Source organism: Hippopotamus amphibius, chromosome 7 (assembly GCF_030028045.1).
Source record: "Hippopotamus amphibius kiboko isolate mHipAmp2 chromosome 7, mHipAmp2.hap2, whole genome shotgun sequence".
NCBI lineage: Eukaryota > Metazoa > Chordata > Mammalia > Artiodactyla > Hippopotamidae > Hippopotamus > Hippopotamus amphibius.
This window is the reverse complement of record NC_080192.1, coordinates 3,564,355-3,704,092: the sequence shown is the minus strand read 5'-3', so window position 1 is coordinate 3,704,092 and position 139,738 is coordinate 3,564,355. Positions and strand designations below refer to the sequence as shown.

Genomic DNA, 139,738 nt, shown 5'->3' with positions numbered 1-139,738 from the left:
GACCCAGCAAGATTGCCCTTTCTCAGAACATCTTGTTGGAACAAGAAAGAACCCCAGATGGCAGCGGCCATGCTTTCTGATGTTATGGAGCCGAGGAGGGAGAAAAAGCAACAATTGTCTCCGGGCAAAGACAATGGACCTTTTATATGAAATATTTATTTTCAGGGCCGACCAGTGTCCCGTTGGCTGGGCCAGCAGAGCACCAGTGTCTGGGCATCACAGACCCTGAGAACTCGGTCAGGGATGAGATTTACAGGAAAGGAAAAAGAGAAAGTCCCCTGACCTGTGGTTCTTGGGAAGTTTCACTGGGAATGTCTGGATTTTTTTTTATCGAGTGGAGTTTAAACTTTCACAAGTTTATTTTTTCTTCCTCCGTGATTCCTTCTGCGAGGCCGCAGGGGCATGTTGGCAAGCTCTGGAAAGGTAGCCGGGGTTTGGACCGTGGGCTGGATGGGGCCTCCCTCGGCCCAGGCCCAGTCGGCCTTTGTCTGCTGCGGGGATGCAGGATGGAAGTGAGAGAAACTGGGTCTGGAAGAGGAAGGGTCGATCCCAAGGGGGTGGGGGGAAAGCCACCAAGAGCAATTTTGGACAGTATTTGTGGTTCTCTGGTGTCTTTCAACTCCTCTGCAAACCCCGTCCTCCGGTGAACTTGGGACCAGCCGGCAGGTTACCAGGGAGTCTGGCCTGCCTTAGTGAAGCCACACACAGGCCCTCGGACACCCTCGCCGGCTGGACAAGCCTGGCCCAGAGTTCGCGCCGGATGGACGTTTTCTGAACTAATAGAAGAAACAGGATTTTACTGCAAGGCCTGCTCAGGAAGGAGCCACCTCCCTCTGCCCTGCTCTGTGGCCGCCGGTGGTGCCTGGGCTGCCAACCTGGTCCATCCTCAAGGTCCAGCTTCAGCACAGCCAGGAGGGCGCCCTGGGAGGCAGGGCCGGGATCCCAGGCTCTCGTTAGGGTCTCCGAGAGGAATCGATCAGGCTGGGGCTCGACATGGGGACATTGGGGAATCAGTCTTCCTGGGGATGGGGGCGTTGGGGAGGTGGTGGGGGACAACCGGCCGAGACCCCCACCAGCTCAGGGGGTCCTCAGTCTGGTGGGTGGAGGACAGAAGAGGGAGTGGCCCCAATCAGGGTGGGCGAAGAGGGGCCCCTCCCAGCCAGGCTTCCCTTTTCCCCAAAAGACTTTGTTGGCAAATTATCATATCTGGCTTCAAAAATGCGGTTTTGTTTTTAAATATTGCTGTTGCATCTTAAAAAAAAAAAAATCCTGGAACCTCTTAGCTGTAGCTTGTTTCACTTTCTTCATTAACCTGCAAAAAAAAAAAAAAAAAAATGCTATGAAGAGAGCTCTCTTTGGGGGGGTAACCGTAACAGTCTCTGAGGCCACCAGTAGAGTTGGTAAAATTGAAATGGAAGAGACTGAAATCTCATGACGTGAGGCAGAGCAACCTTAAAACACAAGCTTTTATTTACTTTTTTTTTGGAATGGGGTTTTGAGAGTAAAATGCTGCAAAGTCTCACTGTGAAATTTTGGACGGGGAACTTGTTTCAGTCCGGATTCAGGAGTCTCGCCTGCCTTTAGAGCCCCTGAGAACCCCCGTGAATGGATAAAACGGGCGCCTCCGCAGACAGCCGGCTGGCCCACTGTTGAATCAGTGGCTGAGAGGTTTTCCGCCTGGAGATGGGACCAGCAGAGGTGATGGTTATTGTTGCCAAATGAGCCTGGTAGTTGCGGTTAGAAAATGTGTGCATGGGACGTACAAAGTAAAGGCCAGATTTTCTTTTTCTGTTTTTGGAGTAATAGAGTTTCCTCTTAAGATGCAGAAAACATTGTTGTCCTTCATGCCTTCGGTTTCTAATGCCAGGGCTGGGTTTTTCTGTAAATTGCCCTTCCTTTAATTCTAGGATTTCAGATGGTTAAGAAGAGCATTTAGCTGAAATATTTACCTGCTGACTTGGGGCTCTTAAATCTAGATTCGCCTTTCCTGTGTTTAAGAGCAATATTTACATTCAAATCAGCCTTTTATGATTACATTTTAAATTATAATGAAATGATGGAGCCTGGGCTTGGCTTCAGTCTTCCGTATGTTTTAACAGCAAGAGAGGCTCTGGTGGGTTGCATGTCACATCACCAGCCCTGGGCTCCGAGTGGGCATGGAACATGCAGGGCCACACGTGTGTCCTAAGCGTGTCAGGGTCCATGCACGTCACCTGCGGAGCCCTCCCCGCCCTGCCGGGAGGAGAAGGACCTGTGGATGGGGCTTCTGGCCCCGGCACAGTGGTGATGCTGTCAGACCTCATGGCGTGCAGCTGCATCCGAGAAGGGCCTGGTGGCCCCGCCGGCCTGGCTGATGTCTTGTGTCCTGGGCCACACGCTGGCCCGCGGGCCTTGGGGCGGAGGCCTTTATCTCCTGGGCAGCCAGCTGGGCACAGCAGCGGCCACTTCTGGTCATGGTGACATTGTGTGTGTGTGTCGGGGTGGGGGGGGGGGCGTGGGGGTGCCCACCTCCTCCTGCAGCTGTAACCCAGGTTCTGCCTCCTCTCCTGTCAGGTGGCCCCCAAACGGCCCCACCGTTTTCAGTGGCTTCCCCCACGGAGCACGGGGGACCCTCTCCTCCCGGGGCCAGGCTGTTGGCCGCCGTGCCAAGATGTCCCTGGAATGGAATTCTCGGCGTTCCTGGTCGGGCGCGTGGCATCAGAATCCTACCTGCTTTGTCTCTGGCATCAGCTGGCGAGCGCGTCACGTGGCCGTGTGCGTGAGCCCAGAGCCCAAGGACCAGAGGGCTCCTCCCGGCCGCTTGCTTCTCGCTCACGCGCTCCCCCCGCCCCTTGTGCTTTGGGTACGGCTGTCTCTGCACAGGCATAAAGCAGTATTAAAATAAAACGTACTCCAGGCAACCAGGGCGTGGGCGTGGGGGGCGGGGAGCGCCCGTCCACAGGAAGGCCCGTAAGCCGGGGAGCCACCCAGGACCCGCGCGCGAACTCCAGCCCCGGCGGCCCAGCCTCTGTCCCTCCCTGCCGTTCCTTCCACCCTCAGAGCTGGCCCTGCCCGCCCGGGGGCCCCGCCCGCACGGGCAGCCTTGTGGCTCACCCTGCACAGGGACAGCCTGGTGGTCATCGCCTCAGCTCCTGGCCACAGAAAGGGCTGAAGGAGAGACCTGGGCAGACAGGCTGGCCACGCAGCCACGGCCTGGGCCTGCAGGAGAGGGCCGCCAGGTCTGATAAATCTCCACGTGAACGTGTCCACATTAGAACCTCAAGCCCACTGACCCAGGCCAGGTACAGGTCACCTTTCCTCCCTGTGGTGGAGTATTTGCCTCGGTGAAACTGCTGGATTAGTGATGGTCTGAGCGGCGTGTTGGTGACGGGCCTGGGGCCTGACCCTGGAGCGCTCGCCGCGGCCTGACTGTGTGCATCTTCCATTGCGTCATCACAGCAGCCCTAGTGGCCGGAGCTGAGACCGCTGTCCCTTGTACGGGTGGGGAAACGGAGGCCGGGAGACGTGGCACGGCTTGCCCGGGGTTAGGTGGCCGGTCGGACGCAGGGCCGGATTCAAGCCAGTGACCCGTCTCCCAGCCCGGACGGCACAGCCTTCCCGGGCATCGGCTAGAGTGGGCTCGCTCTGGGGGCCCCCGGGGCGCACAGCCGGGGTGCTGGCCGCCGCCTGCCCCTCGGCCGGGCCCGGCGTGGGAACAATGCGGCCTCTATCCCCAGAGCAGCCCGGCCAGGCGGGCCTCCCGCAACATGGCGCCCAGGGCCGCGCCGCCTGTCCATGGGGAGGGCTGGCGCCCGGGCCCGGCCGGGCTCCCGGCGTCCTCCTCGGGCCGGCCGCCGTGTGGCCAGACGCTCCTGCTGCCTCCCCCCTCTCCCGCGCGGCCGCCCCCCGCCCCCCGGGGTGGATTTGGGGGTCCGGCCCACCCGCCTCTGCCACGTCTGCCATCCTCCCGGCACCCATGAGCATCTTTCAAAAATTCCCGGTGGGCGGGGCCGAGCCGCAGCGGCCGCCTCTGGCCCCCCCTCCCCGGGCAGCCAGTGCCAGATGAGAGCAGGAGACAAAAGTGGCATTTTCCACGTCCTCCTGGGCTGGCGGCGCGGCCTCCCCAGCGCCACTTGGCTCCTGGCAGCCCTGCCTCCGGGTGCCGGGGTGGCCGAGGCCCCGGCCGGGACCGAGGGCCGATGGCGGCCAGAGGCCGGGCGCCCGAGGGCCTGTCGGCCGGGGCTGGCACCTGGGGACGGCCTGCTGGCCGGCAGGCCCTGCCCTCCTCCGCCTGCCTCGGGGGCCGGCCGGCTGGGTGGGGGACACCGTTTTCGCCTCCTTGCTTTTGAGAAGCTCTTCCTCCTCCTGCACCTCGGGTAAGTCTCCTTCCCTTCTCGTGCTGGAGAGGCTGCGAGCTCTGCCATCTTGTGCTCGGTGCCTGTTATGTTTCCGTCTCTCTAATTGGTTATCCGAAATTCAAAATTCTGCTTCAGACCCCCCCACCCCCGCCCATCTTCAGTGAAGTAAGCCCTTCCAAAAACTGCAAGGGAAGATGCAGAAGCCAAAGCCATTTATTTTTAAGATCCAAAGCTACAGGCTTTGCAAATCACAATAAAAATGAGTGTTTGTTATTTCACAGTAGCTGCATGTTCAATTGTAACGTGAACGAATGTTTCAGGAGGTATTAATAGGCATGGCCTACTCTTTCCTGCTCAGTGGTGTCGGGTTTTTGGGGGGAGATTTCATTTTTATCATTATTATTATTATTTTAATTTTTGGCGGTGCCAGGAGTGGCAAAAGGAAAAACACCAGGAACATCCATGCTCCTCCCAGCAAACTCCTCGGCAGGCAGGACCAGGCTGGCACACAGGAGGGTGGGTTCTGCCTTGAGAAACAGAGGCCCTTTCATTTTGTCCGGCGTCTTTAATGCTGCCATGCCCACTGTTTAGCGATCCAGTTTCTTTCTCCCTTTTATTTTATTTTATTTTGGGGGAGAGGGGAAAAAAGGAAACTCTTTGAGGCTCTCAGCTTAGAGTGGGGAAAATCTTTTAGGTTGTTTTGGGCTTTGTTTTTTAAGCGCTTATTTAAGCCTGGGGGTTCCAGCTAATGTTGCTGTGCTGGTTCCTAACTGCCCTGCCCACAGACAGCTGGTGGGACACACGTGGGCACATCCACCAGACCGACCCTCGGGCCCTGAGTGGTCCCCAGGCCTGCCTGTGCCCTGAGCCCATCCTGGTTTCCCATTTGCAGAGCTGTGGCCTGAGACATCCCTACCATCCAGGGCCTGAACCGTGGCCAGCGGGGCAGAGGGTGAGTCCCTTGAAGACCTTTGAGTCCCCGCAGCCACACCGCTGCCGCCATCCGGGAACTGGGTTCCGTGGCTGCCTGAGTTTCTCTGTTGGTCCCGGAACCTTTCCATCTCAAAGGTGGGCTTTGCAGAGTTCAGCTCCGAGCTCACCTCCACCCTCTGGCAGGCTGACAAAAGCACCTGCAGACACGGCTCGGTTTCCCCACGTTTGGGGGTAGCAGCCAGGAAAATGGAAAATCAGGCCCCAAAAGTTCTAAATTGCAGCTACGAGGAAGATTCCCACGTGAATCCATTTTTGTTTTCCTGATTCGGAGGCGTTGGGGTCCTGTTTGTGCAGGCCTGGGCAGCCGGCCCGAGCGGCCACCACCAAATATTGAAACCGAGCTCTGCGCACGCGAGGAGTATCTGCGGCTGCTTTTGTTCTTAGATTCGACAGCAGTGGATGCTGGAGGCTTCGGGGCTGCAGAGACAGGCGTATAGAGCAGAGATAATTAAAACATTTTCATGATTATGACAGCCACATTCTGCTGCTGCAAGCTGGAAGAGCATTCCACCCAAATATTTAGCAAGCACCAAATAAAACACTGGTGACAAAATAGAAGTAATAGAAAAAAAGAGTAACAAATTCTAAAGGCAAAAGAGCCAACAGTATGGAGAGGTTGGTGGGGGGAAGCAGGGAGGAAGTTTCATCATTTTTAAAGAGTTTATACTTTTGATGGCTGACCACTCATTTAAAAAAATTTTATTATAATAAAATTATAGTTTTATGATAATTAATATAGGTGAATAGGCCTTTAATCCTAAATCCTGGAATGATAGTCAGATTATCTGAGCATTAACTCGCCTTCTTTTTGGACAAGGTAGAGCAAGTAGCATAAAATCAATTCATTTCCATAAATGAGGATTTTCATTCTAAATTAGTGTTTTCCACTGAGATTATGTTCATCTAATGGTTTTAATGTATATGGATAACACGGTTTCCAGCATACACCTTATATAGTTGGGATAGTTATATGCGATCAATTATCATGTTAGTTTTTTAACTCGGGTAATAACACTTTACCTCCCCCAAATCAGTAAAATTCCACAGAATCTTTTTTTTTAAAAATCAGGCACAAATACCAGCGTTCTCCATGGCACCCAGTACTTCTCAGCAGTATTTTTTTTTTTTTAAGAAAGTACCACGCATAGCAGTTTTCACATCATCGCTTCTATATAAATTCCACTATAGACTGAAATTATACATTCTCACAGCACAGATGGGCTGGTCTGTCATTACGACTGCCGGGTCCTTGTTGGAACACACAGCATATTTCAATTGTGGAGTCGACAATTTCGAAGAACTGAGGTCAAAATAAACAAGTTGCATTTGTGTATAAAAGCAGTCCTGTTAAATGATCATCTGATCCCCTGAAAAATTTGGTCGCAGAACAGCCATCACCTTTATTAAAATTTAATTTAAAATCTGCTCTTCATCTGCACCTTTTTAAGACTCCAGATGCCCTATGTAAAAAGACCTTAAATGGTCTCATTAATTACCAGTTTTTATGTTGTTTTGCATCATGAAAGCCTAACACTAGATGTATATTAAAAATTATGGGGTTTGGGACTTTTGATTTTAATATCTTCATAATCTCTGTAGGAAAGCCATTAAACCTTTTGCTGTTCTATGTAGACTTTCATAAAATTATTTTGAGAAGCTTCTGAAAAATCAGATGATAAATATTTTGCATGGTCTAAAGGTACATTTAAATCCAAACTGAAAAAAAATTTTTTTCAACAGGTAAACTACCAACAGTAGCTATAAACTTAAAAGAAAATTATCTCGCCAAGATAAAAGTGCAGTATTTATTGGCCCATATCAACACACGTGAGGGCAGAGCAGTTTTACAGCCACAATAATTTGCAAATGATGATAACTATTTATTTTGTGAATTTGCTCACGTTGTGATGTAACTGGTTCTGAGGGTTCTCTCTCCCCCCTCCCTATCTTGAAACATTCTCTTCTGCGTGTCTAAATTCTGGATTCAGGCTCCGCAGCTCTCAGCCTCTGAGGCCCTTCCTGGCCAGGCGCAGCTCGCCCAAGCGTCTGCCGTGCCGAGTGACAGAGGGGTGCTCCCTCGCCATGTCCTGAGTGCGCCCGACACCCTTCCGTTTGTTCGTGGAAGGGCTTTGTTGTGGCTTATTTTAAGGAACGTACCTGTTGGCAGAGATGTTGGGGAATGATAGAAAGAGGGAGATGTTGATGAAATTTGCCAGAGCCGTTTGGGAGCTGCTTTCTGCAGCGGCTGTGCTCTCGGATGTTTTAACCACTTCATCCTTTCTGGTGTTGGTCTTTGACGCGCGTCTCTGCATCGGAACTGTGTTTATTACCAGCCTTGTGGATAGGGCTCTGGTCTGGGGCTCTCAGAGGCGAAGCACAGCGAAGCACCCCAGCCTCCCCGGGTCAGAGCCTCAGAGTGATGGCGTCATAGTAACCCGCGTGGTGGCAGCGGTGGTACCACGCCGGGCGCCCTCGAGCTCGGAAAAGGAGAGTGAGCTCCAGAACTCACGGCCAGGGTTCACGTTGAGTCGTCTTTATTTGCTGGCCGTGCTGATCAAGGGTGAGTCATTTCACCTCTCTGTGCCTCCGTTTCCTCATCTGTAAAATGGGGACAGTAGGTGTCCCCGCCTCAGAGTAAACAGGTAGAGTGCTTGGCACAACGCTCGGCTCACAGAGAGCAAGCGCCCCGTAAATTCCACTCATCCTCGACTTCCTTCTCAGTCTCAGAAATGCCTGCAAGGTGAGGTCATCGTCTTAGCGGAGGCACGGAGCCTTAGGGGGTCAGCCAGCGAGGAGGCGTGGGGTGGACTCGCGCCCAGGCCCGCCGCCCTCCAAAGCCCGGGTACAGCCTTCTGCATTAGGTGGTGGTGTGGACACGTGTGTCTACGCGGCAGCCCGGTGTGGGTGGCGTGCCTTTGCCTGTGCCCCTTGGCGGTGCTGTGACACGTGCGCGTACACACAGGTGTGCTGTGCTCCCTGGTCCCCGGGCCACCCCGAGGATGCCTGGCCGGGCAGCCTGCTGCCCACGGGGGGGGCCGTTCTCCCCGCGTTGGGTGGACGGGCACCCAGGTGGGGCTGCACTCTGGGCCTCGGCAGGCCGCCTCCGTCTCCTCGGAGGGGCAGGCCGTGCCGGACGCCGGCCATTTGCAGGCCCAGAGGACTGGCATCAGGCCGCCAGCCCAGGAGAGGAAATGGCGGCGGGACAGGCCCAGGACGGGCCGGGGTGGGGGGAGGCGGCCGGAAGGCCGGGGGTGGGCGCGTCATGGTGCCGGCGCCCTCCACGGAGCGGGAGGAGGCAGGGCCGGCCTCCGCGCAGGGCTGCGCGTGCGCATGTGGGCCGGGCTCGGGCCCCGGAGCCGGGGGCCGGCGCAGGCCGCTTCCCCCCCAGGAACACGGCGGGGCCTGGGGGGCGGTTGAGGAGACGGCGTGCACCCCCAGCGCGCCTCTGGGCAGACGAGGCCTCGACGCGGGAACGGTTCTTGCTGCCCGGCCTCGGCGCTTCACCTGTGAAGCGGGGGGGACGGGGTCGGCCTCGGGGAGCCGCCGGACGCCGCAGGCGGGGGCCTGTCCGGAGGCCGGCGCGCCTGTGGCCTCCCTCGCGGCGGCCTCGAGGGACGAGCGTGGAGGCCTGGGCCTCAGGGGAGCTGCCTGCCCCTCTCGGCCTCGGGTTCCCCGCCCAGGAGGCGGAGGAGAAGGCCTACCCGCGGGCGTCTTGTGGAGGTGGGCGACGTCACCTGCCCTTGACGGGAGCAGGTTTGGGGGGGGGGGCGCCCTGGGAAAGGGTCCCGCCTCTGGTCCCTGTGGCTCTCGGGGGGCTTGATGGGAGGCAGAGGCCGGGCCGCCAGCCCCAGAGGGAGGTGGGGCGCTGGTTCTGGGGGTGCTGGCGGCCCTCGTGTGTGCGCGGGAACCTCTGGCCCAGGTTCCTGGGCGCCGGCCCTGCCCCCAGATTCCTGCGGTGGGTGTGCCCGCGCTTCCGGCCGCCGCGGGTGGAGGGATCCTGCAGGCAGGCGGCCAGTTCCAGCCGTTCCCGCCCGCCGGAGCCTCCCGGTTGTACCGCTTCCTTCAACTCGACGGGGCGAGGGGTCTCCACCTGAGCCCGCCGTGCCGGGTCTGGGTCAGCCGCCCCCCAACGTGGCAGCCGAGGCCCCCAGCGGCTGCGGGGGGAGCCTGGCGGTGTGGAGAGGGTGCCCTCCGGCCGGCGCCTCTGTCACCGTGAACGCGCAGTAGCGAGTCACCAGCGCTCCCGCGGTTTCTCGGCACCAGACCGGGGCGGGTGGGTGAGTGGGTGGGCCTCGAGGACCCCAGCTCAGGTCCTGGGTGCCCCTGCCCAGCGGGTGAGCAACGCCGGGGAGGCAGCCTGCAGGTGGGGACGCCGGGGCCCGGCAGCGTGGCAGGCCACCACGGCCCACAGCCTCAGCGCCGCCACGAGGGCCAGGCGTGTCCAGCAGTCCGTGTCCGGCTGCCGGGGCAGGGGTGAGTGAGAGCGGCTGGAGCAGGATCAGCGGGGGCACTGAGTGGCCGAAATCCCGTCTTGGCCCGCGGGAGAGGATCAGGGCCCACACTGTGTCCCCCGCGGGAGGCCAGTGCATGTCTGATGTTGCAAACAGGACTCAGCTCCCTGGGGGTGGGGGAGCTGACCTCCACCGACCTACTAAGTGCCAGGTCCAGGGCCGAGTATTTTTTTTCTTTAATTTTTGGCCGAACCACGCAGCATGGGGGATCTCAGTTCCCCGACCAGGGATCAAGTCTGTACCCCCTGCCGTGGAAGCTCGGAGTCCTAACAACTGGGCCACCAGGGAAGTCCCCAGGGCCACGTACGCTAATCCGCTCTTGTTAAACCACCATGTTTGAATTTAATCTGCCCAATTCCATTTTGTTTCAATATCCAATCAGAGCCAGCGTGTGCTACCGCTGTCCTGGTGCTGGAACAGGGCACAGACAGGATGCCCGCCTCCCTGCTCCTGTGGAAAGTGGGTGGTAACAGTTCTCGGTCTGAAAGAACCCAGGCTCAGAGAGGCCAAGGAACGTCCCCAGAGTCACACAGCTAGCAGGTGACAGAGCCTGCACCCACGCCCAGGTCCCTGACTGCAGGAGCCACACTCTCCCCCACCAGGGAGCAGGGTCCCTCTCACGCATGCTGACCTCGGCGGGCTCTCCTCAGATGGCCATCACCGGACGACCTGTCCTGTGGCCTGGAGTTCTTCTGCCCCGAGGGAGAGCCAGGATTTGCCTCTGTCCCTCCCGTCCTGGGGGCCGTACGTCGTGGTGGTTCTGCGGGCCCCCAGGACCCGTCTCTGCCTGGGTTGCTGTTTCTCCAGGGCCTTGGGCCTGCTGGTTGGGCTCACGAAGCGCCCTAGCGCCCTGCGGGGCGAGGCTCCAGGCCTTTGTGCTCAGAGTACTGGCTGGGCGTGGACGACGCGCAGTGTGGCAGCAGGCGATGGGAAGGAGGGAGCCGTGGGTCGTCATTCCCCCGAGCGTTCCTGCGCCCCGGAGCGGCCACGCGTACAAGGTTGTAGGCCCAGGTGATCTCGGAAGCTCTACAGAGAGTTTAACACTCAGGCACCAGGAGTCAAACCTTTGGGAGGTGCTGTAAGAACCTAAAACAGGCAAGACCATCGTGCAGGCTGGAGTGTTCTCGCAGTGGTCCTCTCTGCCCTGTGCCAAATCCAGACCCTTCCATTGTACCAGGAGCCCAGGGGTTTTCACGGGGTTTTCTCCATGGGGCTTGTTGCAGGCGCCATTCAACGTCTGAGGGACCCTGACCTCTCTTCCATGGAGACGTACCCCCTTTATCCTGGGGTCCATGGACTGGCTGGGACCTGGGTGTCATCGGCACCTGCCGAGGTCGGGGTGCCGTGGGGGGGGCAGGATACGCTCCTGTGAAATCAGCTCTACTGTCGAACAGGTGCCCCATCACATGTAAGAGAGCCCGCTGTTGGTCCCCGTCTGCGTGGTCCCCTCTGCGGTTTTCTGTCCCTGGTCCCGCGGGTTCCCTGTGTCTCAGGGTGGCTCAGCGCCCACTTGATTCTCCGGGGCACCTCTCGGAGCTGGTTAGGGAGCCAGCTCTGGGCGGCCCCGGCTCGCGGTGTGGGAGGGGACTGGCGGCACTGTCCAGGGACCAGATGGGGCAGACCTTGCGGAGCTCTGGGACCGGCTGGAGGGCTGGAGCCGTGATCAGTGGGTCTGTCCCCAGCTCCCAGGCAGGGGGGCCTCCCTCAGCAAACATGTCCAGGAGGCCCAGGCCCTGTCTGAGGTGGCACGGTGCGGGGAGCAGGAGCTTAGGCAGGAGCCACCAGTGCGAGTGCCCGCAGAATCCGGGAGGCCTCCTGGAGGTGGCAGGCCCACGGCCCCAGGCTTGTGAGCAGATCCAGCCCCGGGCCTGCCACGTCCCGGGGCCCTGCTGCCAGGCGCCGCCCCTCCCGCTGCCCCACGCCAGCCCTGCACAGGCCACATCTGCTGCTGCAGCCCTGCCAGGGCTCCGCCTCCCCGGCTCCGTCCCCATGGAAACCACGGTGGGGGGGGGGTCCTGCAGCATTTGGCCCGCTGACTGGTTTCCATTAGAGACAGCCTGCTTTCCTCGAGACTTGCCCCTGAAGTTCAGGACTCCCCCCCAGGGGTTTCTTCCCGCATTTACTGAGCGTGGCGTCTCCTGTGCCAGGGGGCCCAGTGGTCTGGGCCTGCCCATCCTGGCTGACAGCCCTCAGTGGGGCGTGTGCCCAGAGGCCCGCCCAGGGCCGTGGCTGCGCTCGGTCTGAACAGGCTACAGGCTCAGACCCCGGCTCTTCTCACCCAGCACCAGCAACTGCTGAGGCGCAGACGCCGGACCCGAGTCGGCAGCCCCAGGTTCCCGTCCTGGCTGTGCCGCAGGGTCCTGGGGGGCCTTGCATGGGCCCCTTCCCCTCTCCAGGCCGCAGTGTGCCCCTCTGTACGTCGGAGGGTTGAACTGTCTCTGCGGTCCCTCGCAGTGCCAAGAAAGAGAGAGCACGTGAAGCTGCAGCAGCGCCAGCTCTTCTGGGGTCTCAGTTCTGGAATTTTTGTTTGTTTTCAAAGAGGGGTTCTTTTTTTTTAAGGAAGGAGCCACGGAATTGGACCGGACTTCAAACTTGAGAGGCCGCGAGCCGGCCGGAGCCCGTGGACCCGGGGCAGGGCTTGTCCGGCTTGGCTGTGGCCTCTGTCGGGTGCCCGGTGACCTGGCTGTGAAGGCAGTGGGCAGAGACATGCGTCGTGCCCGTCACGGAATGCAGAGGGCTCTGGAGGACTGCCCGAGAGGTTCCCGGAGGTCGGAAATGCGGGCAGAAGATGAGATCCGGCTTTAAAAAAAAACCCAGCCGGCTCATCGTCCAGGGAGACGGGGGCCTGCGAGAGGCCTGGGGGGTGGTGCTGACGCTCGCTTATCTGTGAAGAGCCCGCCCAGGGCTGATCCTCGGCAGCTGCCCCAGACCCAGGCGATGCCCAGCTGGAGGGGCTGTCTTCTCCACCTCCTCCGTTCACAGGAGATGATGGGTGACGACTTGGGGACATTTTTGCCCAGCCTGCCAAATGGCTCCTCCCATGAGAACCCTCAGCTTCCCCTTACTGTGAAATGTCACAGGTATCATGGGGGCTGGCCTCTGCTTGGTCCCTGCCAGTGCTGTACTGTGGACACTGTCCAGCTTACGACAAGGAGCAGAACCTGGGGGTGGCAGGCCTTCATAGCAGTCTGCCGGGTGGTTTGGGCAGATTGCTTTCCTCCCTGGCCTCCGTATCTGCATCTGTAAGATGGGGGTGTTGACACTGACCTGCCAGGTTAGTGTGGAAATTAGGTGAGGCTTGGGGTCAGCTGGATACGTGGTAGGTGTTGGCATCAGACTGCCCCCACCCCACGTCCGCACGGTGAGTAAAGCAGGCTGCACGTCCCAGGGTGCCACGGACCCGTGGCGGGGCTGGCCCTCACCCGGCCCGTCTCCAGGAGAGTGGGGACAGGCTGACTTTTCTCAAGGTCACCTGGACCCCACTGCTGGAAGGCCCTGGGTAGCCAGCACGATGGTGCTTCCTCGTCCTCATCGGAGCCGAGGGACCGCACACCTCCCTGCCTGAGGCCGTCTGGGTTTGCCGACAGGTTGTGGTGGCAGGAGAAGCAGCCGACGGGCCTGGGGACATCGTCACTGCAGCTCGGAGGGTAGGGTGGTAGCATCTTCTGCTTTCTGTCCTGGGCAGGAGTGGGGCTTTGGTTTGAGTGGTGGCGCCCCGGTGGTCACTGCCTCCGTGCACCCCAGCCCGGCCTCCCCAGGAAAGTAGGCCGAGGGTGTGAGCTCGGAGGAGCAGGCCGCCACGCTGGCCAAGGTTGATTTAGACACACGGGGAGACTGGGATAATGTAGGAAATGAAGGAAGTTTCCCCGGGGAAAGCGGGAGGGGAAGAAAGAGGAGCTTAAGTGCCCAGATAATTATAAAGCCTGGCGTGGTGATTTATGGCGGACGGGCAGGCTCCTCTGGCCAGCCGTGCGGCCCCCTCCCGTCTCGGCCCCCTGTGCCCGGAGACCAGCAGCAGCACCCAGGACCCGAGCTCAGCTGTGCGTCGCGCGGATGGAGCCCCTCGGTGTGCCCGGCCCCGAAGTCGGTTTTCGGGGCCACCTCATGCAAGCCCAGTGTGCCCCCATCCAAGGTCTGGGAGGCTGAACCCCTCATGCAGATCTAAATGGTGGCCCCCAAGCCAGGCAAGCCAGTGTCCTCACCCAGACCCTTCCCTCTGCCCACTGCGTTCGGGGCCTGGGGCGGGAGTCCCTGGGAGGTGGCCCATTAGAACGACAGGTCAGAGCAGGGGTGGCAGCTGTCACTGCTGGTGCCACGGCAGGGGGACAGCCGAGACCATGGAGTCGGGCAGAAGTGAGAAGGTGCGTTTTGTGGCTTGGATCTGGGGCTGCTCTGTAACTAGATGAGAGACGCCAGGCAGGCTGCCTGGACGGTGCGCCATTTTGGGCCTGACCTTGGGTGGCTTCCACTGGGGACTTTCCTCTGCTGTGACCACACCCGTCCCCTCCTCCCTCCTAAAATTCCCAGGGGATGTCCCCACAGCTGCTGACCTGCCCAGTCATCCTTGACTGCCCCCCCCCCCCGACACACACACCCAGACTGTCCCAAGTCCTTCCAGCTCTGCCGTCTTTCAGCGTTCCCCAGTGCCCTCCTCCACCGGCCAGACGGTGCCTGTTGTCCATCCAGGAACGTGCCATCACAGTGCAGGCCTCTGCCCCGTCTCCCATCCTGCAGGCTCCCCTCCAGCTTCTGGCTGCCGTCCAGTCTCTCCTTCATGGGACTCGAGAGGCCCCCAACAACCTGCCCTGCCCACTCCACGGCGCCATCCCCCACTGCTCCAGACTGTGGCACAGAGTCACCTCCTCCTGGAAGCCCTCCCTGCTCTCCACTGCCCTGCAGGCCCGTAGCCCTGGGAGACTGGGCACCTCGGGAAGGACAGGCCAAAATCACCAGCCTGCCACAGGGCAGGCACTTGGGGAATGTTTCATGAATGAACGAAACAGAATCCAGTGGCTGAAATGGAAGAAGAGAAGGCTGTGCACCGACTCCCTGGGCTCCAGGCTGCGCTTAAGCCTCCGAGCTCTCTGCTGCAACCGGGGAGTCAGGGCACTCGGAGGAACACGTGGAGAGAGTTTATTTTTCCGCCTCCACCAGATCCATTCCCTTTTAGGACGCATCCGGGGTTGGGAAGCTACACCTCGTCACAAATGGCGTGGCAGCGCCCGATGGACAGGCCCGAGCTCTGAACGCCTGAGGCCGGGAGGGACTGCGAGGTGATGCTGGGCTGGGGGAACCACGCTGCTTCCCCGGGGCTCCAGCCAGGAAGACGAACCAGCGAGTAGAGGTGCCTGTGGGAGGCTGTGGGGCCTTTCCCCGCAGACCACGGGGCGTGAAAGGCGGGGGTCCGTCGGCCCATCAGGTGTCGGTGGTGGCTGTCGGCACACGCTGTTCGGTTAGAGTAGATATTTCCAGTTCACAGACATCCTGCCTGGTCCCGCCCCGACGCTGTCACAGCTCACGGGTCCTCTTCCTCCCGTGGGTGATGACGGAGTGCGGGGCCCTCTCGCCTCCGCTCCCCTGGCAGTGGCCGGTTCCTGCCCGGTCAGCGCTGGGCCTGCAGCCCTCTTCTTCCCGTCGTTCGCCTCCACAGATTGGTGATGCACAAGGGTGTCGGTGCCCAGCAGCCTCCCGGGGGCCTGGCGTCTTTGTCCTGCTGTGGAGGGACTGGCGCAGCTTCCACTCAGGCCTGATCTCTCTGCCTCGAGGAGATCACCGCTGACCGCGGGCAGGGGCCCCGGGAGCACCCGCAGCTCTGTCGGCCTGCCGCGAGATGGTGGGCCGGTCCCTCCCCCGCTGTGAGCCGGTGTCCCCACCTGCCGCACCATCTCTCTGACCCCCACCTGTGACGTGGGCGGGTCTCTGGAAGGTTCTGAAGGGCCAGGTTTGGGGTGTCTGCCTCCATCGTGTGAAAGTGTGCCTGGGCTTTGAGCTGGGACCCCACTTCTGGGGGTCTCCCCGGGGAAGGGGGGAGGGATTTATGCACAAAGATAAGAGGCGTGCAATCCTAACATCTCTCACAAAAGTGAGAAACCAGCCCAGCTGTCCTCCTGGGCTTAGCTGTGTGGGTCAGGCGTTGCGAGGAGGTCACCTGGTGGCAGGTCCTGTGGCCATTTGGAAGCCCCCCCCCCCCCCGAGATTTACAGCCACGAGGCAGCGCTTCCAGGAGGGCCAAGGCCCCTCCAGGAGGAAGGTTTATTGTGGGCTGGGTTCACAGAGGATGCAAAATGCAAACTGTTTGTGGGCTCTTTCTCCTTTTTTCAGTTTCCAAAGTCATGTTTAATGAGCATCTATTCCTTTTGCAGCAGAAGAAAAAATCATTTAAATGACAAAACTAACTACTTGGCCAGAGTGAAAGTGACCCACCCAGATTCTCACTACATGTTCTCCCCCAAAGAGAAACTTAAAACGTTACGCAAGGCGCAGGCGGTCACGGTGTCCTGGCGTGTTTTGTCCATTTAAAGGGAGCAGAGGCGACTTGTGGGGAGGGGGAGCTCTGACAGGGTGGCCCCCCGCCCCAGAGGCGCGGGGGCTGCAGCTGTGAGGCAGAGCCCATCCTTACGTCTGGACACCTGGACGTGCGTTAGGGATGTTCTGAGTCTGATGCCTGGAAACGAATCTGTAGGGAAAGCAGATCTCTGTTTTGTTGTCTCGCTGGAGCCCGGCTGCTGTTCGCCGTTCCAGGGCCTGTCCTCATCGGTGACAGACCCCACGTAGCAGATGTGCATCTGGCAGTGGCTGGCTTTTCCGGAACCGACGTGGTGATTCGCCTGGTGTTGGCGGTTGCCTTTCGTGAGGACCTACTATGTGTGCCGGCCAAGCTCTTGGGAATTCCGCGTTCATTCATTTGCTCTCACGTCAGCTTCGGATGGTAGGTGTCAACAGCTCCTTTTTAAGATACAAAACTGACGCTCAGAGAGGCCAGGTTCCTGAAGGCCACACAGCCTGGAAGGTTTTCTGTGGCCTGTTTGGTTCTGGAGGCCGGGCTGCTCCCAAGGGCGAGTCGCTCTGTCACTAGAGGCTGTGTCCTTGGGGACTTGAGCTCGCCTGCACCCGACCGCACTGCCTGCCCTGGTAGCCGTCAGCTCCCCAAGTCCCTGCTGGAGCTGTTTTAGCCCAAGTGAGGTGGCAGAATGGTTTGTGCATCTGGCAACTCAGAGAGGCTGGAGGACGTGGTCCGAAGGCTCGCGGCCGACGTCGGACCCCTCCCAACCTGTCTCGGGCCCCTCCGAGGGCTTGGGGGCCCGGCCCAGCATGACCCAGGACCAGGTCCCAGGGCTTCCTGCAGCACCTCTGCACGTAAGTCGAGGGGCGGTCTGTGCGTGATTCATGGGTTACTGCTGTTTGCAGAGAGGCTGTTTCTCCTGTGTGTGACCTCTGGAGAGGGCCAGGTTGACTGCTGAGACCTGTGTGGACAAGGCAAGGCTGAGCCCTCTGGGGGCCTGTGTGCCGTGGGCCTGGGCCCTGCAGCTTGGCCGATATCAGAGTTCCTGCTGGTGGCTCAGACCCTCCTGCGCGAGGCCTGCCCTCAGCTGTGTCCATGCAGGCCCCAGGCCCTGGCAGCGAGAGGCTGGGAGAAATGTCTGCAGGCACCAGAGGGCAGAGTGACTTGTGTTCTGGCCTGAAGCACCCCGGGTGGGGGTGGGCAGGGGTTGGCAGTGGGCGCCGCCGTCGTCTGAGCCGTGCTGCGTGGACGCAGCACATGCGTCATCGCTCATCTTGCACGTAAATACTTGGAGGTGGGCATCGCTGTCCCTTTATTACAGACGAGGAGACTGAGGCCTGGAGAGGTGAAGGGGCTTATTCAGGGTCACAGGGACAGAGCTGAGATAGGAACCCAACGGCCCCCAGCCACCCCGCAGCTGGACGCAAGAATATTCCAGAGAGCAGGGGCAAGGAGGGGCCCGGGGTGAGGTGGGGTCAGCCTCCAGGGCACCCTCCTGGGCCCGGTGCTGGTGCTGACAGACTCCGCCAGCCTCAGTGGGCCAGAAACTTGCAGAGGACCGAGCCGCCTCTGGACAAAGCTCCGCCGGGTGGCCCGGGCCAGCCCTGCCAACTAAGTGAACGTGCCGTGGGGCGCGGGTGATTCCGGGCCTGGGAGCAGGAGCGTGTCATGAGCCGGTCTTGGGTTGGGGACTGTTACTCTTGTCACCTGTAATGTCACAGCCCTGCGAGGTGGACAGGCTGTCCCAGAGAGGGCAGCCCTGTGCCTGGAGCCACACAGCAAGCAGAGGCCGCGGGTCCGGCTGACTCCCGCTCCCTCCCAGCCCCCACCCCCAACCTGCCTCACGGACCCTGGAACGGGAGGGGCTGCCCTTTGGGGTTCACCTGTGACCCTGAGGTGGGCCGAGGCCCTGGCCACCCTTCAGCACGCCACGTGAGCCGGCCCATGGAGCGGGGAGGGCCTCGGGAGGGTGAGGCCGCCCCGCCGTGGTGCGATGCACTGTCAGGTGAGCCTAACGGCTCTGAGTGCGGGTGAGGCGCCGTGTGTCTGAGCGGGGAGCACTGGGACTGGACGCGGGCAGGGGGTGGAGACTGCGGGCTGAGGGAGTTGCCGTCGCCCGGGCGCCCCGCACCAGGGAGCCCAGCGGTCACCCCGCCTGGTGGTTCCATGGTTGCTGTTGGGTGAGTAGATGAAAGGCTTCAGGGGAACGGAGCCTCCTGTAAATGCTGCCGTGGGGTCAGATACAGGGTGGGGCCTGGTCACAGAATGGTCCTGTGGGTGGCTGTCCAGTGAGTTTTCTGGCCGTGGCCGTGTGTGGCTCCTGTGACCCTCAGGAATCCAGCCAGGGCGCCAGAGCCGCCCCTGCCCCTGCAGTTGGAGCTCCACTCACCCGTCAGGACAGAAACGCCACACCTGCAGGCGTGGGGCGCCAGCGTCCGTCCTCCCCTCCGCCCCCCCCCCCGTTCTCCCTGCTGAACATGGCCTTGTCCTGTTTCAGCTCCCTGGAAGTCCGACTCCTGACGCCAACATCAGCTCGAGGAGGATCGAACTGGACCATTTACCGAAAGGGGGGCCTCAGCCGCTGGGCCCGTGGGCGTTCTGCGTGCCGCCCCCGGGAGCACCCCTCTCACGCGTGGGCCGGCCCGTGCTTGCTGTGCAGCGGGAGGTGTGGGTGCGCGTGCCGTTGGCCGCCCCATGCTGTTGGGAGGGTCCCTGGTCTGTGGTCTCCTCTGGGTGGGCCCCAGAGCTGCGGCCCCGTCGCACAGGTGAGGGCATTGGAGCGACCCCAGCCCAGGCCCTGCACAGGAGGGGCCGTCACAGGGCTTTCCTCACCGGGCAGCGGGGTTGTTCAGCGCATCCCCCTGGTAGGAGAGGCAGGGAGGGTGTCCGGGCAGGGCTGTGCGGCCTCGGGGCCGTTCCTTCTTGATGGGGGGGGGGGGTAGGGGCTCCCCCGCAGCCCGTGCAGGCTCCGTGCGGCGGCAGCAGCCGGGCCTGGGCTGACCTCCCGGGACCTGCACAGCGCTCCGGGCTGCAGCCCTTGTGGTCCCTGTACTGCGGTCGGGGAACCCGAGGCCGGCAGAGGCAGGGTTGGAACCCAGAGCTGCGAGGCTGGGGGTCCAGAGCCCAGGCTGTGTAGACCAGGCACAGTGGGCTCCCAGGTTCAGTCTCCATTGCCAGAAGGTGGGGGCTTGCCGCAGGCTCGACCCAGGGTCTGGGGCGGGGCACGCGGGCGCCTCCTTGGGGAGCCACCAGCAGGTCCCCGCTGGTCTCTGAGCGCCTCACGCGCCCCACGGAACCCAGAGTCAGAGATGCCGCTGCCGAGGAGGGTGCCCAGGCTGCCTGGCGGCACCTGGGGAGACTCAGCCCGCCACTCCCTGCCTGGCACCCCAGGGCTCCCACTCATCCAGGGGGAGCTCGGCCCCGGTGCCCGGGTGGCAGGGACGCGCTCCTGAGGGGATGGGGTCTGTGGGAGCCGCGCGCCTGCGCCTGGGTGTGGGGAGGACGACGTGGGGCCGCCAGCACGCTCTTGGGGACGTGGTGCCCAGACCCACCTTCCTCCCGGCCGCCCCCTCACGCGGGGTCTGGGGCAGAGGCCCAGGAAAGGAGTGGGCCTGGGTGTCCGCCCTGACCTGTACCTCCAGTCCAGGCCCAGAGGAATCCCCAGGCACGGAGGGTCAGCCCTCGGTCTGGATTTGCCATGTCGTTGTCACAGAGGACAAGCCCTTCCTGCTTCAGGAGAGCCCTGTGCGCCTCCTGCAGCCTGAGCCCGGGGCAGGGCGGGGGTAGAAAGCCAGGCCTGGGAGCCACCGTCGGCCGAATGCCGACCTCTGGGCCTTTGCTCAGCCTTCCGGGCCTTGATGTTCTTGGTCTGTCGGTCCTAGGGTGTCCCCTCACTGGCTCATTCGGGAAAGACCCCGAAGTCACGTCCGCATCTCCTATTCCCAGATAGCGGGCATTGCTCGAAGAGTGGGTGGGGGCATTTCCATGCCTCCTGGGTGTCGGGTGCCGTGCGAGGCCTGGGGGTCACACAGCTGCGTGGGGTGGTCCCTACGACAGAGCTGCCAGCCTGTGGGGAGACAGGCAGTGCGACCGTCCGTGAGCGGATTTCAAGGGACCCCCAGCCCATCGCTAGAGCTGATCTAGTGCTCCTGATCCAGGAGGCCCCTCTGGAGGAAGCGACCTAAAGGATGAGTAGGAATTAGGCCTTTGATGGCAGAAGAACATTCTGGCCCCAGGGAACAGTGGGTGCCGAGACGGGGCCGGAGTGCGGGGGGTGGGGGCGCCATGAAGCCAGCCCCCTTCCTCTGCAGACACGGAGGATGCTGGGCGGGGCTGCCAGGGAGCCTGCCGTTGGGGGTTGTCCGTGGGGCAATCAGGTCAGACGGTCCGGAGAGGGTTCCTTTGCGGTCCTTCACCTCCCAGGTCTTGAACCGCTGGCTGCTGAGGCACCGCGTCAGCAGCACGCGGCAGGCTGGGCCCGTCGCGGGTACAGCGTGAGAGGGGTGAACGAGGTGTGGGGGGAGGGGCTGCGTGAAGCCCCCTCTGTGCTCAGGGCGTGAGCCACCAGCCCTGCTGCGCTGACTCCTTGGTCACTTTGTTTCTTGCAGAACGTGACTGGTCCCAGAGCACCTCCAAGAAAGTGGACACCTGTTGTGGCCTTTGGAAGACACTCCAGGAGCACATGGCCAGGTGGACGGTCTTTGCCCTGCGTCTGGGTGGCGAGGCAGCCCAGGAGGTGAGCGGCCTGGCCAGGAGGCAACATGGACGGGCTTCGGGAGACCCCAGCACCAGCCCCTTCCTCGCAGGTCCCAGCCTGCAGCCAGCCGGGCCCACCCTGCGCAGAGTCCCTGGGGGCGGGCTCAGCCAGGCCCCCAGCAGGTGGAAGACATCCCTTTCCACCCCCGGGAGCAAGGGAGCAGAGTAAAGGATTCCGGGTCCACTCGGGTCCCGCCCAGCCCTGCGCCCGCCCTGTGGCCTGCGTGTGGCGCCAGCTGGCCTTCTGGAACCAGGGAGGCGCCGCGCGGGTCGTTGGCACAGAGACTCCCCGGAGCCGTCCCTGTGCCGTCAGCCCCCGCCCACCTCCGACGAGCTGTCCAGCTGGGCCCTTGAGCCTTGGTTTACCTGTCCGTAAGACTTAGGCAGGAATACCTCCTGGCAGAGTTTGGGGGTGCACAGCCCAGAACACCATGGCTTCGGTGATGGGCGGAGGGTAGGACTCAGTCTTTGCCCCCGAGAAGCAGCAGGGGTTATAAGCCACTGAAAGACAGAAAACTTCCCAACCTGCCGCTATCCTGGCCGGCTCTCCCTTCGCCGGAGCTCAGCGGGGCCCGGTCTCACCCGTCCGTTACTGCGGCTTCACTGTGCTGAGCGAGAGGAAGGGGTGGGTCGAGGCAGAGCTTGCCCCTGCCCCGTGCGGCGCAGGGACCTGCAGCAGCCTCTGCTCCCCGTGGCTCTGGGGCTTTGCTGGCGGCATCCCTGAGGCAGCCAGGAGGGTTTCGGGCTTGCTGTGGCCATGTGGCTTCGGGTCAATTTCACAGGCTTGGGGAGGGCATGGAGGCGGCCCTCCTGACAAGGGCCCTGCTGGAGGTGGCTGAGTGGGGAGAGGTGACCACTCCGGGGCCTCGGGGTCTGAGCAGCTCCGTGGGCGATGGAGGTCTGTCTGCACCTCACTGGGACAGGGGGCCCACCTGCCGGGGGGTATTCGAGACCCCCGGGTTTCTCTGCTTGTGCTGTGCGGTGTCTCCTGGGACAGCATCTGAGGACTCGTGGGAACGGGCACGCTAAAGCGGGGGACTAAGCCGTAGCGTCGGGTCAGAGCCCCGGTCCCAGCCCTGCCCACCTTCCCTGCTGTGTGATCTTAGGGAAGCCAGGGCCCCTGCCCAGGACTCTGTTTTCTCATTTGCAAAAAGGGCATCCACATCTCTCCCTGCCTCCCTGCCTCGCTCCCAGATGCCAAAGAGCGGAAGGGGATGCCAAGCCTGGCTGAGAAGGGGGGCCTGGCCCAGGACCAGTCTCGACCCACCCCTTGCAGAGATGAAGCCTGCTACACGCACGGCCCTCACCAGGTGTACGGGCAGAAGGGGAGCTAAGGTGTCATTGGTATTCTTTTTCGTGTGTGTCCTGCCTCATTAGAAATACACACGTGAAGCAGCTTAGAGAAGTATTGATGGTGCAGAAAAATAAAAATACACAGCCGAGGAAATTGGGGTAAAGGGAAAATGGAAGGTAGGCCTAGAGAATCCATGTCATGTAGGAGCCTCCCAGCTCTGTCAGTTCACTCTGAGCTTCCTAGCAGCCAAAGCAGAAGGGGAAAGACTACCTTCTGCAAGAAGTGCTGTTTAGGGAGTCCTGTCTTCCACAGTGCTGCTGAGAGAGAGCTGCCTGGTGCCAACACTCAGGGTGCCCCAGAGACCCCGATAAGGCCAGGGAGCAAGAGAGAGAGGGAACTCTTTCAGGGTCAGCACAGCTGCCCCCCTCCGCCATCCTGGGCATCTCACACCTTGTTTCATTTAATTCTCCCAAACCCTGGAAACCTAGGTTGAGAGAGCGGCAGTGAGGACCCCCAGTCCTCGCTGAGCCTGACCCTGACCTTGCATCTTTCTGTCCCCTAAATCTATAATCTTGTAGCCACGCCTGCTGCCCCTTGGAGAGGGTGACCCCGGAAAACCAGGGTGTCTCAGTCCCAGGGTTTTAGGCACAAAGTCACATCGATGCAGCAGCCTCCTGGCCCGTGGCATCCCCTCAGAGGCTCTGGATGGCCCGTGAGCTGGGCTGGGCTTGGAGGAGTCTTAGGGCAGGGTGGGCCGGACCCCGCAGGGCACAGGTGCAGGGGGTGCATCCCACACACACTCGGGGCTCCTTCCCGAGACTTAACCAGCACCTCTCTCTCCTCCCAGGTCTCACCCGTTCTTCCCGGCCACCTTGGTCCCCAGCTGACGCCCCGAGCTTAGATGACCACGCCACCAGGTCAGTGCAGCGTTTTGAGTGTTGAAAATCAGAGCTCCCCATCCCTTCCCTCCGGGCACCACCCTGAGCTGGGCATGCCTGAAAAGACACAGGTACGAGTGTAGTACACGCGTGTGCACACACCCACACGGCCTCTGGCGCATCACGGGGCTGGGCAGGCCCTCCTCACATGTTGGCTCGGGCTCAGCTGTGGTCGCTGTCCCCACAGCTCTGCCCTCCCACCAGCCTCTTTCTGCGGCCGAGGGACCAGGGTCAGGAAGGAGCAGGGGGCTTGCCCAGGTCTCACCCCAGGAAGCTGGACCCGGGACGTCTTCCTGCTGCCCCCTGCATATAAGTTGAATGAAGCCCCCTTTGCAAGGAGGCAGCCGTCACAGGGGTCTGTGGTGGGAGAGCTTGGGCCAAGAGCTGGGGACGGGTGACCACCGGGCAGGGCTCAGGGGCTTGGCAGGGGAGGAGGTCCCAGCCTGCTCCTCTGCCTTGTGCCCTCACGGGGCTGTGGTACTCAGAGTCTGCTGGGCCCCCTGCCCACGGCCGCCCCGCCCCCGAGAGCCAGCCCGCCGTGCAGACTCTCGGGCCCACTGGCTGCTTCCAGCCTCCTGGGGAGTCCGTGGGGCCGTGAGGGTGGGGGCCAGACTGGCGTCGTCTCCCTCCCCTCTGTCGCCGTGGCCAGGGGCGGGCCTGTCTCCCGGGGCTGTGTGGAGAGGACCCGGGACCCCTCTGCCATCTGGGCCTCGCGTGTTTACAGATCCAGCTTGCCCGCCAGACTCCGCAGACGCCGCCCTGGGGCTTTTGTGTCTGCACGCAGGACCTGCGCCAGCCGGTGCCCGAGGGCGGAGGGGGGAGGCCCCCCCAGGGACATCAGGGACGGGGGAAGGGGGACTGGGGGGGACAGTGGAGGAAAGGAAGAGCGGCGCGGAGGCAGAGAGCAGGGCTGGGCACAGGGAGAAGGGAGTCAGAGCAGGGCTCTGCTCAAGGCCACCCCGTGCAGGTGCTTTCCTGGGAACGCACTGGCAGATCCCCCCGATTGCCCACGGACAGCAATGGCAGCCTCCTGGGTCCAGAGGAAACACAGGCCCCGAGAGGTGCATCCCCCCCCATGGGCGTGGGCAGCCGGGACCAAGCCCCAGGCCCTGACAGACACATGCAGGAGGCCACGCGGGCACGTCCCGGGCCAGGGGGGCAGGGGCCGTGGGAAGCAGCCGAGGCCCGGGCACATGGGGGAGGGCCGGCGCGTGCTGTGCGGTGGGTGGAGGAGGAGGCCGGCGCACACAGTCAGTGCTCACTCAGTGCTCGTCTAGTGTCTGAGTAGCCACCAGGACGACCACACAGCCAGGTGTGCTGTGGTGGAGGACGAGGGCGTGCCCCGGGGCCGGCGGAGAGGTCTGCCTCTCCGCGTGTGCGCATCCTCCTCGTTTCGCGTGGGACCGCCGGCGAGGCGGGCTTCCCACTTCCATCCTGTGCACCTGGAGAAGGAGGCTTGGGGGCCGGGAACAGCCCAGCCTCCTCTGTGGTTCTGGAGGTTCTGTGGGGGCTGGGGAAGCCTCTTGGGGTGCTGGCTTGGGCTGGGAGAGCAGTGAAGGTTTAGGGGGACAGTGACTCACTTGGTGGGGTTTGTGTTTGAACTGAGTGGTAATTGTTCTCCTGTGAGTCTGCCGGGACGCAGCACAGGACAGGAGAGGTCTGGGCCCGGGCAGCGCCCCGGCCTCTCTCTCTGCGCTGGTGCCCTGCTGTCTCACCCACGTTGGGGGCAGACAGGAGCCACGTGGGCCCAGTCAGCACCCCGTGCTAGCCCATTTTCTGAAGGGAATTGTCCGTGTCCCCCCTGGCGCCCTGGGTTCCTACGGATAGAGACTGCTCCGTTCCTTCTTTAGGAGTTGGCGTGGATGTGGGTTCACGGGAGATCAAGGCTTGGGTGGTGGGCCCAGCGCCCCACGGCAGAGCCACGTTGAGAAGTCGCGTCTGGTGGCCCAAGACGGCCCCGTGTCTGGGGCCACCGCCTGAAGAGGGGGCCCCACGGTGTTGCTGGGATGTGACCCTCACCTGCTTTGCAGATGCACGTGCGGTACTTTATTTTTTCACCTGTGGACCAAGGGGGCCTCCAAGGACACGCCCGGAGCAGCAGGAATGTGTTCTGACACCAGATATCCAGATGCCCATTGTTTCTCCCGATAGAAAAATTAAGGCCTTAAATACCTGGCACTTGGTCTCTTGGTTCTGGTGAAAGTACTGACTAAACACAGAATGACGCCCTTCACTCAGTACTTACCCGTTGGCCCCGAGTGGTGCTCTCTGGCTGGGAGCCGTGGACTGCGGATGGGAGGAGCACTGGAAACACAGCATCTTTGAGGATGGGGTCAGGGACACCCACCCAGCCAGCCACACCTGGACAAGGTGACTTCGATTCGGTTGGCGCTTGTGAAAGCACTTGCTGTCCTGTGGGCCGGGCCCTGAGCCCACGCCCTTCCCGCACGGGTCACAGTCTTCATGACAGCCCTGCCGGCGGGCATCTTTCAGTGCTGCTCCCCTGTGGGGGCTGAGCCTCAGGGAGGGGAGATCAAGGCCACGGAGCAGGGAGCCTTGGGGAATGTGTGGCGTCCCGAGGTGTCCTGAGAAGCAGCCTCCCTGGGGGGTGGGCTGAGAGGGGCTAGGAATGGCCCCCGGGGTGGACTAGAGGGTTTACAAGGAGTCTTCCTGCTGGAGGGAAGCCAAGAGGCCCCCAGACCCAGTGGCACCGGGGCTGCTGTCTGTACAGCCTGGGTTTCCTGCCCCGGCCCGAGCTCAGCCTGGTGCTGGCCTTCAGACCTTCCCCCTGTCCGAGGCCTTGCTCCCCAGGTGTTACGGAGCTGGAAGCTCGGCCGTGTCCAGCCCTGGGTGGGAAAGAACATGCTCGCACTCTGTCCAGCAGGCACGGCTCTGAGCTGCCCTTCCGCAAGAAGACTGCAGCTCAGCCCAGCCGGCCTGGGAGAACTGAGGAGCCAGAAGGCCCTTGGCCGTCACCCCGAGGGAGGGAAATTGAACATCTCAGATGGGAGCTTCCTGGGCTTACCCAGGACGGGTGGCTCTGGCCTCTCCCAGCAGCCGTGTGGCCTCAGGCGGGTACGTGGGGCCACCTCTGGGTCCTTGTTCCCGCATTCCTGTAACGCTGGGGAGGATGCTAACGCGTGTGCTGTGTGACCGTGGGGACGTCACTCAGCCTCTCTGTGCTCACTCCCACACCCACAGAGCAGGTTGTACTGGGGCCCTACAGAGCCCCCCGGTGGGATGGGCTCAGGCCTGTGCCCAAGCATGCAGGGCAGGGGGTTTGCACTTGTGCAGTTTCTGATGGGGAGTGTGGGAAGCGCTGGGTATGTTTGCAGCAGTACCAGGCCAGCAGGGATTCCAACCCAGAGCCCTGTGGGTGTGAGGCTCGCTCTTCCCCAGTGAGCCCCCCGCCCCCATGGGGCAGCCCCCCCAAGAAACAACCACTCCTGGGAGACGTCCTCGGTGAGGATGGCTGCTTGGTTCATGCCTGGGGAGTTGTCAGGATGACTGAGTCACGCAAGCGATGGGGACCGTGGCTCCTGCCCTCCATGCCATGCTGTGTCACCAAGGCGCCCCCACGCTATAGAAAAGGCGTGGGCTCCCCTAGTTCCACCCTGTCGTTCCTGACACAGGCGGTGCACTGGCTGTGGACCTGCCTGTCTCTGGCAGAGCACGCGTCCCCCCTGCGGCCCCAGCTGTGTGAGTAGCGTCTCCCTGACTTCGTTGCTTTTCAGGGGCCGCACTGCTGGCCACAGCCAGGGCCCGTGCGTGGCGACCCCCGGGCCTGCCTGCCCGTCTTTGCAGTGGGATTGGTCTGGGGAGGGGTGGCCGTGGCTGGACCCAGACCAGTGCTGCTGGCCTCTGTCTCACGTCTGGGGTTCTGTGAACCAGACGCTGTCTGCTGGGGCGGCGGGGACGGTGCTTCTTGTCCAGAGGAGGTGGGGCGGGGGCTCCCCGGGGGGGACATGAGACAGGCAGGCAGGACGGGAGTCTCGAGGCTCAGAAACTGGCCGGTGCTGTTGTGGCCGGCTCCGGCCCCGGCCAGGCAGGGCCTCCGTGCTGCGGGAGGTCGGGAGGGCTCTCGCCGGGCATCCCTGGGGTCCCTCGGCCTCCGCCCCTGTGGCCCCTGCAGTGGGCAGGATGGCGGGACCACGGGGGGGATGTGCTGGGATGTCGCTAGAACGCAGGACAGCCCCTCGGGCCACCTGGTCGGAGGCTGGCCTGATCTCAGGCCCCTGAGGACACACGCCCCGGGAGTCAGGAGGGCATCGGAGCCGGTACCCGGGGCAGAAGCTGTCCCGGGGAGCCCCCAGAGCCCTCCCGGAGGGGCGGCGGGGCCTCTGCAGCCAGGCGGCCGGGAGCTCGGGTGGGAGGAAGGTTCTGGAGCGGGCGCTGCCCACCCCTCTCCCTGGCCCGGGCCGTCCAGGCCTCGGCGCAGGCTCCTCCCGTCCGGGCGCCCGGCCCGCCTCGCCGCCGTTGTCTTCCCGGCGGGCGCCGCACGAGATGGCCGCCGCCCGCCGCCATCTTGTGTGCGAGGCTGCGGCCCGGCGGGGGAGGGGAGCCCCGCGCGGCCTGGCCCCAGCCCAGCCTTGGCCGCGGCCGCCCCGGGCTTGGCACCCGCCGACGTCCTGGCCAGGCGTCTGGGAGCCCCAACCCTGCCGGCCCCTCGCCGCCCCCAGATCTCCCGGCCGAGCGGGCGGGGACGCTGCAAACCGGCGCCCGGGAGACCCGGCACGAAGGCCGTGCCCCGGAGGGTGCCCGGGCGGCCGGTGTGGACGGTTCCAGAAGGGGCGGGGGTTCCCAGACGCCCCGCGCAGGGGCGGGTCTGCTTGGGGGCCCTGGGAGGAGGGAGGCGGCCCCTTGCTGCCTTCTCACCCCCTTGCCCGCCCGCAGAGCCTCAGGGCGCCCTGGTCAGGCTCAGGGCCGGGCTCCTGGGCTCACGGTGCTCCATCGGGCCTCCGGGCCGGACCCGGGCACTGCCTGTCCGTAGGAAGCGGGGCCGGGGGCTTCCTGGAGGAGGTGGGTACCACTCTGCAGCCGGGCTTCCCCCGGGGCCTGTGTCACAGAGTGGGTGAGCCCCTGGCCTTGCAGACCAGGCCCCGAGGCCTCAGCCCCCCAGCGCCGGCCAGGCTGGGAGCACCTCTCTCCTCGGCACCGAGCCCTCTGCCCCTGTCCGTGCCCCCTGCTCTGGCTCTGGGCACAGCGGCAGACGGTGCCCGGTGGCCGGGGGGCACCTTACGCAGGGGAGCAGTCCTTCGAGGCGCAGCCTTACGGAGTCCAGGGGGTCTTGGCCGCCAGGGCCTGGAGGGCGGTCGAGAGGAAATGCCGCTGTCCCGGGAGCCAGCCCAGGGCAGGGCCCAGCGGCCTTGGCAGTGGACGGGGAGCCGCCGGGCGTCAGTGCGGGACCCAGCAATGAGGTCCTGCAAGGGCAGTCCCTGTGCTTGCTGGAGGAGGTTCACCCAGACACCCGCGTGGAGAAGCAGGAAAGCGTGTCATTCGCAGGGGCTGCCGCCGTTTCTCTGGCCGCACGGGGCACACCCTAAGCCTAACCCTAAGCCTGTGTTCTCTGCGGGGCCAAGGTTGGGTCCTGGCTGGATGGCACACGTGTAGCAGAGCACACAGTAGGGCCTCTGGCTTCCCCAGGTACCGGTGGCCCAGCCGGGCCCTCCAGCCCGGGACGGTTGCCGGACACAGCCCCAGGTTTTTCCCAGACACCCTCTCCTCGCAGTTCCCGGAGAGAACATTCCGTCACCGTGAAGTGGGGGTTGCTCAGCCAAGGACGGGATGGTGCAACGCCCAGACCAGCGCCACGGGTCCGCGTGCCAGGCCAGGCTGGGAGCCTCCCAGGGGCCGGGGAGCCCCGTAGCAGAAGGGTCCTCCTGAGGGGCTGCCGCCAGGTGGGGCTGCCCCAGGGCACAGTTTCCCACGGGCGCTTGTAATGACGTGGTTGCATCTGGTCCCCCTCCCTTCCTCCCACGCCTCGCCGTGTGACCCAGACGGTGGCCTGAACTGAGAATACGTTCAGATACATACACGCCTTTGAGGGTAAAACTGTTGCCTTACGGTGAACCGCCAGACGGAGACACCCCGGCGATCAGAGAGGGCTCTGCCTTCTGGCTTTTCCCTGTGGGCTCTGAGCAGACCCTGCAGCGGTGAAGAGCAGCTTTCCCCACTGATGCCTCCCTGCACCCTCCTTCCCCAGCACAGAGGCACCGGAGCCTTCCTCCTGACAGCCCCGGCATCCCTGTCCCACTCTCACAGAGCACATGGCGGAGGCCAGAGGTGCTGATGAACTTGCCCGAGGCCCATAGCTGGTTGGGGCCAGAGCAGGGGTCAGAACTGTGGCCTGGCAGCCCCCAGAGCCATCCGTCCCCACCCCCATGCCGCACCCACGGCCCCCACGGATGCAGGTGTGTCTGCAGAGCAGGGCTCCATCCCGTTGCTTGGGCCACCCAGGCCTCCCAGGCCAGCACCGGGCCCCCAGGTTCCTAGATGCCAGGACTTGGGGGCTCCCGGACTCACACACCTGTGGGCAGTGACACGCGGCCCCAGGTGGGTCTAGTCCCTTCCCTGGGGAGTGGACGTTTCGTGCCTGGCCGCCTTCCACCTGTGCGCTGGGGACAGGAGAGCGGGGAGCCAGGACGAGACACAGACTCCCGAGATGGGAGACCCCAATCTGGGGCGTGAGGGCATCTGTCTCAGGGAGGCTGGGCGGGAGAGCAACAAATGGGAGAGCTCCTTGGGCCCCTGGGAAGGAAGGCAGGCCCGGGGTCTGTCCCTGACCCACGGCTGGACCCTGGGGACTGGGGCAGGGGCTCCTTTCTGGAGGTGCCACTTCCCCACCTCTGGCCTGGGCCGCCCGGAGGTGTGCCGGGCCGTGGGAAGAGCCTGGGGTCAGAAATCTGGATTCTAGGTCTCGTTTTGCCCCTCGGCCCCCAAGGGGGGCTCGTGGGGGCATTGGAGCCACAGGGCCCTGCGCTCAGCCGAACTGTTGGAACTTGAGGCAAAAGGAGAAGTCGGTAACCTTGCATTCTGCCTGTATTTGAGTTTGATATTCTCCTATCATGGGCCTTTTTGCATTTTTTAAAAATTTTAGGTTAAAACGTTTGTCTTGATTCTTGGTTTTGGTGCCCCAGTCGCTGTGTGCCCAGCCCTGCCCAGAGCACGATGGGTGTGCGGCCCCTGCCCGGCTGAGCCAGCGTCTGCCCGGTGTGCACGTCTCGTTAACTTTATGGGCCGTGTTTGCGGGGAGACCTGGCCCCCGGATGCCACCCCCACGCCTTTTTCCCAGACTCCATTGTTGGCATGGCTTGTCGAGCAGAAACACTGGCCGCTTTATGGGGAGAAACCTAATCGGGGCAGCCGTGGCGGGGGGTGGGCAGCCGTGGGGGGTCCCGGCTCCCGGTGGCCCCACGCCAAGCCCGAGGTGACTGCGGGGTGACACCGTCTGTCTGCCTCACTCGCTCCAGACATCCGCCTGGCCCTAAAAGGGCCACCTGCCCACTGAGGCCTCCCACACACCTGTCCCCGGCTGGCCTGGCTCCTCCTAGCCTGGCCTGCCCAGCACCGTGCCCACAGGCAGACGCGGGGGGCTGGGGCTGGGCTGGTGGTGGCAGATGGCAGGGCGACGGCCGACCGCTGGCTCCCCGGCAGCCCTGCTCGGGGAGCCCCTTCACGCCGCACTGCCTGCTCCTGCCGCCACCCAGTCCAGGCTGCCTGGGAAGGGTCCCTTCGGAGGTCTCAGAGCGCTGCCATCCTGCCGCGAGAAGGCAGGTCTCTGCCATCCCTCCTGGGGCCGAGACCCCTGGCCGCTTCTAGGACTGTGGGTCAGGTGGGCCCAGCACATCATGTACCCCCAACACACGGGGTTGGGGACCCCCCCAGCTCAGAAACGTCTCCACGATCAGGCCACAGACCCAGAAATGTCAGTCCTCCTCCTCCCCCTGGACGTGGGTTGTTGGCTAAAGAAAGAGGCGGGTTGTGCAGGAGCTGTCCCTTGACGGGTAACGCCAGAGTTCAGGGAACCCTGCTGGGGGTGTGACATCTGCCACCTGGTCACCTGGAGAGGCTGTAGGTGTGCAGGGGCCCGCTTGGCCCTCGTGGAGAGAGGCGCCGCTCACGTCCGCTGCGTGCCTGCTGCAGGTCTGGGTGTCCAGGCATGAGGCTTGGAGCCTAGGAGGGCCCGGGAAGAGCCAGGATGCGCCTGCACCCCCCCCAGGCCTCCCCACGGGCAGTACGAGAGGGGATGTGTGTGGGGAGCACAGGGTCTTCGCGACAAGGAAAGGAACGACGGGGTGGTTCCTCCTGGCGCAGGCCAGGCCAGGGCAGGGGCTGGCAGACAGGTCAGGAAGGGCTGCCCAGGGCACATTCCTGCTCTGGGAGGCTGGAAGAGGGTATGAGGGGAGCCAGGCCGGGCGGGGCTCAGGGGCACAGCAGCACAGAGATACGAGCCCTGGTGATGCACAGTCGGGTCTCTGGAGCGTGGCGGGAGAGAGGGGCCAGGCCAGGACCGCCGCAGCCAGGCAGGCTGATCCTCCCATCCCTGTTGGTGGTCGGGGACACCAAGGCTCAGTGGTTGGCGTGTGGCAGGGCTGGACAGACCCAAGTAGGTCTGGCCGCAAGTCCAGTGTCCTAGGCTCAGCCTCAGAGGCCCGCCAAGCTGGCCAGGAGGCCGGCTGTGTGCTCGTCTTACACGTGTGTCCCTTCTTTCGCGCGTGCTGGTCCTGGGAGGGCACCTGGCCGGAATGGGCTGGAGCCAGGTGGGGTTGGAGTTCGCTGCCTGAGCCCTGGCTGAGGCCTCAGACCGGGTCCTGTGCGTCCCTTCCCTGGGCGTTCCTGCTCTGGGGACGAACCTAGGCCCCACGTGCCTCGGGGCGGGAGCCGCGGCCTGCCTGGAGCCTCCTGTGTGAAGTGGGGGCTTCGGCTCCTCCTCCCGGGTCCTGCTAACTGCCGGGCGCACGCATTCCTTCTCCCCGGGTGCCCACAGCCTCCAGGCCCCGGAGCAGCAGTGTGAACCTGGGAGGGCCCTGGCCACCCAGCACGGCGATGCCGGCGGCCCTGGCCTTTCAGGGACGAGGCCCGGGTGGTGTTCACCTCTGACCCGGCATCGCCCAGCACAGGCAGCCACAGCGGCTGTTCTCTCCAGGCCTCTGCACGGGGTGTGTCCCCAGGCGAGCGGCCTTGGTGAGACAGGCTGGTCTGAAATGCAGGACCCGCAGCAGGCAGCCGGGCGGGTCCCGGGAGGAGACACGGAGCAGCCGCCGGAGCCGTGCATGGCTGTGTCTCTTCCAAACCTGACGCTTGTGACTTTTTTCTAAAACCCAAACAGGTCAAGAAATGGCACTGAGATGGGAGCTTCCATCCGAGGCCAGCCTTCCTCACGGTGAGCTGCGCGTTAAGGTGGGTCCCTGGGCCAGGGCTGTCCCCACCCACGGGGGCACGTCACCGCCACCCCACTCTTCCTAGCCCAGCCAGAACCCACAGGAGGCCTCACCCTGGGCCCTTCTGCAGGAGACAGGCCCGCCCTGGTCTCAGTGTGGGTGCATGACCACTCCCACTGAAATGCCCTGGTGACTGTCACAGGACAGCACAGGTGACATCTGGTGCCAGGGCATGCCCCTCCTGCCCCCCTGGCTCTGGGAAGTAGGGAGACATGGGGGAGTTTATAATGGGGAGAGATGTGCTCAGAGCTGTGTCCCGCGATGCACTTGTGACCTCAGGCTGGACGTGGCCTGAAGGAGCCACGGTCCATCGTGGGGTGTCTGGATGGAAGAGGAGCGCTGGGCCCCGTCTCCCCCTGCAGTGTGAGGACCCTTCTCTCTGCCCGCCGTGAGCCAGCCCTCCACTGTGGTCCTGGTACACAGGCTACTGCCACTGACCTGAGACACACACGGGTGGGTCTCGCCTGGAACAAGAAAGGCTCAATGAGGGGAACCAGTCCCATCTGCTTTTCCAGGCTGGGCTGGGGTCCAGGGGGCTTGTGGTGACAGCCGGGGAGGACGGGGGGTATGTGTGCATGTGTGTTTCTGTCTCCCCCCTGCCACCCCCCCATCCCCGCCTCTCCCTATCCCGTGGGGCGCAGCCCAGGAGCTGGCCTGTGGTGCAGTCCGTGGCTCCCAGCTGGGCTGGGGCCCTCCTGGGGTCAGCGCTGCAGGCTCTGGAGCTGAAGCCCCAGCCCGGGGGAGGGCAGGCGGGTGCAGGCGGCAGGGCAGGGGCTGTTGGCGTCTGAGTGGTGACACCCACGTGGGTTCCTGTTCGGGGTTCATTGTGGGTAGCCTGACGGCTGCTCGGGTGCCCCAGAGGCAGCTGCTGCAGGGACCCCACATCTCAGGGAGGACGTACAGGCCACGAGGGCAGCAGAGGTGTCTGGAGAAGCACAGCGAGGAGGCCGGCCTGGCTTCGCAGCCGGCGGCACCTGCTGGGCTGGGCTGCCCTGTGCCGCCCTCGGCCCGCTGGGGCCAGTGGTCAGAACCAGGTGGTCCCTGCAGCCTGAGGCCATTGGGATGTCAGGGGCTGAGTCAGGAGACACACCACACGCTCAGGGTGCCTCCCCAGGGCCGCTCGGAGACATCCGGCAGCGCCCCGGCCTGGGCGCGGCGTCCTCAGCCTCGGTGTCTTCCCAGCGATGGGCAGGCAGCTGGGCAGAGCCAGACTCTTCCCCCTGGACCACTCGTCATTGCTGGGGTTGGGGGGGCATCCAAGGAAGACGCTTGGTCACCCTCTCGTAAACCCCCGTCCCAGAGGCTGCCCGGCTGTGCCTGGGGAGTCCTTGGGGACACCCTGGTGCTGTCTGCCGGCCAGGGAGTCTAGGTGGAGGCTGGGGGACGGGACTCCGAGATCCTCTCGTGCAGATTTCCTTCTGGGGCCTCGAGGAAAGACGGGGTGCCCATGACCAGAGGCCAGCCAGGTCTTGGGGGGCCGGCTGTGTTGGGGTGTTCCTGGCCCCACTCCCAGGTGACCGCACCTCCGTCTCCCCCTCTGGGTGGACCGCGCTGGGTGTGGGCCCTGCTGTCCTCATCACCGGCTGAGGGTTCTGGGACTTATTTCGTGCCCCTGCGGTAGTGGACGAGGCCACCCCTGGGGGAGCCCGAGAGCGAGCCCTGCCCCCTGCCTGGGGCCCACCTGAGCCTCAGCTTCCTCCCTAGGAAATGGGATCAGTGGTCCTAGCTCCAGCAGGCCTGCGAAGACCAGGTGGCACAGATCAGCCTGGGGCCTGCCTGGGGGAGGCAGCCTGCTCAGGAGGGGTGCGGGGAGATGTGGGGTATGGGAGAGCTCAGAGCTCTTCCACCATGTTACTAGGCAGAGAGCAGCGTGCTTTGTCCGCGGCCCGGCCACCCTCCAGCTGCGTGACCTTGTGAAGGTCACGCTACTCGTCTAGGCCTCGGGCTCACACACTGGGCCCTGTGTGTCCCTCGAGGTCTGCCGTTCCGGCCCAGCCACCGTTCCCTGGGACCCAGGTTTCCTTTTGGAAGGAAGGAACATTCTGTAGCCTCTCCTGAGGTGGGAAAGCCCAGGTCCCCCCGGATGGCAGGACCAGGCCAACCAAAGCCCGCGGGGAGGGCGTCCCCACCTGTCCGGCGGGGGGAGGTGCGTCCTGGGGCAGCAGGGAGCCGGAGAGCGGTGCTGTCGGAGGTGGGGCCAGGTGGGCAGTCGTAGCCTCTTGGACACGGGCTGGCCTCTAACAAGGGACGGCCTTCCTCCCGGCCTCGGCCGTGCAGGAGAAGCCTCGCGGGGACAGCACAGCCATCCTGTCCAGATGGGAGTGGTCCTGTTGCCTGCAATACTTTCCCAGAAGCCACGTCGCACTTTTCACTCCCTCTTCTCTCTTTGCTTTTCCCTCCCTGGTTGGTTTCCTCCTGTGGGGCTGCTCCCAGGGCGAGCGGGGCCCCTGCCGACCCGCCTGCCAGAACCCCCGTGCCCTCAGCGCCCCGGCGCCACCCCAGTCCCCATCCGCCTGCCGCTCTGCTCCTCCCCCGTCCAGGAGGTGCCTCCAGGAGCCACGCCGTCCCTCCAGGCGCCAAGACTGACGGCCCTTTGGGGTGAGGTAGTAGGTTGTATAGTTTGGGGCTCTGCCCTGCTATGGGATAACTATACAATCTACTGTCTTTCCTGAAGTGGCTGTAATATCGACCGTGGACAGCAGCCGGGAGCCTGGGGGGGAGGGTGCGACGGGCAGGTGGGGGGGAGGGCACAGCCTCAGCAGGATGGACGCCGTGGCTGCCCAGCGGCGAGACGTCTGACAGGCCTAGGTTCCACGTGCTGGGTGACCTGGGGCAGGCCCCTTGACCTCTCTGGGCTTCCGTTTCCTCCTCTGTGAGATGGGGCAGGTGAGGGATTGAGGGCAGTGCTGTGTGACGTGTCCAAGGAGGGCGGGGCTCCGAGTTGACCCTCCTCTCTCCGCACGCTGCGCCGCGCGCCGGCGGACCCATCCCTGTCCCCCACCGCAGGCTCACGGGCGGCCCCCAGTCTGGGCTGTGGCCTCAGCGGCATCCCTGCGGCCGGCACTGGGCACCAGGAGGAGCAGCCTTGGGGCCAGCGGAGGCGTGGCCAGGGTTGCAGGGCGGCCCACGGGGTTGGCCACAATCAGCACGTCCCCCGCTCCGCGTCAGGGCTCTGGTCAAGCGGAGGGAGGGAGGCCGGGGCTCCCCCCTCGGGAAGGAAGTGAGAGGAATGTTCTTGAACCCGCGGAGGCCCTCGCCCCACCCCCAGCCACCGTAGGCGGACGGGACGGCGCGGAGGACCGCGGCGCCGTCTGCACGTCCCTCCTGCCCTGCGCCTGCCCGGCCCTGCAGCGCGGCCTCGGCGGCCGCGGACCACCAGGCGGGGCCGGGGCTGGGCGGGGGGCCGCGGCGGGGTGGCGGACCCTCCCACACCGGGCGCCCGCGGGGTGAGGTAGTAGGTTGTGTGGTTTCAGGGCAGTGATGTTGCCCCCTCGGAAGATAACTATACAACCTACTGCCTTCCCCGAAGAGCCCAGCCGCGTCCCTCGGGAGGGCCGCCCCCACGCCCCGCAGGGGACTCGGCCGTGGACTTGGGGCCTGAGCCCAGGCCGGGCGGGCGGGGGGCTGCCCTGTGCACACCTGGATCTCAATAAAAGCTGCTCGGATGTGAATCTGGAGTCGGCCCCTGTGTGTTCGGGCAGCCCAGGGGCTGGGTGGGGGAGGGGGAGGGGGTTGGGGTTGGGGGGGGACGCGTCTGCCGTGGGCATCGTGGGCGTGGCCTGACTGGGGCGCCCCCTCCAGGCTCCTGGGGGTCCCCGTCCGGCAGCCTCCAGGCCCTCCTGATGGACTCAGTCCTGGACCTCGGACCCCAGCCCAGCCTCCACTCCACTCACGCCCCGTTTGAGCACAAGCTGTGGGACCCCGGCCCCAGAGGCATCGCGAGGGCCACACTCTGGGGGAGAGGCCCCCACAGGCCCCCTTGCGGGCGGCGTGGACCCCAGTCAGCAGCTCAGAGCACCGTCCCCGCCCGGCCGGCCCCTGAGGCCACCCCAGACCCAGGGCTTGACTGGAGCCTGAAGTTCCCGTCTGCCAAGCCCGGCTCCCTCAGGACAGTTTCCGGGGTAGCCCTTGTTTTGGGTTCCCGTCCCTGGGCTGACTGCCATCCCGCATGTTCACCCGCATTTCTGCTGGGGGTCTTCGGCTCCCGTGCGCGTGGCTGCTGCAGGCCTGACCCCACCATCCCCGCCTGGGTGTGGGAAGAGACGCCTCTGTGTCTGACCAGGGCCCAGAGCTCCCCGGGGGAGGTGCTGGCACGGCTGCGTCCACGCCTCACCCCTGTGCCCGCGGAGCACGATGAGGTGCCACCTGCCCCAGCTGGAGCCGGCCCCCTGTCACCCCACAGCCCCCTGCAGGAGACGACTCCAGGCTGGCTCTTGCCAACAACATGGCATACACAGAATGGGACACCCCTGCAGCCTCCAAGGGCCCATCACCCGACAGGACAGGCAGGGCTCGGACAGGTCCCAGGCAGTGGTCCAGGATGGGGACCCTGTCATGGAGGCCAGAGGAGGCTCCTGACCCAGCCAGGGTCCCGGAGGCAGGAGAGGCAGGCCAAGCTGGGCACCTCTCAGCCCTGTGCCCGGCAGCCTGAGGCTCTGGAGGGGCCTCCTCCCCTCCTGCCGTGAAGACTGTCCCCAAGCCACCATCTCTGACAGCCCATGCTGAGCCTCCTGCCCGGGTTCTGCAGCTGCCACCGCCCCAGCCCTGCATGGCCACACCTGTGCAGACCGCCACCTCGACACCCACATGTGGTCCTCATGCCCTGGAGGAGCTGCTGCTGCACTATGGGTCAGGGGCCATGGGAACCCAGAGCAGGGGCCCCAAGAGGCGAGGGAGGGCTTTCTAAAGCAGGGGTCATCTGAGCTGGGTCTTGATGGCTGTGTAGGAGTTTGCAGTTTGCTGGCTGCGTAGGCCACAAAGGAGAGGCCTTTGCAGTGGAGTGCTCCATCTTCCCCTCCCCCATTGTCCTCTGGGACCAGGGCGGGTGACAAATTCAGGTACTGTCCACTTTCTCGTCCTCACCCTGTGGTCAGTCAGCAGCAGAATCTGGCCACCTGTGCTCCCTGGACACCATTTCTGTCCCTCCCATCTCTCCATCCCCACTCCCACTGCCAGAGCTCAGAGCCACCCGGAGCAGCCCCTCTGCCCTTTTTCTGGGCACATGGGGGCACTGGGCCCCCTTGGGAACGGACCTGCCCTCACACCTGTGCGCACCCTCACCCGGACCATCCCCGCCCTCCTGCTCGTCGTGGCTCTGAGTGTGCAGCCCCTCCTCTGAATGCCCACAGCTCAGCACTGCTTTGGGCCACAGTAGCCCATGTCTACCTGAGCTGACCATGACCATGGATACTCCAAGTTCAACCATTCCTCTGGCACTCCCACAATGCCCGGGCCTGCAGTCAGAGCTCATGGTCCGATGGGGAGCAGTCCGGACACACAGCAGCCACTGTGGTGGTCAGTGCCATGAGGGGGGCCGCCCAGGGGCTAGAAGAGCCCTGAGGAGTCCTGGACCCAGCTCTGCAGTCAGGGATGGCTTCCTGGAGGAGGTGACACCTGGTTCACCCTGTGACCCTCTCCACCTTCCAGCCAACCAACTGCCAGCCTCTCTTCTGACACCAGCTGGGGGACCCTAGAGACCAACAGGGCCCCACACGTGGGCCTGAGGGGCATGGGGGCAGGGTGCTGCCCATGACCTGGTCACCAGCAATGTGCGGAAGCAGTTTAATCCCAGAACAAACTGGGTGAAGTCAGTATGGTCAAAGCAGCTGATTTGTTTGGGGGGCCTTGAGAGGTGGCAGAAAGGGCCCCAGCTTCGGGGGCAGAGGCCGGGGGCCAGGTGCTCTGCTCACCAAGCCTCAGTTTCCCCATCCCACTCCGTCGCAGGGGGCTGTTGGAGGGATGTAAGGAGATGCCGTTGAGAGAACTCTGCTGGGGGCTAGATGGGGGGGGGGGAGCCCCAGGGAGGGCACACGAGAATGGCAGGGGAGCCCGTGGCCTGACCTGAGCCCTGGTCCCAGGCTGGGCGCCTGGTGCCACCTGCTGCCTGTCCGAGGAGTGGCTCCTGGTCCGGCGTGGGCCCTGGGTCTGGTCAGCGGGTGAGCAGGTGGAGAGCAGGCCGGGGACCCCCAGGGCTCGGCCCTCCAGACTGAGCTCCACAGGCAGGCCAGGACCACGGTCAGAGATGTGGCTGCGTCACCGTGAGAGCGGCTCCAGTCCAGGGGGAGAGCGAGGGACCACGACCTTGGAGGTGGTCCCCCGTCCTCAGGCATGCAGGAGCCAGGCCCCCGCGGCCCCTCCCAGCTAAGACGGGCCACCGAAGTGTGGCTGGTGTTTTACAGGAGAGAGGTCTGCGTGTCCCTGCGCCTCCTGGGAGGTGACTCCTCAGAGATTCGAGGGACTTCTGGGGTGTCCAACGTGGGGCCTTTGAGGGACGTGGGCCTTAAGGTCCACAAGGGCCACCTCTGACCTTGGACCCCCCAGGAGGGACGGCAGAGGCCAGTCGAGCATTTAGACCCTACAGACCGGGGCCGAGCCAGGGCCCGCCTGGCCAGGTAGGCACCGGGTGACCGGGCCGTCACCCAGGGTCAGCACTAGGGTGAGGTGGCGAAGGCCCGGCATCGCAGGGGCCCTCAAACTCAGGGTCACGTGGCACTGCCAGCCTGCCCATCGGCACGGTGGGCACAGAGCCAAGGCCCGCGTACCGTTAGGGGCCCGTGAAGCAGTTTCACTTCAATGCCTTTTAAAATCTGAAGGAAAAGTGAATACCGTACGGACTATATGTTACATGTAATATACAATATATGTAGCGCATGTGCATAATCATATGTACTGTAGAGCACATGGCATCCGTGATCATGAAACCCGCTTGGATCACATTCGTCTTTGCACCACCTGGTCATAAAACGTGTTCTGTCATCTGTTTGACGGGAGGAGCACCCAGGAAGGCGGAGTGCCCCCCGCCCCCACCCCCGAGTCGGCCTGGGCCCCGGCCGCGAGCATGGCTGCGGCCCTGCGGCCCCGAGAGGCTGAGCGCCTCCTTCCCTTCCGCGTCCTGGGAGCCTCACGGGCCCTGGGCCCAGCCCTGCTCTCATCCCCCTTGGTCCCCCCTTTCTTGGCCAGCCAGAGGGAGGCCTGGACCACGGCCAGCTGGGCGGCCCCTGCCATCAGACTGTGGGTTTCCCGACAGTGACACCATGTGGCGGCAGGAGGCAGCGGCGGCAGGAGGCAGCGGCGGCCGAGCTGTGTCTGCAGCCGAGGCTGCGGAAAGGGATGACCCCTCCCGGGCCGGAAGCCTCGGGTTCAAGGTCAGCCCAGGGGCGAGGTCCCGAGGAGCGCTTCCTGCTTCTCTGGCGTGTGGGGCCTGAGCTGCTGACGAATAACTGAGTGGCATTTACCCCGCAGCCCCTGCCGGCTCCTCCACGCTCGGGGCGCTCCCCCGCCATGGCCGCAGGTGACACCTTGGCAGCGTCACTGCCGCCCACCAGCGCCCCTCCTCATGGCCACACCCACAGCTACCTGTGAGGGGCAGAGTCCCCTCCAGGGATGTAGACCCACATCTGTCCCCAGGCCCCACCCTTGGCCTGAGGCCAGACTTTCTGCAGGAAGGGAGATGGTCCCCAAGCCTGAGAGGATGGGGCACTGGGTGGTCTGGAGACCCCACGAGGGGGGTGGCCCAGGCAGAGGAGCCTGAGGGGACGCTGGGGCTGCAGCGAGGGCCTCAGACGCCCCGCGAAGAGGACAGGGTCTTGCTGTTGCTACGGGCCTGTGGCCGCCTGGGAGACCTAATGCCCATCAGGGTCATTTAGTGGAGATGGGTCTCCCTGAGGTTGTCCCTCCTGGATCAGGCAGGGTCTGAGGGGCCAGGGTGGGCCGGGGGCCTGGGGGAGTCCCCGTGTCAGCTGGGTGAAGGAGCTGAACTCAGCCTGTCTCTCTCTAGAAGGGGAGGGGGCAGCCCCAGCCAGGTTACACATGTCGGACCTGGACAGCTGGAGGGCTGAGATGGGCCTGCAGGGGAAGGCCTTCAGGCCTGGCCTGCTCAAGGGGCTCCAATCCCACCACAGCCCCAGCTGTTCCAGAGCCTGAGACTGTCTCCTTCCCGCCAGCTTCCTGCCTGGTGGCCCAAGTTCATCGTCCACACTGACAACAGCCTGACCCCTGACCCCAAACCTCCGATAGCCTCCTGGTCTGCACATTGCAGAGATGGCCCCAGCTGCTGTGTGTCTGCGTGGTCACCAGGACGCTCTGGGAGGGGTGGCTTTGCCAGGGATGGGAGAAGAGGGCTCCAGCCATTGGTGTAAATGCTCTTGAGTCAGCTCCCACTGGGGATGTCACTGCCAAGGTGATGTCTCGGGGTTGGGGGGAGGGGGGGGGCTGCTGTCCTGAGCCCATTTCATGGATGTGGACACTGAGGTTCAGAGAGACGCAGTGACTTTCCCAAGGCCACACAGCAGGCCAGGGCAGAGCTGGAATGGTGACCAGGTTGTCTACTCCAGGGCCTGTAGCTGTCCTGCCACCCCCATGGTGTTTTCCTACCTGTGGTGGGGGAGGGGGAATGGTGGTGCAGAGAAGAGACAGGTGGAACTCTGGAATCCCTTCCCTGTGGCCAAGGAAGCAGGTCAGGCCCAGGGCTCTCCCAGGTGCCTCAGCCGCCAGCCTCACACACGAGGGTCCACCTTAGCAAGAGCAAAGTGGCCGCCTGCACACCGGGCCTCCGGCCCCTCAGAAGGAAGCGACTCTCTGCCCCCAGACCACCTGGGCTTGAATATGTGGGGCCTGTTCCTGGTGGGCCTGGACCCCCAACCCTCCATCTTCTCCCCAAATCCCGGGTGTCTGGTCCTGCTTCCGGCCCAGCTCCAGGCAGGCAGTGCAGCCCAGCGTGGTGAGCAAGGTGTACGGACCCCTGTGCTCTCCGGGGACCCAGCAGGAAGGGCAGCCTGTCCTGAAGAAGCCTCACCCCTCCCCACCTCCCTCTTCTTCCCCTCCTCCCCTCCCCGCGCCCCCACATCCCGGGGCCTCCTCCTCCTCCTCTCCAGGGCCAGCCGAGAGGTCCAGGGCCTCTGGCTTCGTGTGGATGGTCTGTCCCCCAGCGCATGGCAGGGAGGCCCGAGCAGCTGGCCTGTGGTCTGAGGTCATCAGAGCACAGGTGGCCGCTGGTGGAGAGGAGGTGAAGACCTGGAGGGGGCGGCAGGGCGAGGGGACGAGAGGACCTGGAGGAAAGCAGGGAGTGAGGAAAGGCACCTCCCTTGGCAAGGACAGTTTTGGGGCCGGTGGGCAGCTGTGTCCCCGGAGCCCAGGGTGGCTGAGCCGAGGAGGGAGGAGGCAGGGAGGGGGAAGGGGCGTGGGGCCGGCCTGCGTGGATGGGGTCTTCGTGGGAGGAGGAGCACAGCAGGTAGGGGACTGGGGAGGAGCGAGCAGAGCCCCATTCTCAGTGGCGGGGATGTGCTCAGAGGTGTGGGGGCAGATGGGGGCGTGACAGTTCCTGGAGTGAGGAAGTGTGCCTGCTGGGGTCACCGGAGGCCCGGGAACCCCAGCGCCCGAGGGCCTGGCCAGGTGGCCCACCGCGCAGAAGGGCTGAGACCCTGCAGCACCCAGCAGGGGCCCCTGGGACCGGGGAGTGGGGGAGGTGCCCTGCAGGTGGTCTGTGGTCACCCCTAGATGGAGGCCCCCCAGGGGCCCATGGGCCACAGCCAGGGGGAGGCTGCGCTTGGCACTGGGGAGGCCAGCCTCCAGCCAGCCCTCTGGCCCAGCAGCCCCCGCCGCCATGGAGGGGCCCAGGGTGTGGCAGAGGAACACAAGATCAAGAGACCACCCGGCAGAAGGCTCCCAGCTCAGCCACACCCCAGCTGTGTGACCCAGGGCAAGCCCTGGTCCTCTCTGAGCCCATCTCCTCACCAGGCTGAGGATAGAAAGACTGGCCCTTGCAGGCACTGCGGGGTCCGAGGACGGCAAACACCAGCCCAGACGGCAGAGCAGGCAGGCTCGGCGGGAGGAGGAGAGGAGGGTCCAGCGCCGCTCGCTGGGACGGAGCCCCCCAGGGCCCGCCTCCCCCAGACATCCGAGAGGCTCCCCGACCTCCCAGGCCGACAGCTCCCACTCTTGTCTCTCTGTTCTCTCTCTCTCCCAACCCACTTTTCTCTACTGAGCTGTCATAACTCTCCAGCCAAAGGAAATCGGGACACCTCCCTGGTGGAACAAGGGGTTCACGGCTCTTTGCAACTCAACTGTAGGCCAGCTGGGCGCTGGGCGGGCCTGAGGAGGCGACCTTGCTCTGGATTGGATGCTCCAGGAGGGGCGTGGCTCCGTGACAGGACATCGTCATAACCTTTACGGGCAGGGGGGGAGCCTGGAGCCGGAGGCGGGGCTGTGAGTCGCCAGGGGAGCAGCGGGCGCGGGCAGGGGGAGGTCTGAACATTTCTGTGGCCTGGACGAGGTCCACGCTGCCGTCATGTGTTCGCTGATTACCCAGCGGGTGTTAGTGTTCTGTGAAGCTGTTCATGTCCACGGGAGGACAGCCAGGCCCAGCTGACGTCCCGGGCTGCTCCCGGCTGCCAGGGCCCCTCTCCTTCTAAGCGCTACCCCCACCCACCCCTGTGTTCTTTATCTACCCAGGTGTGGTCCGTCCCCCGCCCCACGCGGCTCTGAGCTCCAGGGAGCTCATCTTGTTCCTGCACTATCCCCAGCACCTAGCCCAGTGCCTGGCGCAGTGGGTGTTTAATAAATGCCCTCCGAAAGAGCAAATGAATTAGAGTGAGCACAGGGACTTCCCTGGTGGCGCAGTGGTTAGAAATCCTCCTGCCAACGCAGGGGACACAGGTTCAGTCCCTGCTCCAGGAAGATCCCACATGCTGCAGAGCAACGAAGCCCGTGCGCCGCAATGACTAAGCCCGCGCTCTAGAGCCTGTGCTCTGCAACAAGAGAAGCCACCTCAATGAGAAGCCCATGCACCAAAACGAAGAGTAGCCCTTGCTAGCCCGCGCTCAGTAACAAAGACCCAACGCACCCATAAATAAATAAATAAATGAATAAATAAATTAAAAAAAAAAATAGAGTGAGCACAGAGTCTGGTGGGGTGGAGCCCAGAGCCATGAGGGAAACTGGCAGGAAATGTAGTACCTGGGGACCCTAAGGACTCAGGCTGAGGAGTGGGTTGGCTGTCGCCTGAAAAGGCCTCGAGATGCTCTTGGACTCTGGATGAATACACCCAGAGCTGCTGCCTACAGTGTCCTCTTTTGGAGTCACACTGCGGTGAGCCCATTAAAGGCTCTGACAAGGCCTGCAGAGAGGAGACAGACCTCTTGGACTTGGTTTAACTCACAGTTTCCCAGACAGGACTGACCACAGCAGCCCAGCTGGTCAAGTCACACCACAAGACAGGACATAGCCTGGCAGCTCTGCATTTGCCAGAGGTCCCTCTGGCTGCCATGAGGAAAGAGGACCCCGTGGGGGCAGAGCACTGAGAGGTAGTGGCCACTGGGCTCAGGACAAAGCAGCTGTGCCTGGACCCTGGTGGTAACCAGGAGAGCGTTAAAGTGGGCAGATTTGAAAAACATTGGGGGGCTTCCCTTGTGGCACAGTAGTTAAGAATCCGCCTGCCAATGCAGGGGACACGGGTTTGATCCCTGGTCCGGGAAGATCCCACATGCCACGGAGCAACTAAGCCCGTGCGCCACAACTATTGAGCCTGCGCTCTACAGCCCATGAGCCACAATTATTGAGCCCGTGTGCTGCAACTACTGAAGCCCACATGCCTAGAGCCTGTGCTTCACAAGAGAAGCCACGGTAATGAGGAGACTGCACACCGCAATGAAGAGTAGCCCCTGATCACCACAACTAGAGAAAACCTGAGTGCAGCAACGAAGACCCAATGCAGCCAATAAATAAATAAATAAATAAATAAATAAAATTTATTAAAAAACAAACAAAAAACATTGGGAGGTGACGCCAAAGGGACCTGGGGTCACTGGGGCAGAGGTGGGGGGGTGGCAGGAGAGGCCCAGGCCTCTCCGGGCTGACGTGTAGACAGCTCTGTTAGGGTCCCAAGCAGGTGAGGTCTGGGACATGTCACATTCAAGGTGCTCCAGGGATTGACCTCGGGGGTCCCACCTGAGCTGGAGGTCTGCCCTGCAGGAGGCCAGGCCTGTGTGGCCAGCCCAGCCCTTGTGCTCCCACCCTCCCTACACACCCTGCCAGGGGCACCGAGAGAGACCCCTGGGCTCCTGGGGCTCTCAGGAGCAGGGAGGGCTCCTCACACCCTGCCCCGATGGGAGTCGGCAGCGGGAACAGCGGCAGGGGTGGGGGGCCCCCAAGGACCCAGGCCCGCTGGGTCCCGGGACCAGGTTTAGAGCTGGGCAGTAAGCCGTAGTGTTCTGAGAAGCCCCGAGGTTGGACAGGAACGGATGTGCCTGGTGCTTCTGTTCCCAGGGAGGCCCCTTCCTGATGGAGTCCAGGTGGACACGCAGGTGCAGGGCAGGCAAGGCGGCCACCCCAGTCCTATCCACCTGTGGTCATGAGCTAGGGGGTGTTTCCCCTTGATCTCAGCCAACGCCGGGCTCTGGAAAGGGTGCTGGGGACAGTAGGGTGGGGTCTCGGCAGACAGAACGGACCCACTGGAGGGGGCTGCATGAGCCTGGCTATGACTCGAGTCCCTGCCGGGCTGGGCCTGGGTTCCCGTGTGCCCCAAGCCGCTTGAGCTTGGCCACCCTGCCGGGGGCCCTGAGCACAACCACAGAGGAATCGGCACTGGACCAGTGTCAGCAGCCCGCCTCCACGAGGGGCCCACAGAGCTTCTGGTCCCCCTGCGAGCCTCCGTGTCCCCGTGGGCCTGAACTTGGAAGTCCGGACCGCTGTCGGCCGTGTGCTCAGGATGGGCCGGCTGTGGTCCAGCTTCAGAGGCAAGGCCTGAGGTGACCACCAGGTGGCGTCCCGTGCCCAACAAAAAATGCTGCTCTGGCTGGGGGCGTGCCGTCTCTGGCCGCTGCCCTCCCATCCCCCGCAAGGCCCTCCTCCCTATCGCCTGCAGTGGGGGTCCGTGAGGCCTGAACGGTCCCCCCACATTCCTGAGGCCCAGCAGCCTGCGGGGTCAAAAGCAAGGAGGGGCGGGGGCGGCGAGTGGATGCTGCGTCAGCCTGGCCACCACCGCGGAAGGCCCGGCCTCTTCACCCCTCACCACACCCCTTGGGTGGGTAGAGTGCACCAGTGGGTGTCGGGGAGTGGGGGGCATCCCCTCTTCCGGCCACCAGGGGCACTGCCGCCCCTTGCCCCTTCCATGCCCTGGACAGGGGTGCGACCCCGCATGTCTGCACTCAGCCCCGCTGTGCCGTTGGACCACGTACCTCTGCCTCTCTGAGCCTCGGTTTCTCCATCTGTAAAACAGAAAAGAACCACCTCTCCCCCTCCCCTCTGCCCCTGGCCACCCCCTTCCCTGTGCCAACCCCTGTAGATGGGGCCAGCAGGGCCGCCCTGTGAAGTGGAGGGTGCCCCCTGGGGCAGGCTGCAGAAGCCTGTGTGGCCAAGGTCACACCCAGCAGAGGCTCGACTGCAGGAGAGAGCCCAGGATGAAAGCCCTGGGTTAAGCTTGCCAGGTGGTAGGAGGCCCAGGGGCGTGGAGGGCGGGGAGCGGCGGTCTCATCTGATCCCACAGCAGGAGCTGAGTCAGGTTTCTCAGCCGTGTACCCCAGACCCAGAGAGGTCAGCACCATGCCCAGGGTCCGTCGGGGACAGGGGTTCCCTCACTCCCCTCTGTGTCCTGTAAGCCCAGCCGCAGGAGTGACGGGCAGGACATGCTGACCTGTGGTACCAGCATGGTCACTGCTGAGTGGCCCGGGGCCGTCACCACCGTTCCAGACCCTCAGGGAGCCCCACCCCCGAGGGAGTCCTGGGGGTATCACTCAGTGATAAGGAGGACCCCAAAGCTCTGGACTCACAGCGACCGACTCGTGGCCAGGTGGGCAGGGAGCACGGGCACGGCTGCGGGCACTGGGCAGGTGCTACCCCTGGGCAGCCAGGCAGGCGCCATCCCTGGCAGCTGATGGGAGCTGGGTGCACAGAGCATGGGAGCCAAGGGCTCTTTAGCCTGGCTGACCCAAGACCCAGTGGGGGGCAGGCGGCCCGGCGGGGGAGATGTCCCCATTGGCGGTGGGTGAGGGCGGCTGCTGGCCTGGCCCCAAGGGAGCCTGGTGGGCATGCGGAAGCAGGCTGGGAGTTGGGCCAGGCCCGGCAGGCTCAGCCGTCCCGGCAGAGCCCAGTGGCCAGGGCAGTGCTCAGCTGGGCAGCCTTGTCTGGGAGGCCATGGGCCACGCAGCCTCGCTGGGCCTGAGCAAGGTGGTCCCGAGCAGGCCAAGGCCGGGCGGCCGTCCCACCCAGCACACCGGGCCCTAGACAGGGTCTGCTGCCCAGAGAGAGCAAACTGCTGGGGCCAGGCGTCCCCCAGTCCTCCCCTACCTGGCTCACAGCCTCGACTTGATCTTCCCCTGCTCTGGGGGGCTCACTCCCAGCAGGAGCAGCCCTCTCCCAGCAGCTTCCCTCCAGCCACAGGAGGCCTCTGCCACCCGGAGCACATGGCACCCGGCCTCTTCATACACTAGGCCTCTGCCTGGGATGCCCCTCCTGCTCTCCCTCCTCCCCGGTCACCTTCACTGGGCCTTCCGTTATGGCCACCACCCCAGCTTCTGTTAACCACGTGGCCGGCTCTGCCTTGTCATCTGACACTCCTGTGGGTGTTAATTTTTTTCCCTCCAACTCAATGATGAGAAGCCTGCCTGAGCCCCCAGAGCCTGGAAGACACCGAGGCAGGAGCTCCTGGGGCCCCAGGCAGATTGCACAAACCCCGGCACACCCAGCCTTGCCTCCACCAGCCCACTCTGCAGGCAGGAGTCCAGCCTCTCTCACCTCTGGGGAACCTTCCTGGTGCCGTCTTTCCTCTCTGCCCCCACACTTGTACCCAGGCCACCCTAAGTCCTGGCACCTCGGGCACTTGTGGGTAGCTGGCGGGGGAGGGGGAGTGGTTCAGGGTTCTGCAGACTGGCCAGAATGGGATGCTCACCACCTTGAGGGATCCGCTTGGTGGTGTAGCCTTCAAAACGATCCTTTGTTCAATACATTCCAGCCAGGAGACAGACCCGGAACAGGTACCAACTGCACAGGAGGGTTAGGGGAGTGATGCCTCAGGCCTTGGAGGCACAGGGCAGGAGGGAAGACCACACAGCAGAGGTGGTGTGGGGCAGAATTCATGGAGAGTTTCTTGGGACAGGTAAGTCCTGAGTTGGGTTTTGTAGGATGAATAGGAGTTTGCCAGCTACAGAGTAGGAAATGGAATGAGAAGCCCCCCCATTCACACTCTGACTGTACGTGTGTGTTGTTGGGGCCTGTGGGAGTTGCCACACGGTATTCTGATGGGATGGGAGGGCCAGGGACTCTGTGGGAGGCAGGGACCCTCATGCCCAAAAGGGTAGGTCATTTCTAGAGTCAGTCTCAGAATTAATTAGGAAGCTTTAGTTGCAGGTGAAAGAAACCCATGCCAAACCAGCTTAGGCCCAGAGGGGACTTATCACCTTATGCAAGAAAAAAATCCAGGAATTGGAGCAGCGTCAGGCATGGCTGGTTCAAAGGGTATCCTCAGGACTTTGCCACCCCCATTTCTGCCAACTGCTTTCCTCACTGTGCCCCCCACCCCCAGAAGGCTCCCCCTGAAAAGGTAAAGGTCAGGCCTCCATCCCCTTCCCCTCCCCTGCCTCCCCACCCCATGGAAAGTTCTCTCCCATTCTCCAGCAGTGAGTTACGAATTCTCAGCCCTGAGCCACAGGCTGTGTGTGTTCCCTGGCCAGGTGGTGGCCCAGGTGGAGCCAGCCCCGAGGGGGCGGGGACGGAAGAGGCAGTGGATTCTCGGTGGGCAGGGCCAGCTGCTGCTCCTACATCAGTGCCAGGTGGAAATGGGCTTCACGCGGGCCCTTGCAGCGGCCTTGGCCTGCAGAGGATGACGGTGGCCCCCGTGGCTGAGTCGGCTGGAACTACTCATCTGTCTGTCCCCATGAGCCGGTCTGGGTGCTCAGCTCTGCGCGGCGACCAGGGGTCAGGGAGCGGCACCCCTGGAGGCCGGGCCAGTGTGGCACTGGCGGTGACCTCTGGGAGGGTGGCGGAGGGCACGGGCGCTGGCCGTCCTGCTTCATTCCGGCCACTTGTGGCCCCACAGGACCCCCCTGCCCAACACCTTAGGCATCCCTCGCATCTGCTCCATCCCACAGGCCAGGAGCCCAAAGGGGCCTGGAGGGCTGTCCTGCCCCCGAGCTGAGCGGCCCTGTGTGATGGGGGCCCAGGCCCTGCTCCCGCCCCTAACCCGGCCCCCCGGCCCAGCCCCACCTGGACGGGGCCAGCAGTGCGCTCCAGACGGGCCCCTTCACCGGTGCCCACCCCAGGGACCGGAGCAGCACGGCACAGCCACCCCCCGCTCCACAGCCGCGTGCCCTCCCCGGGGAGGGGTCCGGGGCGGCGGCAGAAGCGTCGACCTTGACGCCCAACCCAGGCCCAGGGGCGCCAGCCCGCACACCTCCCCGCCTCCCTGCTCCTGTGGGGCCGCACGGCCTGCCTGTGCGCTCAGGCGGTGATGTCACCCACACTCCGCTCCGAGCCCCCACCCAGCAGGGACCCAGGTCAGGTGTGGGCCCCCACCCAGCCCCCCAGACCAGAGGCAGTCTGTGTCTCACGGGTTCAGAGGGAAAGGTCATGGGGGGCCCAGAGCCTGGCGCAGGGCTCCCGCCCTGCTCAGGACCTACCTCCACCCCGCCCTGTGGGTCCCCCACCCCCACCTCCAAATTCAGCACCTGGTGCCACCAAGCCCAACCACTGCTTCCCTGTGACAGGTCCCCGCCTGTGTCACCTCTCACTCCAGGCCCTGCTGGGAGAGCCCCACCCCGAGCACTCCCCACCTGCTCTTCCGAGCTCCTCTGGGGGCTCTTCCACCGGCCCCCCAGGCTGAGCTGGTGGTCACCATGCTGTGCATCCTCCGAGCCCTTACAGCTGTCTCTGGGCCGCTCCCTGAGAACAGGCCTGGGGCACGCCCCAAGCAGGCGTCGGGAGGCTAGGCGCCCCCAGCTGCAGGAGATCTCGCTATGGCCACTGTGGCCAGCGGTGCTGGAAGCCTGTGAGCCAAGGGCAGCTCCCCTCCCGGACCCCTACGGCTTCCCCTGCAGCAGCACCAGGGAGGGTGGGAGCTGCCCTTCTGTCTCACGGGTGAGGGAGGGACAGGGGGTCCTGGCCAGGCCCCGCCCCCCTGTGTGCGCTCAGGGAGGCCTGATGGGGAGTGACAGGAGCGGGTGGGACGCCTTGGCCCAGGCTGGAGCCACAGGACACAGGAGGCGCCCAGCCTTCACCTTCCTGTTCTGCTCACTGCACACCCCCGACAGCTCCCCGCTGTGCTGGGACCACCAGGCCCAGCCCTGTGGGGTCCAGATGTTCCACCTGCTCCCTCACCTTGAATGACCCTCCCCTGAGGCTGTGAGGTCATGGGCCCACCCCAGCCAGGCTGTGTGTCCTCAGGCAAGTTGCCCACCCTCTCTGGGCCTCCGCTGCAGTGAGTAGTCACATGGCCTAGAGTGGCTCCGTGCAGCTGCGAGGCCGCAGCAACTGGGGACAAGCCCCAAGTGCCCCTCCCCTGGGCAATCACCCGGGCTCCCCAGCCCCAGACTGCATATACGGTTCCCTTCTCTTCTCCTCGTGCCTCCAGGGCCACGTCACCCCATCTGCCTCCTCCCTGGCAGGGATGGGCCTGTCCTGGAATCCGCTGGACCAGAGGGGGCAGCTTAGACAGGGCCAAGGCCAGGACGCGGCGTGGTGTTGGGACCCACGTGGGCTCTGAGGACCAATTAACTCAGTGGCGGGGGGAGGAGGATGGGAAGCCGAGGCACAGGGGGTGAGGTACCCGTCCAGGCCACGCTGTCCCCACGCGCGGTGGCCCCTGATGGCTGTGTCTTCACCCCAAGCTGGAGGCAGCCCCAAGGTTCCCGATCAGAGCCTGTCGCAGCTAGAGGGGCTCTCGGCCAAGCAGGGGCTGGTGGCTGGCTGCCTGAGGGGACCCGCAACTGGAGAAGTGCACCTCGGCCCCTCCGTCGCTGCCGGAGGGGCCCCCTCAGCTTTATCCGGCACAATTCCGGTGCTAAATGCAGAAACACAGCTTGGCCGAGCGCCGAGTTCAAGCCGGGCCAGCTCACAGGACAGCAGGGCGGCCCGGCCGTGACCCAGGGCCTGGGAACACAGGCAGGACCCGGCCGAGCCGTGGGGCCTCCAAGGGGCGGTCCACTCAGGAGACTGGCGACCTTCCCAAGGGCGGACAGCCAGGCAAGGACCATGTGTCCTGACCCCTCGTCCCCTCCCTTCCTGGAAGCCCTCCTCGGGCCAGTCTCCTGACAGACCACCCGGCTGGAGCTCCCTGGGTGCTCAGGACCCTGGGCTCCCCTGCAGGTCTGGCTCTAATCTCAGGCTTTTCTGTGGTCCCCAGTTCACAGGCAGGAGACAGAGGCTGGGCAAGGTCAACACAAGGTCACACCGTGGAGAGTGACAGAGCTGGGGCTACACCCCACCTACACCCTCGCTCACCACACCCTCCTGCCCTGTGCTGGGGGGATGAAGCCCTGTTTCACAAATGAGGAACCTGCAGGCCCCGGGGGAGATCAGTCCCTGAGGTCACGCCCTGATAGGGAAGGTCACACTGTCTGCGGTCTCAAAGCCCGTACTCCCCACCTGCACTCCCTCCCACCCCGGCTGAAGGGGTGAGTCTCCAGATCTCCCCACAGGGAGAGGCTCCCTTTATCTGGGGTGGGTCAAGAGTGAGGGCTGTGGGAGGCATGCCCTCACCAGCTTGGGGGTCAGGAAGTCTTCCTGGAGGAGGTGACGTGACCGCTAACCCGAGTCCTTAGGGACAAGGAGCCAGCCGAGGCAAGGCGAGGCGCGGGGGTGGGGAGGGAAGTGGGCGGTGTCCACAGGTGAGGGAGCACCTGGGGGGAGCAGGGTCTCGAGGCAAGAGGTGGGTGGGCGCCAAAGGGTCTGTGGCACCCTCGGGTCCCGAAGGCCACAGGGAGCCGTGGATGGTTGCGGTGGGTGAGTGACGAGATGGGACGCGTGTTGTGAGCGTTCACCTGGCTGCCGTGTGGGTTCTGGATTGGAGTCCCCACTTCTGCTGCTCCCCTGGGTCCACCCCACCCGTCACCGGTGCTCGCAGGGGGCGGGGGGCGGACTTGGCTCTGAAAGAGCCCCCCTCTCCCAGCCCGCACCCCTGACCACCCGACGCAGAAGCCGCTAGCCACACCCCGTCCCTGGGAGTGCTGTCCAGTCTCAGGCACCAGTGTCTCCCTGGGAGGGTACAGGGCAGGGGGGTGCAGGGCCAGGCAAAGGCCCTGGGGCAGGTGGAGGAGGTGGGTGGGCCAAGCAGGGGAGCCACAGAGGGGCGGGGTTTCCCGTGTGGACCGTGGCGGGAGGGGAGGAGCCCCAGGCAGTGAGGGGGGAGAGGGAGGCTCAGCGAGGCTCAAGGCCCCATGAACGCTTGGGGGGACAGGATGGAGACGCCTGCGGCCATGGATGTCACGGTGGGGGAGGGGGACTACATGGAGAAGAGTAGCCCAGAGCCACGCCTGTAACAGCCGGAGGGGGAACGGGGGGCTTCTCCTCAGCCCACCCTGGGCCCCAGGCCTCTTTCAGGGACTCTGGCGTGGAGCACTGCGGGAAGTCCCCAAGCTCACAGAAGAGCGCACGAAGGGAAAGTGGGGGGAACGTAGCTTGAGGACCCGGAGGCTTCTAGAGGGAGCAGTGTGGTTCTTGGGGTGAGGTCCCAGTTTCAGGAGGCATGGCCCGTGGCAGGAACTGAAGGTGTGAAGTGGCCAGGGTGACCCAGGATGGGGGCCCGTGCCAGGGGCCGCCACATCTGGCCTCTGGGCTCACAACGGGCTGGATTCGTGCCCGCGCCCAGCCCCAGACGCGTCGGGGCGCCAAGTCAGAAAGTCCCGCCGGCACCTGGGCCGTGCGTGTCCAGGGCCCCAGACCTCAGGCCCAGCAGCAGGATCCGGGCCGCAGGCAGCCGGGCGGCCCTCGGCGGCCCCCACTGGACAGTGACATTTGCACGTCCTCAGCTGTGGCTTCCCAGCCCCGGGTCACCCGTGGGGCTGCGCGCACAGCCCCTGCGCTCCCCACCCCTCAGGGGTGTCGATCTCCCCGCAGACCCAGGCTGGAATTCCGTCGTGTGGCTGAGTTTCTTGTGTGTCTGGTCCGTGCTGGGCGGGGCTGTGGGCAGGGGCCGTCTACCTGACCGCAGCCGGGAGAGGGTCCTGGGGACACGCAGGGTGGGGGGGCGGGGCGTGAGGGGACGTGGGCAGGCTGTCATCAGCCACCCGCCCAGAGGGCCGCACTCAGTGTCTGTGTGACACATCCCCAAGGCGAAAGGCTGGGCCAACGTCACACCATGGTCAGGACCAGCCGCTGGGTCACGGCTCCTGCTCTGGCCCTTTCCCTGCAGTGGACTGGGCCAGCGGGAGGCCAGGGTTTTCCACCATTCTGGGGAGGGCAGCCGGGCCCAGGCTGTCAGCCGCTGGACTGGGCGCCCAGGTGTGGCCAGCGTGCTCCGGCTCCTCCGCCCTTACCCAGCAGAGAGGAACCAGGGGCTCCAGGTCCCCTGAGCGGCGTCTGCCTGGCAGGCTGGGGTGTCTGAGCCCCTAGCCCCCAGGGGGAGGGGTGACCCCAGGCCACTCTCACAGGCCTCCTGCCCTGCAGACGGCAGCCCCTGCTCAGCCTGGCAGTTGGGTCAGCGGTCTCTCTGGGCTCCAAGGGCTGGGGGGTGCCAGCCCATCCCTGGGGCCCCACTGCTCCAAGCAGGGCTACAGGCGAGCTCCCAGATGGGGGCCCCGAGCACCAGCTCAGCTCCTGCCCCCCGCCTCACACTCAGGGGCCTGAGCACTGCTGGTATCTTCACCCCAGACCTGCCCCTCCATCCTCCTTCCAGGGCAAAGGGCCCGGCGTCCACCCAGGGCATCCTGGTCCCCTCCCCCGCCATCCCCTCCTCCTGCCCTGTGTCCCCACAACCCCACCTCCTAAACCCCCTCTAAGAGCCACCCATGCTTCTTCAGCCCAGGAGTCTGGTCCCTGACGCCATGTCCCCAGCTGTCCCCACGCTCCTTCAGGGGCAGGACTGCACAGGGCTTGGGAGCCCAGACTCTGGACCTGGCTCCCTGGTTCAGATCCCAGCACGACCAGTCCCGGCTCTGTGGCTTCTCTCTGCCTCTGCGTCCTCACTTGCAGAACGGGGATCGCTGGTAGCATCCCGTAGGAGCAGGTGGGGATTAAAGGCATGCCCCGCCCACCCATGCCCTGGCCTTTGCGGCTGCGCTCTGCCTAGAGGGCTCCCCCACCCCCAGCACCCACCCCGGCCTCTCAGTGCCGCACCCCCTGCAGGCCTCACCTCAGCTCTGTAAGCCCACCCCTGCACCACCACGCCAGGCCCTGCTCCCTGCACGCTGTATGCCTCCACCAGGACCCCCGGGCTCTGCTCTTGCAGCCCCACAGTGCCTTTCCCTCGCTCTCCCCTCCCTCCCTGTCCGGAGCCCTGGCTTCCAACTGCCCTGTCGACCTTGAGTGCCCCATCACCCCGGACCTGGCACTCCTCAGGGTCAGGGCCAGGGTCAGGGTCACTTCCCTCCTCCTCCCTCCCCCTCCCTGTACTCAGAGCCCCTACAATCCCCCTGCAGGGTCAGAGGTCCATTAGGATATGAGGCTTTCTCCTGAGCAAACTGAAAGCTGGGGCACATTTCAGGCAGTGGAGGGGAAGGGTCAGATGTGCTTTCAGAGGAGGGGGTGCGAGGGGCCGGGGGCTGCAGTTGGGGCTGTTTGGGGAGCGGGGTAGCTCCACCAGGGCAAGGAGGTGAGGGAGGAGGAGGAGGTGGGGGAGGTGGCGGCGATGGGGGAGGTGGGGCAGGTGCGGGAGGTGGGGGAGAGCTCTTAGGGGCTGGGCTGGAGCTGGTGATGGGTTTGGAGAGGCAGTGGGGCGTGGGGTGTGCGGCCCAGTCCCGATGACTGGCTTAGACAGACTGGCCGGTGGGTTGGCCAAGATGGGGATCACGCAAGGGTGTCGGGCTTCAGGTCAATTTGGGGGTTCCAGAGGGGCACCCCGGGGGGCAGCTCAGGGACTGGAGGCAGATGGAAGCGTTGCCTCCTGTGGGATCCCTGGAGCCACACGAGGGTGGGGGGGTGGGGGTACAGAGGAGATGGGCTGACCTGGAGGAGGAGGGCTGCCTGGGGCAAAGCCAGGAGCAACGGGGAACACGCCTAAGGCTGAGCAGAGGCCGAGGAGGGCAGCGGGCAGCGTGGAGGAGGAGGGCTGGAGGGGCCACCTGTGTTCCCAGCATGCAGGCGGGCCGTGGGTGGGATTCCGGGGACGGAAGGGACATCCCCCCGAGGCACCGTGGGGACAGCAGGCACCCTGACCTGATGGCCACCCACACCGCCTGCCCGGCCTCGTCCCAGAAGCTGCTTCCGAATTCCCAGGCGGCCCGTGGCCGGGTGATAGGGCTCAGATCAGGGAAGGAAAAAATAAACTCTTTGTGCCGCAACACTGCTGCCCTTTCCCACAAGCCGCCACAATTCCGCCTTTGTTCCCGGTGGAGCAACCAATGGAGAAACCGACACTGATCTCCTGACGGGGGGCCTCATAAAGAAGTCCCCCAGAGCCTGGGGAAGGGCCCCAGAGGCTGGCCTGCAGCCCCCCCAGGACGGGCCGCCGCTGGACCTTGGATCCGGCTTGGGCCCAAAACACACGGCAAGATGCCCTCGAGTGGGAGAGGTTGAGACATAAGTCGCGGAGCCAGTCCCAGGTGCTGGCAGCTTGGTCCTGGGAGCATCCCGCCCCGACCTTGGCTTTGCCAAGCCCACGGTGGGTGGGTGTGGGGCGGGGCCAGGCCGGGCCAGCACCTCTTCCTGGGCCTGCCTTGGCATCCACCTCCGCTTCCAACCTCCACCGCCCTCTGGATTGTCCGAGGGAGAAAATGAAAACCTCACGTGTGTGCCCACAGAGACACAAACACACACACAGGCTCACACATGCAGAAGTGAAAACACACTCACACACAGATGTGCGCATGCACAGAGATGTGCACATGCGTGTACACATGTGCACAGGCTAACGTACACACAGAGACCCGTGCACACACTCAGGTGGCACACAAGGGCACACACACTCTGCGCACCCTCACACTATGCACACAGCCACACTATGCACACGCACACACTCTGCACACACTTACACTATGCACACACTCACACTCTGTGCACACTCACACTATGCACACAGCCACACTATGCACACGCACACTATGCGCACAGCCACACTATGCACACGCACACACACGCAGACAGAAGTGCATACTTGCTTGCGCATACACCCGTACACAATCGTATACACACACATGCGAGGTCTTGCACACACGTACGTGCTTAAGATGGCAGGCGAGGCTCCCGTTCCACCAGCAAGTAGCTGTGCAGAGTCCAGGTGCTCTCTGATCCTCATCTTCCTCCTCTGGTGGATGAGGAAGTAGCGCCCTGGTCTTGGAGAGCTCCCCACTTTCCCCTGCAGGCAACACACACTCAGCTGAAGGTCGGATTCACTCACTCGCTTCAGGTCCCGACTTCCAAGGGCAGCTCCTGGCTGGGGGCTGGCTGTGCTCGCCTTGGGCAGAGGGGAGAGATTCGCTCAAGGTCACACGGGCTGCCTAGGCCACGATCCTTCTATGGTTCTAAAATAAATACCCCTTATGTTATATCTCAATAGAGAAAAGTCGAGGCTTTGAGCAGCCGGGGGAGAAATTCTGGTTCCATCTCTTCTGCAGCACTCAGCCATTGCTTGACTCACGATTGAAGTGGGCATGCAGCACCCAAGCCTTCCCAGCAGCACGGGAGGGTGTAACACTGGAGGAAACGCAAGTGTTTTCATGTAAACATGTTAAATCCAAGAAATAGCCATGTGTGGCCATGGCAGCCCTGGCCACCTCCCTGCCCTCCCACCCCCTCCCTGGGCGAGCCTGGAGGTCCTTGGGCGTGGGTGCGACCAGCACCACCCTTAGGAAGGGGCGATGGACGGATGGATGGTGATCTCAGGGAGCGCTCCCTCCTCAGCCACATGGGCGGTGGCCAGGGGAGGTTCCAGAAACTTGGCCACTACCTACGTCCCTCAGCATTTGCTGGAAGGGGTTATGGAAGCCGCAGGGTCCGGGAGACAAGCCCAGTGGCAGCTGGGCCACGTCCACTGGCTTGTCCTTCTCTGGGCTTTTGTCTTGCCACCTGCACAGTAGGGGTTGAACCGGGACACCTCCCTGTGGGCTGCTGCTAGGGTGCCGCCCCCAGGAAGCTCCTCGGGAAGCTGCCCTAGGTGGGGGTGGGAGAAGCTCTGCAGCACAGACGAGCGTCCCCTCCAGGGCTGCCCATTTATCACTCCGGGGCCAAGCAGAGCAGCCCTGGGCAGGGTGCTGGGGGACCGCTGGTGCTTTGTCAAGGCCAGGTTCCTGGGCTGCAAAGGGCATCTGGCCCCTGCCCCAGGCCCATGGCTGGTAAAGTGGGACCCCGTTGCAGTCCTGATGTTCCCATAAGTGCAAACCTTCACCCAGCCTTTGTCCAGTGCCTCGCCTGTCCTGAGGAACGCATGGAGATCACCTCACCGATGCTCCCGGCAGCCCGGTGGGGCAGGACTATCGTTATCTTCTCTCCGCAGACGGGGAAACCGAGGCACGGAGAGGTGAAACGACTTGTCCAAGGCCCCACAGGCAGCAAACAGCAGAGCCGGTCTGCTCCAGTGGCCAAGCTCTCGACCACTGTGGTGTCACAAGAGTGTCCCCTCAAGCTGTCCACATCCCGACTCCCATAATTTGTGACTCTGTTGCCTTCTATGGCAAAAGGGACTTTGTAGATGAGATCAGCTAAGAATCTTGAGACAGGGAGATGGTCATGGATTTTCTCTGTAGGTCCAAGGTCATCACAAGGCTCACAAGAAGAAAAAGAAGGTCAGAGTCAGAGAGAGATTGGAAGACACTACGCTGCTGGGTTGGGAATGGAAGAAGGAGCTAAGGAACGTGAGAACCTCTAGAAGCTGGAGAAGGCCAGGAAACGGATTCTCCCCTGGAGCCTCCAGAGGGGGCTCAGCCCTGCCCACACCTTTACATTAGCCCCATGAGACCCACGTCAGACCCTGACCTCGGCACCTGCAAGAGAATAAACGTGGGTTGTTTTCAGCCATTGCATTTGTGGCCACTTGTTATAACAGCCACGGGGCTCTCATATGATGGCTGTGCTCTCCACCTCCGCAGGCTTCTAACAAAAGTTCACGAATTCTTCCCACATTTCTGAGAGACTCTGTACTGCTTTATCCCCCTCCTAGTGGACACAAAATCAGCCCTACCACGTTGGGTGCAGAGGATGCTCTCTTTTCTACAGTTATGGTCAGTGCTGCTGAAGCTCCTCCTCCCGTGTGGTCTTAGGAGAGTAGGACCCAGTGTCAGCCTGTCTGGGGGCTCAAGGCTTCTTCTAACGGAATGCCCATCTTCCTGGCACCTCCCCTTCCATGCTGTCTTCCCATCAGATGTGTGTGTGTGTGGCAGTGTGGGGGGTGTCCTGATTTTCCCCGGGCTGAGCACACACCTTCAAACACCCTCCAGGCTGCAGGAAGAGTAGACAGTGGTGAGGGCTGGGACTCTGTGAGTGTACTAAACCCATGGGAAGAGTGCCCTTTAAAAGCTTGAATTTTATGGCATGTGAATTATACTGCAATCAAGTGTTATTCAAAAAAGAAAATGAACATCCACTTGTTGAATTTAGGGACTGTGTCAAAAAATACCCACAGTTACCTGAAACTACTATTAAATTACAGCCCTTCTTCCACTTGCTAGATTTTCTTCACAGAGGTCGACACAAATGACAGATTGCAAGAGACTGATTGCAGAAGCGGACGTGAGGATAAACAACAAGGTCCTATAGCACAGGGAACTACATTCAATACCCTGAGATAAACCATGATGGAAAAGAATATGTGTATGTATAACTGAATCACTTTGCTGTACAGCAGAAGTTAATACATCATAAATCAACTATACTTTAATAAAATAAATTTAAAAAAATAGGAATCATCCAAAAAAAAAAAAAAAAAAAGAAGCAGACATGAGAATCCAGCTACCTTCTACTAAACCAGACATTAAGGAGGTTTGAAAAAAATTTTTTAAATTGGGGGGGGTGCTTTGAAAATTATAATCATAGTCATAAAAGTGTTACATATGTTAAGATATGAAGGGCTTATATTGTTATTTTTATATGAATTAATAAATACTTAAAGTGGTTTTCAGTTTTATTTTCTAACACTGGAAACGTTGACAAGAATAGCCCTCAGAAACGAAACATTTTGGGGTTCTCAACAACTTTTAAGAGGATAAAGGAGTCATAAAACCACAATGTTTAAGAATCACTAACTGACACAAGCACCATACAAAGATTTAGGTCAGGGAGTTGACGCTGGTGTGACACTATCTAGAGGACAGACCTCATTCCGATTTCACCAAATGTTCCAAAAATATCTTATAGCAATTAAAAATCCTGAGTGAGAAATGGGGAGTTATAGTTGAATGGGCCCAGGTTTTTAGTTTGGAAAGGTGCAAAAGTTCTAGAGCGTGATGAAGGTACCAAACAATGTGAATGTACTTAATGTCATTGGGCCAGATACTTGAAAATGGTAAATTTTATGTTACGCATATTTGACCACAATTTAAAATTACTATGTGCAAACAGTTTATTTAAATATAATGAATACCATATGCATCATAATAAAAACAAGCAAAATTATAGAACGCATTCGTGACATATTTCACTATAAAATAACACTGTTGTATGAATGAAAGCAATCACCAGCGAAAGTAGCTGGGCATTGTTAGATCTGAACATGCAGGATGTAAAATTTTTTTTTAAAGGGATTTTTTAAAAAATTCATCATTTCTGTTGCTGTTATTGTTATTAATCATCTCAGATAAAATCCTAATCGCCAAGAAACTTCCAATCTACAGATGGAGACAGACTAGTAAACAGACTAGTATAACACAGAGAGAGCAGCAGAGGCACTGGGGCTGAGAGCTCAGAAAAGGAACACAGCCCAGAGAGGGGAGATCTGGGAGGTCTGCCTGGAAGAGGTGGTGCCTGAAAAGAAAAACAGAAGTAGGAGGAGGACATGCCCTGCAGAGGTAAAAGCACATGGGCCATGGTAGACTGCAAGCAGAGAGGCTGGAGAGAGAGGTGGGGGTGTGACCTTGGCCGACCCCAGGCGTCAGGCCCAGGGGCTCTGCCCAGGCCTGTCAGGCTGCCAGCAGTGCAGGGATATGGGGGTGGGGTGGGGGCTGGGGTGCTGTGCAGGCAGGAGAGAGCCTGGCGGCTGGAGGATAAGGGAAGTGAGAAATGAGGGCCCAGCCGAAAGGGCAGGGCCAGCAGAGCTGGGGGCGGAGTCAAGGGCCTGAAGCCACGCTGACCTTCATCACCTCTGACCCTAACGGTGACCCTCCAAGGGCAGCCTGAATTCTCCCCACAGAGAAACTGAGGAGCTGCGAGGTGAGGCAGCTGGCCAAGTTCGCCCAGCAGAGCTGGGATTAGAGCTCAGACTCTTCGCTTGGCTCTGCTCCCTGAACAAAATAGATGAGGGCGACAGGGAGCCTCTCTCAAGGATGGGCCCCGGATCACCCCCATGGCTGCCCGAGCCTTCCTTTCAGGGCCTGGGCCTGGCCCCAGGGGCCCAGCAAGGATTCCATGGCGTCCTGCCCGTGAGGAAGCCCCCAGTCCAGAAAGTTCCAGCTGGACCTCAGGTCCTGCCAAGAGGCCCTTCCCCAGCTGATTTCTCGGGCTCCCTTCCAAAAGAGGCAGGTCGGGCTCGGAAGCAGCCTCTGTTTCCCTAACATCCTGGTGCGTGAGTGGAAGAGGCGTGGGGCAGCCAGCCAGGGTTCCCGCTGTTCTGTTAACTGGCCAAAGCATGCCCCATCCGGTAATGTCTTCCTCTTATCAACAGCAGCTGTCACCTCTACTGGTTTCCAGCAAGAAGCCAGAGCGTATCTTTAGACCAAAGCAGCAAGCAGGCCTGGAGGAGTCCCCGGAAGAGGAAGTGGAGGCTAGGAAGTTCCCAGGGAGCGTCCCCTCCCTGGTGCGGGGTTTTGTCTGCTGTGCGTTTGCAGAAGCAGAGTTGGGTGACTTTCAGCTGACTGGCCTTGGCCTGCGAGGTTCCAGCCAAAAAGGGAGCTGATTTCTCCGGGGCCACAAACTTGGAGACAGATCCCAAGCCTGGAGGCTGGTCCCGAACGCACTTCCAAAGCACAGACGCTGATGGCCAGGCACACGAGTGCTCAGCCGGAAGAATCATGTGTCCGCTTTCCCCCGGCGAGGCAGGAAAAAATGCCTCCCTCGTGGGCACGGACAGCTGGCCTCTGGGGCATGTCACGGTCACACCCCTGAGCACAACGCAGAGTCCTGAGCTGGCAGGGACATTTGAGATCAGCCAGTCCTGCCTCTCAGCTTACGGTCGGTCGGGAACAGACACAGGGCGGTCGTGGCTGGCCAAGGTCACAGAGCCCGGCAGGGGAGTGGTAGGCACAGTGGAAAAAGTGCAGACACGTGAGCCAGGCCGACAGGCACCGGGCCCAGGCCTGCAGCTCCCAGGTATGAGGCTCAGGGCGATGGGTGAGCGGCTCAGCCTCAGTGTTCGCAGCTGGGAGCAGGGAGAAGGGCAGTCGCACGCAGGGAGAAGGGCAGTCGCGCGCAGGGCTGCTCGGGGCTGCACGGTGCTGAGCACAGAGTGCCCTGTGTCCGGTGGGCGCATCATGAAGGCCCTCTCCAGGCAGCCAAGCAGGGAGGGGGCTCCGGGCAGTTACCCACCCGCTTCCCTCTGGATCAGCAGCGCCCTCAAGGGACGTGCTCAAAAGCCCCCCATGAGTTACCATCTCCCCCCGTGCCAGGAGAGCTGAGGACACGCAGAGCACGAGGGACAGGCCCAGTCTTCGAGATGTTTAACATCTGAACTCGAAGGTAGATAACATTGATGACTGGAAACACTGTTCAAGCTTCTAGGGCCAGTAACCGGCAGGCTGGGTTGTTTGGACCGACTCTCTCTCTCTGGAAACAAGAAAAAATTTTGCATAAAAGAGTCATTAAAAAAATTATGTTATGTCATACTGAGTGAAGTAAGTCAGACAGAGGAGGACGAATATGGTATGAAATCGCTTATATGTGGAATCTAAAAAAATGGTGCAAATGAACTTATTTACAAAACAGAAGTAGAGTCACAGATGTAGAAAACAAACTTATGGTTACCAAGTGGGAAATGGGGGGAGGGATACATTGGGAGATTGGGACTGACATACACACTGCTATGTATAAAACAGATAGCTGATAAGGACCCACTGTACAGCACAGGGAACTCTACTCAGTCCTCTGTAATGATCTGTATGTGAAAAGAAGCCAAAAAGTAGAGGATATGTGTATATATATAACTGATTCATTTTGCTGTACAGCAGAAAGTAACACAACATTGTAAATCAACTATACTCCAATAAAAAAAAAATGTAAAGATACATGTTATTCACCATACAAAAAAAACCTTGTGTATGATAAAAAAAAAGATACAATGAAATTAAACTGGAAATCATGATGTGCAATATATACAGTAGACTAAATGTTTATAATTTAAGATGTAAACAAGTCCAACAAATCAATATTGTAACGATCATATACAAGATAAAAAATGATCAAACGGATATTTCCTAATCGTATTTATCTTGATAAAGAAATTAAAAATTAAAAATTATGTTAAAAGCCTCTAAGAGTGGCCAAGATATTGGAGAACCTCCAGGTCCAGTCTGGAGGGGTGCAGCAAAGGGGCCATGGCACTGCAGCCATTTTTGTCCTGAGGGCCTTTGCCAATCCGGAAAGGCTGGACCTTGACCTTGGACCTTGGCAGGGGAGGGACACGTAAGGACACAAGTCAAGGGAGGAGGCAACTAATCAGGGACTCTCCCTCATACTAAGTTGGAGGCCAGGGAGTCGGGGACCGGGGGGTACAGCCCGCCTTGCTCTCCTGGTGGAAGTCAGGGCTTGGGGCGCTGGGTGGTGAAATGGGTGTCACGCTTGGAAAGTACCAGCTCAGTCCTTGGCGTCTACATAGTGTTCCCTAGATTCCTCTGGGGGGAGGAGTTGTTTTCAAACTAAACTCAGCACTAACACTTGCCCAGAAAGTTGATTTCATCTAATGCTTCAACCTAGAGAAATAAAGTGATAGGTCTACAGTCCCCAGTCTGTCTTCCCCACCAGCCATCTAGGACCCCACCTGCCAGGGTGCTGGTCCCATGTCCTCTTCCCCCTGCCACAGGCACCTTCCAGAGTGTTCTGGCTGTGGATTTCAGCTTCCCTGCATGCTCCAATGAAAGCCCTCCCCTGCACACCTCAGGCTTCCAGACAGAGGGGACGCTCATCCCCAGGCCCGGCCCCCCCCCCAAGGGTACCCGATGGCGTGCAAGCTGGGGCCCCGAGTGGGTGTGACCCCTGCTGCTTCCCAGCAATGCAGCTGCCCACACCCTGCTCCCTCACTTAGTCAAAGATCAAAATCAGGCCCTCACGTAGGATTTTATGTTCCCGGCTGCAAGTCTCAACACAAGCCGAAGTGTTGATGTGAAAATAAATATCATAAGTAAATTTGAAGGAGAGAGCTGGGCAAGAAGACTGGGAAAACATCGGGAGGCCTTTGCCACGTGCTGTGTTTATCCGTAAGTAGACCTCACCTGGGCCAGCAGGGCCTGGACTTTGGGCTCCCAAACCAACATTTTACACAACTTTGGGGAAGGACATGGGCTGCCTAGTCAAAACATACCGTCCCTGTAAACTATTATCAGCACCTCACCCGAGACATTTTTAAATATTTATTTTATTTATTTATTTTGGCTGTGCCGGAGCTTAGTTGTGGCAGGCGTGTGGCATCTAGTTCCCCGAGCAGGGATCAAACCCGGGTCCCCTGCATTGGGAGCTAGGAGTCTGAGCCACTGGACCACTAGGGAAATCCCAACATTTTTAGTAAGAAAAAGCATTTTCAACAACAATAGAAAAGTGTCAAGGACACACCCAGGGAGAAAGAGGATATTTCTTTAAATCGACAAGCTTTACAGAAAACTCTCCATGAAGGCCTTGGCTCTTTTGCCCATTTTGCCACAGACCAGGAACATTTTGTCAAATGTGGCCTGTCCCTTCAGGGGACCAGGGATCACGGTTCACTTCTTCATTTTAGTGAAAACCAAGGCCTGGAGATGCTGACAGAAAATGCTGGTCGCTCCCTGGCACGTTATGGGGCCTGATGGGGTGGGTTCCAGCCCTGTGCTGTACCCAGGGATGAAGGGCTGGGTGAAGGAGCTGACGGCCAGGGGCGGGGGCCTGTAGGCCCCCTTGGCTGGGGTCACGCTGCCTTGACTGGCTGGCGGGACTCTTCCATAAAAGGCAGGTACCAGCATGGATCTGAGCCTCACCAGAGGGAGCGAGAAGCAGGCCCCTCCCTGGTGTCAGAGAGGTTCAAGGGCTCAATCGTGTTGGCTCTTCTTTGTGGTGAGGTGGGCAGGGGGATGGGCACTGTTAAGACAGTGCCGAAGTAGACAAAGCCACGTGGGAGGTGCTGGCAGCACAGGGAAAAGGGCAACTTTGTGGGTGGGATGGGTGCCAAGCAGGCTTCCTGGAGGAGGTGATCCTTGACAGAGCCCTCAGGCAGGTGGTCACCAAATCTCAAATGTGACCCACCTATCAGATCCTGTTCCTGTACTTCCCACCCGCTCCTCTCTAACTCTCACCCCAGGACCCTTGGCGCTCAGCATCACTGCCCCATTTTATCCAGGGGGAAGGTCAGACAGGAGGTCAAGTTGTCTGTCCGAGGTTATAGCGTGAGTAAAAGGCAGAGCAGGGTTTTGAATCCAGATCTGTTTGACTTCAAATCCCAGGTTCTGTCCACCAATTTCATGAAGGAAGTGGGGGGTGCCCCAGGCAGAGGCAGTGATGCCCACATATACCTGCATTTATTATACATTTGTGGGTCAACACACCGGTCTCATCTCTGCGTACCCTCCCCCCCTACACACACACACCTTGCCCACCCACAGCAGGGCAGTTCACGGTCGGGACCCCTACCTGGCTGAGATAACTGCACACTCCATCTCCAGCAGAGCAGAATGGGCTTCATTGACCAAATTCACCCATATTTCAGCTTTACGTTGAGCCTCTCACCTTCCAGGTCACCCAGCTTCTGAAGCTCCAAGCCCAAGCTCTGAACCGGGCAGAAGACATCAATGACCCAGCCTGTCCCAAGGAACTTAAGCTGCCTGGGATGAAATAGCCCGTGCTGATGAGGAGGGAGTCTGACTCTTGGGAGGGACGGTGGCAGGTGGGGGAGCATTGCTGCGAGTGGGCTGCCTTGGGCTTCCCAAGAACGACAGAGACAGATAGAGACGGAGACCCACGCCCAGGTGGAGCCTGTAGCAAAGCCAGTCTGTAAACTTTGGCGGGGGGCAGGTTAGTTATGAAAAGGGCCCGGTGTCTATGACAGCAGCCATTGCTGGGCCTACAGAAGGTTCCAGACCCTGCAGACCTCAAGTGAGTGTGTAGCTTTACTAACCCCACCCCACCCCCGCCCCTTCAGTGATAACCCGTGGTTAACATGTATCATTGGTTATTTGTTACTGATCTTAGGGAATCAAGCCAAACTCCCCCCAGGCCACGGGCCACTGCCCACCTCTGCCTGGCTTGTACCGTTTCCACTCTGCCCTTGAACATGGCCTTTCTCCTGCCACAGGCTCAAGCACGTGCAGCTGCGGCCCCCCCAGAGCTCTGGGCACAGAAGACGGCTCCTTCACAATTTGCTCCTGGGTCTGCCAGAGACAGCCAAGGTATCAGGCCAGGAGAGCACAGCCTTCAGGGCCTGACAGCGATGCCCTGGGGTTACCCGAGGCTGCTGCAGGTGGTGGAGTGGGTTTGAACTCTGAGAGCCAGGTTCTTGCTCCTTCTTGGAGACCTCGGACAAGGGCTGTGTTCCCTCGGTTTCCACCTTTGCAAAATGAGGATGAACCCAGCTGCTTTGTGGGACCATTGTGAGTTCCGTGCCTTCACGTGACAAGACTTTGTTACCTGGACCTCTGAGGTTTTGCCATCAGTACTAGGATGGCAGCCACGCACATGCCCATGGTTGGTCCCTACTGAGGTCCAGCCCTGGGCCACAGAGCAGCTCTGGACGTGCCGACAGGGAGCTCTCCCTTTCTCAGGCTGTGTCCCCTGTCCCTGATGACTTCCACCAGCTGACCGGAGGCTACACTCCCGGGAGATCAGAGGCCACGGCCCTGGCTGATGACATCCCCGTCTCATTGGGAGGCTTTGCACATCAGCAAAGGGCAAACAAGTGACCCGCAGAAGCTTTGGACAGTTCCTGGAAAAGGGCTTACCTAAACTGCAGGGCAAACAGACAGCCTTCTGCCTGGGGCCTGGACCCCAGACCCGTGGGAGACACTTTACCTCTGCCGAGGTCAAGGCCAGCTTCTGAACACAGATGGCTGACATCACCTGCTTACACGTTCAGGGTCTAACCCCCTGCCTGGTATCTAGTGGCAGGAGCCTCCTGCAGCGACCCCCTTCCTCTCCTCTGAATGTCCTGCTTTCTGATTTCCCCTCCGGAGGCCAAGGGAGAGGCTCGCCTGCTCCGGTGGGATTGGGTACATCTGGGTGTGGGCACCACAGACTGGCTTTCTATCCTGGGCTCTGCAGCTGGCCAGTGTGACCTGGTGCTTGGAGGGCAGGGGGCGGGGGTGGGTGGGAGGTCTGTGCCTCAGTCTCCCTACTGTAATGTGGGCACAAGAATAATTATTGCTCCAAACATCTTCAAGATCAGAAAACGTGGGGACTTCCCTTAGTGGTCCAGTGGCTAAGGCTTCACTGTCCCAATGCAGGGGGCCCAGGTTCGATCCTTGATCAGGGAACTAGATCCCACATGCATACCACAACTAAGAGTTCACGTACCACAACTAAAGACCCCACACGTGGCAACGAAGATCCCCGTGCCGCAACTAAGACCTGGTGCAGCCAAAAAAAATGATTAGAAAATGTGAAACAGGACCCGAAACAGTAACAGCACCAAATAAATGGAAGCTATGAACTAAGATACGCAGGCCCCCACGTGCTTCCAGTATTTACCAAGGCCGCAAAGAGGAACTCAGGCGACGCTCAGATGCTTATTCAAGAGCACGAACTTGTCCCTGAAGTTACAAAGTTCTGCTCAGTCCCTGCATAGGAGGCCGTCTAGTGTTGCTGTGTTGCTCACGCTTCATCAGTGCTGAAGGGGTGGGGGGAGGGAGAGAGTTCCAGGAGCTGGGGGCGGGGAGGGGGATGTCCTTTGTGACAGTTTCTCCTGTGCTGGGTGTGACAGCTTTTTCATGGCTAACAGAAGTCTGCTCAAGGTGAACAGGAACCCACGGTCCCCTGGGGGCAGCACGTAGGAAGCCCTTTCATGAATACTCCCATGAGAAAAGTCCTGACCACCCTTCTAGTTTCTTCCTGGGGAAGGGGAGGCAAGGGACTGGCGGAGAGCATTTGTTCAAAGGTGATAGCTTTCGTCACATGCATGAAAAACAAGTTCTCCCTAAAACTTGGGAGCCCCAAGAACCCAAGAACATCATTTCCGCATGGCAGCTGGGTGCACACACTACTCTGTTGACCCCCATGCAGCTCCCTCTGCCCTTGTTCAAAACAATCTTCACGAGGTTTTTCCAACTGCCCAGTTGAACTGTGTTTACGGGAGACCATCACGGTCCATCTGGGAAAAGAAGCCGACACCCCTGTGTTTGGACTCTTGGTCCTTGACAGCCTGGGATCAGGGTGTGTCAGGTGACGTCTCTGAGCCCGGCTGCCCTCATGAGGACAGGAGCTCGGCAGGGGCCCCTAGCTGCATAAGTAACTAATACTGTCGCCTGCCCAAGCTAGGAGATACCCAGGATATAATGGACGCTGACCACTTCCTAACGCCCGAAACAACACAAAAATTGCGCGTGGCTGTACAGCACGTGCAATGCAAGTTGGGTTGGTCAATGTGTTGGTGAGAAGGTTACGTGGGTGTCTGCTGGGCGGGGCGAAGTTCACCCCAGGTATGGGGCCCATCAACAAGGGGGAGCGTACGACACCCGTGAGAGGGCCCGGCGCGGCGGGTCTCGGCGTCTGTCTGCAGCCGCCTCCTGCCGCGAGCAGGTCCTCCCGGGCGCTCGGGCAGCTCGGGGGTCGCCGCGCCCACGGAGCTGCTGCGCGGCTCTCGCTCCCGCTCTTCGCCATCGGCTGCCGGGCAGCGGCCTCCCCCTGCGCTGGCAGAGGCCCCGCGCCTCGCCGGGCACAAAGTCAGCCCCGCGCCGCGGACGCCGGGGGCGGGGCGGGGGGAGGGAGTAGGCCGCTCCGCCCGGCGCCCGGCCCAGCTGCCCTTCGGCCTTCTCGGTCCCCCGCCCGCCGCACCCGCCCCGGCACCTCCGCCGCCCGTTGACACGTCCTCGCAGCCTGCGCTCCCTTTCTCCTTTGGTAGTCTGGGGTGCCCGGGACACGGTCCTTCCCCGCCCGCCCCCGGCCCCGCGCTCTCCCCCGGGCCCTAGGGCACCCGCGCCTCGGTCCCCCGTCTAGACCGGCTCCTCGCCCGGACGGGCGGAGCCGGGCCCCGGGACGGAGGAGGGGCTCGCCAGCCTGGCCTGGGCCCGGGACGGGGCCCTCCACGCGTCCCGCAGCCGCGCGCCCGGCCCTGCTGGGCTTCGGCCCTTCCCAGGGCGCGGGGCCGCCCGCGCTGTGCCGTGGCGGCGCTGGGCCCACCCGCCGGCGACCTTGGCCGCCCCTCCGGCCTCAGTTTCCCAGCCGGTGCGGCCGCGGCGGGGCAGGAGGCGGGAGCCCCCGAGGGAGGCCCCGCCCCACCCCCGCGGGCAGCCAATCGGGCGCCGCCGTCCGGGGGCCGTGCCCCGCGCGGGGCGGGGCTTCCCGGCGGGCCACCCGCGCCAGGCGCCCGAGAGGCCCGGCAGGGCCGGGGGGCAGAGGGGCGGCGCGTGCCGCGGGGGCGCGGCTGGCACGGGCGCGGGGAGGCGGCGCCGGGCACGGGCCGGGGACGCGACGGCCCCACGGCGGGGGCAGCAGGCGGCGGGGGCGGAGGCGGCCGCTAGCGCCCTGCCCGGCGCCGCCTCCCTCGGCGCGCTCGCCCGGCGGAGCGGCAGGCGGCGGACCGCGGCCCCAGGTGCCAGGCGGCGGGCGGGCGGGCGCGCGCGGGGGTCGGGGGCCGGGCTCCCCCCACCGCGGGACCCGGACCGGCGGCGGCCGGGGAGGGGCCGGGCGGCGCATGCGCGGGGCCCGGGGGCGCGGGGCCAGGGCGCTCGCCGCGGGCTCGTGCCGGCGACCCCGGGGCGCAGGGGGCCGCCCCCGGCTCGGCCTCCCTCCGAGCGCCCGTGGCCTGCCCGGAGCCCCGGCGTCCGCAGCTGTCGGTGGGGTTGGGGCTTGGGCAGAGGTCGAGGCCCGGGACCTCGGAGACGCGGGGTCCTCAGGTTGTCCCCCCGGAAAGGAGGCCCGTCGTGGGGGGGGGGGGGCGGGGGCATAGGGCGCGCCCTCCCTTCTGCGTGGTGGACTTTGGGCTCCGCCGACGGGGGCGTTTCCCGAGCCCTCCGGGGACCCCCCAGGCCAGGTAGCCCGCAGACCAGGCAGACCGAGCCGCGTGCGCCTGGCGGCTGAGGTCCGGCGCGAGAGGCTCCCGCGCGGGTGAGTTCACCTTTGAGGAACTGGCCCACTTGGTGCTGAGCGCAGTCGGGCGACCCGGACGGGCCGGGCCGGGCGAGCCCAGGGCGGTCTCCGCCGCGGGACGTCCTCCCGAGCCCGGGGCCCGCGGGGCTGGCGCGGGGCGTCCGCGCCCGGGTCTCCCCGAGTCCCCGGCCGCCCGGGGCGGTGCTGGCGGAAGTGAGGAGGGTCGGCTCTGCCCCCACGCCCTCCCCACGCTTGCGGGGGACAGCTGCGCGCCCGTGCTGGCCTCGCCTTTTTAAGTTTAAAGGCTGGCCGCCGTGCCCCAAATGTCAAGGTTCTTTCTAAGAAAAGTCCTCGGCTGTGGAGTGCTTTGGATTTCCGGGGCGCTCTGGGACGTTTGGGGCTGCGTGCCCAGCTACCCCTCCCCAAGCCAGGGAGCCCGTCCTCCCCCAGGACTGCTTGGGGAGGGGTGCGTGGGGCAGGGAGGGGGCGGGCAGGGTTTTCCCCGGGACCAGTGTGCCACACGAGCCGTGGAAGACGCAGGGTCACGGTGACTTTCCTCTTTCAAGGTGGTGGAGAGTCGGGGAGAATCCAGAGGGCATATCGTCGGTAGTCATTTCCTCCTTTACCTTCTTGCCGCCAAGGCTGCAGTGAAAGGCAGTGCCTCTGCTGTGAGGGAACAGTTTGTGGCCAGACAAGCCCAGAACCAAGACGCTGTCATCACAGGTAAATAGAAGGTTTGATTTACTCATTTTTCCAGACTGAAATAGTTAAGTCTTTACTTCCATTGTCCTACAGACCAGCAGTTTGGGGGTGAATTATTACCTTGTGATGCCAGGGTGAGACCTATTTTCATTTCTTTGAAAGTAAGATAAAATGTGGATAGATTCCCTTTTAAGTTCTGAAAACTTTATTGTGTCAGTTTCACTAGGAACTTCCTTTATGGCAGGCTGGGTCTGTGTAATTTAAAACTAGATAATATAACAGTGAGAAATGTTTTCACTTAACAGACACTTAAGTTGCAGATGCTGACTAGTAAAGAGCACCATGCCATCTCTTAGCCGTTTTAATTCCAATTTGAACATCAAGCAGATGGCTTGCTGAGCTAATAGGCCAGGTCTAGAACTGCCATCAGCCAGGACAGTGATACCCTGGAGAAGTGGCAGATGGTACAGATTGAGTGGTCACTGTGTATGAGGGACCAGACAGTGAGCTTGAGAAACTTCTCTACAACTTTGAGCAGTAGCAAATTAATTGACCATAGAAAAAATGTTTCCCTCTTCTCACATCTTGAATGTGTAAAAGGTATTCCATAATCATTAAAATAATTCTTGTTACTAGCTCGTTTGTCCAACTTGTACACAGATTTTTAAACGTAGTATGTGTATGTGGGAGAGAATGAGAGAGAGAGGAGAGAAGAAACGTGTTTCTTTTATATAAACTGTTTTGTAATCTGCTTGATTAACCATTAGGTCATGAAAAATCTCTCCATGAGTAAATGTGTTTACACTCTATCATTTTAAATGTCTATATCATATTTCATTGTGTTTAGATACAATAATTATTAAGCCAATCCTTTAACATATGTGTATTTTAAAATTCATTTAGTCTGCAAATATTTACTGAGTTTTTAGCTGCTCTGGGCTATTGTGCTTAGTATTGAGCAAGGCACCTGTGGACCTGCTCATGAAGCTGATTTTTATACCAGAATAAAAAAAAAGGAGCTGAAAGAAGATGACACTGGGGTGCAGAAAGGGAAACTAGTTTTGCCATAACACCTTGTGGTTTAGTGATTGGTAACCAGGGCTTTTTTCTCTTGTGTGTTGTCTGTGAGCATCTGTTTTTATAATAAGGATTCTTTAAGTAATCTTCTTTAAAAAAAAAAAAGTTTCTTTGCTTACTGTAAACAGATTTTAAAAATGCCACATTTGTCTGATTCCTCTCTCAGTCTGTGTAAATGGATATATTTTTTTTCCTAGAAATGAAGTTGTTTATTTATTTGTTTTTTAAAGATTTGCTTATTTATTTTTGTCTGCATTGAGTCTTCATTGCGGTGCTCAGGCTTCTCACTGGGGTGGCTTCTCTTGTTGCAGAGCTGGGGCTCTAGGCACCCGGGCTTCAGTAGTTGTGGCTCACAGGTTCTAGAGCGCAGGCTCAGTCGTTGTGGCGCACAGGCTTGGTTGCTCCGCGGCATCAAACCGGTGTCCCCTGCGTTGGCAGGAGGATTCTCAACCACTGTGCCACCAGGGAAGTCCCTAAATGGATATATTCTTAACGGCAAATGGGATGAATGTCTTAACTTCCAAGTGGTCGGTATTTGGGGTGAGCGTCTGTACTAATTTTGTTGCATTGCAGTTAGAGGATGTGGCTTTTTGGGAATTTGAGGGCCTCTGTTTTTATTTCTGGTTTTGGTGGCTTGGTATAGGCTTCACAGACACTTCAAATAAAGCCATAGTTTCTGTTTGTAGGATAGACATTTGCTGTGTCTGTTATTTCTGCCTTAGTAATTACAAAGAACAAGCTAGCTCACTTCTAAGGCCATGTGGTTAGGGAAAATTAGGCAAAGAATTTTAATTTCCAGCTTGGTGTGAAGATAGGATTAAGGTCCAAACAGGAAAAGCCCTAGATGTCCCAGTGGACCTGACTTAAAAGAAGTTGTTTCTTCTTCCAAGTATTTCTGTCTCTTGCATGCAGTGATCTGTGGGATGCCCTGTGGGTAACAGACATCACCTAGTCTGGTTGGCTTGTTGTTTGGAGGTGTGTTCATTCTTTGCTTCTAGAGTATTTAATTAGCATCTTGCTGTAGCAATATTGTGGAAGGGTTTATGCACTTCAAAAGGTGAAATATGTACTCCTTACTAAGTCAGACCTATTATAGTTATTTTGGTAGTTGAGCTGCATTTGTTTTGAGGTCGGCATATAGTACAAGAAAAAGCACTTGCGAATTTTGGTTCGCATCAGGGAAGCAGCTTGACATAGTGGAAAAGGTGTTGGGTCATCACCGGTTTTCATTCTCATGTCTTCGAGGCTGCCTGCCTCTGTCCATCTCTCTAAGTGCTGTTTACGCATCACAAAATGGAGTTCCTCTCCTTCCCACCTCTTTGAAGGGTTGGAGGCTCAAAAGTGGTGGCTTACGCGAAGATTCTTTGTAACATGTAAAAGAGCATACTTAGCACAGGCAGCACCCCTGTGCTGCCGGGTCTGCTGCCTGTGTTATTTTTGCTCTGACCATTTGATGATTTTTCAAAGGCTTTTGGAAAGAAACACATCTGCCACCCCAAATATACACTGGTTTTTTTTTTTTTTTCATTTTTGTTTAGGTAAACGAGAGTCCTATACCAGTAAGAACAAAACTGGCCTGAGTGGTTTGCATTTTCTCTGCACATGGGTGTGCCCTCAGGTTTTGATGGTGATATATTTTGCATTTGTCCTTACTCTGGTATCCCCAGACCATGAAAACAGTCGTTCTGCATCCTTGGAGGGTCTGTGGAAATGCAGGCTGGGTGAAATCTTCCCCAGCTAGGGCTGCTCCTAGGCACTGCCCTCCATCACCTTCCCCATTGAGTCTAACTTGACGAGAACAGTGTCGTTAATCAGCTCTGCCCAGCTGGTCTTATATACTGAGTAGCCCTCCACATCTGCAGGTTCTGTATCCATCGATTCAACCAACTGTGGATCGAAAATACTCGGGAAAAAAAATTCCAGAAAGTTCCAAAAAACGAAACTTGAATTTACCACCTGCCATCACTATTTACACAGCATTTACATTGTATTCACAATTATTTACATTGCGTGTATATTGTATTAGGTATTATAAATAATCTAGAGATGGTGTGTACCACACTACACCTTTTATATAAAGGACTTGAGCCTCTACAGAGTTTGGTATCCCCAGGGGGTCCTGAAACCAATCCCCTCAGGATGCTGAGGGAGGACTCTGAATGTTCACTGAACAAATAAGAGACGAACAGAATTTAATTCAACAGGTGTTTATTGTTTGGTTTTTTTTTTACAGTACTCAGGTGTGTGGGGGAGCTGGCTGGGGGGACTTAGACGTATAGCAGGGGGCCTCTTTCCCCTTGGCATTTTGCACCTTTCTTCAAACCTCACATGGCAAGAGCCCATCCTTCCATCAGCACTAGACAGGTGTGTCCCTGCACGCCGTGCCGGACTCCCACACGTGGCTCCCGTGGCATAGGTATTATAAAGGTGGCAACTGCAGTGCAAATTATTCTTTTTATAATTATCACTGGATTTGGGGGATGTTAAGCATACGATGGACTTTGTATGAGCATCTAATTAAATAAAATGCTCTTTCTGCGTGCAAGATCATGGATTCTGTTTCCAAACAACTGACTCAGAAGGAAAGAGGTGTACTGAAACCTTTGTGAGTTGGGCAGTGTTTCTATTTAACAGGCACAGGTCATGCTGGCCCTTCCGTGTGGAGGTATGACATGCACAGGAGAAATCAGAGAACGCGCTGGAGGGATTTAAGTCTTCTGTGTCCAGATGCAGCACTCATCTGATTTCCAGTGTTGTGTTCATTTCTGCTGTGCAGCAAAGTGACTCAGTTATACACACACATATATATATATACTTTCTCGTATTTTTTTCCATTATGCTTTATCACAGGATATTGAATATAGTTCCCATCTGACTGCTTTTATTTTGCTCAATTTAAAGAGATTTGCAAGTAAAGAGGAGTGGGTGTTTCTGTTCTGACCTGCTTGCTTTCACACTTTTAACTCAGAGGCCCCAAATAAACCTTTGAAAAAGTATCACCTTGAAATAGTAAGAGTTAGGAAAACAAAGACAGGATGAATTGTCTCAAAGGTTATGAAGCTTCATATGGAAAGATTGGAAATGATAATACAGTTAAGTAAACAGTATACTGTCGTTCCTTCCCCCCCCCCCCCCCCCCATTTTTAAGAGCGAGTGAGGCACCAAGTTCCCTGCAGCCATTTGTAACTGAATAAGTCTGTGGTTATGTGATAACCTCACTGAGGTGACAGATTGCCAAGTTCTAGTGAAAAATGACCGGTTATTTCGAGGTTGACATGTGGCTACATCCCTTTCTGAAATAGTCTAAGAAATTGTTAGCCTGACATGTATGTAAGTGCATATGTACAGTGAAGCAATATGGCTTGCAAGATACGGGACTGCAGAATCAAGTGACAATCAAATCTTGATCTGAAATCAAGTTTTCTTTCTATTACCTAGATATTCAATAGGATTTTTTTTTTTATCGAAAGAATTTTTGGAAGCATTTTCAGGCCATGTTCCTTCTTGGGCAGCTTGACATCTGTGAGGCTGCCATCATGAAGCCTAGGTCCTGCTCTGTCTAGGATTATGAATGCATTTGATAGGTTGTGGATGGTAGTCTCATGTTGGCTCATTTTGTGGGACAGCTGGATGGGTGGGTTAGTGTCATTTATTCACTGTCCACTCACTTTACTTCTAACCATACGTGGGGGATGGGATTAACAGGACTGATGTGTGAAAGGAAGATTGTTCCGAGAAATTTGAAATGTGATTTCAATAGAAGCATCGCTTGGTGTGTGGAAGTTATTTACGATACAGACAAAAGGGTGGTATTTGTTGCATTTACGGTAGATATCCTTGGATTTTAGGATTTGCGGGGGGAGTATCTTGCTTGAGTATTATGATCACCTTTTTTGCCCACCTTGAAACCCGTTGCAGAATCTGTCACCAGCTCCAGGCAGGGGGACTCCTGCCCCATCTCTGCAGAGTCCACCTGATGGTTCACAGCAAGCGGTCCAAAGTGCATGGAAGTTCAGAAAGTGACCTTCCTTCTCTCCTTTCTTAGAAAAGCTCACTTGTTGAGAGCCCTTTCCAGAAAGGAAGGTATTCCATTGCTGTAGTTCTCAAATCACAAAAATAAACCTCATCCATTACATTCAGTGAGGGGTCCTGAAAGAGATGAGTAGTTAAAAAAGACACACACACACAGAAAGTTCAACTGGGCAAAAATATTCATGGCGGGAGCTTAACAGGGAGTGATATCCTAAGAAGACAACTTGGAAAAAGAAGAGGCGTGGAGAGAAAGGCATCCGAATGTTGACATGCACAGGGGGCTGATGTTGCTTGAGAAAAGAGACCAGCGCAAGCAGGGTTAAAAGAATGTGTGGGACAAGTGATGACAGAAGATTGTGAGAGTGGAAATACGGGTGTCTGAGCCAGAGACAGGAGGTTCTGGGCCTGGCAAAGGAGGAAAGGTCAGGGTGCCTGCACCCACTCGGGGGAGGGGGAGAGGGAGGATGGATCTAGATTGATGGGTCTCTAGTGATGGTGGGAGCACTGCCCGCCCTCCGCCCGAGCAACCTGGAGACCAAAGATTGTAACTGACGCCAGTGCAGGGGCAGGAAGTCCTGAACCGAAAGAGGAAGGTTCTCATCCTGGCCGGCGTGACAGCGGCTGGTGGCGGGAGGAAGGGTTAAGTGGGAAGTGTTCGGTGAAGAGCAGGAGTAATTCTTTCCACGTCCCAGCTTTGTGTGTGAATGTCAGTATCTGGTAGCACACAGCATTCTCAATCAATGCTTCAATAAAATAAAATTTTTTAAAAAAGAATATCTAGCAGGTTATCAACATAAGAAGAGAAAATAGGGTATTTCACTCTGGAAACCAAAAATTATCGACGTTTCTTCCTGCTGCCTTCTCTTTACTTAGATGAATCTAACAAAGTTAGCTTTTAGTGTCTAGGTCAGAAGTCTAAGTGAAAGTGAATATTTAACCATGTTCAAGGACGGCCGATAATCTTTAATACTAATAGAGACACAAGACTTAAGAGAAAGAAGATTCTAGAAGGAAAAAAAATAGCCAGGAAAGCAGATAAATCCATGGCTGATTCACAGACTGACGAAAGGGCATAGAACCTAGGAAGGGCTCAGGAACTCTGTTGGAACGAATGCATTCAAATGTGGGCTTTGTTCGTCAGATAAATCATTTTCTAGAAGGTGTTTCAAAAAGATCCGTGCCCAATTCTGGTATCAGATCTGGTTCGGTCTCTTTGAGAATGAAACCTCTGAAAGACGAGCCAGTGGACCAAATTTAGAAAAGGAATGACTTTTAAGAGATGAAAAGATGAAATTCCAACAGGAGGTATTAACACCGCTGTCCAGCTGCCGTCTTCGTCTTTGTAGATATGAAGTTACATTGAACCAAGACAGCGGAAGTTCATCAAAGTTGCACTTTGTCACTGCTGTCATGACCTCGGGCCCCACATCCACACCAGCCTTCCTGACATCACCAACCCTCCCGGAGACTCAAACTCAGACTGTCTGGTTCTGAGCCCCCCGACTTTTCTCTCCCTGACCCTGGTCTTCCTCCCCGTCCAGTAAGTGGTCTCCCACCGGAGCAGTGGAGGCAGGACGCTTGCAGGGTCCTGACCCACTTAGCAGCTCTCGGCCACAGATGGACCACTTATCCTCCTGTGCCTCAGTTTCCTTGTCCACAAATGGGGCGAGTTCTAGTGCTCTGCATGGGAGACTGTTGCCTAGCACAGAGTTTAAGAACGCTTCTTATTTTTTATCTTATTTTATTTTTTGACTGCACCGCCCAGCTTATGGGATCTTAGTTCCTTGACCAGGGATCGAATCTGGGCCCTCAGCAGTGATAGCGTGGAGTCCTAACCACTGGACCGCCAGGGAATTCCCAGGAACGCTTTTTAAATTAAAAAAAATTTTTTTAAATTTATTTTTTGGCCATGCTGCACAGCATGTGGGATCTTAGTCCCCCCACCAGGGATCAAACCCACGTCCCCTGCGTTGGAAGCACAGAGTCTCGACCGCTGGACCACCAGGGAAGTCCCCCGACAACGCTTTTTAAGAAAATATCTTACTCAGGTATAGTTGATTTACAGTGTTGCGTTATCGCTGCACAGCAAAGTGATTGTGACACACACATATATACATTCTTTCTCGTGTTCTTTTCCGTGAGGATCTGTCACAGGATGCTGCTGGCTCCCTGCGCGGTACAGCAGGACCTTGTCGCTAATGCTTTGGCTGTTCCCTTGCCTGTCGCTCCCTCCGCAGCCCTCACACACACTCATCCATCCTCATTTACCAGCTCTGTGGTGACTGGGAGGGCGGGGCCCTGACCCAGGGCCCGAGGTTCCTCCTCCACGGCCAGATCCCCGTGTGCGCGTGGCACGCTCCTCAGCCTGCCCCTCATCCCCAGCTTGCCCCTTCCCTCCGCCCCCTACCCTGGAGATCTCAGCAGAAAATGACTTTCTTAGGGAAACCTTCCGGAACTGCCTGCCTGGGTTGGGTGTCTCTGATGCAACGCCCGGTGCTTTTCCTGCAAGCTTGCCATTACGTGTTCATCTGCGTGGCCTCTTGGTGAAAGTCACCCACCCCGATGAGTCGCAGACCCCAGGGGGCCGGAAACCACAGGTGCCTCACTCTCCTCCGCCCAGGATGTGCTGCCCCCAGGTGCCGCAGGACCGGCTCTGTGAACACGCAGCTCCGGTCAGGTGACCCCCCCTTTGAGATTCCTTCCGGGCTTAATCAAACACCACCTCCTTCACAAAGCCTTCCTTGATTCCCTCCCAAACGAGAGGCAGGAGTTTTGTCACTCAGACACCCTGTAGCAGTTTGAGTGTCTCTGGTTGGACATATTTTGCCTTCACCTCAGCAGTACTTCAGTCATTCATTCCTGACCTCATTCATGTATTCAACACACCCTTCCCGAGTACCCGCTGTGTGCCAGGCAGTGTCCCCAGTGCCGGGGACAGCAGTGGAGAACGGCAGCCACCATTCCCTGCCATCAGGAAGCACAGCATTACCTGACAAGCAGGACTCCTAGGTTCAGAGGCGAGGCGGGTACCCAGGCAACACGGTGCCGGGCCGTGACAGCCAGCCTAGACGGTCCGATTGGCGAGGCTGCCCTTCCCCAAGCCTCTCGGTGGCCGGGGGAGCAGCGTGTTTTAACAGTGATCTGCACGTGCACTCAATAAATATTTGTCCTTAAAATTTCCTTAAAGGAAGTAAGTTGGGAGAAAGGAAAAGACTGAATAAAAATGATCCAAGCGATTGTAGAACCCATCTTAGTTCTTCTGATGGTTATCTTATTTCACTTATCATTACGTGCTCAAGTGAAATCCTTCTGACCCACTTAGGTCAGCAGGACTTAAATCTTAGATGCACGTTAACTCTCATCCCGCATCTAGTGACCTATTTTCAGGAAACACCACACATTTAGCTGTGGTGTCTGCCTTCTCTTTGTCGCTGATAGTTCTGGCATGCAAAGCAGACAAGCCCTCCAAGCAGTGATTCTGTCTTCATCATAGAGGCGTGATAATCGCTTCCTGAGAGGAGCAGGGACAGGAGGGATCACGTGTACCATTAGCTTGACATCGTTTGGTTTCATAGACGTGAATGAGGTGAATTATTCCTTAGACACATGCAAGCCCCTTTCCTAGGATGATAGATGGGTGAAGCCTGTGCCTCCAGGGCCGCTGGCTTCTTGCTCTGTGGCTGGGGTGGTGGGGAGAGAGGCAGCTCTATCCTGCCTGGGAGGTTAGGAGCCCAGGTACATCAGGTGGGAGCAGGGCTGGCTCCCCGAGGTGCCGGAGAAAGCCCCGCCGGCTGCCCTGCTCTGTGGGTGTGATGCTGTGGGTGCTGGGTCACCTTTTAACCCCAGACCCGCCTCTTTGTATCAGGCTCCCCAAAAAACAAGCCGTGGAGATGGGTTTGAGGTCTTTTTAAAGTCAGGTTTACTGAGGTATACTTTACATGCAGTAAAATCCATCCTTCTCAGGTGGACAGTTCTGTGCATTTTGAAGACCATCTCTGGCCCCCTTTCTTGCCGGTTGTCAGCCAGAAGTGCCCACATTCTTGGCTCCTGGCCTCTTGGTTGTCACAACCTGCAGCGTTGGTCGAGTCCTTTTCATGCTCTGAATCTCTAGGACCTCCCGTTCTGCCTGGTTTCAGCCAGAGAAGGTTCTCTGCTTTTCAGGGGTCAAGTGATTCGATCGGGCCCACCTGGGTCCTCCAGAAGCCTCTCCCCTCTCAGGTCTGCACCTGTGGCGTCCCCTGTGGCTGCCGTCACAGAGCACCGCCATCCGGGTGACGTTAAGCAAAAGAAATTTATTCTTGTGCTGTTCTGGGGGCCAGAAGTCTGAACTCAAGGTGTCCGCAGGGCCGCCGTGTCTCTGAGGCTCCAGGTAGACGCCTTCCCCGCCTCCTCTCTAGTTCTGGTGGTGACTGCCAGCCCTCGGCCCTCCTTGGCTCCTGGAAGCATCGCTCCTGTCTCCGCCTGTCCCCACTGGGCGTTCTCGCCGTGTGTGTGTGTGTGTGTGTGTGTGTGTGTGTGTCCAAATTTCCACTTTTTATAAGGACACCGGTCATATTGGGTTTAGAACCCACCCCCCTCCGGTATAACTTCATCATAACTGTATCCACAAAGAGCTCTGTTTCCAATCGGGTCACATTCTGAAGTCCTGGAGGTTAGGATGTGGACATACCTTCTCGGGGGACACAAATGAACCCACGATGGTGCCCTCGGTCACATCTGCAGAGCCCCTCTGTCATGCACGGGGACATATCTGTCGGCTCCATGACTGGAGCATGGACATCTTTGGGGCCATTATTGGCACATTTCATGGTCACGCCCTCACAGAACTCACAGTCTGCAGGCAACTAACACCCGTTCAAGGAGTTTTGGAGCCTTGAGACCCCGCTGAACATGTCCTGTTCATACACGAAGGTGGGTGACCTGTCCAATGTCTAGCTCTGTCAATTAGGGACACATCTATAACATCGAAGATAAGGAATCGTGCTCAGAGGTGCCCAGTGCATTGGGCGGCTTAGGTAGGGCTGGTCATGTGAGCCTCGCACAGGGTGGTGGGAGGCTTAGGGGACTGACGTGTACGAATCTCAGCACCGTGAGTGCAGAGTCTGGTGGCCCCTTCCTTTCCCTCCATCAGGCTGGCGCCAAGGGGAAACACAAGTGACTAGAGGGACTAGAGAGCCGGGGGGTGATGGGCCCCGTGGGACTCTCCCAGCTCCGTGTCCCTGCTACAGGAAGGAAGGATACCGTAAGTGTGCTCTTCCCCGTGTGGGAGGCCTTCTCTGACCCCCTTAGTTATACTGGCAGCCCCTCCCCCCACTCTGTCTCCATCTCACCTTGTGTAAGCTTTACTGGTCTGTTTCTCATCTGTCTTCCCTAGAGTGGCAGCCCCATGAGGGCAGGGGAGTTTGTCTGTTTTTGTCCATTTTCTTCACCACCGTACCCAAACTGGCTATCACAGGAGGTACCTAAAAATATCTGTTGAGTGAACAAAGCTTTCCACGCTGCTTAATGGTCTACGGCCTCCTGCTTGTTGAAAAAAATGACAGTTTTTCTGTTCTAAAATTGTATTCGCATCTTATTAGAAAGTTATTATTATTTGAGTAATACTGCCTGAATATGAGGAAAACCTTAAGGATTGTAAGGAAAACCTTGAGGAAATATCATTTTTCTATATTCCAGTCTATGGATTTTGTTGAAGAGTACACATATACCTGTTTGTAACTCTGGAAGTGAAAAATAAAGAGAAAAGCCATTTCAAACTGTGGAGCTGATAAATATTCAATAGTTTTAAAATGTTAAGATGGGGGCTCCATTTCTGGTAATGGCTCAGTGGTTTGGAAGTCAACTCAGAAAAGGTGGACAGAATCTTTAAACATATGCCAAGGCATTGGCAAGCGCACGAGGTGGTGAGCAGTTGCCAGGCTGAGATCTGGACAAGATGGAAACTTGACATTTGGGGTCATTTTGTCCCTGGGGTGCTGGCCAATTTGTGGACGAAGCAGTTAAGAACCTAAGTAGCACTTCCATGGGGCTAGGAGTCAAAAGTTGAGATGTGACGCCTCCAAGAAGGGAAGACTCTGGTGAGCATCCCAAACGCTGGGGCAGGGCCCCAAAAAGCCACCCCCTAGGAGCACAGGTGACCTGGAAGTCGGACTAAAGGCCTGGTCTAACTAATCTCCAGGACTAAAGGCCTGGTCCAGGACTAAAGGCCTGGTCTAACTAATCACAGTCCTTGAGGCTGGATTAAGGTGCTTTCAGACTGCTAGGACCTCCGATGCCTGGCAGAAGCGAACAAATGTCCTCTCTGGGAGAACAGAGCATCGTCCTCAGCCTCTATTTCTGGGAACAGTTTTTCAACTACAGACAGCCCTCACTTTGCACAGTTCCATTCTGCACAAATTTCATTACCACAGTTAGGTGAATAACAGCACCAGTCTCCCTGCACCAGGGCTCGTATTTCAGTTACTGGGGTAAGCACTGAGTAGCTGTGAAAACAGTCTCAGCTGCTAGCTTCCCAGTCCACAAATCACGACACAAATGACAGATGTGCATAGGATCAGTGACCAATCCCATCACTCCTTTCAGAGTCTATCTGTGATTGGTCCGTGCGAATCTGTCGGTCAGTTAAGGCACAGACAGCAAAATGTGTAGTGGTGTTGCTTCCTTGTCGCCCAGTGAAAGCCCACGTGACACTTTATAAAAAATGGATAAGTAGAGAGGAATTGGCCAACAAAGATGAAAGTGCAGCAAATAAGTGAAAAATGATAATGCTGGAAGTAAAACTAGAGTCAAACATAAACGGAGTTTTAGAAGAAATAGCTGACCCTGGGAATGTGGGCCCTGCCCCCATTCAAGAGACTCCAGAGGGGCAGCCGGAGGGACGTAGTGAAAGCGACTGATCAACATACTTGAAGGAAACGGTTGACAATGTCACACAGGAAGAGAGCCCAGCGCGCCGGCCCTCCCCAAATCACATTAAAAGAACTCTCAGGACTTCCCTGGTGGTGCAGTGGTTAAGAAGCTGCCTGCCAATGCAGGGGACACGGGTTTGATCCCTGCTCCAGGAAGATCCCACATGCCATGGAGCAACTAAGCCCGTGAGCCACAAGTATTGAGCCTGTCCCACAACTACTGAAGCCCACATGCCTAGAGCCCGTGCTCCACAACAAGAGAAGCCACTGCAATGAGGAGCCCATGTACCACAATGAAGAGTAGCCCCTGTTCGCCACAACTAGAGAAAGCCCGTGTGCAGCAAAGACCTAATGCAGCCAATAAATAATAAATAAATAAATAAGTAAATAAATGAATAAATAAATTAAAAGAACTCTCTATTTCATGACATTGAAAGTGCAAAGGGTAAAATGTTGGAAGCCAATCCAAACTTAGGAGTCTCACAATTTGGTAAGGCAGAGAAGAGAAATTTGCTCCAAATTGTAGGTTACACATTAAGAAGGCGGTAAGCACAGTTCAAACTACTCTTGATAAGTTTTTTGCAATGAAATAAGACATTTTAATTCTCAGTGATTTTAATTCTCAGTGATCCTCACATCTTAAATTACAATCTACTAAATAAGTATTAGTTTTACTGTATCTTATATTTCCCTGTGCATTTACAACTGATCATAAGAGATGTTTTAATGTTTTGACAGCTTTAAATGTCATGGTGCAGTTGTTATTTTTACCACTTATTAGTAGAATTACTTTGCATAATTTCTGCTTGCATGATGCTTTTTATGGTCTTGTATTACCATGCAAATGAAGAGTGTTTTGGGGACTTCCCTCGTGGTTCAGTGGTTAAGAATCTGCCTTCCAGTGCAGGGTACATGGGTTCAATCCCTGCTCTGGGAAGATCCTACATGCCGCGGAGCAATTAAGCTCATATGCCACAACTACTGAGTCTGTGGCTCTCTGTGGCCCAAAAGCCACAACTACTGAAGCCCTCGTGCCTAGAGCCTGTGCTCCACAAGAGAATCCACCGCAATGAGAAGCCTGTGCACCACAACGAAGAGTAGCCTCCACTCGCCACAACTAGAGAAAGCCCACGTGCAGCAATGAAGACCCAACACGGCCAAAAAAATAAATACATTAAAAAAAAAGAGTATAAGGGTTATGCTTGGCCCTTAAAAAAAAAAAAGACTGTTTTTACAGTAATAGCACACAACAAAACCAAGCATATGTGAGAACTCATGAACCAGCAGAAATAATAAATAGAAACAGATCTACATGACTCTCAATATTAGACTTAAAAAGACATAAACTTTAAAATAAACTTACTTATATTCACAAAGGTGAAAGGTAAGATTGGGAATTTTGGTAGAACACTAGAAATTGTATTTTCAGAGAGGACATTGATTAAAAAAAAAAAAGTAGGAATCATAAAACTGGAAGAAAAAAAAAAACCCTGAAATTATGTACTCTGTAGAAAGATATAATAGCAGAGTAGATACAACATCACAAGTGATGTGAGAATTGGTGAGTCATAAGATACATCAGAGATAACATCTAAAATGAAGTGCAAAGAGACAAAAGGGTGGAATACAAATGTTGAGAATATAGTGGCAAATTCCACCATGTGTGTAACTGAAACCCTAGGAGGACAAGAAAGAGAAATGGGACAGAAACAATATGTGAAGTGATAGTGGCTGAAGTTTTCCCAATGCTGATGCAAGACACTAAGTTACAGATTCAAGAATCCTATAGAACTACAAGCAGAGTTAAAAACCAAAAAAATCCATACCTACACACCCTATAGTAAAACTGCTGAAAAAACAAAGGCAAAGAGATAACCTTAAAAGAAGCTAGAGGTTAAAAACAAAAAACAAAACCAGATATTGCTTTCTAAGGGGCAGCAATTCGGAGAGAAATTCTCAACCAAAACAATGGAAGCTAGAAGACAATGGAAAGACATCTTCAGTGTGCTGAAAGTCGAGTTTATTCCAGGAATAAAAGATTCACTTAATATTTAAAAAGTAATCAAGCATCAACAAATATGAAATGCTTCTAGATTAAATGCATGAGACCTGGGCAGAGAAATCTACCAAACGTGGCTGAGAGAAATTTTGAAAGACCTAAATAAATGACAAGTTACACCATGCTTAGTATCGTTAACATGGAAATTCTTCCCAAAATGATCTTCAGATTGAGTGATCAAAATTGAATCTCTCAGCATGCCTATTTATAGAATTTGACAAAATGATTATAAAATTATATGGAAATGCAACAGACCTAGAGTGGCTAAAACAACTTTGAAAGAGAAGAACACAGATGGAGGACTTGGACTACATGATTTCAAGAATTGTTATAGAGCCACAGTAATTAAGACAATATAATATTGATATCAAAACAGACAATCAGATGAATGACACAGAATAGCAAGTTTAGAAATAGACCCAACTATATAGTCCCTTGATTTTGAACAGAGTGAGAAGTCATTTCGGTGAGAGAGAATTTTTCAACAAATGGTGCCGGAACAATTGGAGAGCCATACACAAAGAGCAAACCTCAGCCCTCATCTCACATCATATTAAAAAATAAGAACTTGAAATGGGTCATAGATCTAACTGTAAGAGTTAAAACTATAAAACTTCTAGAAGAAACAGAATAAATCTTAGTGATTTGGAGTTTGGCAAAGATGTCATGTAGGATTCAAAAAACACGAACTGCAAAAGAAAAATTTACTGTTAGATTTCTTCAAAATTATAAACTTTTGCTCACAAAAGGCATTTAAGAAAGTAAGAGGCAAGCCACAACTTGGAGAAAATACGTACAGAACATATATCTGACAAAAGACTAGTATCAGGAATGTATACAGAACTCTCACAGTCCAATAAGAAGACAACAAACAATCCAATTAAGAATGAGAGCAGCCGGGCGCGGTGGCGCGCGCCTGTAGCCCCAGCTACGCGGGAGGCTGAGGCAGGAGGACCGCCTGAGCCCAGGAGCTCCGGGCTGCAGTGTGCTGTGCCCATCGGGTGTGCGCACTGAGTTCGGCATCAGTATGGTGACCTCCTGGGAGCGGGGGACCACCAGGTTGCCTAAGGAGGGGTGAACCGGCCCAGGTCGGAAACGGAGCAGGTGAAGAATGAGAGCAGTAGTGGGCAAATGCTGTGAACAGATTCTTCAACAGAAGGTATCTGATGGCAAGTAAGCACATGAAAAGACGGTTAGCAGCATTAGTCATTAGGAAAATGCAAATTATTAGTAGCAGGTATTGCTGTTAGTAGTAGAGAGATATTACACACCAACCAGAATGGCGAAATTAAGAAGACTGACCAAGCGTCAAGGCTGAGGATGTGGTGTAGCAGCAACTCACCTGCAGTGATGATGGGAATGTAAAGTGGTACCGCCTCTTTGAAAAACATTTTGGCAAGTGATATCACTGATGTTATTATCAAAAGTATCACACACCTGAAGGACCCAAACTAAAAAGGCTACAGACTGTATGATTCTGACTCTGTGACATCCTGGAAAAGGCACAACTATGTAGACGGCAAGAAGATCAGTGGTTTCGGGGGGTTAGGGGAAGGAAAGGATGACTAGGCAGAGCATGGGCATTTTAGGGCAATGAAGCTATTCTGTATGATACTGCAATGGACATACGCATCTGTATACATTTGTCCAAATCTATAGAAAGTACACCACCAAGAGTGAACCTGGTGTAAACCATGGACTTCAGTTAATAACATGTTGACATTGGCGCATCAGTGGTAACGACTGTACTAAGATGTTACTAATAGGAAAACTGTGAAGGTATATGGGAACTCTTCATACTTTCTGCTCAGGTTTCCTGTAAACCTCTAACTACTCTCAATGGAACAGGCTGGTGGTTGCCAAGGGGGAGGGGGTTGGGGAGGGATGGAGTGGGAGGTTGGGGTTAGCAGATGTAAGCTTTTATATACAGAATGGATAAACAACCTGAAGTTGCATGAATCCCTGTTTCTTCAGAAAAGCATTTGTTCCACGCCTGGCCTTTGTCCTACTGTATAGAACAGAATACTGTATAGTAGTCAATATCTTACAATAAACCATAATGGAGAAGAATATTCAAAAAGAATGTGTATATATATATATATATATGTATAACTGAATGACTGCTGTACAGCAGAAATTAACATTGTAAATCAACTATACTTCAATTAAAAATACTAAAAATAAAACTACTCTAAATAATAAAATCTATTCACTAAGAATTAAATTAAATTAAAATGTATATATCATCTACCTAAGGCTAAACCTAAAAAAGGTATGCAAGCCCTCTGCTCAGAAAACCGATCGCACTATTGATATTGTGTAGCCCAAATAAACCGATGGCTGTACTGTGTTCCCGGAGGGGACAGCACAGTCCTGCGAAGGGGTCAGTTCTCTCTGGAAAGGCCTCGTGTGACAAACAGGGGACACTGACCTCTACCACCAAGTTCACTGAGGCATCTCGACTGTGCTCAGCTGAACGGTGTGGACTCTCGGAACTGGTTGCAGACAGTTCGCACGGCCCTGAAGTCCCTACGTGCACCGCCCCCGCCACATCCCCTGAATGGCTTAGGAGATGCTCTGGGAACTTTTTTTCTTAAACAGATCATTTCTGTTCCCTTAGCATTCTTGTCACTTGAAGTTGCACGAATCCCCAATTCTTCAGAAAAGTGTTTTTTCCACGCCCAGCCTTTGCCTTTGAACCCTGGTGGTATCTTCTGCATAGACTCCTGTTGTTGGCTCGTTGCTTAAAATGACGTGAAGGTTTTTTGTAAGAATGGGACCAGAGTGTAGCACCGCTGTTAGTTTGAATCAGTCTATATGTATTGAACACCTGCCTTGTGTGACGAGGACGGTACCAGGTGCGAATTCTGCCTTAAGGAGTCCCAGATCAGGTGGACATTTAGGCATCAATCAATACCTGTGATGTGAGGACTGGGGTCCTTCCACCTGGGTGAATCCGGGAAAGCTTTTGGAAGGAATTGTATTTGAGCTTCCCCTAACGTGTGTAGGAATGGGAGGCATTCCAGGCAAAGGAATAGGATAAGGTGTAGAGGCTGCGAAGCAGGAGGCGAGGCTGGCAGACGCGGAGAAGCTCATTTCGGCCAGAACACAGGGTTTGCAAGGGGAATGAAGAGAAGTTTGATCCATTCAGGATACAACTTCATCAAGTATTTATTAAACCCCTTCTCTGTGCCAGGCATCATTCTAAGCATCTGGGGAAACATAAACGAGCAAAAAACCAAAAATCCCTTTTCTTGTAGAGCTGGCTCTCCTGCGGGGAGAGACACATGATCAGCCCAGTGGCCGAGTCCGTGCACGGCTTGGCGTGTTCAAAGATGCTACGGGCAGAGGTGGGAGGCATGCGTCCAGGGAGGGCCAGGGCACTGCAGGGATGGCCGAGTGGCCTCCCTGAGAAAGGACTGGAAAGTGAGAGGTTCAGCAGGCTCCAGGAGGGGAGCGTCCTGACGCAGCTGGCAGCCAGGGCCAGGCTCGCGGGAGGAGCACGAGGAGGTGTGACTGGAGGACTGTCCCGGGAGGAGGAGGACGTGCGGTCCCAGTGGGGAGGTGGCAGCAGGTCTCTGTGGAGGGCCTTGGGGACGTTGTAAGGGCCCTGGCAGTGCCCTCTGTGAAAGCAGCGCCTGGGGAGGAGGGTTCTGAGTGGGGGCGCCGTGCACTGCGATTCGGCTGCTCCAGGCTCCCTCTGGCTGTCGTCAGGGGCCGGGACGGAAGCTGCAGGCCAGGTGTGAGGCTCGCGGGGCTCCCCGAGGGCTGATGGTGTGCGACTTGGGCAGCAAGCTGGTGTGGTCGAAGGACGCTGCACCGCTCCCGGGGCAGGGAAACTGTAGAGTAGCCATGTGACCGTAGGTGACGCTTACCCTTGGTCTGTTTCCTTACCTGCAAATGCAGGTGTTTGGAACCGAAGCTCCTCAGAGGGATGCCTAAAGCAGGAGTGGGGTGATCAGGGCTGAACTTCAGGATGCAGCCGGCAGCAACGCGTGAGACCCTTGGAAAGAGGAGTCGGCCGGCTAGGGGGCCAATTAGGAGGATGTTGCACAAGTCCAGGTGGGGGTGGAGGAGGGGGGTGATGCCATGGGCTGGACAGAGACAGGATGGATGCAAGTGATTAGGAAGAGAACAATCTTTCAAAACAAACAAGAAACAAGCAAACCAGTCTGTGCAAAAGACCCTAAGCTGTAGCTTGGTGCAGACGCAAAAGCCTAAGGTCACACCAGGGCGCGTTGGGTACAGGCACGTCGACAGCTGGTCCTGGCCTCAGACATGCCCTCTTGCTGGCAGGGTGGCTGCACAGAGCCTCCTGCACGTCAAGCACTGGGGCTTTGACAGGCGTCTCAGCCTGCTCCCCTCCCAAGTTTGGCCCAGTGAACGCACGTCATCAGTTACCGCAGAAACATGACCATCTCCTCCTTAAAATCCCTGGAGCTGGGTCTTATGAACAAACCCTTAGTAGGTTTCCTGGTTCTCTTATTTTTACGCAGAGTTTGACTTTATAGCAGTAAATTCATTTTTTTGCCCTTAAACAGATTGCTTCTGTTCCCTTAGTGTCCTTGTCACTTTAAGTTGCATTCAGGCTGTTTCTTTAGAAAGCAATTGTTCTACCACCGGCTGTTGAAGAGGGTACTTGGTTAATTGTTAGCAACATCCGCCAAATGGTAGGATCATTGAGCTGCTGAAAATTGGCGTCAGGTCACTCTCGTTTCTGTTCTTTTTACTCTCTTCTTATTTGGGAATTTACAGAATAATTATGTTTTCAGTTTTCTTTTGTTCGTCATGGTGAATAGGAATTGAAGCTATGTAGCTCTGGGAACTTCTAGTTCCAAATAGGAAAGCCTTGCAAACATTTCCAGCTGGCAAACAGACAAAACCGAGGGTGTGAAAGTTGCTAGAGAGGCTAAGAGCCTACTGAAGCACCCAGCTCCAGAAGGGGACCTAGGATACCTCGAGTCAGAGGCTCTTAGGAAGTGCTGACACTTCTCCGAGGATATCTACTGAAAGACAAGCTGCTACGAGTGGAATTAAAGCAGGTCTGCGTTCTATTTAAACACAGGAGGAGTGAAAATGGTATGCCTTTAAAAAGTCACTATCATAAAAAGACAAAGAAAAGCTGTGGAAGTGTTTCAGATCCAGAGAGAAATGACAACCAAATGCCACATCTGACCGTACTCGGGATCCTGTACCGGAGGGAATAGTATCAAGGGCATCACTGGGTCAGCTGACAAAAGTCGACTTTGGATCGTAAAGTCCTGTGTCTCTGTTACATGCCCTGTACTGTAGTGTGTACGAAAATATCCTTATTCTTAGAAAACACATACTTCGGTATCGAGGGAGATAGGATCGTGCTTCAAGGACACGTGCGCGCACACACGTGTGCGCACGCACCGTAGGACTACCTCCCTATAAAGGCAGAGCACGTGGGCAGATGGTTAAGCATCAGTGGGTATGATAACGGGTACAGGGTTCAGTGCTCTGTGTACTATTTTGCGTGCGTGTGCAGTTTTTCTGTCGGTGAAATTACTTCCACGTGAAAAAAAAAAGTGAACAAACAAAAAAGACAGTTTCTACCGTCTATATCCTAGCTACATGCAGTTTTTACCATGTTTGGCTTCTGAAAGCTGCAGGTCAGAAAATGTTGAGTCACAGCTCACCTGCTCTGAAAACATCACTCCTAATTTATCTCCCTTTTAGTACTTTTTTAAGATTAAAAAATCTTTTAAATTTGATGTAATTGTAGATTCACGTGCAGTTACAAGAAAGTACAGAGAGATTCCCCAGTGCTCCTTACCCCACTTCTGCCCGTGGTAACATCTTGCGAGGCAGTGGTGCGGTGTCACAGCCAGGATATCGGCATGGTACTGTCAAGGTGAACATTTTCATCACCTCGGGTTGCCTGTTAGAGCCACACTGTTCCCTCGGACCCCAGCGCCTTCCTTACCCCGGCAGTCTGTTCTCCATTTCTATCATTTCGTCATTTCAAAGAGTGTTATATCATGAATTCTATGGTATGTAACCTGTTGGGATTGGCTTTTTCTCGTAGCGTCATTCCCATGATATTCATACAGGCTGTTGGGTATATGAATAGCTCATTCCTTTTTTTGCTGAGTAGTACTCCGTGGAATGGATGTACCAAGTCTGTGGAACCATTCACCATCAGAGGCCATATGGGTTCTTTGCAGTTATGACTTATTATGAAGAAAGCTGCTGTACAGGTTTTAAATATCTCCACTGAGATAGTTTACATACCATACACTGGTATGTAAATTTAAACAATGGTTTAAAGTATACGATTCCATGGTTTCCATTATACTTACAGGGTTGTGTAACCATGGCCACGATCTAATTTTAGAACGTTTTCATCACCCCCAGAAGAAACCACATACCCACTAAGAAGCATTCCTCATTCCCTGCACACCCCACCCCCAGCCCTAGGCAACCACTCATCTACTTTCTGTCTCTACAATTCGCCTGTCATGGACATTTCATATAAAAGGATTTATATAATACATGGTCTTTTGTGACTGGCTTCTTTCACTTAGCATGATGTTTTCAAGGGTTAACCATGTCGTATCATGAATCAATACTTCACTTCTTTTTGTCGCCAAGAATACAGTATCGATATACTACATTTTATGTAATCTGTGAATCAGTTGGTGGACAGGTGAGTAACTTCCACTTTTTGGCTATGATGAAGAATGCTGCTGTGAACATTCAGATACATGTTTTTGTGTAGATGTATGTTTTCATTTCTCTAGAAGTGGAATTGCTGTGTCATATGGTAACTCTACCTTTAAAAAAGAAGAACTGACAAACTGTTTTCCAAATGGCTACATACAAAGTATCACATCACAATGTGATACATTGGCATCACATACTGCTAATCTTAATAGCAGTAAGTGAGGCTTCCAGTTTCTGCACATCTTCACCAACACTTGTTAATGTCTGTCTTTTTGATTATAACCATTCTAGTGGATGTGAAGCAGTATCTCCTTGTGGTTTTGATTTGCATTTCCCTGACTAATGACACTGAGCATCTTTTCATGCACCTATTGGCCATGTGTATATCTTCTTGGGATAAATGTCTATCTAAATCCTTTGCGCATATTTTAATTCGGTATTTGTCTTATTGTTGAGTTGTAAGAGTGCTTTATATCTTCTGGATACAGGTCTTGTATCAGATATATGATTTTCAAATATTTTCACCCATTTTGTGAGTCATCTTTTCACTTTCTTGATGATAATGTTTACAGCACAAATTTTTTAATTTCAGTGTCCAATTTGTTTTTTTTCTTTTGTCTCTTATGCTCTTGGTAGGTGTACAGGTTTTTGTGTGAACGTATGTTTTCATTTCATTGGCATAAATGCCCAAGAGTACAGTTGCTGGGTCATCTGGTAGTTGTATGTTTAGTTTTGTAAGAAACTGACCAACAACTGTTTTCCAGAGTAGCTGTACCATTTTACATTCCCACCAGCAATGTCTGAGTGGTCCTATTTGTCCACATCCTCATCAGCATTTGGTGTTGTTCCTCTTTTTTATTTTAGCCATTCTGATAGGTGTGCAGTGATGTCTCATTGTGGGTTTCTTCTGAAAGTCCCTGGTGGGTAATGATGTGCAAGGTATTTTTATGTGCTTATTTTGCTGTCTGCATATTCTCTTCAGTTAAATGTCTCTTCATGTCTTTTGCTCATTTTCTAATTGAAACTTTGGCTTTTTATTGTTCCGTTTTGAAATTTCTTTATATATTCAAGATGCTTGTCCTTTGTCGGATGTGTGATTTGCAGATATTTTCACCTAAAGGAGACTTGTCTTTTCAGCCTCATCATGAGGTCCTTTATAAACCAAACATTTTTAATTTGGTGAGGTCCAGTTTATCGATTTTTCCTTTAGGGATCGTGCTTCTGGTGTCAAGCCTAAGACCTTTTTACGTAGCTGTAGATCCTCATGCTTTTCTCCTGTGTTTTTCTATGAGTTTTTGGTTTTATATTCTACATGTAAGTCCATGATTCATTAGGAGTTAATTCTTGTGTAAGATGTAAGGCTTAGATTGAGGTTCCTTTTTTTTTTTTTTAACGGATATCTAATCGTACCAGCACCATTTGTGAAAAAGGCTGTCATTCCTCCACTGAATTGCTTTTTAATTGTGAAAAATCAGTTGGGCATATTTGTATAGGCCTATTTCAGGGTTTTGTGGTCTGTTCATTGGTCTGTGTGTTGGTCCCTTTCCCAAAACCACACTGTCTTGATTACTGAGTTATTGAGTCCAAGCTCATACTCAGGCCAATAATCAAGAGATGAGTCGTTGGGGCAAGGAATAGCGACTTTATTCAGAAAGCCAGCAGACAGAGAAGATGGTGGGCTAGGGACCCAAAGAACCACCTTCCCTGACTTAGAATTCAGGCTTCCTTTATGCTAAAAGGGGAGGGGTTGTGGTTGGTTGTTGCAAACTTCTGGGTGCCAGAATCTTGTGTTCTTGCAGCTGTCCATGCAGACCTAGTCACAATGTTCCTATAAGCCTCCAACGAGACAATTGTCATTTTCTGTTCTGCAACTTTGTACCTCTGTATGAATGGGAAAGTGTTATACCTTTAAAACTAGGTATTGCAGAGTCTCAGGTATAGACCCCAAGAGGTAATTAGATTTTGGGGATATATACCCAAGAATTTGCAACAGGATCTCAGGTTTATAACCAAAAAGAAGTATCAGAATCTCATATACCTAAGGAGGCTTGGCAAACTCTCTGAGGAGGGGGTGAATATTTAAAGTGTAGTCTTTAAAAAGCTTTTACTTTTAAATTTAAAACAATCTTAAAGGGGAATACGAGATAGTTCTGTTTATCAGAATGGGACATAGACTTAAAAAGATTGAGAGAGAGTAGTTGTGACCTTGTAACCAACTTATTCTGTGTGCATAAAAATGATTGGTTCCATCGTCCAAGATGGAATGGAACCGATTTACTCTCCTGCCGGAAACAACCAGAAATCCAGACAAATATAGGAAACAATGTTTTGCAAGACATTGTCCATCAGGCAATGAATGACACTAATGGTCATGAGGTGAAAACATACAAGATGAGAGGTGTAGCTGAGTGAGTTTCCAGGCCGTGGTGCAGGGAGGAGGAACCTGGGCAGAGGCTGGCAGGCTCTTTAAATTGGGGAGATGGTGCTGAGAGTCTGAAGAGACCAAAGTGTCTCGTGTTCCCAGGGCACAGTACCAGAGAGAATGCTGGAGATCTCCTAAGTACTGCTTGGTGCAGCCATGTGAGTAAAACTACTTGAGGCCAGGAAAAGAGCCGTCTGAGAGGGTTAGAAGGACCAGTGCCCAGCACTCAGACTGGGCCAGGAAAAGTGCCTGGCGCTCACATGGGGCCAGGAACAGTGCCCGTTTCCACCTGCCAGTCTGGAAAAGCTCATACTTCAAGAGGAATTGGATCCAGTACTCAGAAAGATCTTGCCTCAGTAGGGGGGAATGATTGCACTAGATTAGATACTGCTGTGGTCCTGCCTGATGAATCCCCAAAATAAGATACAAAAGGATCTTTTCCAAATAATTTTCCAAGTAATTTAACGACATCCCAGAAGAAAGCTCAAGAATATTTACAGGAATACAAAACTACTCAGCACTGAACAAGGTAAGAAATTACAATGTCTCACATCTAATCAAGGATACTAGACATGCAAAGAAGCAGGAAAGAGAATCCATAATGAGGGGGAAAGAATCAATGAATTGAAACCTACCCAGAACTGAGATATATATGTAGCAGATTTAGAAGACGAGTACAGTAAAATAGTTATTATGACTGTATTTTAGATGTTAAAAAGATAAGTAGATATAACAAAATACACAAATTGAACTTCTGCACTGAAATCTACAGTGTCTGAGATTAAAAATACACTGGACAGGATTAACAGCAGATTAGATATTGCAGAAGAAAAGGTTAGTGAACTTGAAGGCGTGGCAATAAAATGACAGACACAGAAAAAATTTCTTTAAAAATGAAAAGAACATCAGTGAACTATTGAACAACAGCAGCCTAATATATATATATATAATTGGAGACCCTGGGGAAAAAGTGGGGCACAGAAAAAATATTTGAAGAAATAATGGGGTCAATTCATTGGGAAGATTTGACAATTCTAAAAGTTTATGCATCTAATAACAGAGCTTTAAAATACATGAAGCAAAAACTGATAGAACGGCAAGGAGAAACAGACAAAGTTATAGTCAGAGATAATTTATTAAACAAATATACAGAATATCAACAAGGATATGGAAGATTTGAACCTTATCAACCCATTTGATCAAATTGACTTTTTTAATAAATTTATTTATTTATTTATTTATTTATTGTCTGCATTGGGTCTTCGTTGCTGCGCATGGGCTTTCTCTAGTTGCTGCTAGCGGGGGCTGCACTTCATTGTAGTGCTCAGGCTCCTCATTGCAGTTGCTTCTCTTGTTGTGGAGCTCGGGCTCTAGGCATGTGGGCTTCAGTAGTTGTGGCACACAGGCTCAATAGTTGTGGCACACGGGCTTAGTTGCTCCGCAGCATGTGGGATCTTCCTGGAGCGGGGTTCAAACCTGTGTCTCCTGCATTGGCAGACAGATTCTTAACCACTGCGCCACCTAGAAAGTCTCCAAATTGACGTTTTTATATAGAACAACCTACCCAATAACAGCAGAATATACATTATTTTCAAGGGCATACAGAACACTTACCAGGGTACATTGTATTCTGGGCCATAAAACAAATCTCCATAAACTTTAAGAAGGTTCAAGTCAGATAAAGTAGAGTATCTGACACACTGGAATTAAATTAAAAATTGCTAACATAAACATGAGTGACAAATCACCAAATATTTGCAGACTAAATTACACACTTCCAAATAAGACACGTGTGAAAAAAAGAAATCAAAGAAGAAATTAGAAAGTATTTTGAACTGAATGAAAATAAAAGCAACGTATTGAAATTTGTGGAGTCTGTTGTAGCAGTACTTCGATGGAAATTTATAATACTAAACACCTATATTAGAAAAGAAGAAAGGACCCAAATCAATGACCTTAAGAAACTAGAAAGAGAAGAGCAAATTAAACCCAATGTAAGCAGAAAAAAGGAAATAATAAAGATCAGGGTGAAATTGATCAATAGGAAACCAAACACAACAGAGTAAATCAAGAAACACAAAGCTGGTTCTTTGAGAGGATAAATAATATTGATAAATCTCTAGCCTAGCCTATTCAGAAAAAGAAGAAAAGACACAAATTATTATCTGCAATGAGAGAGGTGTCATCACTACAGATCAAAAGGATAACAAGAAAATATTATGAACTTGATGTCAATAAGTTTGACAGCTCAGATAAAAAAGACAAATTACTTGAAATACACATATTTCCAAAACTGAACTCAAGAAGGAATAGATCATCTATTTAGCCCTTCATCTATTAAATAAATAGAATTTGTAGTTAAAAACCTTTCCACAAAGAAACCTCAGGCTTAGATGGTTTCACTGGTAGATTCTACCAAATATCTAAAGAATAAATAATACCATTCTATACAAAATCTTCCAAGAAACTGAAGAGGTAGGAGTATTTTGCAATTCATTCTAGGAGGCTAGCATTAATCTGATACCAAAACTAGTCAAAGGCATTACAAGTAAAGAAAACTAAAGACCAATATTCCTTTTGGACATAGATGCAAAAATTCTAATTTACAGTTTGGGACACTGAATCAATGACGTATAAAAAGAATGTTATATCATAGCCAAATGGGTTCAGCCCAGGAATGTCAGGGTAGTTTAACAGTAAAAAATTAGTGTAATTCACCAAATTAACAGAATGAAAAAGAAAAACTATACATTCATTTCAATCGATATAGAAGCATTTGATAAAATTCCATATTTGCTACTAACAGAAAGCACTGTTTTTAAGAAGGTACAAAGGCAGTTCAATGGAGAAAGGACAATCTTTTCAACAAATGGTGCCAGCACAGTTGGTTTTCCACATGCCCAAAACGAACTTTGATCCATTCCTCACACCATATACAAAAATTAACTCAAAATAGATCATAGGTCTAAATGTAAAATCTAAAACTATAAAACTTCTAGAAGAAAACACAGGAAAAAAATCATTGTGACCTTGGGTTAGGCAATGATTTCATAGATATGACACCAATAGCACAATCCATAAAGAAAAAAACTGATGAATTGGACTTCATCAAAATGAAAACTTTTGCTCTTCAAAAGATAGTTTGGGGAAAATGAAAACACATATTACAGACCGAGAAGAAATCTTTGTAAAGCATAAACCTGATAAAAGACTTATAACCAGAATACAGAAAAAAAAACAACTTTGAAAATTCACCTGTAAGAAAATAACCCAGTTTTTAAATGGGCGAGAGATTTGAACTGACACATCACCAGAGAAGATATGTGGATAGCCAATAAGTATGAGAAAAATGTACAACATCATTAGTCACCAGGGAAATGCAAATTAAACCCACAATCCCCATACTAGTGTTTCACAGCTTTCACAGCGGCGATATGGCACTATTATACACCCATTAGAATGGCTAAAATTAAAAGGAGTGACCACACCAAACTGTTGGCCATATCATGGAGGAACTGGACCTCTCATACACTGCTGGTAGAGATGGAAAACAATGTAGACCCTTCGGAAAACAGGTTGGCAATTTCTCAAAAAGTTAAACACCTACCATTGAATCCAACAATCCCACGCCCAGGTATTTAGCCAAGAGAAAAGAAAGCATCTGTCCATTCAGAGATGGGTACATGAATGTCTGTAGCCGCTTTATTTGTAATAACCCAAACTTGGAAACAATGCAAATGTCCATCACAGGAGACTGGAATGTCACTTTGCAACAAAGAGGAAAGAAGATGCATGTGTACAGCTACACGGATGAATCTCAAACAAGCATGCTGAGTGAAAGTGGCCAGACATAAGGCGTGTACACTGTATGATGCTATTTATGTGGAACTCTAGAAAATGCGGATAACGAGCAGTGACAGAAAGCAGATCAGTAGGGTGGGAGCCTAGAGTGGCATGAGGGTGAGATTACAGATGCGCAGGAGGAAACTTTGGGGTAATGGATATTTTCACTGTCTTGGTGGTGATGAGGGTTTCACAGGTGTATACCTATGTCAAAACTTGTCAAACTGTTTACTTTAAACACGTGCAGTTTATTGTATGCCAGTTACACATCAATAAAGCCAATTTAAAAAACCAAAACAAAACAGTTTGCTCATAATTGGCACTAGAACTGTAGGCTTGACCCCAAGGTCACTGTCTAAGACTCAAGTGGCCCAACATGAAGACACTTAGAAAAATGACTCCATTAGAGGAGTCTCCACTAAATATGCAAACATTTAGCAGCACGAGTACTGGGAATTCCATTAATCCTGCACGTTTCATTTTGCCATCACTTCAAACCTCTAATCTTTACTTTATAAACAAATTAGAACAATGCTGGTTTTTTTTCCTTCATCTCTAAACTTTACTAGAGACTCTAGCTAAGAATCAGATTCCTCCATCGGAGTGTCTGCTCTTGACACAGATAAACTGGGGTGGCAAGACAATTTGCAGGTAGTTCAGAAACTGGATGGTCAAGTCTCTAAATCATAGTAGTTGAACTGAAAGCTGTGAAGCATCAGCACTGGGAGATGAGACACCGTAAACTATACCGAGGATTATAGCATGGTGGTGTAGGAGCAGAAACTAGAGGCTGGCTGTCTGGGTTCAAACCCCAGCTCCGCTGGTTCTGTGACCTTGGGTCCATGATCGTAACCTCTCTGTGCCTCAGTTACCTTATCTGTAAAGTAAGCATGTTAACAGTGCCTTCCTTGTGGGGCTGTTGAAGGATGAAGTGAGTTAATACGTGCTCGGCACGTCATGAGGACTCAAGAAGGGTTAGCCTCCAGCCTCCACAGGAGCAGAATCTCTGATTTAGAGCAGTATTGTGTCTCAGCGGTGGCCAGTGACGATGCGTCCTAAAGTTGACCCACAAAGGCCTGTAAAACCATAACAATACGATGCAGATGAAACCTGAGCAACTTTCAACCTCCACTGCAAGTTCGATGTCTAGAAGAGGAGCTTGAGTTGAATCCCATTTAAAAAAACCACATTCGCCCATCACCATTACCCCCAAGACAAGTACCAGGTATTACGGGACGGAGGAATTCCAGAGTCTCAGAGAGAGACACAGTTACCACACTAAAAGAATAAACAGGCGCTTTCCTGCCTTCCCACCTGATGGCTGGTCTGCCTGGACATTGAGCAACGTGTGGGAGTCACTTGCCTTCTCCATTGTAGAGGTGTCTGTAAAGGTGAGAAATCCAAGAGCATTCTGATGCTGTTTTCCATGGGGCGTGAGCTCCCCCCTCTGAAAGCTTGTAAGGCCTGGTGGGCTCTCTTTGTCCCGGTATGGTCTGGCATTTCCCAGTGGCCTGCCTTGAGCTGGGTCTGCATTCACCCATTCTGTTGGGAACCTGGAAATTCACAGCCTTCATTTCCGAGACTTGTTCTTGAATTCACTCGTGGATAACGTCCTCTGTCCAGTCTCCTCACCTCCCTCCCTCCCAGACACCTTCATTTGGATGCGTCTCGCCTCCTGGACTGGTCCTCTCACCTTCTCCTCTGTCTTCTCCCATTTCCATCTCTGTCTTTTCACTTTTCTTTCTGGGAGATTACGGCCTTTATCCTCTGACCCTTCTATTAAGTTTGGGATCATGTTTTTACTTCCCAAGAGAGTTTTTGTTCTCTGAGTGTTCCTTTTTATGCCATCCTCTGCTTTTCATGAGTGCAGGGTCTCACCTCTCTGAGGACATTCGTCGTGTTTCCCCTGGCTAGTAGGTTTCTTCCTCCTGCTTATTGCTTCCTCCGAGCTGTTTTTTCTGTGTTTGTTGCTTGGTTGACTGTCTTTATTTCATGGAAAAGGCCTTCCTCAGAAGCCTGGTGTTTGGGGGGAGTTGTGTAGTTTTCTTTAAAAATGAGGAACTAAAAAGCTGATTGAGGCTGTGGGCAGGGGTAGGGAGGCTCACTTTAGACATCCTTGTGGAGGTGAGGCGGGGACAAGGAGTGGGCTCCTGATGTGCTGACTGTTGCTGTCTGTAAGTCTCCCTTCTTAAGTGGAAGATATTCCCAGAGAAGATATTTCAATCCCGTGCTTGGGGTTGAGGGGGAGGGAGGGAGACTTGGAGCCCCTGGGCTTCCAGGCGGAAGAGGAGAAGCAGACTGGGGTGTCAGCCATCCCCCGTGCCTGCCGACCCCCCCGTTCACATCCCTGCAGGCGTGGCGAGTTGCCATGGAGACGGATGGGGGAGAAGATCTAGGACCACTGCTCAGAGCTTCTGCCCATCCTCCCGCTTTTGCCTCAGTTGTACCCCTGCCTGGGACCCCCAGTTCCCGAGTGCCCGGGATGAACCTCTCGGTTCCTGCTTTTCCCAGCGCTGGTTTCGCAGTCCCCCCTCCATCCTCCGCGTCCAGCTCCTTCCTGGCCTCCAGCTGCTCCGGCTGCTGTCTCCTCCTGCTCTTCTCTTCTTCCTGGATTGATCCCTTTTGGTTTTGTTTTCAGTCTTTTCCCTGTGGTTTCAGAGGGGATGCAGAAAAGAGTGAAATGAAGCACATATGACACCACTTCATCTCGAGGTCTGCGTCTCTTTTGATAGATGGCAAATGGAGGCTTAGGGACCTTGTGAATTAGCTCAAATGTCTCATAACTCACACGCAGCAGTGGCAGTTTTGATGACTTCAGAACCCACACTTCCTAATCATTGGGCCAAGATTAAACTCTGAATTAAAAACAGAAGATTTGCAAAGCTGAGCTCCTGTTTAATTTTTGAGTGAAGTGATCGGGTTTCTCTCTCGAAACTCTGCAATCTCTCCTTCTACAGTTCTCCGTGCCACCTTGTATTCTGTCTTCTGGAGTGATTATTGGTGAAATGTTTCATCTTCCGCCGTCCCCTGATCACTTTGGAACTCCTTAAGGATGAGCTATGTCCTAGTCAGCCATCTCCCCAAAATGCCCGTCATAGGCCGCTCGCGGACCGATAAAACTGAAGAGAAACTGTTGCTTGGTGACTATGGAAATAAAATTATGATATTATATGTCAGTTGTCTAAATAGAACTGCTGAAGAGAAGTGTTTTTTTTCCAATCTCCTTATCCTTATGGAAGAGGATGAAGCCAGTGAAAACATTGTATTAATATCCCAGATTTTGGCTTTTTTCTTACTTTTTGTCTCATTTGCTGTAGAGCAAAACAGAGACACAGAATGAGCACATTCACGGTTCAGCCAAGTAGGAGAAGCAGGAGACAGAAAACTGCAGGCTTGCCACACTGATTCTTTTCGTACCTTAGTATTATTTATGAAAATGTCCAAAAAATGGTTTTCACCTTGCAGAAAGCTGAACCATGTTGGTAAAGTTGTTACTCTGAGTGCTTTTATGGACGGGCTGATGCTACATTCCCAGACGCTTCTGTGGGCCGAGCAGGCCTGCAGAGCGTTGCTGGAGGGGCTTTTCTCTCTTAGAAAGTTCTGGTATTTACCACGTCTCATAGCATTATGAATAGAGTGGGAAGGATTTTATTTTGAGTTCCCTTGTTTCAGAATTCTGTGGTCGACCCTGTTCTGCTCTTCCACTGCTGCTTCTTGTCAGACTTGAAGAAGTAGAAGGATGCCCAGAACTTATCTGCTCTGGCAAAATACAATGCCATTGACCTCATCCAAAACGGAAGGGGAAAGTTAAAGGAGAAAGGTCTAGAAATGGACCCATCTCTGCCAGTTGCAGCAGCGTGGATGCACCTGGAGATTGTCGTATTAAGTGAAGTCAGTCAGACAGAAAAAGAGAAATGCCATATGCTAGCACTTATATATGGGATATAAAAAGTGATATCAATGGACTTATTTACAAAACAGAAACAGACTCACAGACATAGAAAACAAACTTACGGTCACCAAAGGGGATGGCTGGGGGAGGGATAAATTAGAAGCTTGGGATTAAACAGATACGCACTGTATATAAAATAGATAAACAACAAGGACCTACTGTGTAGCACAGAGAAGTATATTCAGTATCTTTTAATAACCTATACTGGGAAAGAATATGAAAAAGGATACATATATGTGTGTGTATATATATGTACGTATATGTATAACTGAATCACTTTGCTGTACACCTGAAACTAACACAACATTGTATATTAACTATACTTCGATGTTTAAAAAATGGTTAAAAAAGAAAAATAGACACATCTCTTTTGTGATTTATATTATTTTCTGATTGCCTCTTGACTTTATTTTTCATTTTTATTGGAGTATAATTGCTTTACAATGTTGTGTTAGTTTCTGCTGTACAACAAAGGGAATCAGCTGCCTTTATACATATATCCCCTCCCTCTGGAGCCTCCCTCCCACCCTCCCCATCCCACCCCTCTAGGTCATCACCAGGCATCCAGCTGATCTCCCTGTGCTCTGCAGCAGCTTCCCAGTAGCTCTCTAAAAAATAGACACACCTCATTCTCAACTTCCTGAAATCATAAAACCAAAACTAAGCTCCAGGATACAGAGTTACACCAGAAGTAATTATCTTTCTACTTGGTTACTCTTGGTTTTGAGCAAATTTAGACGTGCGTTGAGCTGGCCCCTAGAAGTTAAGATAAAGGGAGAGGGACTTTTGTCTTTCCCTTAAAACTAACATTGCACCTTGGCTGACTCTCGCACGGCGGGACTGGCAGAAATACCTGCAGAGGCCGCACGCCATCCGTCGGCCTTGAGTAATCAGCTTCCTGCGGTCTCTTTTTGTTTCCGTCCCATGAAGTCCTTCATAGGAATCAGACATTTGTTCTTGGCACTTGCAGAATCTAATACAAATGTTATCTCCTTTTCCTGTCCCTTTGTGGTTCAGCTCAGTGCATCCAAGGGGTATTCTGTGCCGGACACTTAACATAAGGCTTGCTCTTGCCTTTGGGAATACTGTAGTTTGAGGAAGACCTGCCAGGCAGGAGGCAGGGCGTGATGAAAGGATAAAGGCAGGAGTGGAGCAGGGGGAACAGGGTTTCCCGGTAAGGAAGGCGGAAGGGGAGCTGCCACCAGCCCGTCCCTCCGCAAATGCTTGGAACACACGTGCAGTGAGCACGTGGATGTTATTCACCTGATTCACAGTTGTTGAAGTACCCAAGGTCTCCCAGAGCACTGCCCTCGCCCCCGAGGCTGGGACTTCATCCGCCTACCTAGATGCTGCTGCTGCTGAGAACCTTAGGTAGAGGCTCGTGTCATCATCAGAACTTCCCAGAAGGGGAGATGACATGTCCAGAGGCCGCGCCTGTGTGTCCCTCAGACACCGTCACCTGCAGTTCACAGCTGAATTCATAACCTTTCTTCCTTCCACAACTCTTTGCACCCTGGGAACCCGCTCTTCTTTTTACATTCTGGATTTTGTGGACCTCACCCCCCCCCCCCCTCGCCAGAGAGGAGGTGTATCCTAGGCTCTGCCCCTGTTCCCTGCTCCATGCCCTGCCAGCTGTCCAGGGTAGCTCTTCGTCCTCTTCCCATCCTCCTGACTCCCCATACCGGCTCCCATCACCACTGAAGGGGTCGGTTACCAGAGGCTCCTGAGGAGTCTTGCTGCTTCTTGCCCTGTCTGCTTTAAATCTGCATTCCACTCTGCCGCCAGAACACCACTGAAGCAGCTCTCACCCCATCACTCGCCTGCCCGGCATCCCCCCGTGACTCCTTACTATGCAGGCAGGGTCCACACTCTGTGAGCAGTGATGCACCTGATTGCACTGCCGGCCTCCACCCCTGCCCTGCCCCGCCCCCCCCCCCCCCCCCCCCGCCCGCAGGCTCCTCTCCCCACCCCCTCCTCCACGCTGCATCAAACATGGTCCCAGGGGTGTTACTGAGCCCACACTCTCTCTGCTCGCCACACGACGGGCCAATAAATTGGAGACGAGGTGTTGAGGCAAGGAATACAACTTTATTCAGAAAGCAGCAGACCAAGAAGATGGCAGACTCGTGTCTCAAAAGGACCATCTTATCAGGGTTTGGATGCCAGTTTCTTTTATAGCACAGAGAGTGGGAGGAGATGAGGAAGTAAAGTAAAAAGGCCATAAGTTTTGCAAATGTCCCCTGGAATGGCCAGGCTCAGGGAGGGGATGTGTTAATTTCTTGTTTCTTGCAGCCATCCACAGGTGGACAGGGTCCAGATGCTTCCCTGAACAAAGGCACTTTGGTTTAACATTCAGGCAGAGGGGCAGGGTTCCCCGAGGCAGGCCATTGTGTACAGACAGTATCCTTTTAGTGAACAAAAGCAACGGGAAGCAAAGGTTAAAGTAAAAGAAACAGATCCAACGTGGAGTCAGATTTGGCTCTTACCTGTTACAGGGTCTCTGAGGCTCTCCCCCTTGGAGGTAGGGTTCATTTCTCCACCCCTTGGATCTGAGCTCGCCCTGTGACACGCTTTGACCCGCAGAGCGTGGCAGAAGTGTAGCATTTACGAGCGAGGTCTCGAAGTCTCTACACTCACTGTTGGAACACGAAGGCACCCGCAGAAGCCTGGGCTGGCCTCCGTGGGATGGAAGACCACGTGGTGAGAAGGGCCGGGCCACAGCGAGCACCCACCTCCACCAACCCTCCAGCCATGGCTGCCACCTGACCACAGAAGACCCGGCCAGGCCGGCCCAGCCCGAGTTGCTGAGCCACAGAACTGTGAGCAGATAAAGTGGTTGCAGTTCACGCCTCTGTGCTTTGGGGTTATTCGTTGTGTCGCGACACAAGGCTGACCCAGCCTCTCAAAGTGGGTTACCCACACCTTCTCAGCTACTCAGTGATGTTTCCGGTCATCTCTGCAGGTGGGCTGTGCCTTTTTCTTAGAAATGCCCCTTATGCCCCCCCCCCCCCTTTCTTTTTGCTGCTGCATTTCTTTCTGATCACCTTTTAGGATTCAGCTTGGGTGTCCCCTCCTCTGTGAAGCCTCCCCAACCCCCAGGATGTCTCGTTACAGCACTGGTCACACAGCCTCTGCAATCACTTGTTTCTTTCTCTCTCTCTCTTCACCTGCTGGCTGCACAGGGAGCTTCCTCCCCGAGCCTCTGCGTTTTCTCCTCTGTCAATGGGATGAGTGCTATCAATGCTGCCCCCGTGTTGGACCCATTCAAGAAAGCAGTGCAGTAACTGTTACTGAGGGTCTGGCTCCGGGGAGCTCCGAGCACTTGCCTCGTCTCCCTCCCTGCCCTGTTCCCGGCTCCCTCGCCCTCTGCGCTGGGGCTGTGGGTCCCCCCGGGTGTCTCCAGGGAGAAAGAGTCACCAGCTCAAAGGACTCACATGGTCCACGAGGTTCATAAAACATGGCCTCCCATCCCAACGGCGATCACCAGCTTGACTCTGAAAGCGAAGGCTCAGCCTTACGTCTGCCTGTCGCCTGTGTGATGTGTCTCTACTCAGACCCATCAGGCCGCCGCCTTGCCTGGAACACCAGCATTCGGTTCTGTAACCGTCAAGGCCCTTGGTCCTCCGTTGCTTCCCTATTGCCTGGCTGCTAAAAGCTCAGCATCAACCCCGTTGCTACTGGTTCTGTCTATATAGGGTCAAAGCTTTTGTGTGGTAAATGCGAATTTCATATCCATGGGCTTTTGCTGACTGTTAAAAAAAACTTTAATGGAAGTATAGTTGTGTTCATTTCTGCCGCACAGCACAGTGATTCAGTTATACACACATACATATTATTTTTCATATTCTTTCCCATTATGGTTTGTTACAGGATATCGAATGTAGTTCCCTGTGGTATACAGTAGGACCTGTTGTTTATTTATTCTATATAGAGTAGTTTGCATCTGCTCATCCCAAACTCCCACTCCATCCCTCTCCAACCCCCTTCCCCTTGGCAACCATTCTACAAGTCTGTTCTCTATGTCTGTGAGACTGTTTCTGTTTTGCAGATAAGTTCATTTGTGTCATATTCTAGATTCCATGTATAAGCGATGTCATAGGGTATCTGTCTTTCTCTGTCTGACTTACTTCACTTAGTACGATCATCTCTAGGTCCATCCATGCTGTTGCAAAAGGCATTATTTCATTCTTTCTTATGGCTGAGTCATATTCCATTGTATATATGTACCACATCTTCTTTATCCATTCCTGTGTCTGTGGACACTTAGGTTGTTTCCATGTCTTGGCTATTGTGAATAGCGTTGCTGTGAACACAGGGGTGCAGGTATCTTTTTGAACTAGAGTTTCATCTGGATATATGCCCAGGAGTGGGATTGCTGGATCATATGGCAACTCTATTTTTAGTTTTCTGAGCAACTTCCACACTGTTTTCCATACTGGCTGCATCCACTGACTTTTTTTTTTTAAGAACTTTTATTGAGATACAGTTAACATACAATAAACTGCATATATTTAGAGTGTACTATTTGGTATCCCAATCTCCCAATTCATTCCCCCCCAACCCCCCCCCCCCCCGCTTTCCCCACTTGGTGTCCATATGTTTGTTCTCTACATCTGTGTCTCTATTTCTGCCTTGCAAACCGGTTGATGTGTACCATTTTTCTATATTCCACATATATGTGTTAATATACGATATTTGTTTTTCTCTGACTCACTTCACTTTGTATGACAGTCTCTAGGTCCATCCATGTCTCTACAAATGTCCCAGTTTCATTGCTTTTTACAGCTGAGTAATAATCCATTGTATATATGTACCACATCTTTTTTGTCCATTCATCTGTTGATGGACATTTAGGTTGCTTCCATGTCCTGGCTGTTGTAAAGAATGGTGCCGTGAACATTGGAGTGCATGTGTCTTTTTGAATTATTATCCATTGACTTTTGATTCTTGTAATAAGCTTCTCAGCTCACTCAGATTCCATTGCAGCCGACATTAAAGTGTGTCCAAAGTTGCAGCTTTCCTGTAATTATTTTGGTATCACCGTCCACAGAAGTAAGATTATATTTAAGAATGAGAACTCCCTTTTCAGGAAGATGGGAAGGAGTTGGGGTGGAAGTGGCTGGAACTCATGCCATCACAGAGTGTGATCTTTGTGTAAAACTGGAGGGCATTTTCTTGGAAACAGTCAGGAATATTCTTTTTTGCACCTTTAAAGATAAAGGTGTAGAGGCTCACAACCACCCTTTGTCCCCCATTTTTGCATGCCAAATTCTTTTGATTACAAAATTTCACACCTTAGGCATTGTTGGGAAAGATCTAGAAAGCTCTAATTAAATCTCCCTGATGTGCAGACTGTTCATAATACGTTTGACTTAATTCAGTAAAATACATAGTCCTTCGTTTCCTTACCATTATTATATGCTGGTCCTTTTTCCTTCTGTTTTAAATGTGTTTCCTAGGCATTTTCTATACTTACTCATTAGTCATTATGCAGGGACTAATGATTAATCTATTTCAGTGAACTTCTGGCGCGAGGTCCAGGATTCCCCAGGAAGGGGTGGCGGGACTGTGCGTTCACCATGTCTTTGCTGCAACTCGGCTTCATCCCCTTTTCTCAGCACCCCTGCCCTCTCCCTCATTTCTCCCTGCAAGCAAACTGAGGCCTGTGTGAGTTCTACTCGAATCCTCTCCTGATGTCTTGCATCCTCGGCCACACTGGGAGCTGCTAAGAGATCGTTTGCTGTACCTCTTTTTCCCTCCAAAGCCCAGGGGACCTAGGATGGTGGGCACAATAACTGGCGCCTGGTTGCCCTTCTCGATGGGCCGTGTTCTGTGGATTTGAGAGGCAGGGACTTGCCGAGACCTTCCTGCTCCCCGAGCAGAGGTGGCGGCGGCGTAGGGAGAGCGGGTGCGGAACCTGCCAGGAACCACAGGCCAGCGGGGTGGGGCGTGTGCCCCGCGGCCTCAGCTTTACCTGGGGATGCGTCCAAAGGGCACTGTCCCTTATCTGCTCCGGGTGGAAGCAGGCAGGGCCAGGGTGTCCAGTGATCTGTGCAAAGGCCAGTCCACTGGCCAGAGGTCGCGGTGTTGCCTCACTCCCCAGGGCTCTCGTTTAGCTCTTCATAACAGGAACACCGGTATTTCTCTACCTGAACCTCAGGTATCCTTTAGAAGCAACTGAAAAGTAAAATGATAAGATCTCAGAACATTCCAACTCCCTGAATGTGATGACAGAGAGACTAACATCTCGTCAAACATCAGTTCCTTCTGTTCTGGATGCTCCTGGGCTGGAAGACAGAACATTTGCAGGAATAAGAGGCTGCTGTGCACATGCACTCTCCTTGCAGCGCTGAGAAGATGACGGGGCAGAGCAGGAGGTGGGCAGGGCCCAGCTGATAACACAGCCTCTGCCCGGCTACCGGATATTTATTAAAGTGAACTTTATGGTGAAGATAGTAAGTGAATGACTGCACTTTGGAACCTTTTGTTCATGGTGGAAAATATCTTAAGTAACACTTACCCCTTTATCTTACTTGCCATTTGAAGAAAGTCAGTTATAATGCAGGATAAAATATCATAGAAAAAATGCACAGATTCACAGCCTGATTTACACAAACAGATGATAAAGTCTTCTAAATCATATGGAAGTTTAATGGTTCTCTTTTCTTTTTCGTTGTGTTACTCTCCACTGTGATCATTTATTGTCAGAATTCCAGGCATGAGATGTGAATCTCACAAAAACGTGAACGGGAACCATTTTTCTTTTCTAAAGGAAACCAAACCATCCCTTCATCTTTGCACTTAAAGCAACTGTTTACTTTCATCCAGGCTGAAATGTGAAATGTTTTTACGCAAGTACATTCCACGCGTTTGCTTTGGCAGCCTGTCCTCACTCGGTCTGAAGAGCCCAGCCGTCTGTGCTCGTGGTGGGAGGGCAGTGCCTCGCACTGAGCCCTGGCTGTGGTTGGTGGCATGCACCTCCTCTGGTCCTGTCCGCGATGTGAGCCCTGGGCTTTCCTGTGACCATTTTAGAAGCCGTCACCTCGTCAGCCTTGTTGGCGAGGAGGGACCCGGCCGGGCTCGGGGATGGACGTGGGGTGGGGCCTGGGGAAGGCAAGGATGGGAGGGCAGTTCAGGCAGCGGGGCTGGGGCCTGGCGCAGAGACGGACAGCACAGGGAGGTCTGGCCCGGTGCCGCTGGTCACCATGGGGGTGGGGGCCGGTGACCTGGGCGAGATCCAGGGAGACATGTCACCAGGGCCCATGTCATGCTAGGAGACCGGGCACAAGTCTAAAGGTCACAGGAAGTGGTTTCAGAGATTTCAGCAAGAGCATGAAACCAACCAACATGGGAAGGACCGCTGCTTTGAGTTTGTACCTGAGCACGTGTGCGCCGCTGCTCTAACGACGGGCCGCAGACCAGGGCCCCTGAACGACAGACATTTATTTCTCACAGTCCCGGAGGCCTGAAGTCCAAGGTCAAAGTGTCGGCAGCTTTGGTTGCTCCGGAGGCCTCCTGCTGGGCGTGCAGGTGCCACCTTCCTGCTGTGTCCTCACGTGGTCGTCCCTCTGTGTGTGCCCCCCGGGGTCTCTCTTTGCGTGTCCAGATTTCCTCTTCTTATAAGGACACCAGCCGGGTTGGATCAGGGCCTCCTCTAAAGACCTCACTGGAATGGAATCAGCCCTTTATTACCTCTGATTGCAACTACATCCTGAGGTCCTGGGGCAAGGACTCCACGTTGGAATTCAGGGGGACACGTTGCAGCCCATACCAGAGCCCACGTGGAGAGCGTTCTGTGTGTGAGCTGAAACAGCTTAGCGCTGCTGGGGACTGACCTGTTGAGATTTTTTGACTCTGCGACCTATTTCTTATGGCTCAGTTGTCCTGTAGGAACACCCCCCCGACTCACGCCATGGATACTGCGCCCCGCGTGCACGCCCTGGGCTCCCATCTGAGCCAGACGGGCCTGCCTGTGCCGACAGGTACCTGCACGCTACCGACCTGGGAGCTCTGAACGTGCTGCTCCTTTTGCTGGGATGTCCTCCCCAAGATGTCTGTACAGCTCACTCCCTCGTTCCTGCAGGTGTCTGCGTCCCCAGCCAGCCGTGTAGAGCGGTGTCCCTCCCCACCCTCCTCCACGTCACCGTATCCCCATCCAACCTGCCTCCACCAGAAGGTGCGTTCGGGGACAGCAGGGACTTTGTGTGGTCCTCTGCCATTTCCGTCGACCTTGGACACACCGTGCGCGCTCGGCAGCGCATCCGTGACGCCCGGCCTGATTGGCTCTGGCTCCTGAGACGTGCTCTTGTGCAGGGATTTTCATTTTCTTGGGAGTTCCCTGGTGGTGTCATGGTTAGCATTTGGTGCTTTCACTGCAGAGGCCCAGTTGGAGCCTGGTTGAGGAACTGAGATCCCACAAGCTGTGTGGCCAAAATTTAAAAAAATAACCAAGATTTTCATTTTCTTAATGAGTTTGTCAAGAGTCAAGCAGAGGAAAGATGGCCAACGATGTTTCTTTTTACGTTTTGAGTTGAGGTGTGTCTTCGCTGATAAATGATGCTTTCATTAAAGGAGAACCAGTGTTCTTTTGTGTCCATCTCACTGATGGCTGCTCTCTCCTCCCAGGAGCTCGGAGACTGGCGGTGGGAGCAGCTCCATCCAGTCATGATGGTGGACACAGAGAGCCCGATCGGTCCCCTCTCCCCGCTTGAGGCTGATGATCTGGAAAGTCCACTCTCTGAAGAGTTCCTACAAGAAATGGGAACCATGCAAGAGATTTCTCAATCCATTGGTGAAGACAGTTCTGGAAGCTTTAGTTTCACAGAATACCAGTATTTAGGAAGTGGTCCGGGATCGGATGGCTCCATTGTTACTGGTAAGTGTGCTCTTTCCTAGAAAGCAGGGTTTAGAAATGTTTTTTTCCACAGAGAAAATTGTTCTCTTTGGAAAAGAAGTCACGCCTTTCTTCACTGAAATCTTTAAACGTGAGAAAGTATGACATGCAGTGCCACTGAGCCTTGAAACTTTTAAGGTGTGTCTTGTATTCGTAGTGGGCCTTCTTTTTAAAAGCTCTACATAAATCAAATAATGCTTGAAATTCAGCAGTCAGCTGCATTTTCTAAGTGCTGTGAGTTTATATTTCTTTAAAGCAGAGACTCCTATTGTAATAAAATCTCTCTCTCATCTGGAAATGTACATGAACCACCTCCCTACTCCCGGTAAGCTTTTATGTATAGAATGGATAAACAAGGTCCTACTGTATAGCACAGGGAACAATATTCAGTGTCCTATGATAAACCATAATGGAAAAGAATATTTTAAAAATGTATATGTGTATAACTGAGTCACTTTACTGTACAGCAGAAATTAACACAGCATTGTAAATCAACTATACTTCAATAAAAAATATTAAAACCAGGACTTCCCTGGCGGTCCAGTGGTTAAGACTCTGAGTTTCACTGCAGGGGGCACAGGTTTGATCCCTGGTGGAGGAACTAAGATCCCACGTGCCATGCAATGCGGCCAAAAAATAAAAAAATAGTAATACTAAATAAAATAAAGTACGTTACAAGAGACAAGGAAGGACACTACATAATGATCAAGGGATCCATCCAGTAAGAACATATCACAATGGTAAATATCTATGCCCCCAACACAGGAGCACCTCAATGCACAAGGCACATGCTAACAGCCGTAAAAGGGGACATCCACCGTAACACCGTCATAGTGGGGGATTTAACACCCCACTTACATCAATGGACAGACCATCCAGGCAGAAAAGTAATAAGGAAACACAAGCCTTCAAAGAAGCGGGTCTTGGTTGGGACCGGAGGCGCAGGGTTTGGACTGGCCCGGAGGGAGGTGTGTGTGTGGTTTTTGGCTCCGAGCTCGGACTGTGCGGGCTCCCTTGGGGAACTGAGAAGGTTCTCCCTGCAGCGTCTGGTGGAAGGTGTGTGTGTCCTTTCCCCTCCATGGCTCCCTTTGTGTCACGGTCTTGGTCTGGAGTGCACGTCCCCAACCTTCCTCTTGAGTGTTCCCACCCCAGGGAGACGATTTTAACGACTGTGCACTGACCTTGGTGACAGTGGGAAAAGGAGCATTTGCACTCTGGGGGCAGCCGAGGTCACTGATAAACCATGTGCGTGGAGAGAGTGGCTGAAAGTGCACTAGCTCGAAACCCAGCAAGCCCGCTGGGGACGGGCGCTGTTTAAAAGGGGACACGTACAGGGGTCTGCACTGTGGCGGTGTTTGCCCTGGGGTCTACACTGCAGTGTAATTTGTGACGGGGTGTGCACTATGGCAAAAGGAAAAATAGGGGGGGTAGGGCGCTTACAGAAAGTGACCACACTGAAGTACACTAGACACACATCCTTGACTTTGGGTCACTGGCGGTTGAGGTGGTGAGTGTGTGATGATCGATTTTTATTTCCCTCCAGTTCTCCCTACTGTGGGTGTTAATCCGTGTGGTGGTTTGGAATCATCTCATAATTCTTAAAATCTTGCTTTGTCTCCTTCCCAGGTTTTTCAATGTTATTGTTTCCAACTGATTTGAGAGACAGGATGATTTCTTATCTGTAAATTAGATTTCTCATCTTTGTATCTAATGGCTTCCTTGGGTGGTATTTCTAAATTATGTAAATTGCAGATATGGGAGGGCCGGCTGTAAAATGTATTCAGTTTAAACTTTACTCCTTGGAGATCAGACATGTGAGGCTGCTGGCTCAGCCAGTCTCTCTGTTCCACCCCGGCCCCCAGTTTTTCTTAGCAGCTTTATTGACATAAAAAACGTCACATATTTAAGGTGTACAATTGGATGGACACACACACATTTGTGAAACCATCAGCACAATCAGATACCAGACCCCTCACCCCCAAGCTCACTTGAGCCCTTCTGTAATCCCCCTCCCCTGCTCCCCAGGCCCCTCTCCCTCCCCAAGTAACCACTGGTCTGTTTTCCATCATTATCAGCCAGTTTGTATTTCCTCTAATTTTATATTAGTGGACTCACAAAGTATGTACTCTTTTTAGTCTGACTCCTTTCACTCAGCAAAAGTATTTTGAGATCCATCTGCGCTAGGACTGTGTGTCACCAGTCTGCTTTTAAAACACGCTGCCAGACTTCCTAGGTGGTGCAGTGGTAAAGAATCCGCCTGCCAATGCAGGGGACATGGGTTCGAGCCCTGCCCTGGGAAGATTCCACATGCCATGGAGCAGCTAAGCCCGGGTGCCACAACTATTGAGCCTGTGCTCTAGAGCCCGTGAGCCACAACTACTGAGCCCACGTGCTGCAACTATTAAAGCTCATGCACCTAGGGCCCGCGCTCCACAAGAGAAGCCACTACAATGAGAAGCCCACACACCACAATGAAGAGTAGCCCCCGCTCACAGCAACTAGAGAAAGCCCGTGTGCAGCAATGAAGACCCAATGCAGCCAATAAATAAATTAAAAAAAAAAAAAAAAAAAAGCGCTGCCTGCACGTGCCCCGGTTTGCTTATCCACGTTACTGATGCACGTCTAGTTGTTTCCGGGTTTCGGCTGCTACAGATAAAGCTGCTGGGATCATCCATGACACACCTCTGTGTGGACAGTGCTTTCGCTTCTCTTGGGTAAAGAGGAGTGGAATGGGTCATGCTTTTCTGCTCTGCAGGTTTTAAAATTTGCTATGAGGCGCCACACGCTGTGAACTCTGCTGATGGTGGATATTTCTGTATTTACATAGATATTTTTGAGTTTTATTCCGGAACGCAATGATGTTACCTGGAAAATGTTGATCCTTTCAGGTCCTGTGGTTAAGCTTTGTTAGATGCAACCAAAGCAGCATTGATTCTAGAGGTAATTTTTGCCCCCATTCGGAGGCAAAACCTTTTTGATTTTTTACCCAGTGCCCTGAGGATTCTGAGATTTCCCACCATGAGTGGTGGTCATGGGACTACCTCTTAGCTCTCAGTACTGTTCCCTCTCAGCACTTCCGGTTGCTACTGGAGTATCTTTTTTTTTTTTTTTTTTTTGGCCCCACCAAGCAGCTTGCAGGATCTCAGCTCCCCAACCAGGGATCGAACCCAGGCCCTTGGCAGTGAAAGCACAGGGAACTCCCCGGAGTGTCTTTTCTTTTAGGCTCTCTCAGCTGATGAAGCAGAGACATACGTGTGTACGCACTAACCCATGTGTGTACACACCTGTGAGTACCTCTGTACATAGCCGTCTGTCTCTGTGTTGAGGTAGACGTGAGCTCAGACAGCTGTCTGCGCCTCTAATCCACCACCATGCGGACCTTTCTAGCTTCTCCTCTTGCTCATCTGTGAGCTCACCCTCCGACAGTGAGAGACCTGGCCCCCGCCATCCATCCATCCTTCATTCGCCGTCATTAAATGAGCAGTTCGTTGTTCAGTTCCAGGGTCGTGGCAGCAGAACTGCTCACCCAAAGCCCTGTGGGAAACAACCTTATCAGCTGAGGACAGTGTCCAGGTGCAGTTCCTTTTGCCTTTGGTCTCCAGACTCCACTCATTTCCAAGGTCACTTTAGGCGAACATCTTCAGTGAGGTTTCCTACAAATGTTTCTTACGTTTGCGACATAGTTAGATTATGTAATCACATGCTGTGCGCCATCCTGGCATCTCTGGACCGCCGCAGTTATTTTTGTTCCTTTGCACACATTAAAGTTCACTCTATGCTGTAAGACTCTGTGGATTTTGACAAATGCATTGTGTCCTGTGTTCACCATTACGTCTTCATATGGATAAAAATCCGCTGTGCTTCACCTGTGCAACGCTGCCTCCGCCATCCCCACCCCAGCCGCTGTTGTTTTTACCTCTGCTGTGGTGCTGCCTTTCCCCAAATGTCACATATTAAGAATCACACAGTTTGCAGCCTTTTTGGATTGACCTCACCTATTGAAGCATCTTGATCGCTTCTGATTTTTGGCAATTAAGAATGAAGCTGCTGGGGAATTCTCTGACGGTCCAGTGGTTAGGACTCTGCACGTTCACTGCCAAGGACCCGGGTTCAATCCCTGGTCAGGGAACGAAGATCCCACAAGCCATGTGCCGGAGCTGAAAAAAAAAAAAAAAAAAGAATAAAGCTGCTACAGCACTATTTATAGTACAACACCCAGGACATGGAAGCAACCTAAATGTCCATTGATAGAGCAGTGGATAAGGAAGATAAGGGGGAGCTTCCCGGTGGCGCAGTGCTTAAGAATCCGCCTGCCGTTGCAGGGGACACGGGTTCGATCCCTGGTTGGGGAAGATCCTACATGGAGCAGCTAAGCCGGTGCGCCACAACTACTGAGCCGGTGCTCTAGAACTCACGAGTGACAACTACTGAAGCGCGTGCACCTAGAGCAACAAGAGAAGCCACCACCATGAGAAGCCCACCCATCACAATGAAGAGTAGCCCCTGCTCACCACAACTAGAGAAAGCCCACGTGCAGCAACAAAGACCCAACGCAGCCAAAACAAAACAAACAAAAAACCCGCTCTTTAAAAAAGAAGAAAGATATGGCATATATATATATACACAATGGAATATTACTCCGCCATTAAAAAGAATGAAATAATGCCATTTGCAGCAACATGGATGGACCGAGAGATGATCATACTAAGTGAAGTAAATCAGAGAAAGACAAATATCATATAATTTCACTTACGTGTGGAATCTAGAATACAACACAAATGAACATATCTACAAATCAAAAACAGACTCACAGACATAGAGAACAGACTGCAGGTTGCCAAAGGGGGAGGCGGTGGGGGAGGGAAGGTTGGGAGTTTGGGGTTAGCAGATGCAAACTGTTATATATAGACTGGATAAACAGCAAGGTCCTACTGTACAGCACAGGGAACTATATTCAGTGTCCTATGATAACCACAGTGGTATATATATATATACACGTATATAAGAATATATATATATATAACTGAGTCACTTTTCTGTACAGCAGAAATTAAACACAACATTGTAAATCAACTACGATAAAATTTTTTTAAAAAGAATAAAGCTGCTGTATGCATTCGTGTATATGAGGCTACTTGTACAGTGGCCTTTTCCGCAGGGCCATGATTTAGTCCATTTTGTTTTGGTTTTTTATGGACTAAAGAGTTACGTTGTTTCTTCCTGGGCAGCCCCTGGGGTGGGGGAGCTTCGGGATGCCCCGCCATGGTGGCTGTGGGAGCACAGAGGGTGTGCGAGGGCCAGGCCGGGGCTGGTACAGGGTGCCCACCAGTGCTGCCTCCCCACCAAATGCCTCTCTCCTGAAATCAGATCCTCAGGAAGCTGGTTAAGACCTCCGATGGCGAGGCCATGAATATTCATGAAGCTTCCCCTTCTGCCCTTAGACACCCTCTCACCAGCCTCGAGTCCCTCATCTGTCTCTTACCCTGTGGTTCCTGGCAGCGCGGAGGAATCGTCTAGCGTGGCCCTGAGCATCGAGTGTAGAATCTGTGGGGACAAAGCCTCGGGCTACCATTACGGAGTTCACGCGTGTGAAGGCTGCAAGGTACAGTGGACCTCGGATGGGGGGAGAGGTAACCTTTCAGGGATGTGTGGTTCCTTTCATTTTATACACAAATGTTTGTCATTACTAAGAAGGGTCTGCTAAAGCTGTAGGTCAAAAACTGACCTGCGTAACAGATCCATTTCTCTCTTTGCAAAGTTTCTGGCATATTGCTGGGCTGTTCTTTGTAAACGACGTAGAGAGTGTGTTCTTTAAAAGAAAATAAACCACATTAAGGATGCTCCCTTCCTTTGGAGGTGAAGGCAGAGAGCTTTTGCCCACGTTCGCTCCACTCTCATCAGGAGGTCACGGAGGGCAGTGGTTCTCACGACCATCAGAGATGTCAGGATTGCGCAGCACGTGCCGGGCGACGACCAGACCCACGGCTGCGTCGTCCCCAGCTGCTCCGGACCCCCCAGCAGTCCCTTCCTGTGTGTCGGGGGCCCGTCAACCTGAACCACGAGCATCCTTGTGTGTATCCTCATTCTTGTGCCAGCTCAGCTGGACCGCTAAACTTAGGCGACCCAGGGCCCACAGTACAGGGGGTCAGCCGTATCCTCCAGCAAAAATATGGAAGGATGACCGGAAAGCAAAGAGGAAAGAGCCCAGTGCAAATATAAACCCCGCACAAGTCTGCCCACCACATACCTTGAAAAAAGCTGCTTGCAAAGTGGCCTGTGCTGCAGGGCCATGATTTAGTCACCTTTGTTTACTACTTTTGGTTTTTTAAACTTGTTTCCTACGGGGTAAAGTTTAAGATGCTTTTATAAAGCAAGAAACTTGTTTGCAACCAGCTGGCTTCCTTTTATTATATAATCTTTGTCCTTTAGAGAGTTAATGTTCTCTTATAAAAATTCTCAGAACATTTTAGTCACAAGTATGGATCTGTCCTCTGAGGAAAAGTCACATTTGTATAACTCTTAGCAGGGCAGAGTCACAATTTGGGAAAGTGTAATTGTGTCTCCCCAGGCCAGGTGAGCACGTGTGGAAAGTACTGTGAATTCTGACTCATGTTATCGTTTTTCACTTTACATGTAATGAAATTTCAGATTTTCAGTTTGCCCCAATTATATCAGACTTTTTAGATGAACTACTTCTCTACATTCAGTTCATTTAAAAAGAGACAATAGGGACTTCCCTGGCAGTCCAGTGGCTAGGACTCCGCGCTTCCACTGCAGGGGGCACGGGTTCAATCCCTGGCTGGGGAACTAAGGTCCCGCCTGCTGCGCAGTGTGGCCAAAAAAGAGAGAGAGAGAAACAATAGATGAACAAGGGAAACGTGAATAAAGGAATGGCACTGATGCACTAGTGGTCCGGATTCTTAAATAAACTGTTTATCAATCCGCAGGGTTTCTTTCGGAGGACTATCCGGCTAAAGCTGGTGTATGACAAATGTGACCGTAGCTGCAAGATTCAGAAAAAGAATCGGAATAAGTGCCAATATTGCCGTTTTCACAAGTGCCTTTCGGTTGGGATGTCCCATAACGGTAGGTAAGGTTGCCATGTCTCAGTTTACCTCCCTTGTCGGTTGGAACGGACTGTATTTTGAATGAATGTGCTGCAGCATTTAATACTCAGGTCATTTTGTAACACGATAGCCTAAGAAAATAAGTCTCAAATAGCGGAGATCCAGGAGAACCCTTGGAATTACTGTTAGAAACTTCAAGTGGCGAAACTTTGACATAAGATTTTGAAACCAACTGGAAATCACTGGGCTGCCTTAATGTTTATATCCTACATATGAAGCATGGGCCATTTCAAACATTTACCTTATTGTGACTTTAATTATACATTCAATCATACTCTAAGTTTATAACATGCCAATTACTATGTGAAAGTTTAAAATAATCTGTTCATAAGAGTTGCATGTCTACCTTCTGAAAAAAGAAAAAGGTGTTATGTTAACTCCTTCTAAGGCTCACTTTCATCTCCTCAATCAAAAGGATCAGTTATGCACCCAATGATATGAAGTGACCTTAAGCCTGTCCTACTGATGAAGTGAGCGGTGGCACTACCTTTAATTTTAACCTTTTTTAAAAGTCCAGGATATGTGCAGTTTGAGTTTTATTTTCCTCTCTCCAAGGGAGAAAGCCGACTAGTGCTGAGAAGTGGATTCTAACTTACCCGTGAACGTTCGCTCATAGTTTACCCCGTGGTGCAAACACTTTCGTCCAGCTGTTAGTCATCGGTCCACGTTAATGTTATTCATTTCTCTGTGTTTTCCATGATTCCATTCCCCCCCTCTGATCCCCAGCCATTCGTTTTGGACGAATGCCAAGATCTGAAAAAGCAAAATTGAAAGCAGAAATCCTTACATGTGAACGTGACCTAGAAGATTCCGAAACCGCAGATCTCAAATCTCTCGCCAAGAGGATTTATGAAGCCTACTTGAAGAACTTCAACATGAACAAGGTGAAGGCCCGGGTTATCCTTGCGGGAAAGGCCAGCAACAACCCGGTAGGTGGCTTTGCTGCTGTTTATTGTAGTCTGAAGTGCTGCCTTGGCAATGCGTCAGCTAGAGTCCTGGAGGAGGACTGAGGACATACATCCTAAATGTTGAGAAAATAATATTTACCCCCGAGGCAAACGAGAGACAATGCAGTGGAAACATTTCGTTCAGAGACTAAAAACGGAGCCTGACAGCAACTGGCATCCCACTTGATCCACCTCAAATCTCCTAGCAACCAAGTTATTATAGTGACTATGTAATTAATGCACCAAAATAATCTGGTTAATAGTTTACCAGATTCTAGGGTTGCTTCTTAAGTGTTTTTTTTTTAATCCCTATTTTGATGCCAGAAAATGAAACTGTTCACTTCCCACTCAAAGTGCGCCCTTGCATCCTTTCTCCTAAAACTTCTCTCCCCTCTCTGACCAGCTCCTTCCCCCTCCCCACCTTATTTTTCTCCAGTGAGAAAGAAATGACATATTGGGGCTTAGAAAGGGTCCTTTGTTTACAGAAACTTTATTGTCTTTTCGGACAATTCTGGACCTTCTCGGTAGCAACTCAGAATGCCCCTTGTGGACGCCTACACTTCGCCTCCCCAGCCTGGGGCCATCCTGCCCCCACCCCCTAGTTAGCTACGCCTTTGTCTCTGTCACAGACCTAATCTCAGAGCTTCAAAGAGGGGGAGGGCCCACGGTTGGCGACTAAAGACGTTTTGTCTTTTTCCTATGAGCGTGGTGAAACAGGTTTGATTTGTACTAATGAGTAGCTTGAAGACATCCTTGTTGGGAATTACAAGCTGGAATTTTTAGTCAGAAAAATAAAGCATTTCACAAGCTACGTACTTTCATGAACAAACCAAACCTCTTTTTCACTGAGTCTTTTCATTCTTCAGTGAATTCTCCAATTAAATTGGCTAAGACACTTTACGAGGGTTCAAGCAAACTCTCGTTAAATTGGTAAAGCCACACCCATGCTGGGCGGCCCCAGAGGCGCACAGAGACGCGACCCTTTCCGGATCACAAAGGTGAAAGCAAAGTAATCTTTTATCTTTGAATGTCTATCCCGGAAGTGATTCGTATAGCCCCAAATTAGAGCAACCCAAATTTTTGATCTCTTAGAATCCTTTTAGATCTTGCTGAGATCTTCTACTTCTCCCTGGGGTTTGCAGAATGTAAAGCAAACTTAAAAGTCATCTTTACTCTGAACCAAACACTCTTGTTTGATATTAACTTGATTTCTGTAGAGTATCGTTCTCTACCTCACTGAGATCCACGCACTCTAAGGAGGACCCCATCACCTGCGGCCAGAGTTGAAATCTGGACAGTTGAGGACTGTCACACAGTTACTCTGGAAGAGGAATCTGTATTTTGGTCTTAAGGACATAAATAATAGACCAGTAGTCCAGGACTGGGCTTCGCTGGATAAGAAAAATGGAATTCAGGGTACTGCTAAGAGTCAATAGCTTGCTTCTGCCCCCACCTCCAAACCAGAGCATCGCGGGTACCAGTTTGAAAGGGCGTGTCCAGGGGGCAGCCACTGCCTTTGATGGCACTCTTTGCTCCAAGTTGGGTTCGCGTCCCACTCCACGCCCTGTATACGTTGCGATATGGCCCCTCTCCTGTCTCCCCACCCAGCCCAGAGCGCCCCAGAGCTTGGAGCATCCAGCTCAGGGCCTCAGTCTCTGCTTCTCCACCTGCGCTCGGTCAGAGGCAGAGCTGCCGGGCAGGGCGGCATCCTGGAACAGCAGCCCCCTCACACCACACCATGGGGTTTGGCCTGCTGTGTTATGTGGGAATACTATACCTACAACACACTTACAATTTTATGCCGTATCCAGAAATGTGTAGGAAAACCTAACCAAGTGCTTCTCAGATAATTTCATCCAAAGCAGTTCTACCAATAGTTCACAATTAAATTTCTCCTAAAAGATGGTGCTGCCTAACTTTCCAAAGAAAATGCTTTTTTTTTTTACAATCCGCTCTTCTTTTTTTTTTTTTTTTTAATTATTTTTGGGGGCGTACACCAAGTTCAATCATCTGTTTTTATACACATATCCCCGTATTCCCTCCCTCCCCACTCTTCTTTTTGAAAATGCTTTTTAAATATGTTTTGAGATGAATTCTTATAAGTAACATCATTAACACACATAGAACACCGTCAGGTGTGAGCAAGCGAAATAGGGGAGCCTTTTGGTCTTGGCACAGAGTGATTTTGGGGGGTAAAGTGGGCAGCTTTCTGCCTTGTGCTGTTTAAAAGCTTTACGGTGAAAAAAAAAAAAAAAAGCTTTACGGTGTGTTTCATTGACTCGAAATGACCACCTGTAACGTCAGGTATATTCATATTCGGGCTTGAGTAGAAAAGGCACGTTCCAAAGTTAAATATAAGCTTCCTGGATTTTTAAAGTAGTCTAATTAAGAATGCTTCTCGGGCTTCCTAGGTGGCGCAGTGGTTGAGAATCCGCCTGCCAATGCAGGGGACACGGGTTTGATCCCTGCTCCAGGAAGATCCCACATGCCACGGAGCAACTAAGCCCATGCGCCAAAAAAAAAAAAAATGCTTCTCAATGAAGTTTGGCAAACTTTCAAGGGTCTTACTCTACAATTTCTCTTTGGCTTTAATAAATGTGATTTTTTTTTAAATGTTAGCACTTGTTTTGAATTCAAATTGTTTCTAATTTTGCCTGTTAATGAGGCTTGCCTTCTGAAATCCAGGTGATAATTTTATAAAAATGAAACGAAAGAGTGGTTCGCATTGAAGTCTCCATTTATGAGAATGTTCCACGTAAAAGCACTCCAGGGCCAGCGTCCTGGGCGTGTGTCCCGTTCACGGTGCCCCTGCTTAGAGGGCCCTGTGCTGGGGTTTTGCTCTGTTTCTGTCTTGGAATTCTTGACCACTTTTGAATAAGGGGCCCCATGTTGTCACTTTGCACTGGGCCCTGGAGATTATATAGCCAGTCTGTGCTAGTCCTATGAGATGTGCGACCAAATGACAAGAAGAAGAAGAAGAAGAAGAAGTTAATTCTAATTCTGCTGTCAAACACTGGGAACCACTGTTTACTCTAACCCCATTCTTAAAGACCCACAGTGTACACTCACGTTAAAGACTCTGGCAGGCTCTAACGTCATTTAACTCAGTGTTTCTCAAGAGTTTTTTCTGACAACAGAACTTTTTCTTTTTTTTTAATTTAAGTAACACCTTTATTTCTGGTGAATGTACTTTCGAAAAGCCAGTGATTTGAATAAAGTCAAGGTGGCCTTACGTTGTATCTTCTGGAATTGAGAGAAAATCGCCATCTCTCCTTTAAAAACATTTTTCTGGTCCATCCTGTAAACGTTAGTATTTTAAATCTGAGCTCCAACTTCCTGTGAAGCAGACTGCCCCCAAACTTCCTCAAAACAATGGTTTTGAGAAACATCTGGCCCACTTTTAAAGTCTTCAGAGGGGCTTCCCTGGTAGTGCAGTGGTTAGGAGTCCACCTGCCAATGCAGGGGACGCAGGTTTAATCCCTGCTCCAGGAAGATCCCACATGCCGAGGAGCTACTAGGCCCGTGCGCCACAACTACTGAGCCTGCGCTCTGGAGCCCAAATGCCACAACTACGGAAGCCCACGCGCCTAGAGCCCATGCTCTGCAACAAGAGAGGCCACCACAATGAGAAGTCTGCTCACGGCAGTGAAGAGTAGCCCTCGCTCTCCACAACTAGAGAAAGCCCGCACGCAGCAAGGAAGACCCAACGCAGCCATTAAATGAATAAATAAATAAATTAAAAAAAAAATAGTCTTTGCAGAGAGACGGTTTTAGTCTTTCTTCATCAAACTTGAGATTTTTAGAAATCGGGCTTTGAGTTTTGTATTCAGAATGTTTTCAGTCATTTGCAGATAATTTTAAATATATTCCCTTTCCTCCGATGTGAAATCAGATCCTTTTTTTTTTGTCCAACACTATCTTGCAAATCCTAATTCTATTTAAACAGAATTAGACAACACATCAGATTATCCCAACACACGTACCTGTGTACCAGGTACACCCGTCAGTGCCCTGAAGGTGGCTTTGTGCTGTGATTCCTCCCAAGGCTCTTGTGAGCCCAGAAATAGGGCACATGTCGTGCCGTGGGGCCAGAAGCACTGTCACTGATCTGTGTTGCCCACTGGCAGAGTGATTCTTAAAATCACTGGGCTGCTGTACAGTTAATCTTTATCCAGTGGGGACTGAAAATAATGCTCCAGCCCCTTTCATTATTGGTCTGTAGAACACATCCTGAATCCGAGAGGTCCCTCAGGCACTGCCATTTCTTCTCCTCTGTGCACAGATCTGGCGTGAGTCTCGGCAGCAGCGGTACCTGTGCCCATTCTCCTAAGCCCCACCAGATACACCATCACTTCTGGGCACACTGGCTTCAAACAACATGGCCAACCGTTTCTGCTTTCCTCTGCTAGATCTTTATAAGATGGCAGCAGCGGTGGGTTTAGATGCAAATGGTAAGGCCACATTTAGGGAGCTGCCGTGGGGGTTTGGTGTTTGTTTCAGAACACAAAGCAGTGGTGGGAAGACTTCAGTCTCCTGCACTGGGAAACCAGGTCCTTCAAGGGTTTCTGGTTTATCTCCAAAGAGCAAGGGTGCACCAGTACTTGTTTGTTTACTTCTGCACAGAGGCCCATTTTCTGACTTGCATTTATTTACATGCCAAATTTATTCATTCAGCAGTCAGTGTTGGATAATGATGGTTCTCTCTAAAGTTCATAAAATGGTAAAATAAAGAATTATTGTAATCACTGGCTATTGCAGTAGTATTTGGGAATTCAGAGAATATTATAAAATATTTAAAGTGCAAAAAAAAATTTGAAGTGCTTTGTTAATATACTCTCTCATTAGCTTTATTGACAAAATCAATCACTACTTCACTTTTTTTTCTTTTTTTTCTTTTTTTGTCCATGTCGCTCAGCCTGCAGGATCTTAGTTCCCAGACCAGGGATCGAACCCATGCCCCCTGCAGTGGATATGCAGAGTCCTATCTACTGGACCACCAGGGACATCCCAGTACTTCACTTTCTTAGCAATGAAATCCCCACTCAGTTTTACTCGATGTTGTTTATTACCTTACTGATTTATACTGTCCTCTATTAAATGTCTTCTTGTCCCCAACTAATTTTGAGGTTGTTTAAGGATGAGGACTATATTTTGTACATAGTTTGATTCTTGACAGGTGGCTGGAATATAACAGCTACTCATCAGTTTCTTGATAATTAAGAAGACAGCTTGTCACCAGTCACCCGACTTATTCCAGTGTCTTCCTTTTCAGCCTTTTGTCATACATGACATGGAGACGTTGTGTATGGCCGAGAAGACTCTCGTGGCCAAGTTGGTGGCCAACGGCATCCAGAACAAGGAGGCAGAGGTCCGCATCTTCCACTGCTGCCAGTGCACGTCCGTGGAGACTGTCACGGAGCTTACGGAATTTGCCAAGTCTATCCCGGGATTTGCAAACTTGGACTTGAATGACCAAGTCACTTTGCTGAAGTATGGAGTTTATGAGGCCATATTTGCAATGCTGTCTTCTGTGATGAATAAAGATGGGATGCTGGTAGCATACGGAAATGGTTTTATAACTCGTGAATTCCTAAAAAGCTTAAGAAAACCATTTTGTGATATCATGGAGCCCAAGTTCGATTTTGCAATGAAGTTCAATGCACTGGAGCTGGACGACAGTGATATCTCCCTTTTTGTGGCTGCTATCATCTGCTGCGGAGGTGAGTTACTGATTTCACCTGCTGTGGCCGTGATACAGCCTCGTATCTCAGGAATTTGGGCAGTGGTGAACCTGACGTGAGCGGGGTGGAGCCCGCACTGGCAGGGGGAGGGCGTCTGAGCCCTCACATCGCCACTAACCAGAATTAAGTGAGGATGATATCAGTAGCGTATCATATTATAGCCTGTGTTTTCTTTTTCTGTTTCAGAGCTTTTATTTTATTTTTTAAAATTTTTATTTTATATTGGAGCGTAGTTGGTTTACAATGTGTTAGTTTCAGGGGTACAGCAAAGTGACTCAGTTATACATATACGTATATCTATTCTTTTTTCAGATTCTTTTCCCATGTAGGTTTTAACAGAATAGTGAATAGAGTTTCCTGTGCTATACAGTAGGTCCATGTTGATTATCTATTTTTTGTATAGCAGTGTGTATACGTGTAGTGTGTATACAGACTTCATGTAAACACACATTTGTAAAGTATAAATGTTCTATTTGTAATTACATGACTATATGTTTTTTTAGAATATAATGGAACATTAGGTATCATTAATAACTATAATGTAACTATATCTATTATCTGTTATATCTAATATAATTGTATATCATATATACAATTATATCAGATGTAATTGTAATAATATTGTAACATATGGTGTATAATATCATCATATACAGTCAGCCCTCCATATCTGTGGGCTCTGCATCTGCCGATTCAACAAACTGTGGATTGAAAACATTCAGGAAAAAAATTTTCCAGGAAATTCAAAAAACAAAACTTGAATGTGCCACACACCGGCAACTGCTTACCTCGCATTTACATTGTATTAGCTATTACAAGCAATCTAGAGATCATCTAAAGCATATGGGAGGATGTGCACAGGTTATATGCCTTTCTATAGAAGGGGCTTGAGCATCGTGGGTTTTGGTGTCTCGGGGGTCCTGCAACCAATCCCCCGTGGATACCATGGGACGACATTGTTATAATTATGTTATGATAATCTTATCTCCATATTACAGACAGCATTCTATAAAGTCATACGTATGGTAGTACAGTTGCTGTCTCTATTGGGATATTTATGCTATTTCATAATGAAAAACATCAGTAGCTCACTGTCCATGATTGCAGAGTGGGCTTTGACAAAGGAAATGGGTCCCAGTGAAGGCGAGTCTGGGCCTCTGTACAGGGGAGCTGGCTCTGCAGTCCCCAGACTTGTGGCTCAGTGTCACGATCCTTTAAATAGCTCTGTCCTGGGTCTAAGAAGGTCATCCCTCTACTGTAAACTCGGCTAACCTATCGAGCCTTGGGGGAGACCGATGGAGCCACTGCCTCCTCAAGCTGCCTGAAGCTGCCCTGTCTACCTCCAGTCCCTCAGTCTCGGAATTGAGGCTGGCCACAGCTGCCAGGACTCCAGACACGGAGCTGGGTGAGAGTGGCCCAGCTTCACGAGGTCTGTCGCTCTGACCATCCAGCTGGGCACAGTCAGGGGGAGGAATTCCTGTGCTTGGCAAAAAGCACAGAAGGGCAAGGCAGTCGTAAGTAATCCATCACAGTCCTTTGCATGCTCAGGATGTAGTCTTGTGGGGAAGGGTGATGCGTGACTATTTATAAGGAGTATGACCACAGTTTTATAAAAGAAATCATAATCATAGATCAGAAAAAATGTCTGGTGAGATATACATGAAACCTGTATGATGGGGTTAAAATTATGGGGGGAGGGTTCACTTACTATTTTTTCAAATCTCTCTCTTGAAAAACTCACTAATTAATTTACAACCCAAAAAACAATGAAAAATTCACATCATGAGCAACACTTTTGAAAACGCTAGTAACGAGTGGGACTCTAAAGAGAGCACTGCCTGCTGAGTATGGATGGTTGTGGCTGAGTTTCTGGGCCAAGCGCAGGGTGCACGGTCTGAGCTGTCCCAGCAAATCTGGTGCCTGCGTCTGAGCCACCCTGGGGAGGTCACCTGGTGTCCACCCCACCCTTCCTGCATCAAGCCTCAGACCTTCCTCTCTAGGTCTCCTCGGCATCCTCTCCAGCCTGTATCCATCCTTCATTTCTGGCTCCACCTTCTTTTTCGCTGTTTTACATTATAAGGTACCTGTAACGGTGCTTTATACCACAAAACCAAGTCAAACAATCACACTCCTTAAATACTGTTGAAACTGAGCATCTAAGAAGACACAGGAAGAAGAATTTCATTTCCCATATTATGCAAAAGTAGGTTGTATGTGTAGTTACTCCTAATATTTTGGGGTTTTCCCCCGACGGGTGGTAATCAGATAAATCCGAAATGAAGCAGCCACCCTGTAAGGTGGCTAGTCGTTTTAAGGTCGTAGAAATATTTAGGAATGCGTATTTGTGCTGTCTGCCCCTATCAGGTTCAGCAACTTGGGAAAAATCTAGTTCTATCTTCTAGGTAAGCTGACAGTATCTAAAGGCAGCTGAGCTTTTGGTAAGAAAGGCCATGGCCCAAGCGGAACATTGTGTTTCTTGGGACTTCCCTGGCAGTCCAGTGATTAGGACCCTGCACTTCCACTGCAGGGGACACGGGTTTGGTCCCTGGTCAGAGAACTAAGATCCCTCGTGCCAAGTGGCGTGGCCAAAAAAAAAGTCTGGTTTCTCAAACTGAAAAACAAGTTATTAGGCGTTAGAATACTGCTTATCCACTCAAACGTCTCTCCTTTCTTTTGAGGACAGATCGGCCCGGCCTTCTAAATGTAGGACACATTGAAAAAATGCAGGAGGGTATCGTGCATGTGCTCAAACTTCACTTACAGAGCAACCATCCCGACGACATCTTTCTCTTCCCAAAACTCCTGCAAAAACTGGCAGACCTGCGGCAGCTGGTCACGGAGCACGCGCAGCTGGTGCAGGTGATCAAGAAGACGGAGGCCGACGCCGCCCTGCACCCGCTGCTGCAGGAAATCTACAGGGACATGTACTGACTTCTTGGAAATGCACACAAAACCGAAACTTTTCAAGGGTTTTTAAAGGTGACAGCACTACAAATGAGAGATGGGAGCAACGCAACTTTGCACAAACGTCCACCATTGGAACCTGGGACAAAGGAAAGTATAAGCTCTAGGTAACCGGCATCCTGTTCCACGTTTATTTCTTTTTTTTTAACCACTTCTGAGAGCGTGCAAAATCTTGAAATGCTGGTGGTAAGCAGCTAATAGGCAGGACTTGGAAAATGAAGGAGAGTGGTGTTCAGCGGTCTGATTTAATGCACCGATGCGAATCAGTGCAGATTTCTCTATGTCACGTTAGGAGTTTACCAGTGAATTAACCTCAGAATACGTGGTCTGTCTTCCCTTTTTACCACCTTTTGACTGCTGTGTTCCTTTATAATTTTGAAAACTAATCAGCACTTTTTAATTTTTATAATCCTGTAAACCTAGATGTCTCCAAAGGTATTTAAAAAGCAGCACAATATTTATTTGGAAGACTTCCGTTGTTTCCTGAATTTGAAGAAGGACAGCCTGCTGTTTTTGAATCATAGGGTTTAGAATGTCACAGAGTGATTCCATAAGCTCTCAAAATGCAGCGGTTGTTTTGTTTCAGTTCGCTGTTCTCATGGTTGTAACTAATATGTGGAAAAGCCTATTCCCAGGTTTGTGTGGGAGATCCGGGAGAGCCACGGCTCACGGCCCCTCTGCACTCAGTCCTCTGCCTGTTTTAAGCCAGCGTCTGGTCAGCAGGAACCAGACAGACTCTGAGGTGCCAGCTTCCCATTCCTCTCACCTCCATTTCCTATCAAATCTGAACCAACAGAGTCAGGCCGTTCGGGGGCCGTGGTCCCGTCTCCAGGGGCAAACTGACAAGTTATTTGTAAATCTTGCTCTGGGCCCCCTCTGTCAAGGCAGCTCCTTGGTCTTTTTCTACGTTGCTTTTTTAAACATGCGGCTTTATTCTCGTAACTCTTTTAGCATGGCCTGGGGGGCAGGGGTCTCACCTGGAGAAGGAAGGGGGGGCAGTGTGGGGGGGAGGTGGACACGAAGTGGTGGTTTTACCCGTCTCAGGATTCACAACAGGCCGGTGGTTTCTACAAAGATGTTGAGAGTTGTTTCCTTTTCTACATATATAAGGTGGTTTTTCCAGTATCTGAAATATCTGTTTCAGCCTTAAAGATCGACTTTTCAACCCTGGTCCCGTTATGAAGGCAGCGTGGATTATGGTTTTTGTCTAGAGCACACGGACCTGGAACTCCTCCTTTCCTCTCCACCATGGTGAATTAATTATCCCATCAGAGAACTTTCAGCAGTGCCTCCCCCGAGCCAGACGGGGCCCTGCAGGCTAGCCCCTGGACGCCTCTTGGGCCGACAGCCTTTATGACCTGGCTGCGCCCTTGACGGCCCTGCCCCTCTCTCTTTAGGAGATCTGGGTCTCTAAGGTCATGGTCGTTTGCTGTTAATGAATGGCTAGGATTGACTTTGAAAAAGTTCCCAAGATCAGCATTATTATAAATAAAACTGTGAGACTTCAGCTAGAAAAAAGCAGAACTTACAGTTAGGACATCCTTTTACACATTACACATTTAGTGATTTTTTTTTACCTTTTTACCATCCAATCAAAGGATCTGTTGGAAGCAAATCAGGCATTTCCACTTTAGAATGACACCAATCAGGGCTTGCCCTAAGTCAGAAAGGAATTACGCTTTGAGTCACAGGGTGCATCCGTGTCCCCGTTCTTTCCTAGAATGTGAACTCCCTGGGCTGGTGAGCCTGGAGACCTGTGGCTCGTCCGAGGTCTCAGGGTTGTGGACTGGATCCCGGAGCCAGGTATGTGCAGCCTCTCGCTCTGGTGTCCGAGGACAGATCTATGCAAATGGACATGGCCTTGGAAAGTGAGCCTCGAGACTCACGAGTTGTCTGCTCTGTTTAGGTGCTCATACAGCCCACCTGAATCAGCTCCTAGCTCAGGCTTGCCGCGGGAACAGACTGATGGCAGGCCAGGGTTCTGCATCAGTCGTGTTAGCATTTGGTTCTCTTGGGGCCCAGCTAGACCACCTGCCATGTCCCTGGTGAAGCCACAGAGGACCTCAGCTTGAAGGTCACTTGACATTGTTCACTTGTTAATAGGAAGAAATTCATTTGAAATAATAGAGTCAGTAATTCCACTCAGAGCACTTGGGGTCACCCAGTCAAAGATTTCTCCGAGCATTGATAGCCAAATATAGATGAATTATTCACCAGTTTGATATATGGTAGTATTTCAAATAGGAGCTGTTTAAAGAGCACACTCCTTACTTGCTACATTTCAGTAGACGTCAGCATAAGGTCCAATGGAAGCTGGTTCTGGAAACTTCAAACCATGAGCCTGGAACCGGCCACCCGGGGTGCTGGATGCAGGACATGGCAGGACCCCTTTCACCACCTTGACCCACTCTTCAAGCCTCTATTTAAACCTGGTTCTTCCTTTCCTAAACCTGTCATCACAGAAAGTGCCAGGCTGCTCAGAGACCACAGGTTACCAGGCAGCCTTTGGGAAGCAGGGACCATGGGGCTCCTCCAGGAAAACCCTGCTGCCATCCTGCCAGCACCCCCTCCTCTCTGCCTCCTGGGAACTTCCAGTTGGGGGTCCCATGCGCTGACTTCTGCCCCCGCCACCCTGTGAGAAGCTGAGGGCTGCACATACAGGACGCCACCTCCCTGACGTCCAGTGTTGTCAGAAACAGGGCGCCAGAGCCCTTCCTGCTGCCCGCCTGGCCTCTGGGTTCCCTGTGACCTTTCTACAGCTCTGTGGTGAGAGGAGTTTCAAGCATCTTCCCAAAGAGGCTATATGCACAGGCGTAAACAGTGAACGGGAATCGAGGGGAAAGAATTCCAGACTGCTTGTGAGAGCTGACCCTGTTAAAGGGAGTCCTTCCTTCCACTTTAAGAGCCCAGAATGCATCTTTCCGTGGTACTGATGCGTTTCCTACACTGGACCACGTGAAACTAAGGAAACAGACAGCATCGAGGACTGTGGAAGTTCCAGCGAAGCGCAGCCGCCTAAGATCTGAGCGGAAGCTCAGGGCACAAGCAAGATCCTTTGTTTGCTGTATGGTGATAAGTAAACTATTAATTGAGCAACGACCGTCTCCCCAAACCTACAGCGTGACAGCTACCTCAATAGAGTTATCAGAAGGGACTGGTAAAATGCAGGTCCACGTGGCACTGGGGCCTCTTGGTGCAGCTCTAGGCAGACTGCCTGTGATTAGGGCTCCGAGGCTGGATGTGCACTTAGCCGTGTGCGCACCGAGAGATGGGAGGTTATGTGGATTTTAAGAGAACTTTTATTTTAAGGGCGCCTTGGGAATTCCCTGGCGGCCCAGTGGTTACGACGCTGCGCGTTCACTGCCAAGGGCCCAGTGACCTGCCAGGGCCTCCTTGTCTTGAGCTGCGCCTGCTGGCCGTGCGTGAGCCTGTTCATGGGGAAATCCTGGCAGATGAGGGTGGAGAGATGTCTCCGTGCAAGCCTCAGTCACACCGTGGCTTCCTGAGGCCTCGCCACCCCCCCACCCCCATCCCCAGTCACACCTGTGCCCCTCTGTGCCTGACTCCCTTCCAAGCCACTGTGACACCGGGCACATTTGACACGTAGTGGGCAGATGCACAATGGAGGGTTTTTTTGGTTTTTATCTTGACCCAGTGGCCGCACCTGTCTCTGGAATGTATTAAAAAGTCCTGTTTAGATCTTAGTCCATTGTTTCAACCAGGGAGTCCGGTTCTCCCAGCTAAGACTGACGTGGCCACCGGCCTGGCCTTCCAGGGACCCAGGGAAAACCAGCCACCTTAAAGTGCCTCTTCAACCCATGTGGCCTTTCAAAACGCAGGTCCCGCGAGGAAGGCACACCAGGTGCTCACGCTCCCCACCTATGCTGTCGATGCAGGTTCCTGCTGTGGCTTCCAACCCTCAGCCCCTCGAGGGGGTCGGGGTGGACTCACCCCCATCGTCAAGCGGAAACACCCGGCTTGGATGAAGGGCCGCCTGCTGGTGCAGTTCTGGCCTCCGGGGTGGAGCGTGCTTCCCCCACCTCCCGCCCCTGCATTTAAGACCAGCGAGGGCACAGCGAGGCGGTCCCTGTGGGTTAGCCTGGCCCCCTGGGTGCACGTGTTCCTGGAGGGGTCACTTGCTCTTTGGTGTGGATTCAGGAGAGGCAAGGAAATTGTACCGTCCATAGACGTCGCAAACGAGGACCAGTGCCACCAGCTGGGGGCTTAATGATTACTAAAGTGTCCGGGGAGGATTTTCGCCACACTCACTGTTTCCACGGTGTTGGCGCTGTGGGCACTGGATGGTTCCAGAGACAGACTGTCTGTGTTTGTTCTTCTTGTTTTTTAAGCGGCCCAGCTTCACTTGAGTCTTGGTCCAAGCTGACTTGGTCCAACAATCCGGGATCATGGATTGTTACCAAGTCTTTGCACAGAATTGTCAGCTAAGGGGACCCTTGCCCTCCTGACAGCAGTGACCTCCAGACGGCACAGCCCATCCACAGCAGGGAGGAGGGGCAAACGAAGGGGAAGGGCCGTGACCATGAATGCTGACGGGTCGGCCTGAACGGTGCTGCCAGCGCCCGGCTAACTGGGCGCTTTCCTCCTTCTCTGTGTAAGGACTCTTCCAGTGACATGTTCTCTGGGGACCTGCTGCCCAGAAAGATCTAACATTAGGCTTCGAAGGTTGAGGTCTATGTTTTTGCTGAGATTTTATATCTGTTTTAGGTGCCATTTTAACGCAACTTAGGAAGGTGGTCGTCAGCCCCTCCGCCTGTGAAACACTAGAGTGAGAACAAGGGCAGTGAATTGGTCTGACTCAAGCATGTAGGAGACCCGTTCTACTTCTCTGGAAACTACGGGATAAACTAAAATGTGATATTGGAAGTTTTGCAAGAAAAAAAAAGACCATGTGTCTTCATGCTTTCACTTGAAGAATGACATAACGCCTTCCGTGATGCTGTTTTTGTGGAATGCGGCAGGTTCTTAAACTTTGCTTCAGTGGAGTGGCCTGCTACGGGTGTGGCCCGCACATTAGGACAGAGAGTGAGAGGCCGCCGCCCAGGGCTGATTTCCAGACGCCTTTTCCTGGCTTGAGGCGCCCGGACTCCCCAGATCTAGAGGGGGGCTCTCTCAATTAGAATTTCAGTTTGAGACAGAAGGGTAACCGTTTACTTCCACCTCCCACCCCGAGAAAGGGGGGCCACGTAACGTGGCCCAGCGGGAACACACGCAGGCACATCCTTTGCCACACAGGACAGAGCACACTGCATCCACGTCAAGGTCACCTCTTGACGGCAGCAACTGATAACATCAAGGACTTTAGTGGCCCCGTGGCTGTTAAATGCATTATTTAAAACAAAAAATAGAAGTATCTATTTTTTACATCACAAACGGCAAGTTAAGACCTGGGTCAGATATTTTTCGTTTAAAATGTGTTTGCTAGTTTGGGTCAAATGTGAAAACCTTCCATGTTTTTCCCCAGAGAAGGTAATACACCAGCCTCCTCCTCTCTCGCCCTTCTCCCTGCCTCCCACCCTCAGCACCTAAAATTCATTATGTGAGGAACAGCGCAGCATCCTGCCAGCGGGAGCACAGACAAGCCCCTCACCGTGAGCCCTGGCTCCCCAGCCACGGGGTGGGGGCCACTGGGTCTCCAGGCCCTGAAGACGAGTGGCTGATCTTTTCAAGGTAAAATCATTCACTTTGGGGAAATGTCTTTTTTTAAAGGCACAGATGGCCTGGTCCTTTTTTCAGGCCTAAAAAAAAAAACATACCTCACACGAGATGGATACCCCTCAGTGCGCTTTTTTGGTAAAAATTACAGTATTTGTGTTTGAGTATCACTATTTTTTATACACTGTATGGTAAAAAGAACTGTTAACAGCTACCTTAAACACTGTGATTTGTTTTTTTTAAAACCCTAATATAAATATTTTACTAACTTACAATCATGCATCTAATAACACATTGGGATTCTTCTGAAATCAGTGTTAATTGACGTATACTCTTACTAGCCTGGCTCTTGGATCTGTTGGAAACACATAGGAAGCTGAAATATCACAACTGAAATACAACCGCGTGCGTACGTGCGCGCGTCAGAGGGTCCCTTCTCCCCTGAGCCACGCAGAATTACTTCCCTGCAAACCTGTTCCCTTCCTCGTGCTTCCCATGCAAGAAGGACAAGCGAGTCTCTCATTTCCACCAGCAAGGCGGCCTCTGACCACGGTCAGAAGTCACCGACTTCACACAGCAGGGTCCGGCTGGAGACCGTGGACTATCCCTGTGTGGTGAGCAGCTGTCTGCTCTTCAAGGAATCACCACCTGTGGGCTGTTACCAAAGAACTCTGCAATTGGGAAGATGCCGATGGCAGTGATTTGCACCAGCTGCGTCTCTGCAGCCCCCAGGGGCCCAACCCGGAGCATAAGCGGCAGCCCCAGCCCCCGTGAGTCTCCCCCTGCGATGCCTCCCCTACCTTGGCAGATTCCTTCCTGATGTGTCTGTACCGGCCCCGGGACCCAAACCGGGGGAGCCTCTGGCAGACACGCAGCAGAGCAGTGCGGATTCCCTGTGCCAGGACTGGGCTTGATGCTTTGGTGTGTGTTGATGGTTGCTGTTCTTGGGTGCCTTATATGCTCAAAGTATTTAGGGACTGACAGACCCTTTGTATTTTATACTAAACAGGAGCAATTCCAAAGCAGATCTTTTCTAAGCAGGCTCCGATGTCCTCTCTCCAGCTCAGACCCCCGGGTGTGCTCGGTAGGGCATCCAGGGCCGCGGGAAGCCGGGTGTGCAGGAGAGAGCAAATGGCATCTTCCTAGTCACTTTACTGGTAGTAGTTCCAGGCAATTAGAAAATGGCTGTAAGATAACTAATTTTTTAAAAATTTGGGTCTGATTCATTTTGCTTTAGGAGACTGAACTGATCAGATACATTGATTTCTATCCTGAATTTGTGGGAACGTAAATGTTTGGAACGTCCTGCTGTAAGACTGATGAATGTAAAGAGTTAATTTCAGGGTACAGTTTTGCCTTAATGGTTTAAAAAATAAACTATTTTAAAAAATTACTTGGTGAGTTCTGCGTGATGCTGTGAGATGAACTGTCTGGTTTGGAAAAACCAATCCCCAGCTATAGGGTCGGCCTTAACCCATAACAGTCCCCCAGCCCCAGGGCTGTACCTGTAGAGTCCAGTGACAGAGCGGACCTGGGACAGTGTGGCCCCAGAAGACAAGACCCAGCGCGAACACTGGCCAGTAAACACTCTTTATTTGTCCCTGCATCCAGTGTGGCCCTCACACCCGCCAGGCAGTGCACACCGGCCCTGTGGAAATCACAGAACGGCACAGAGCAGCTCCTGCCCTCTAAGAACAGGCAGGCGCACGGCGAGCCCACAATCAGTGTCTCACCAATTGCTAAGGTGGGGGCTGTGAGGACAGGGGTGCTGCGGTCTCTGGAGCACCGGGGTCTGGGCGCCTTCTCCACACGGCTCCTGGCCCTGTTGCTGCTGCATGCGGACCCCAGCTCCCCCAGGCTGCAGACACAACTCCCGATGGCCCGGAAACAAGGTCGGACGCAGCAGCTCCCAGCTCGGCCCCATCTCTGAGCCAGGCCGCAGAAGCCTGGCTGGCCAGGAGCCCCATGCAGGGCATGGCTACGGACCTGGTACCCGACCAGACTCATGTTCAAGAACCCGGCTGGCTGGCATGCCTCTTGGATGGGACTTTCCTTTTCTCCAAGTCTTGCTGAATTTCCTGAGGGAAAGCATCAATGTTCTCCCGGACACAGGAGAGGCAAAATCTCTTGGAGTAAAATAAACTGCATTCCTGAAAGCAGAGGGGTGGGGAGGAGGCTGAGTACCATGGGAAGCACAGTGTGGCATCTCCCAGAGCCTCCAAGAATCTCTCTCTTCCTCAACCCCCGCTGAGACCCTCTAACTGACCCCAGCTTGCCTGTCCCCTACCCTCTGTTGGCTGCAGGGACCCACCTATAATGAGGCAGACCAGCGACCCCTCTCTCCCGAGTGACTGTGAGAGTTCCCAGGACGACCAAGGCCAGGAAAGGCTGCTACTCACAATGTCCCTGGGAAAGGCTCATGTGTCACCTCTCCCACGATCACACACAGGAGGTCCCAGCCACAGGGAGGGAGGGAAGGCGGCCCCAGCCGCACGTGGCTTACCCACCGGGCCCACACACACCAGCCTGCCGCATAAGCTGCATCTCGAGCCGAGGACCAGGAATCTGTCCTTGTCGGGGGTGAAGGGGTCCCTCATGACGTAGCTCTCCTCCAGGAGGCTGCGGACAGGAAGTGGTGCCAGGGGTGCAGTGGCCCAGACCTCTGCTGACGGAAGCTCGCCAGCTGCACGGACCTCCCCAGGGCCTGCACTGTGCGTGCTCACTGTGGGGAGGGCGGGCCCCCTGTGCCACCAAGCAGTAGCAGAGAGGCAAGCAATGGCTCCAGACTAGGACTGAAATGAGACCTGCTCTGGGCTCCATGACAACTGAGGGAGAGAACCGCTCCTCCTCGGCCCAAAGAACCCAACTCAGCCCCCAGACCCCAGCCTGACTCAGGAGGACAGGGGGCGGGGCCGGACACAGGGCCTCCATCCGAGCTCTCCAAGCCCTCCCCTCCCCTCCAGGATGACGCCCACTCCCACGCAGAGAGAACAGGACACCTTACTCTGGGTAAAGTGCTGGCCTCCCAGCGCACATCAGAAAGGAGACCAACACCCCAGATTCCTCATGGCCAGAAGAAAGAAGGCTGGCCCCCGCTGCCTGTCCCACTAACGTACTGGTCAGATCCCCACAAGGTGGCACCTGATGGTGGACAAGCTGAAGGTCAAGAATCCAGCCCCGGGACCCAGTGGCTCTACTCTAGGCCCTCCACGCGCGGATGCACGGGAAGCTGGTTCTCAGGGCGCACTCCCACCAGTATAGGAGCCGCAAGGCAGGCGGCTTCCTGCCGAGAAGCTGTCTTCCGGGGAACCAGCTGAAGAGCGAGGAGGCCCAGCCCCGGATGAGGCGGCCCCTGCGCTCCCTGCGGTGCCGCTGCCGACCCGCCCCACATCTGGAGCAGGTGCCGGACTCTGGGCGGAAGGGGGGCTAGGGACTGCGAGGTTCTCCAAGAGCCAGATGGCCCTCAAACCTTGCCCTGTGCCTTCTCGGGTCACACCTGAAGCGCCCAGAGCCTGGGCGAGGTGGGCCCAGACACAACGCCCAGGCCGTGTCAGACGCGGGCCAGCCAGCTCTGGTGGGCTCCCCGGGCCGCTGGGACCCCAGTACTCACACAACAGACTGGGTGTCAGGGGGCTGCTGCCCCACGTAGCTGTACGGAGCCGTGAAGGCACAGAGCTGGCACTCAAACACACCCCAGGGACCGCGCTCGGCCTCACACGCCATCTGCAAGGTCAAGAGACAGCGCATGTTGTCTGCAGAGCCAGGAACTAACCACACCCCAAAGCTCCCAACTGCCCTCCTATCCACAGGGAAGAAGGGCATCTGGCAGACAAGGAACCTCAAGTTCAGAGCAAGTTACCCGACCTGCTCAGGGTCACATGTTCTTTTCAAGCGCACTTGAGATATTCACCAAGACAGACGATATGTGGGGCCATACACAGAGCCTGAAATCACAGACCATTCTCCAGCCCCATGACAACCACATGCAAACCAGGAACAAAGAGACACGTGGAAAATCTCCAAATATCTGGGAATTAAGTGATGTAATTCCAAATAAACCACAAGTCAAAGAAGAAAGCACAAGAGAAATGAGAAAATATTTTGAACTAAATGAAAACTAAAATACAAAATATCAAAATGCATAGAATGCAACTTGGGCAGTGTTTACAGGGACATTTACTGCTTTAAATGCTTAAATTGGAAAAGAAGGTTTAAAATAAACCTTCTAACTTTCTACTTTAAGAAGCTAGAAAAATGCAAGTTAAACTGGTCATAAACAGAAAAAAGAAAATAATAAATAACAGAAATCAAAGAAACAGAAAATGGGCAAGCAATAGGAAAAAAGAATGAAACCAAAGCTGGTTATTTCAAAACGTCAATAAAGTCGATAAACTCTTAACGAGACAGATCCAGAAAAACAGGAAGAAGCTACAAGTTACCACAATGAGGAGTGGCCCTGGGGACATCACTAAGACTACAGATATTCAATGGATAATAAGGGAATGCTGCGACCTTTCTACCAAACAGATTTGACAGCTTAGATGAAATGGACATATTTCTTGAAAAACGTGCCTTGAAATAGAAACCCTGAATAGCCCTATATCTATCAAGAAAACTGATTTCGTCATTTAAAAGTTTCCTTTAAAACGAAACAGAACACCAGCAAAACGTCACGCCCAGAGGGCTCTACCAGCACACTGTCGAGCACTTAAGGCAGAAGGGACACCAACCTACAGACACCGTTTCAGAACAGAGAGAAAGGAACGCTTCCCAAGAGACTGCGAGGCCGGTGCAGCACGGACCCCAGAACTGCCAGGATCGCCCCGCCGCCGCCCGTCAGACCAGGCTGCTCCGGGACTACGGGGCAGCAGCCTTCCGCCGCGGAAACCTCCACAAAACCTCGGCGAACCGAACTCAGAGGCCCACAGGGGGCCCAGCGCGTCCCGGGCGGCTGCCCGCCGGCAGCGCGACGCGGGCTCCGCACCCGGACACCGGCGGGCGCGACGCGGCGCCAGGGGCTCACAGGGCCCGGCACCCGCCCGCGCCGTGCCCCCGCCTGGCTGCGGCCGTGCTGCCGCCCGCAGCCCCCGGAGACGTCCCGCTCCCCGCCGGCCGCCCCCGCCCCTTTCTCCCCTTGTGAACCCAGTCGAGCCGCCCGCGCCGCCGTCAGCAGCCTGGGCTGCGGTCCGACGCCTTTCCCCACCTGGGGCCCGCCCCCAGCGCGCCGCGACCCTCCCCGCTCGCCCGCCCTCCGCGTCTCCGCCGGGGCCCCGCGCCGCCCTCCCCGCTCCCGCTGCCCGGCCCCCGAGCGCGCCGCCCTCCCCGCGCTCGCGCCACGCCGGCCGACGTGCCCGGGAAGGCCGCGGAGGCGCCCGGGCCCGGCCGGGCGAGCGGGAGGCGCCGCCAGGCCGCCAGGCCGCGCCACTTACCGCCGCCACCGCCGCCGCCGCCGCGCAGCCCGGCCCACGGCGCGTGCGCGGCCCCGCCCCGTCCCCGCGCGTGCCCCTCCCCCCGCCCCCGTCCGGCCCGGGCGCGTGCGCGGGGCGGGGCTTCGCGGCGAACGTCCGCCTCATCCGCGGCCGCGCCGGGGCCTCCCGAACCTGAGCTCTCGGCGTGGGCAGCGGCTGGGCAGCGCCTGGGTATGCTGCGACCAGTTCACGCCGGCGTGGCCTGCCGTCCTGGCTGCCCCGAGGCACTCAGCTTTTTTCTGGGCTTCCCACCGGGCTCCACAGAGTCGGTGCGGCGGGTGCGCGGCCCACGGATAACCCGGCCCCGTGCGCTTTCGGCCACGTGGTTTCGCGCAGCGCGCGCTTCGGACCGACATGGCCTGGTTTTAGTTCTCATGGTACCCTTCTCCCGACTAGGACGGAAGCCCCCGGGGCCTGGGGCCGGGGCCGCAGGCAGTGGTTACTCTCTCCCCTAAAGCAGCAGACAGAATGGGTTTAAAATGAGCCCTGCCGCTTCCTGCGACCCGGGACTTGTCACTGTCCTCTCCCAAACCCTTAAAGTGGCCTAAATGGCCTGCAGTGCCCGTGGTCATCTGGGGCCGCCGTCCTTCAACCTCCAGATCTTCACCTCGGGGCACCAACCACGTCAGCTTCCAAAAGCTCCCCTGGACCCCAAGCTCCCCCTGTCCGGGCCCTCTGACAAGGGCTTCCCTAGACCTGCAGTGGCCAGCCTACCCCACTCCCGGCCCCCTCTACTCGTGTGTATGGAGGCACCACTCTACGGGGTTAGGGAATGAGTCTGAAGCCAGCAGCCCTGAGGTCTGGGACTTTTTCCTTTGGGGAATCAAGAGCAAAGGATTATATAAGGTGTCAGTGATGCTGGCAACAAGGCCTGTGCCTGGACTTGGGCGAGAGGGGCCCCTACCCTGAGCCTCAGGAGTTAGCAAGCACTTTTATTTTGCTGCTAGAACATATGACCTCAACTGTGCTTACAGCAACCGTATTCTTTGGAGCAATGAAAAAAAAAGTAGGTTTTTATTTCTGGATCTGCCCAAAGAGGGGCCATCTTGATGAAGCATTTCAAATTTGACCTCAATCCACTCTCAGATACATGAGTGGTTATCCCATAAATGCTGTCAAAGCCATTAGATGGTTTTAGACAAGTTACAAGCTGCGCTGGAAGAGTTAAGTGAAATAATACTCAAAGAGGAAATCATGGTCTTTGGCAGAAAATAAATTTTGATTAGAGCCATCTGCAGTTATTAACATAAGAAAATCCAAAAGGATTTAAACTATCTAATAAAACTTTAGGGGAAGAAAAATGGTTTCCCAAAAGAAACTGCATGTGAAATACGTACTAAATCAAGAGAATGAAGAGACAAGCCACAGAATGAGAGAAGGTATTTGCAAAAGACATATATGATAAAGGACTGTTAACTAAAATATATAAAGAACTATTAAAACTCAACAATAATAATGCAAACAACCCAATTAAAAAATGGGCCAAAGACCTTAATAGACATGTCACCAAAGAAGATATACTGATGGCAAATAAGCATATAAAAAGATGTTCCACATCCTATGTCATCAGGGAAATGCAAATAAAGACAGCAATGAGATACCACTGCATACCTAT

The 139,738-nt window shown here is 54.6% G+C and overlaps 2 protein-coding genes and 1 long non-coding RNA gene across 13 annotated transcripts; 1 reads left to right on the top strand and 2 right to left on the bottom strand.

Moving 5' to 3' along the window:
• Positions 1–145: 145 nt before the first annotated feature.
• LOC130856638 (uncharacterized) lies at positions 146–3,724 on the bottom strand. Of its 2 annotated transcripts, XR_009054637.1 has the most exons (4): positions 3,293–3,724; positions 2,710–2,854; positions 876–1,312; positions 146–776 (listed from the first exon to the last, which is right to left on the bottom strand). It is a non-coding gene; the product is annotated as an uncharacterized LOC130856638 (long non-coding RNA). The 2 variants fall into 2 exon arrangements; XR_009054636.1 differs by having other exon boundaries at positions 146–1,312.
• Positions 3,725–63,494: 59,770 nt separating this feature from the next.
• Positions 63,495–134,031, top strand: PPARA (peroxisome proliferator activated receptor alpha). 7 transcript variants are annotated; one of them, XR_009054808.1, is made up of 9 exons: positions 69,451–69,643; positions 70,192–70,348; positions 109,936–110,185; positions 115,645–115,805; positions 117,151–117,289; positions 118,057–118,259; positions 123,550–123,997; positions 126,702–132,670; positions 132,997–134,031. XR_009054808.1 is itself a non-coding variant. In XM_057742964.1 (8 exons), exons 3-8 carry the CDS (start codon positions 109,975–109,977, stop codon positions 126,947–126,949), a joined length of 1,410 nt encoding a protein of 469 aa, XP_057598947.1. In that variant the 5' UTR covers positions 63,495–63,621; positions 70,192–70,348; positions 109,936–109,974; the 3' UTR covers positions 126,950–134,031. The 7 variants fall into 7 exon arrangements, 6 of the variants coding, with proteins under 6 accessions (XP_057598947.1, XP_057598950.1, XP_057598948.1 ...); XM_057742964.1 differs by lacking the exon at positions 69,451–69,643 and adding an exon at positions 63,495–63,621 and having other exon boundaries at positions 126,702–134,031; XM_057742967.1 differs by lacking the exon at positions 69,451–69,643 and adding an exon at positions 69,110–69,128 and having other exon boundaries at positions 70,267–70,348; positions 126,702–134,031.
• A 204-nt stretch (positions 134,032–134,235) lies between these two features.
• CDPF1 (cysteine rich DPF motif domain containing 1) lies at positions 134,236–137,944 on the bottom strand. Of its 4 annotated transcripts, none has more exons than XM_057742285.1 (3): positions 136,266–137,783; positions 135,178–135,274; positions 134,236–134,805 (listed from the first exon to the last, which is right to left on the bottom strand). In XM_057742285.1, exons 1-3 carry the CDS (start codon positions 136,475–136,477, stop codon positions 134,665–134,667), a joined length of 450 nt encoding a protein of 149 aa, XP_057598268.1. In that variant the 5' UTR covers positions 136,478–137,783; the 3' UTR covers positions 134,236–134,664. The 4 variants fall into 4 exon arrangements, 3 of the variants coding, with proteins under 3 accessions (XP_057598268.1, XP_057598267.1, XP_057598269.1); XM_057742284.1 differs by having other exon boundaries at positions 135,163–135,274; positions 136,266–137,781; XM_057742286.1 differs by having other exon boundaries at positions 134,669–134,805; positions 135,159–135,274; positions 136,266–137,931.
• Between the last annotated feature and the right edge of the window lie 1,794 nt (positions 137,945–139,738).

What these genes read in the sequence shown, in the direction of transcription:
- CDPF1 (XM_057742284.1), bottom strand. Translation starts at nt 136,477, where the DNA reads ATGCCCTTCTTCCCTGTGGATAGGAGGGCAGTTGGGAGCTTTGGGGTG. An exon ending in CCTGACACCCAGTCTGTTGT is followed by an intron (nt 135,275 to 136,265) that starts GTGAGTACTGGG and finishes TCCTGTCCGCAG; the next exon opens with CCTCCTGGAGGAGAGCTACG. An exon ending in GGCTGGTGTGTGTGGGCCCG is followed by an intron (nt 134,806 to 135,162) that starts GTGGGTAAGCCA and finishes CTCTGCTTTCAG; the next exon opens with GAATGCAGTTTATTTTACTC.
- PPARA (XM_057742964.1), top strand. Translation starts at nt 109,975, where the DNA reads ATGATGGTGGACACAGAGAGCCCGATCGGTCCCCTCTCCCCGCTTGAG. An exon ending in GGATGGCTCCATTGTTACTG is followed by an intron (nt 110,186 to 115,644) that starts GTAAGTGTGCTC and finishes TTCTGCCCTTAG; the next exon opens with ACACCCTCTCACCAGCCTCG. An exon ending in GGTTGGGATGTCCCATAACG is followed by an intron (nt 117,290 to 118,056) that starts GTAGGTAAGGTT and finishes TCTGATCCCCAG; the next exon opens with CCATTCGTTTTGGACGAATG.